The sequence below is a fragment of the Schistosoma mansoni genome, chromosome 3 (assembly GCF_000237925.1).
Source record: "Schistosoma mansoni strain Puerto Rico chromosome 3, complete genome".
In the NCBI taxonomy this organism is placed as follows: Eukaryota; Metazoa; Platyhelminthes; class Trematoda; order Strigeidida; family Schistosomatidae; genus Schistosoma; species Schistosoma mansoni.
Window position 1 is genome coordinate 27413743 of NC_031497.1, and position 121653 is coordinate 27535395.

The 121653-nt window shown below is 35.6% G+C and overlaps 1 protein-coding gene and 4 non-coding genes across 5 annotated transcripts; 3 read left to right on the forward strand and 2 right to left on the reverse strand.

Annotated features, from left to right (window-relative positions):
* Positions 1-14397: 14397 nt before the first annotated feature.
* Positions 14398-66550, forward strand: Smp_181250 (putative hypothetical protein; the record flags this gene model as incomplete). The annotated part of the gene is made up of 12 exons (XM_018799840.1): positions 14398-14639; positions 21555-21703; positions 24111-24373; positions 26608-26773; positions 38002-38241; positions 40305-40498; positions 42901-43135; positions 52700-52924; positions 54783-54878; positions 59787-60002; positions 60947-61091; positions 66139-66550. 12 exons carry the CDS (start codon positions 14398-14400, stop codon positions 66548-66550), a joined length of 2583 nt encoding a protein of 860 aa, XP_018651589.1.
* Smp_tRNA_00191_Ser_GCT.1.1 lies at positions 45011-45091 on the reverse strand. The gene has a single exon. It is a non-coding gene (tRNA).
* Positions 48088-48169, forward strand: Smp_tRNA_00797_Leu_CAG.1.1. Its single transcript has one exon. It is a non-coding gene (tRNA).
* A 31850-nt stretch (positions 66551-98400) lies between the features above and the next one.
* Positions 98401-98467, forward strand: Smp_tRNA_01192_Gln_TTG.1.1. The gene has a single exon. It is a non-coding gene (tRNA).
* An 8613-nt stretch (positions 98468-107080) lies between these two features.
* Smp_tRNA_00114_Sup_TTA.1.1 lies at positions 107081-107158 on the reverse strand. The gene has a single exon. It is a non-coding gene (tRNA).
* Between the last annotated feature and the right edge of the window lie 14495 nt (positions 107159-121653).

The window sequence follows — 121653 nt, forward strand, 5'->3', positions numbered from 1 at the left end:
TGACTGATCTTTGATGAGGTTATCAAAACTGACCGACGACTATGGAAATGGCATAGAATGGTAGTGAACAAGGACACAAGTGGGAACAATCGAAGGTTCTTTTTATATAGTTAGGATCATGAGTCAGTTGAAGCTAGACCACTATGGAAAACATGGAAGCACTGGACGACCGTTTCATCCTATTATGGGACTCCTCAGTAGTGCGCATCCACGATCCCGCCACGCGAGATCCCAACACAGGACCTACCAGTCTCGCGCGCAAGCACTTAAACGATAGACCACTGAGCCGGACGGAATCCAGCGGTGTTAATGTCCGACCTTACTAGAACTCCAGGAATTACCTCATGATCTACCTCAGTACAATGGAAGTTTGTCGCGCGATTTCATGGATTGGTTGAGGTTAGATATTAACACCGTCGGATGCCAGCTGACTCAATGATCTATCGGTTAAGTGCTCTTGTGCGAGACTGGTAGGTCCTGGATTCGAATCCCGCGAGGCAGGATCAAGGATGCTAACTACTGAGGAGTCTCACAATAGGATGAAACAGCCGTCCAGTGCTTCCAAGCTTTCCACGGAATTCTAGCTTCAATTGACTCATGAGCTTAACCATATCAAATTTCTAAAATCTCCACAAAACCCTCTTGTGATAACAATCGAATGTATTTAGGCGAAAAATACAGACTATCTCACTAGAATCTGAGAACCATACAGTAAACAGTTAGTTTGCAAACTATAAATCAATTGTCTCAAAACTTAACTGTTCCTTCTGTAGATATTAGTCTATCATCTCCAATTATCATTGTCCATGCATTTTCATACGAATTGCGTCCCGTCCTCGTTCTTTCATTATCGATCTTCTACTGAACTACATTCTCTGCCCAACCATCATTATATACTACTTATATGGATATAAGTAACCCACACCACAGAACAACTATCTTATGTATCCTAGTTTAAAATTAGTTATTTTTATTTAATAGAAGGCGCCATTTTTCTTTCGGATTTTATTTTATTAATCACTTTTAATACTTTCATTAATTTCTATTATATTACCTTAGTGATTAAGTAAAAGAGAGAAAAAATTTGGCATAACAACTTTCAATTAATAATCATTTAAACAAAAAAAACAATAATCAATGAGACAAATTAAAATTTATTACAAATGTAATCAAATTATTTGCGAAAAGTGGGGGGGGAATAGTAAGTTAATAGTTGAATTCATTAGTCATGATCAGTAGAGTTGAACTGTGTCTGTTATAGAGGTAGTGACTTCCTGGGAGGAGGGAGGCGCAATTTCGTGGTAGGGTTGAAATTGGACAATAACGTCGTTGGATACTGGCCCACTCAGTGGTCTAGAGGTTAAGCGTTCAAGCGCGAGACCGATAGTTCTTAGGTTCGATTTCCATATGCGGGATCGTGGATGCGCACAACTGGGGAATCCTATACTAAGATGAAACGGCCGTCCAGTGCTTCCAGATTTTCAATGGTTGTCTAGCATTAACTGACTCATGAATTCAACTATTTAAAATAACCGTTTCTGTTTCTTTATAACAGTAGGTATTCCACAGTATGGCAGTTAATAACAACATATAATGTATAATAAGAGATAGCTACTGGGTGGTTGAATGTAGTCAAAAAGAAAACAATGAAAATATGTTTCAAACTAGTTGATATTCGTTAGAATATTTTATTTATCCTCATGAAAGAACTGATGACTAATGTTGGATTTATAATCTAAATCCACAACAGATCTAATTTAGGACTTGATTTATGCACTTAACACCACAATTTAATACATTTGATCAGTGATCGGTCAACTTTAGCATGATCCTTTATTTAGCTGATCGAATTCGAATAAGAAATTCATGATCATTCTCGAATTTAAAAATTGTAATCCATTTTGATTTTTTTCTGGTTAGCTTTTTTTTAGCGAGTTGGTTTTCTACGGGATGGGGTCTCTAATCCCATGCCCAACTCTCCTCCTTTATCTGGGCTTGGAACCGGCAGTAGCCCTCGGAGGAAATACAGGCGGAGGAAGAAATCAGGAAGTAGCGGTGGAAGTGGATAGGACACACATTGAGGAAATCACCCAAATGCGTCACAAGGCAAGCTCTCGTCACTTGGAATCCTGAAGGCCAAAGGAGAACAGGAAGACCAAAGAACACATTACAACGAGAAATGGAGAGAGATATGAGAAGAATGATCAACAGTTAGATAGAACTAGAAAGGAATGTCCAGGACAGAGTTTGTTGCAGAATGCTGTTCGGCGGCCTATGATCCATTGGGAGTAACATGCAAGTAAGTAAGTAATTCATTTTAATACATACATATACATTCATAGTTATTTATTTATTTTTTGTAGTAATTAACCAATCAGAAAAATCAACCAATCACAAGCGTTTAAGATTTTTTTCACTATCTATTTTGATATTGTCAATTTTTCTAATAAACTAAATGAATGAATTACATTTGCCAACAAGAACAACGACGACGACAACAGCAGCAGTAGTAGCGACGGTGACAGCGACAATAACCTCGTGGATCATTACTTGTTTGTTTAAATCAACATAATCATGAACCGATTAGATTTAACTTTAAATTTAGTTATCAAATACAGTTTATTTTGATATTTATGGGAACATACATTTACAATCCTATACATAAATGTAATCTTTCTATTCCATGTACATATACATAGTAGTAGTAGTAGTAGTAGTATTAGTATTATTAATTGAGTATCAATAAAGATTTAACACTTAATTTGTATGGATCAAATCATTTGGATAATGTGGATATCTTTATTATTATACACTGGTGAAAATTATACTGGTAAGTGATCCATATTTGTGCTTTATGTACCTTACAAGTTGTTTGCTAATGATACAACTGTAAGGTTGAATAGTCGATTTTTACGTATTCCGAACTTCAGGCAGTACCGAGGCAGTCCGCATAGGATGTATGTATGCCAACAAGAGACTCATCAATGCAGTTCTAAATAACAATGGGAAGATATAAGTAAACAACACTAAGTGAATGTATTCCGAACTGTTATTATAATTTTGATGAGATTAAAGCTTATGAATGAACCAATCAGATTTAGGATAACAGGTCCCAAATTTTGGCACGAAATTTACTCATTCATTTGGTCAAATAGAGTTTTGACATTATAACTGATGTTTGCTAACTAAATCTAATTCCTAACTTTAACCATCAACAGTAAATAATAATTCTAACTCGTCACACAGGTTTCTTACCCTCAGTTGGTTCTGGTGATTAAGTGGACACTCTCAAAGGTAGCCTAGCGTCACTTAAATGTCGTCCGTAAATTATAGTCTCACCGTAATTTCATTCTTAATGTAAAAACTGTTTATTTTCAAAAAGGTTCACAGTGATATTTATAGTATGTTTCTAAATTATTCAAGGTAGATAATAATGAACTAGGCGGTACTCGATTACTGTGTTGGTGGTTTCTTTAGCATATAGATGGTGTCAGTTGACTTGTCTTACATAATATATAAAATGTGTAGGATGCATTTCATTGTTATCCATTACTGAAAAATGTTCATACTTTTTTTGAAAATATCTGACGTCAGATTGTGTATTATCTAGTCATATAGACAGCCTATTGTAACAATGTTCTTTTGCGTAAAATAGCTCCACCTTACAGGACCATTAGTGTTACTTAAAGTGTGAAACAGTAGTTTAACCGATATAAATGCATTTTATCATGAATAAAAACCAATCAGAATTAAAGGACCATTCAGGACCTGGAGGTTGTTTTGTTATATTATGGGGTTCTGCACCAGTGTGTATTTATAGTCCTGTAGTAAACGAGAACACCAGTGGCGACAACCAAATATATTTTAATGCGATATTACTGTCTTGTTGTTAAAACTTGAAAACCATACAGTAAATACTTTGTTTGCAAAATGTCAATTGATCGTTTCACACTTCATTGTTATTTTGAATTCCATACCAATCATTCCTTGTTCTTACTCTCTTTTCTTTAATCTTCTTTACCTTCTACCACCAGCTATTTCACTTTTGGTTGAGGTTACATACTACTTATATCTGTTGACATCAATAGCACACACCACAATAACATTATAAAACTTGAGAGATCATAGAGTTTTTTATTGGATAACTATTCATGTAAAAATTATAAGGAAATATTTCAGTTATCTAGTTTATTCCCATTGAATTTCTCTATCCACTTAATTTTACATACTCCGTGTTTAGTTTCTATCAAAATGTTGAAGATAGATCATGTAATTTAGACTTAGCTCTATTCATTTCCAAAGAAAAGATTATGGTTTATAAGAAGAATCTTTCTTTATTAGTTCAGTTGGTATTGTTTATTTGTATCTTCTCATTGTTGTTAAGGAAGGTAATGCGATGGCATTTTGAACGAATGGTACTCGGTTTAAGTCTCAGAGTGATCATCAACTCTTTGATGCAAGTACATGCAGTGCTTGAAGTCACTTCTAGTGTGAGCCATGTTGGCCGATGCAGACTATTTGTTCGGGGTCCATGTGACTATCGTAACCAATGGTTGGAGACTCTGGGTGACATGGCTCAGAATCGATCACAATGGCGTAAATGTATACACTCTCTGTCTTCCCTTAAACTATAGGGTTAAAATTACTTCATATACTTCATTACTTCCTGTACTTTATCCTTATATACAATCTTTTCATAATATATTACCTCCATTAAATTAACTACATCTATGAATTCAGTGATCATCCTGTAGTGCTAACGAGATATGGCAACTTGAATGGATGAACATATGTGCTTGGGCTTACGTTGTAGCTGACTGGGCTGACTGACATCTCAATGTTTGCTGTATGGTTATAATTACATGGTCTCATGAGTTCTCTAATCCCTAATAATTAAGGGATGAATGTTGTGTCTGTATAAACGTGTGCTTTTCCCAGAATTACTGTAATTCAAATATTTGTAATGAAAAAAGCTTTTTAAATACTATTCTGAGTAATATATAAAAAACGTTTACCTAAATTTCATCGAATAGTTTCACAGTGTTTGGGCTCTCAGTTGATATGAGACATTATAAAGAAGAAGAATGTATTTGAAAAAGCTTAGACCGAACTAATGGAGAAGAGGATGACCAAAGAACACATTACGTCGAGAAATGGAAATAGAAATGAGAAGAATGAACAACAACTGGATAGAACTAGAAAGGAAGGTTCAGGACAGAGTGGGTTGGAGAATGCTGGTCCGCAGTCTATGTTCCACTGGGCGTGGAGAAGTAAGATCAGATTGTCAGCGAAACGTTGGATTCACTTCAAATTGATTTACTGAGATTTTACAAATACATTCTTCCTATTTAATGTCTATCCTGAGTATAACTAATGTGATAAAATACTAATCCGCAGATCGAAATCTGTTAGCCACTGACATAGCGATTGAATAAACATGTGACAATGCATAACTCCTCTATTTGATGAAATGAAAATAAATGCAACATTTCAAGACAACTGGTTAAAGTTTACTTACTGTTTGGAAGATATTCAACTATTCTATCTTGATTTGATCAAAACTAAGACAAAAGACGTAGATTTTTAAAAGATGAATATATGTGATCATATTCAAGCTTACAAACTTGAATTGACTAACCAGTCAACAGATTACATCTTTGTTACTGTGATCAATGTTTATAGTTAGTTTCTGATACTTTGTAACCAAGTCAATAATTTATTTATTTAAACACATAAATATTGGTACAAAGGGGCACCAGATATATATGCATGGTACAAATCTTATTTGATTTGTGTAAGGGCTGTGATACTGCCCAGGTGTCCAAGACCGAAGCAGGTGGTTTCCTTAGTGGGCTACACCTGGAGCTTTTGACCTAGAGATCTGATCCACATGACAGTGGATCATCGTGAGGAGACGCAGTCCCATGATAGCTGGTGACCAGTGATTGATTCATACGCCATTTGTTCCCTCAGGATACTGGAGTCAGCCCATGTGCACCATTGGTTTGGAATAAGGGTTTTCCAACTCCCCTAGGTGAACTTTCCGTGTCCATCAACCCGATTAAAGCGCTGAACATTCGGTTTTATTCCTCTCAATTTCGTAAACAATACCCCGCCGCAAGAAGGCGGTGAGTAGGAATTCCCTGGCAGAGGCTGTATACGCGTGGCCATGTTAGAGCATTTTAAGAGGGACAGCGGACTCTCCACACTCTCGGCCGCACCAGGGCATTTGAGGGCCAAGTCGGTAATGCGTCAGGATTTAAGGCAACTGATACTAAGTCGTAATGTCGAAGCGAGCATCATGTCTGGAGTGCTCTTTTACATCTAGACGACGAGTTACAAATAGAACAAAATGAATGGCTAGCTAGCTACCTTCCGGCTTCTTTATAATTATTTGAGTTGAATATGTACATGAAACACATTCACCAACTGAACGTTTACACTTCATTTCATTATTCGGTCGTTTGATGTTCATTGTGGAACTAGCAATCTCACTTTCTCTGATTCTTTTAGATCTTCATCATTAAGCTTAGTTACTATCTACATTACTTCATTAATAATCAAATAGCTTCATAGTAAGATATTCACCTGTTGAATTTCCTATTAACGATTTCTGACACTCATTCAAACGTAGCTCTAATTCATCAAGCCCACTATTGAATAAAATATCTTGGTAAACGTCATTTGTACGATAATCATATACAGATGTATGTTAGGTCTTTATACTTCATCACAAGGAGATTGCTGGAAACTCATAAAGATGAAAGGATTGTTTTAACGACAAATTGACTGATGACATGTTCCATAATTCATAGATCATCAGCATCATAACATTGTACAAAGATTCTGCTACCGATGTGAAATATTGATTAGAAACTTGATTGTAAAGTATAAAGTTAGTCTAATTTCAGTTTGTAATGATTATGTCTATACTAAGTTTGATATTTACTAACAGTAATTTATTAGATACTTTGTTTCTGATTTGTTTTATAAATCAAAGTCTTGAATATAACTTCAAACCATTGATCACATCACTTACTTAATTACGCCTGTTAACACTCTTGGAGGAGCATAGGCCAAACATCAGTACTTTCCATCTAACTCTGTCCTGGGCAATCGTTTTCAGTTAGTTCCAGTTTGTATTCATGCTTTCCATGTTTGCTTCCGATTCCTGACGCAGTGTGTTATTCGGCCTTCCTCTTTTCTGTCTTCCATCACGATTTTAAGTTAGCACTATTCATGTGTTACAGATTGATGATTTCCGAAATTTATGTCCTATGCACTTCCAACCTCTTTTCTTGATTTTCTCTTCATCTGGAAGCTTATTCATTTTCTCCTATAGTAGGTTGTTGCTGATAGTATCATGTAAAAGGACATTGATTATTTTGCGTAGACAACTGTTTATAAATACTTGTACCACTTTGATGATGGTAGTTGTAGTTGTCCAAGTTTCATCTTCATACAGTAAGACTGTCTTGATGTTCATATTGAAGATTTTGAATTTGATATTGGTTGACAGACAGTTGTTTTGAGTTCCATATATTCTTCGACTGCAGGAAAACGGCCCTCAACTTGTCAATCGTTGCCTTTACGTCTGCACCGAATCTTCCTTGTTCATGAATGATACTTCCCAGGTACGTGAAAGATTGAACATCTTCCAGAGTTTCCACATCACGTGTGATTGAGTTAGAGGTCTCTGTGTTGCATTTGAGGACCTTGCTTTTTCAATTGTCTTTATTGATTATTACTTTACATGAGTCGAACATTTGATGATAATCTTGTGTTCATTCAATTGACCTTGTTCCATATTTAAATATTTCTTCAGTAGAATACCAATTCGCTTTAATAATGGTGAAGACTCATCGTTTTGTTTAGCGCTTGATTTCTGCTTGAGACAAAGATGAAGATGTCACTCACGTTGTAATAAATAATGTTTCAGTAGAATTGTTATATCTAGGGCTTAGATTCTTAATATACCACGTATAACTTGAACAATCGAACGATAGAACACTCCTAGTCGCAAATGAGAAGACAGAAGACAAATGAAAGAAATTCACTTGCTATTGTTTGTTTGAATCTTCTCATTGATGTTTGGGACTGCAACTGGTCAGTCTCCAATTGGCATATGTGCATACTGTGCGTATTGCCTCGATATGGCCTTAATTCACAAGCATTGTAAGCAAAAAAAACGTCCTGGATTCCACTGCAAGCCACTATCCATCTTTGCTTAAAATGAAAGAAATGATATTTTAAACAGTGTCAAATATAGTACGAAATTTTCAGGTATTTATAGTTTCGAGTAAAAACGAAATCACCATTATATTCATTCAATCCTCATACAGTGGTTTTAAGCATTCGCCCTATTGGGTAGCTACACTTCAAGATTATGGAATGTTCATCTAAAAGATGATTGGATAGAATATCTTCGACAATTCCAGAGCTTCTTAGAGATTCCTCGAATTCACTAATAGGCCGTTCTCACAAGAATAATCATAATTTTGATCATTATATTCAATTTCATGAATATTGATAAGTTTAGTAGATCTTTTTTGATAAAGTCAGTATTTCTTCGTATATTAAGTACGAGCCCTGTGTCTCGACTCTTCTAAATGAGGTTTGTATTCTGTTGATCTTGTCTGTTGCTAGATTGTTGCTAGTGTAGTTCAAAATATGTTGTTCATGAGTCAACTTTTAACGAACCAGTGTCTCCAGCAGTCGAGAAGTTGTTTATAAATCGATAAAAAACTGAAAAAAACCAATCATGATTGACTCGAAGTATTGTAGTATGGTCTACTTATATCCATATAAGTAGTACATAATGGTGATCAGACATGGAATGTATCTTGGCAGAAGACCGATAAGGAAAGAACTGAGATGAAGCGCAATTGGTAGGAAAATGCATGAACAATGAAATTAGAGAAGATGGACTGATATTTGCAGAAGGAACAGTGAAGATTGAGACAATTCATTGGTAGTTTGCAAATTCACTGTTTACTGTATGGTTATCAGAATTTAGTGAGATAGTCTGTAATTTGTGCTTAAATACATTCGATTGTCCCCAACTAGTGTTCTTGTTCACTACAGTATGACTTCAACAAGACTGAAAAAAATATTCCAACAAACAGACGGATCCAAAACTTTCCAAAATAAAATTTAAATTGAAGTGGTAAGATTGTAATTTATGAACGAACCAATCAGATTTAAGATAACAGAATGTGGATTTGAGCGCGAAATTCTTTCTTTCATTTGACTGAAAAGCATTTTGAAACTTTAGCTGATGTCAGTTCGTGATGAAAACTTTAAATCTAATTCTTCACCCTAACCATCAACTGTAAATCATAATCCTTATTCTTCACACAAGTTTATAACTCTCATTTAACCCAAGCAAGTAGGTGGACATTGTCAAATACACTAAGGTACCACTCAAAGGTCGTCCATAGATTATAGTTTCACCAGAAAAGTCTTAACTACGTTTAACGAGAGATGTGACAAAAATGGAGTAAAACAAACAATCAATATAGACAATTATCTAGATTTATTAGGTCTTTCCTAGCTAACGATTCGACTGCAATTTAAAAGCTTTATTTCTAATGAGTAAACCGGATTTTGTAGGCCGAAACTCTATAGCTTCTGATAAGGTTGGTGAATTACAGAACTATTTGTCGTGAATGATTTCATTTAAACCTATCTTACTTATCATCAAGCAAATAGGATAGAATGAAGTTGAGTATTGACATATTTGATTGTGAAACGGTAAAGAAAAATACTTATCAGCTTCTAAGTTCTATTCCCTGGTGGTGTAAGCAATATAGTTTTAGACAGAAAAAGAAGAGGAATTAAAATGACCAACTTTATTATACTGAAGCCTGGTGAGGATATTATTACACCTTTAAGAATAACTCTCTTTTTATTCGTCATAATCTCATTTACTTGATGGAGAGTTTCAATATTTTACATAATTGTCAGTTCTTATCGCGCACGTGACCGATCAGTCCTGATTTTGAATACCGCGATTGGGATCGTAGATGTGTACTGTCATTGAGGAGTTCCATACTAGGATGAAACGGCCATCCAGTACTTCCAGGTTTTCCATGATGATCTAGCATTAATTAGCTCATGAATTGAACTATTGACTTTCAAATTGATAACTTGAGCTTAATACATTTAGTAATTAATATTTATAGCGTAACCGATGAGTCCTGGTTTTGATTCTCGCGAGCGGGATACATACGATCATTAAGGAGTCCCATACTAGAACGAAGCGGTCGTCCAGAGTTTCCAGGTATTCCACGGTTGTCTAGCATACGTTGACTCACCAATTCAACTATTCAATTTCTAATTGATAACTTCAGCTTAATACATATACTAATAGTAATTAATATTCATAGCATTATGTCAATCTATCCATTTGATCAAATCTATTCATGCACAAAGCCTATTCACCTAACTTTTGGATAAAGAATTATGTTCTAGTAATACCAACAATTAATTAGATTAAAGATGTTTTTGATGTTAATGCTCTACTTACTTCATGATAATTCACAAAGGAATTGAATTTTTTGGCGGAATAAATATTGCTACATCTCAATCTGAATTTCCCTCGTAAATAACTATCATCATACCTGGTCTGTTGTGAGATAGTAACTCACTGAAGATAATGGGGGACGGTTGTTCATTTTCGTAGATTGGTTGAAGTTAGACATTACCACCGTCGGATGCTAGCCGGCTCAGTCGTCTAGAAGCTAAGCTCTCGCTTACAAGATCGTCAGGCCCTGGGTTCGAATCTCGCGAATCAGGTTCGTGGATGCGCACTGGCATTGAGGAGACCCACAATAGGACGAAACGGTCGTTCAGTGCTTCCATGTCTTTAATGAAGGTCTAGCTTCAATTGATTAATGATTTCAACTGTTAAAATTACTATAATATCCACAAAAAACCCCTTCTGATATTTAAGATATAACCTTTGATTAATTCAATATAACATAATTGTAATTTAATTTATTTGAAGATTTGTATATTGACTGATTTGGTAGATGGAATATGACCTAAGATCCAAATGAGCCTAATAAATTGATTTATAAATAGGAGAAAATATTGAAAGGAATGGTTTGTAATGTAGGAACAATTGAATTTACAAAAAAAAAGGGAACAAAATGAATTGTAGAATTGAGATGATGGAGAAGATTTCTAGCTCGGGTGGGTGATTTCAAAGGAGTTTTGTTCTCTGAGCTGGATGGTTTGCTCAGAGAACAAAACTCCATCAGAATTGTAGAATTACTAGGAACAGTTCAAGATTCAAGCATCTTATTATTGGGGAATTTATGAGTATTTATTTGAACACATAAATATTGGTATAAAAGGGGCAACGAATACATATGCACTTTTGTTTGTGTGTGGGCTATGATACTGTCCCGGTGCTCAAACTCAAGCAGGTGGTCTTCTTGTGGGGCCAAACCCAAAGCCTTTGATCTAAAGGTCTGATCCACGAGGCAGTGGAGCAACGTCAGGAGGTGCAATCTCATGGTAGTCAGTGACCAACGATTGGTTCATACAATATTTGTTGTTTTATGATCCTGGAGTCCATGTGCACCACTGATTTGGAACGAGGATATTCCAACTCCTATAGGTGGATCCTCCATATCCACCGACCCAGAGAAAGTGCAAGACATTCACTTTTCGTCCTTTCAATTTAGTAAATAACAATAATGCCGCGAGACGGCAGTGAATAGGACTTCCCTATCAGTGATTATTTACGCGTGGCCATGTGAGAGCATTTTGAGTAAAAACAGTTGATATTTGGAGCAGAATAATAAATTACACTTTTTTTTACAAATAATCTGTTCAGCTCACGATTTGTTCATCTTTTGAGAGGTTTTGGCTTTAAATACATCTACCTATAGATAAATAGAATGAGCTTTAATTAAATGGATGTGCATGTTTGACAAACGTTTCATACTGTTTCCACATACATAAAGTAGTAACATGTTTGAGATACTTTTGTTAAACGATTGTTTATATTATGTAATGATACGGCGGAGAATGGAGAGGGCCTGCCCTCACTAAATATTATCACAAGGTCAGTCGTATACAGCCTCTAACAGGGAAGTCCTATTCACTGCCTTTTCGTGACGGGGGTGTTGTTTACGAAATTGAGAGGACGAAAAGCGAATGTCCGGCGCTTTAACCGGGTTGGTGGATGTAGAGTGTCCACCTAGGGGAGTTGGAAAACCTTAATTCTAAACCAATGGTTCACATGGGCTCCAGTATCCTGAAGGAACAAATGGCATATGAACCTATCGTTGGTCACCGACTACCATGGGACTGTATCTCCTTACGATGCTCCACTGCCTTGTGGGTCACACCTTTGAGTCAAAGGCTTCGGGTGTGGTCTCCTAAGAAAACTACCTGTTTCGGTTCGAGCACCCGGGCCGTATCATAGCCCTCACACAATCAAATGAAATGACAATATTTTGTGTGGCGCATATATATCTGGTGCCTCGTTGTACCAATAATAATGTGTTCAAATAAAATGGAAATAAAGAAGTTGTTAAAACCTTGGCTTATTATATTCACCTGACGACTAGTATTACAGATATCATAGTTTAATGAGTATATCGGATTGAAATATTTGTAGTTAGTACAAATTTTTTGCATAATGATATCTCATTATATCAGCAGTCTTATTATGGAAAAGATAGTCATATAAGGAAATTCTATCTATCTAAATTCGTTTTTAAGAAAGAAATTTTGTGGAGATTCTGGTAGTTTTATATGGCTGAAATCATGAGTCAATTGAAGCAAGACCACCAAGGAAAACCTGGAAGAACTGGAAAGCCGTTTCGTCCTATTGTGGGACTCGTCAGCAGTGCGCATGCATAGTGGTCTAGCTTCAATTGACTCATGATTTCAACTATTAAAAGTTACTAAAATCTCCACAGAACCCCCTTCTAATAATGATCATATGCTCACTAGTGACTGGCTTTATGAGGTATTTCCTGGAGTTTTAGTGAAAAGCAGTTACCAGTGGAGTTCATCCAGGTCTGTTGAGAGATAATAACTCACTGAAGACAACAGTGAACGGTTGCTCGATTTCGTGAATTCGTTGAAACTCGATATTAATATCGTTGGATGCCGGCCGGAGCAGTGGTATACAGGTTAAGCGCTCCCATGCGAGACTGATAGGTCCTGGGTTCGAATCTCGCGAGAGCGGGATCGTGGATGTGCACTGTAATTGAGCACTACCATACTAGGACGAAATGGCCGTCCAGTGCTTGCAGGTTTTCTATGGTGGTCTAGCTTCAATCGACTCATGATTTCAACTATATAAATTCGTTTTGTCTAACCCAATTTGTTATCTGTCACATAAATATTGTAATTTATATCATAATTCACTATCTCAACTTAGACTCTTATATAAATGAGAAGAGTTAATGTAATCCGTCAATGTTTTGTTGTTTCATAGTAACAAACACTTGGGAACTTGTTAGAACAAATGTTCTTTATATCATTGTGTTTGGATTCATTGATTGCGTTTTTTTAGTCATAATCAATCAACAGTGACTTATGTTGATCATCAAGTTTAACAGAAACTATGGAAGAAGTCATTAAAAATTCACTCCACAGATAAAACGTCAAATTAAACTAGACCCATATTTCAACTTCTTACGTCGTCTTTTGTGATGACTGTCATCAATACATAAAACGAGTACGTTTTTTAAACAAAATCATATTATTATGATTGTTTGACAAAAAAGGTACTTTGTGCACATCAATCGGTATAGTGCTTGTTTTGTCTATTACTTTACTTGAGTCAACATTCAGTATTGGATGTATTTTACGCTATGGATTTCATCATATATCATAGTCAATAAATTAAACTTGATTGAGATCATGAAACGATTGATATTAGACCACCACTGAAAACCTGGAAACGCTGGAAGGCTGTTTTTTGTGCTCGCTAGTGACTAGATTCGTTAGGGAATTTTCGGAGTTCTAGTAAGAAGTCGTGACCAGTGGAGCTAACCGGTGTCAGATAGGGACAGGTATTTACCTCACTACAATGAAAGATGTATATTGGTTGAAGTTAGATATTAACACCGTTGGATGTCAAGCGGCTCGGTGGTCTAGAGGTTAACCGAAGGCCCTGGATTCGAGTGTGGCATGCGGGATCGTAGAAGCGCACTGTTGAGGAGTCTCACAATTGGACGAAACTGCTGTCCACTGCTTCCAGGTTTTCAATGGTGGTCTAATATCAATCGGTTCATGATCATATTCAAAAGCGTATTGATCTCCACTACCCCATACTGACAACTATCATTAATTTCTACTTTTTCTGCTTCACTATTTGTTCAAGATGCTGATAAACTAATTCAATCTTCATTATCAACATCATACATTATGAAAAATGTACAATATTCTATTTTTAATCAAACAGTTACACAAGGTGAACAAATCACTTTACATTGTATACCTGACCTGAATACAAATTTCATTATTTGGTATTTTACACCAATGGTTACTATGGGAAATAATAATAATTTCAAAGGATTATCAATGTCTAATCGAAATGATACATCTATGAATGAAACGATTACAGAAACTATTGAATTAGCTGTTTGTAAACCAAATGTAACATGCAAGTAAGTTAGTTTTTATTTAAGGTATGTTTTTTTTTTAAATAAGATCACTAAACGTTCATGGTTAACATCATGGGTTGATCTTAATGAAACGACTGTTTAATACTAGCACAATGGTGTCAGAATCTAACGCTTCCAGAAAGACCTGTAATTACTGGATTTCATTCAAAAGAATGTTGTGAATTTACACTGTTGAATAATCTATGACCTTGACTGTTCAGTACATCTTGAGTTCCATAAACTGTGTACATGCTATCAATCCGTAATGCATTAAGGATAAGATGTGTATAACTATATGTTGCTTAAACATTTATAGTTCCTTATCACAAGGGCGTTTTGTGGAGATTTTAGTATTTTATATAATTAAGATCGCTGGATGCTGACTCAGTGGTCTATTGGTTAAGTGCTCTGGCACGAGACTGGTAGGTCCTGGGTTCGAATCCCGCGAAGCGTGATCGTGGATGCGCACTGCTGAGGAATCCCACTATAGGATGGAACGGTCGTCCAGTGCTTCCAGGTTTTCCAATGGTGGTTTAACTTCAATTGACTAATGATCTTAAATATATAAAATTTATAGTTCCTATTGAGTTTTAAAATAAACATTTAGTTGTCAATAAGGTAAACATCGGCACTTTGATGAATGCATCAATATTTCTGATTGGATAATTAGGAAAGAAACAATCCTCAACTGACCAAGTATACAGTTCAAATATTCCAAAAGAAGTGAAAGTCGAATCTGTACACAAATACTTACCTCTAATGGAGAATAGGCCGCCGACTAGGATTCTCTAACCTACTCTGTCCTGGGCCTTCCTTTCTAGTTCGATCCAAAGACAATTAAATCTTATATACCGAATTATGGTAAAAAAAAAAGAGAAATCGAACAGCGGAAATTCAGAAAGAAATCATTGATAAAACGGTTTTTCTGGTGTTAAGAAAAGCTAAGCACTTTCTTTCAGCAGCAGTAAGTTTCAATACACACGAAGGAAAAAGCAAGATTCTCCGATACAATACAGCATGCACTAATTGAATTACACTTGACGGAGAAGTTTTGGAGGATGTGAAAATCTTTACATATCTAGGCAGCATCATCGATGAAGAAGGTGGATCTGATGCACATGTGAGGGCGTGGATCGGAAAAGCAAGAGCAGCTTATCTACAATTGAAGAACATCTGGAACTCAAAACAGTTGTCAACCATTACCAAGATCAGAATTTTCAATACAAATGTCAAGACAGTTCTACTGTATGGGGCGGAAACCTGAAGAACTACGAAAGTCATCATCCAAAAGACACGGATGTTTATTAACAGCTGTCTACGCAACATACTTCGGATCCATTGACCAGACACTATCAGAACAAAGTTACTGTGGGAGAGAACAAACCAGATCTCATCGGAGGAAGAAATCAGGAAGGTGAGCTGAAAGTGGATAGGACACATATTGAGGAAAGCACCCAACTGCACCGCAAAATAAGCCCTAACAAGGAATCTTGAAGGTCAAAGGAGAAGAGGAAGAATAAAGAACACATTACATCGAGAAATGAATACAAACATGAGAAGAATGAACAAATGTTGGACAGAATTAGAAAGGATGGTACATGACAGAATGTGTTGGAGAATTGTGGTCGGCGGCCTATGCTTTATTGGGGGTAACAGGCGTAAGTAAGTTAGTAAGTATGAAAAAACACTTTCTTAGTTCATTAGTAATAATTAAGACATTTGAACAGCCGATTCGTGCAAGAGTACAAACTCTGAATTCAATCTACTGTGGTGATTTCGTGGATACTCACTATTTCAAGACTCTCAAATGAGAAAATATATGACAGATCCAATGCCTGCTCGTCTTTAGAAATGGTCTAGACAGTATAAGTTTCTAAGTAAAACTACGAAAATTATACAATCTCCACAAATACCGTCATACCGATAAAATTCGTGGATAGATGATTGAGTTAATATGTTATCACAGTATTCAGTGAAACAGCTCAAATTTCTTTTCTCTTAGATTAGTTCACCTATTGTATAGTGTCCAAAGGTTATTGAAGTCGCGAAAACACAGATAACCTTACAGGAAAATGAAGTTAAACATTTGAACATGAATACATTCATTTATTTGGGTTCATATGTAGGATAAGTAAAAAGTATTTTTCAGGATGGAACAAGAACTTCATTAGAAAACGTGAATAGGTTCATAAAAGTCTAGAGCTTTAGATTCTTGCTCTGCTACGTAGTGCTAGACTACTTGGATTGTCAGGCCGCAACGTCACAAGAGAGAAGACAGAAGACCAGTAAGTAAGAATGTTATTCCCCACACAGTGTCAAATATAGTACAAAAATATCATGTATTTATAGTTTTTGTCTGAAAGTAAATCATTATTTCAGACAGCCAATAGGCACATAAGGAATCCTTCTTAGTCATCAATTAGGAAAGCTACATGTTGGCATTCTAGAATGTTCCTCTAGCAGCGATTGAATGGAATGTCTTCAGCGCTTTCTGGGCTTCTTGAGGTTTCCTTGAGTTTGCCAACGAGCCATCCTTAAAATAATTTAGGAAAATTCTGAACGATAGTTGTGGAAACGCTTAAACACGAATATAAAATGACATTGAGAGTTGATGTTCACTGCAGGACTAGAGCGCAGAACCGTTCGCTTCAAATGCCATCAACTTATCTACATAGCTACTGAGTCCTGATAGCCACCTGCTTGTACAATGGGGTGAAGTTTAAATTCACTTGGTGTTGTTTGCTTGTATTATGGTGTTGATTACTTTTATCCACATAAGTAGTATATAATGATGGTCAAGCATTGAATGTATTTCAGTAGAAGATCAATAACGAAACATAATTCGCATAAAAATGCATGTACAAATAATCGAAGAATATAGAGTGATATTTTCAGAAGGAATAGTCCAGATTGAGACAATTGATTGATAGTTTGCAAACTAACTTTTTACTGTATAGTTGTTATATTTTACTGATATATATAGTATTTCTGTGCCTAAATACATTCGATTGTCCCTACTCGTGTTCTTGTTCACAACAGTTATATGCCAGTTTCATAGTTGTCATTCAGTTCATTTTCATTACCTCATCAAAGAGCAGTCACACCACAGTATCTTCTCATTATTGTTTAGGACTGTAATTGATCAGTCTCTTATTGACTTGTGTGCATCCTGTGTGGATTGCCTCAATATTGCCTCAAGTCACAAGCATCATATTCACAGATGGTTAGTGGCTAGCAGTAAAATCCAGTTTGATGAGCGTTTCGTCCTATATGGGACTCATCAACCGTTCAATTACAGTCCTAAAACATCTATGTGAAGATCCAAACAAACAATACCAAGTGAATATATTTAAAATGCTTTTGCTTCTTAAGTACAAAATACAACTCTGGATTGTCACTTTTAACATCTCAGTATAAATATACCATTTCATTTATTTCGGAACTCTATATATAAATATATACAGAATCTGCTCCACTAATTCATTGCCTTTTTCTTTCTAGACAAATTAATTTATTTAACTTAGTTTATTAAAAGAAGGAAATGAAATATGTTTCAATGACTCCCCCCCTTTTTTTCCTTTTTCCTCTCCTTTTTTTCTTTTTTTCTTTTTTCTTTTTTTTGAATAAATTATTCAACTTGAGTAAATTTTAAAGATTCATTTTGATTATAGAAAGTTCTGTATATATATGTGTGTTCGCAAATGGTAGTATAGAAGAGGCAATACATAGAATTAAACATATTATTTCATTGAAGGGTGCTGTTCTTCAGTGAATAATGTAGCGAAGATTCCGATAGAGCTGAATACATGAGTCAATGAAAGCTAGACCACCATGGAAACCTGTTTCGTCTGATAATGAGACTCCTCGATGACAGTGCGCATCCACTATACCCTAAGCGGGATTTAAACCCAAGATCTATCGGTTTCGCATGTGAACGCTTAACCTGTAGATCACTAAGTCGGCTGGCATCCAACAGTGTTAATGTCTAACTTGTTACATTTTTTCTTTCATGAAATTAGAAGTCTATTTTCATATACATAATTCTCTTCAATATCTTTAATAGATGAATAATGAAGATTAGTGCAGAATATTATAAATTCATTCTCATCAGCTGCTTTCAAACCGATAATATCTTTAAAATCAACGTCATTATAGATATAGATATACTTATAATAACTACGTAGGTGATAAGAGATGAATATGTGTATCATGATGTAGCGAATATTCCGATAGAGTTATTAATGCAGTTGAGTGGATAATGTGATGGCATTTGAAGCGAATGGTACTGTGTTCGATTCCTGGACTAAACATCAGCTCAGATTCAGGCACATCCAACTGATGAGTCCTAAATAAGACGGAGCACGTGTCCAGGATTTCACTGTTATCAACCATTTATCTCTGTATTTAAAATTTTGTTTTAGATAGATAAATAAAGTTTGAGAGGGAAAGTTTCAGAACATGGAAACAGGGATTAGAACTTATGAAGTTAACAAACATTTGAGGATTATGTAATGAAGCAACTAAAAATACATTGATTCTAATAAAGATAAATATAAATTGAAATCAGTCAATCATGAATCGATGAAAAATATGACAATGGTGTAAAGAAAAGCTTGAAAAAAAGGGGTTGAAGTAATGAATGACGTAATGAATGAAAAGGGGGGGGGTGTAATGTCATCAGGGCAAAGAAAGATTTATTACTGTCTCTTTTTAGATAGATAGATCGATCTAGTTTTAGAAATTTGATCGCTAACGCTTCGGAAAATTTCAAAAGATTGAAGTCTGATTGTTTATTAATCATCTTAAATGACTTCAGTGTATTGATTTGATTTCCTGTGTGGAGATGTTTTGAGATGGCACTGCTGAATGCTCATTATCTATTTGACCTCAGACTTTTCGGAATATGTTCTTGGAATCGGACGTAGATACAGATACATGTAAATTTGTAAACATAGTTGGTAGTAACTAGAAGCAGATACCTATCGACCTTTGATTGTGTTAAAGAACACGATTAGCAACGTATAAATTAGAAGATTCATTTGAGCTTGCTAACAGTATGAGCCATATAAATAATGCTGGTAAGTTTATGGATTCTTTTGATGTGACATCATTATTTACGGAAATTAATGTGAACATTTGAGGAAAGAAAGTCGGTTGAGGAAAAAGATTTTCAGAGAAGGAAAGAAATGTGTGTAATTACCATGGAGGAACATAGGCCACCTACAGGCACTCTCCATTGAAACCTGTCCTGGACAATGTTTTCCAGTTTTTTTTTCCATTTGCTATTCATCCTTTCCATAACTGCATCGATTTCCAACGTCGTTTGTTCTTTAACCTTCCTCTTTCGGATCAGTGAATTGCTAAGTTCTTTTTTGTACATGGAAACTTTTAATTTTGTCTTCCGAGGGTGTACTATATATGATCTCGTATTTGAATTTGAAAACAAAATAGTTTTGATGTGGATATGGGAAGGGAATTCTAAGTTTAGTTAATAAATAAAACGTTGGTTCATCTGTATTTCAATCAAGCGACATCAGGAGACGTGCTTGAGATACATTTTCCGCTGTTTATGAAATCTTATTTACGAAAGCAAATAATTATGCAACTTAATAAAATGATTCAATATGTCATATCCTGGTACCTGCTATTGTAGTGAACCAGAACACAAGTGGGGACAGTCGAATGTACTTGAACACAAAAGTACACAAGGTCTTACTAAGAACTAAGAACCATACTTTACATACTTCATTTGCCAAAAGTTAATCAATTGTCTCAAACTTGACTGTTCGCTTTGCAAATATCATTCGATCATCTCAGATTTTATTATTTCTCCGCTTCCACACCAATCATTCTCTGTTCTGATTCTCTTTTCCTTGATCTTCTCGACCTTCTGCCTCCAGCTACCCCACATTTGATTATTGACACATCTGTGAACATCAGTAGTACACACCACACAACCATCAAAACTTATGTTTGTGTTGTGTTGGAGTTATTTGATTCCTAATAGCATTATCACACACGCAATAACAAATGCAGGAGAAGACGACCAATGCAGCAGCAGTCTCAGAAGCAGCAGGTCTCAATATAAACAAAGGGAAAAGCAAGAGTCTCCAAAACAATAAAACATGCACCAATCGAATTACAATTGACGGAGAAGCTTTGGAGGATGTGGAAACCATTACATATCTGGGCAGCATCATTGATGAACACGGTGGATCTGATGCAGATGTGAAGACGCGGATCCGCAAAGCAAGAGCAGCGTATTTACAACTGAAAACCATCTGGAACTCAAAGCACTTGTCACCAACACCAAGATCAGAATTTTCAATAGAAATGTCAAGACAGTTCTACTGTATGGGGTGGAAACTTGGACAACTACGAAAATCATCATCCAGAAGATACAAGTGTTTATTAACAGTCATCTACGCAAAATACTTCGGATCCGTTAACCAGACACTATCAGAAACAATCTATTGTGGTAGAGAACAAACCAGATTCCAGTGGAGGAAGAAATGAGGAAGAAGTGCTGGAAGTGGATAGGACACATGTTGAAGAGAGTACCCAACTGAGTCACAACGCAGTCCCTTATCGCTTGGAATTCTCAAGGTCAAAGGAGAAGAAGAAGAGGATCAAGGAACACATTACATCGCGAAATGAAGACAGACATGAGAAAAATGAACAAAAATGGGATTGAACTAGAAAGGAAGACTCAAAACAGAGTGTGTTGGAGAATGCTGGTCAGCGGCCTTTGCTCCGTTGTGAGTAACATGCGTAAGTAAGTAAGTAAGCATTATCAAATCTTCTCACATTGAAATTCAGTAGTTAAATGTTCAGTATGAAGATTTAGTGGTAGCTGAATACTCATCCTTTTTTCCATTGAGTTAAACAATCTTGTTTCTTTTTTCAATTTATAATTAGAGAACAATATCATTTGGTTAATCTACAAGTTCAATCAAATGGAATATTAACTATAACAAATATACAATCCTATCATAGTGGTAATTATCAATGTGCTATGTTAGCTGGTGTTAAAACAATCACAATGAATAGATATTTAATTGTTCAAGGTAAGTTAGTGAATATATAGAACTAATAAGAACCATTGATATATCTATTATAAACTCATGTATCTATAACTTACCTACGTACGCCTGTTCCTCTCAATAGGCCGCCGATCACCATTCTCTAAGACATTATGTCCTGAGCCTTCCCATCTAATTCTATCTAATTCTTGTTCAATCTTCTCATGTCTGTCTCCAGTTCTCGACTTAATGTGTTCCTTGATCCTCTTCTTCTTCTCCTTTGACCTTGCGAATTCCATGCGATAAGGGACTGCGTTGTGACTCAGTTGGGTACTCTCTTCAACATGTGTCCTATCCACTTCCAGCACTTCTTCCTCATTTCTTCCTCCACTGGAATCTGGTTTGTTCTCTACCACAATAGATTGTTTCTGATAGTGTCTGGTTAACGGATCCGAAGTATTTTGCGTAGATGACTGTTAATAAACACTTGTATCTTCTGGATGATGGTTTTCGTAGTTGTTCAAGTTTCCACCCCATACAGTAGAACTATCTTGACATTTCTATTGAAAATTCTGACTTTGGTGTCTATAACATAGACATCATATAAATAAACAATGAACCTAGACGAAACATTTTTATAACTACCTTAAATGTAGACAAACTTCGAAATGAAATTAAGTTTATTTTTATTTATGAGAAGTATTGTCTCAATTGCTAATGTGCTCAACTTTTACCTACTATATCAGACGTTAGAATACTTCAACAGTTGAGGTTATGTATTGGTTCAACAAACCATCACACATGGAGTGTGATTTTAAGCCAGATATACATGTGTGCACTTGATCAAATAATCAAAAAATAACTAACACCTAGGCTAGGCTATTTGTATTTATTATTGTAATACTAATAGGAATTAGCCTGTTCAAGACGAAAATCAGGCTAAAGAAGCACTAAGTGACTGAAAAAACGCCATCAGGAAAGTTTAATGGAAATTTCGTTCCGGACATTGACAAGGTCAAAAACACATCTCAGAGGAAGCACGGATTACAATTGACAGCTTGAAAACTGATAGATAATTTGCTAATCACCCATAAACTAGCTGTTCTATCCAATACATAACAAAAATATAGTTGAAGACAACCGGTGTAGCAGCAGCTTCTGCTGCAATAGGCCTCAAAATGCACAAAGGAAAAGGCGAAATCCTTAGATGCGACGTAGAGAACAACAGATAATTCACTCTTGATGGAGAAGCTGTGGAAGATATGGAATATTTCATGTACTTGATCAGCAGCATAATAGATGGACAAACTGGATCTGAAGTAGATATCAATGAACCGATTTACAATGCAAGAGCAGCATTCTTACAAACGAAGAACCTATGGAACTCAAAACAACTGTCTGTCAGTTAACATCGAAGTCAGTATTTTCAATACAAACATCAAAAAAGTTCTATTACACGGAAGTGAAACTTCAAGAACCACCACAATCATCATCAAGAAAGTACACGTATTTATAAAAGCTTTTCTGCACAAGATACCCGAAATTCGTTAGCCGGACACCATCAGCAACGACGTACTGTGTTAGAAAAGAAATCGCCTTTAAAAAAAATTAAGAGATCAGTAAAATACACTGGAGTTGGATGAGACACATATAAAGGAAATTATCAGACTACATCACCAAGCACGCCTAAGTTCGAAATTCTGAAGTCAGAAAGAAAATGTTCAGATCAAATCACACCCTGTCTTGAGAATTTGAGTGAGACATCAAAAATAAACGAATGAAACTTTTGGTAAGCAAAGATGGATAGTGGCTAGCAGTGGAATCCAGGACGCGCGTTTCGTCCTGTTTGGGACTCGTCAGCTGGATATACCGGCATCTCAGAGATGATGTTCACTCTGAGACTCGAACCCAGTACCTTTCGCTTCAAACGCCAACGCGTTATCCACTCGGCTCACCCTATTGCAAAAGCAAGTGGCTATCAGGACTCAGTGAACGGTACTGGGTTCGGGTCCTAGAGTGAACATCAATTCTGAAATGCAGGTACATCCGGATGACGAGTCCCAAATTGGACGAAACATGCGTCCTGGATTCTGTAGCTAGCCACTATCCATCTTTGCTTACCATGCTTGTGAATTAAGGCTTTATCGACGCAATACGAACAGTATGCACATATGCCAATAAGAGACTGATCAATTACAGTCCTAAACATCAATGGGAAGATTCAACCAAAACAATACTAAGTGAATGAAACTTTTGAACAATTAGATGGAAAAGATTGAGAGAGAGTATGTTGGAGATTCCTGACCGGCAGCCCATTTGCGAGAAGAATTAATGAACGTAAGATCATCGTTGCTTACAATGCTGATAAATATGGTTGTAAAAAGTTTTTTCTAACAAATATGTGGTAATTGTTCAATGAGAAAATTACATTTGTTATCCTTTGATATTTTAGCTCCTCCGAGTAAACCTTCTATTACTGTTAACACCCATAGTACTGCTGAGAAATTGTTTAAATTAAGTAAAGAATCAAATAATGACACATATATTATTGAAGGTGAATACCTTGATTTGATATGTCAAAGTGAAAAAGGATTACCTTCACCTCAAATAGTTTGGTCATTTCTTCCAATGGAAAATACAACAATAACTTCAATGAAGTTGGAAGTATCACAAGATATAAATTACAATATACATGAATCATTACAGAGAAATGAAGTAAGCAAAATTCAATTTACTTTATACTTTCCCAATGTATCTTTAGTTTTTTCTTTTCAACAATCAATAATATTATGAGCAGAGATGGATAGCGGCGGACAGTGGAATCCAGTTTGAAGAGCGTTTCATCTTATTTGGAACTGGTCAACTGGTTGTACCTACATCTCAGAGTTGATGGTCACCCCGGGATCCGAACATAGTACCGTTCGCTTCAAACGCCATCGCGTTATCAACACAGCTACTTAATTCAAGGGTGAACATCAACCTTGGGATACAGGTACATCCAGCTGACAAGTCCCCAAATAGGAGGAGACGCTCATCCTGGATTCCACTTCTAGCAACTATCCATCTGTGCTTATAAAGCTTGTAGCTTGAGGCACTATCGAAACAATCCGTACAAGATGCACATATGCCAATAAGAGACTGATCAATTGCAGTCCTAAACGTCTATGGGACGTTTCAAGTGTACAACACCAAGTGAATTTAAACTTCACCCCCATCGCACAAACAGGTGCCTATCAAGGCTGAGTAGCCAAGTGGTTAACGCGATGACGTTTGAAGCGAACGGTACTAAGTTCGAGTCCCAGAGTGAACATTAACTCAGGTACATCCAACTGACGTGTCCTAAATAGGACGAAACGCTGTGACAGTCAAACAAGGATTTCATAATAATTTTGGTGATCATCATATTTTTACCAGATTCATTTTTATTTTTGTTTTGATAAACTTGTAAAATTTAAATATCACTCGGTTAGAGTATAAATTATGAACGACCTTTGAGTGATGCCTTAGTGACTTTGAGAATGTCCAACTAATTTTTATGGCTAAATAAGAGTTATAAATTTATTATTTATTTATTTATACACATGAATATTGGTACAACGAGGCACCAGATATATATGCGTCGCACAAATCTCATTTGATTTCTGTGAGAGCTGTGATACTGCTCAGGTGCCAAAACTGAAGGAGGTGGTTTACATAATGAGCCACACCCGGAGCCTTTGACCTAAAGATCTGATCCACAAGTCAGTGGAGTATGGTGAGGAGATGCAGTCCCATGGTAGCCGGTGACCAGCAATAGGTTCATACGCCATTCGTTCCATCAAGACAATGGAGACTATGTGCAGTAATGGTTTGGAATTAGGGTTTTCCATTTCCTCTGGGTGGAGTTTCGGTGTCCACCAACCCGGCTAAAGCGCCGGACATTCGCTTTTCGTCCTCTCAATTTCGTAATCAACAGTAATGCCACGAGATGTCAGTGAGTAGGACTTCACTTTTAGAGGCTGTATACGCGTGGCCATGTGAGATCATTTCGACAGAGCTATAAACCTTTGTGAAGAATAAAGATTATAATTTACCGTTGATGGTTAGAGGGAAGAATTATATTTATAGTTTTCATCACGAACTGGCATCAACTAAAGTTCCAAAACGCTATTCAGCCGAATGCAAGAAAGTATTTCGCGCTAAAATCCACGTCCTGCGATCTTAAATCTGATTGGTTCGTTCATAAATTATAGCCTCACCTATCACTCTCTCTGGAAATATATTAAGTCCCGTTCTATTTGATGTTATCAATACTATATAAGCAATAGGTAGAAAGACAAGGTGAACCTCTCGATTAAACTGAACTAGAATTGTATACTAGTGTTTTCATAACTTCAATGACAATTCAAAAGCTCAAGAAAGTACTAAAATATCAGAATACGACAGTTATGGAGAATGTTGAATTTGCATTGATTAGGAAACACTGTAACTTTTCAACAATACTCATCAGGTACTCATTTCCAAATAGAATTTCGGGGATATTGGTGAGTAGATGTAATCAGTGAGTTTCAATAATTTTGTTTTGGAAACAATAATCCACAATGAGCGATGAAAGATTGTTTTACATTGAGGAGAATGGACAGGTGCTCGTCAACGATCCTGGATTTGATCCTCGGTACGGTTGAGTAAGTATATCATAAAACAGTACTACGCTAAGATGAGAAATCTCTCCCGTACTTCTTGATATTCACTGTTCGTTCACTTGAGGTCAGTCCGTGGTGTACATTATGGCAATATCCGAGTACCAAGTTAAGTATAACAATAGTGAATATTTCACTACTAGTGGATTATTTGCTAGTCGATCGTTGGAATTCAGTCAGTAGTAGCTAAAATTCAATTATAAATAGTACCTCATTCAAATGAACAATTTTTAAACGAAATTAAAGAGTCTTTTATCATTTTCATTGTAGAACACAAGATCATCAATGTATATTCCAACAATTGTTCCTTATGGAAATACATCCAGTCATTTTCGTTTGAAAGTGTCCCGGTCACATGATGGTATGCGTATTGTATGTAAAGCTGTAAATCGAATAGGTTCAAGTATATCAGAACCATATGTAATCTCTGTAAGATGTGAGTTTTAAGATTCATTTTATTTTCTTATAACTATATGAACCTATTGAATGAAAACTACTGAGGTCAACCATGTAAACATGCTTTAAAGAATGTGTCTACTCAGTAATTTAGGATGTACTGTTCAAATGTACGTAATCTATCTGACCATATGAGTTCATACTACAAACACCAGACTAATATCCTGAGTTCAGTATTGCTATCACACGAATGTCATGATCACTGATGAATTTTTGAGATTACTTCTATAGGATCCATTGTAAGATGCTGAATATAACATGATCGCTTTGGTTACATTTCATATTCTGTATTATATGTCTCTTTATAGTCAGAAATGTTTTGGTGCACCATCATTGTTTTCTAAGAAGCAAGCGTAAAACATAAACCGTCTAGATAGAAATGCGAATTGTTATATCTTGGTGTCCTGGTTAATATATCACGTGATACGATCGTCAATTACAACATCGACTTACTGACCAAACTAATGACACATAAATCACTACGAGCGGTCCAGAGTAAACTCTTGATTCTTATTAGTCCACTAAATTAGTAGCTTCTTGCCTAACCCAGCCAGTTTTGTTCAGAACGTAAGTAACAGCCGCCGCTATACAAATCATATATTTCAGACATACTGGGTTTATATACAGACAAAAAGTAGTTATGTGTATGGGAGATTGTAACTAATAAATTAGGAATAATTTTAGAATAGTGAATTGTATACTAATAGTCAATAGGTCAAATGGAAGCCTATAATAAACTTATTCACGCCTGTTACCCCTCGTAGAGCAGCATAGGCCGCCCACCAGCGTTCTCCATCCAACTCTGTCCTGAGCCTTCCTTTCCAGTTCTTTCCAGTTAACATTCTACCTTTTCATATCTGCTTCTCTTTCCCGGCGTAATGTGTTCTTTGGCTTTGCAATTTTACGCTTCCCTTCCGGATTCCAAGTTAGGGATTGCCTTGTAATGCAGTTCGGTGATTTCTTTAATAAATGTCCTATCCACTTCCAACGTCTTTTCCTAATTTCCTCTTCAGCTGGAAGCTGGTTTTTCCTCTCCCATAAAACGCTGTTGCTGATAGTATCCGGCCAATGAATGTTGAGTATGTTGTGTAGACAACTGTTTATAAAAACTTGTACCTTTTTGACGATGGATGTAGTAGTTCTCCACGTTTCAGCTCCATACAGTAGGACTGTCTCGACGTTCATATTGAAGATTCTCACTTTGAAATTCGTTGACAGTTGTTTTGAGTTTCATATGTTCTTCAATTATAGAAACGCGGACCTTGCTTTGCTAATCCTCTACTTGACATCTACATTAGATCCTCCTTGTTTATCAATGATGCTTCCCAGCTTATAATAAAGGGAATATGAATATACTTATAATATAGTAACTTAATGGTTATCCAATAAGACTATATACAATAATAGTCCATAAGTATTTTCCAGCAGTGACCATTCATTTATTCTTCGACCAGATGTAAGCCAAACCTTCGTTATACTTTAAATGTTTACTAACGGAAGTTTCAGTAGAATATATTAACCCTTCTCTATTATTTACTAAAATAATTTCAGATGCCCCAGTAATTTTACAATTTCCTGATGAACCTTGGATTGTTTTATATGAAGAACCAAGTACTACTGTATGTCATGCTATTGGAAATCCTAAACCAACTATATATTGGATAGATCAATATGGTAAAAGAATATCAAGTAAGCATTCAAAACTCTATAATAACTCTATAATACATACTTAGGTCAGAAGGGGTGTTTTGTGGAGATTACAGTATTTTCATAGTTGAAATCATGAGTCAATTGAAGCTAGATCACCATGGAAAACCTGGAAGCACTGGCCGGCCGTTTCGTCCCATAATGGGACTCCTCAGCAGTGCGCATCCGCGATCCCACACCCTCGAGATTCGAACCCAGGACCTACCAGTCTCGAGCCACAGCTCTTAACCAGTACACCACTGAGCCGGCATCCAACGGTGTTAATGTCTAACTTCAACCGATCCACGAAATTGAACAGCCATTCACCAATGTTATCAGTGAGTTGATATCTCCCAACAGACCTGGTTGAACTCCACTGGTCACTGCTTCCCACTAGAACTCCAGGACATGTATCTTGAAGTCAGTCACTAGTGAGTATAAATTTGTAAATTGTACAGCGAAACGTCGTAAAGTTTTCACCTGAATAGGTTATGCGATAAACAGCCATAATGATGTATTAAAAGAAACAAGAAAACAGATAACTTATTGAAATATCTAGATGACAGAAACACATAGCCTAGATATTCAAGCAGGTCGCCCGTGAATAGACTGACTCCTTTCGACCAATTTAACAAGAAATATTATATTTACAATTGACTGATCACTGAATGGTGATCAATATCATGTATGTCAGGTCCTTCTGAATGCAGATCAAATCCTATCGATCAATACGGCCACCAGTCTAGCTGACTTAACACTATATTGAGATAAGATGATAAATGATGGGAGGTAGTCAATAGGAAACCCTGTACCTAGGTTTCGTGCTACTTGGCACTCGCCAGCGAGGTGTAATTATCTAACAGTTTCAACTTTAATCGATACTGAAAAACACTGCATATTATTTTCTATAACTTGAGTAATTAAGCCACGCGTATATAGCCTCTACCAGAGAAGACCTACTTACTGCCTTCTAGTGACATTACTGTTGGTTACGAAATTGAGGGGACGAAAAGCGAATGTCCGGCGCTTTAGCCGGGTTGGTGGACACCGAAACTCCACCCAGAGGAAATGGAAAACCCTAATTCCAAACCATTACTGCACATAGTCTCCATTGTCTTGATGGAACGAATGGCGTATGAACCTATTGCTGGTCACCGGCTACCATGGGACTGCATCTCCTCACCATACTCCACTGACTTGTGGATCAGATCTTTAGGTCAAAGACTCCGGGTGTGGCTCATTATGTAAACCACCTCCTTCAGTTTTGGCACCTGAGCAGTATCACAGCTCTCACAGAAATCAAATGAGATTTGTGCGACGCATATATATCTGGTGCCTCGTTGTACCAATATTTATATGTTTAAATAAGTAAAATAAGTAATTAAGTAGTATATTTATCAGTAGTATTGTATTGTTTTCATTCATTTATTCCATTTGTATCTTTTTTTAATTCAATTGGAAGAAACAGAACAATTAAATTCAGCTATCTTGAATAAAGAAGTCATATTCAATGATGAATTAGGAAGATTTTCTAAAAATAATTGGAGAATGAATGTTACTTGTTATGCTTATAATCTAATGGGAAGTATAAAAAAATCATTGATCATTGAATATTATTGTAAGTTAAATATGAATTACATTAACAATATGTATATTTGTAATTTTGGTCAAACAAAATTGGACACTTCGTCGAGGAGTATAGGCTGCTCACCAATAATCTCCATCCAACTCTGTCCTCGGCAATCCTTTCCAATCGCTATTCATTCTTTTAATGTCTGCTTCTGATTTCGATGCAGTGTGTTCATTGTTATTTTTCTTTTTCGTTTACCTTCAGGATTTCAGGTGATGCAATTTAATGATTTCCGAAATGTACGTCCTATACACTTCCAACGTCTTTCCCTAATTTCCTCTTCATCTAGAAGCTGATTCACTCTCTTCTGCATTGGGTTGTTGCTGATGATATCATGTAAATGGACATTGAGTATCTTGTGTATACAACTGTTTATAAATACTTGTTACCTCTTTGGTGATGGTAGTTGTAGTTGTCTAAGCTTCAGATTCATATAGTAGAACTGTTTTGACGTTTGCATGGAAAATGCTGACTTACGTTAGCTGGCAGACAGTTGTTTTGAGTTCCATGTGTGCTTCAACTGTTAGAATGCGCACCTTGCTTTTCAAATGCATGCCTTCACATCTGCATCAGATCCTTCTTGCTCATCGATGATGCTGACCGGATACATGAAAGTTCTCACATCTTCCATAGTTTCTCCATCAAGTGTGATTCAGTTGTTGTTCTCTGTGTTGTATTCTAGGATCTTCCTTTTTCCTCTTTTAACGTTGAGAGCTATTGCTGTAGAGACTGCCGCTACATTGGCTGTCTTCATCTGCATTTGTTGCTGCGTACGTGATAAAAGAGCTAGGTTATCTGAGAATTCCAAATCTTCTAATCCTTTCTGAACTGTTCATTGTATTCCGTGCTTTCCCTCAGATGTAGAGGTCTTCCTAATCCAGTCGACAACCAGACGAAAGAGAAAGGGGGAGAATAAGCAGCCAAGTTGGTTGTATGTTAAAAACAAATGTATTAAACATTGTGAAAATAACGAAGACAGAAAGATTAACATTAAAAGAGTAAATTAACGTAGAAAAAACTGCACTTGACCAGCTACGATAAAAGTTTAATATTTAATTAGGAAAATCATTTGGCCAATGTTTTAAATGTGATCATGATGAACTGTGAATCCATATACATTTTAAACTCATTTAGTAATGTTTGTTTGAATCTTCCCATTGATGTTTTAGGATTGCAACTGGTCAGTTTCTAATTGGCATATGTGCATACTGTGCGTATAGCCTCAATATAGCCTTAATTCACAAGCATTGTATATACAATATGCACATATGTCAATTAGAGACTGACCAGTTGCAGTCCTAACACATCGATTGGAAAATTCAAATAAACAATACTAAATGAATTTAAACTTCACCTCATTTCACAAGCAAGTAGCTATCAAGACTCAGTAGCTGAGTAGATAACGCGATGACGTTTGAAGCGAAAGGTTCTGGGTTCGAGTCTCAGAGTGACCATCAACTCTGAGATGCAGATACATCCAGCTAACGAGTCCTAAATAGGACGAAATACGCATCAAACTTGATTCCACTGCTAGCTACTTCCCATCTTTGCTTACATATACATTTTAGTTTCGTCTTCTGACACATAAAACATATTCTTTTCTTAGTCATATGTGTTTAGTATCCAAGTTATTAAGTATTTCAAACTCATTGATCACTGAGTAGTCATAAGTGCTATTTGTGTCAAATCGCTCATAGCTCTGATCAAATCTTATTAACCAAGCTGTAATGTGGTCACTTATCTAAGTGATTCTGTAACGTGTGCACATTGTTGTTATGTACGTTAGTGTTTGGAGGTCGTATTCAAGGTTCGGAGATTCCTATCTATAATCTCTAATCGCCACCTAACAAGTTGTCAAGTACTTTGTATCATCAGACAGCTTCAAGAAATACGACTCTGAATGAGAAACTGAAATCATAAAATGATGGAGGAAGTTTCCAATTCAAATGTATAGTTTTTCGAAGTTATATTTTCAGTTACGGATGGGTTGATTGCAAGATTTTCATGCTTATTCTAGACTTATTCATTAAATGAGAATGAGTTATTGAATCACTAAATTAATCTATTTAGACGAATGAATTTGCGATTGATTAACTGTTTGGGACATTTTATTTTTTATATTTCCCTACGCTTCCGTTAACTCTGTATAATTGAACCGAAACTGTGAGATTGATTAACCTGTTCTTTATGAATTGATGCAATTTTAAAGTTTTAAAATTAGTTGAAGAATATTTTCAATAATAGGGTTGTGGAGATTGTTAAGTTTTGATTATGATCATAATTTGATCAATGTTAGACTATCATGGGAAACTTGGAAGCACTGGACGGCTGTTTCGTTTTAGTATAGGACTCCTGTCTTGTGCATTATGGTGGTTGAGCACTGAAGAGGAGTCTTATACTAGGTCGAAACGGCAGTTTAGTGCTTTTGGGTTTTCCGAGGTTGTTTAACATTGATTCATTCATGATCCTAATCAAAATATGAAAATTGACTAGTTTGAAGAAGTCATTCAATCATGACCTTTTTGGAATTTTGAATGATAAGTTTTACATGAGATACTATGAATTTCGCATTGCAAAGACATTTACTGTATATTCGAAGTAATTTGATATTGAAATGTGAATTCATTGTAGTTAGTCACATAAGTGACTTTCCGTTAAAGTGTAGCATCCAAGATACTTTACTCTTGACTAGATCATCCTTCTTCGAATAATTTCATTAAATAAATGACATTTTCAGTCCTTTCAACCGTTTTACACTTGTTTTAGTGTGAGTATTTATTAATTTCGGTCCACCAGGTGCTTGGTAGCTGTGTGGTTGCGCCACAGGATTGAGCTGTACTGTTCGGATTGTAGCGTTGAAGCCCACATAGTGTCCGATTCTCATATGGGGCGGGATTGAGCTGTATTGCTTGGGTTAAGCCTGGGAAGTGTCTGGCTCTCCTGTTAAACAGTATTGAGCTGTACTGTTTGGGTTGTTGCGTGAAAGTCTGAATAGTGTCTGGTTCTCCTGAAAACCAGTGCAAGATTACCCTGGCCCCTGAGGGTATTTAATGTAACTGTGAACCATTAATTTAGTTGGACCATTTTGTATACAATCCTCTTGTTTTTGTATATGCATTGTGTATTTAATTCAAATCCAAACTCAATTAATGATCAATAAACTGATTCGGTTAACAAGACAACATCCACCATCCTCTTTAGATTCACTCCCATTGTAGGGGACAAAAACACAAGTGAGGACAATCGGATGTATTTGAACACCAAATGTGAATCAGTTGTCTTAAACTTGATTGTTCCTTTTGAAAATATCAGTTAATCGACTCAGACTTTAATGTTCCTTTTATTTCCACACCAATCATTCACTGTTCTAGTTCTCTTTTCTTTAATCTTCTTAACCTTCTGCCTCCAGAAATTTCACTTTCGATTTTTGATACATACTACGTTTATTTGTCGATATCAGTAGCACACACCAAACTGTAGTAAAATTTATTGGTCTATGTGTATTCCCAAAACATTTTAAATTGGACTACCTAATATCACATTGTTATCTCCCATATCAGGTCAAGTCTATATATTATATATTATATGATCAAATAAATGCTTTCGATGGAGTTTTGTTCTCTGAACTGGATGGTTTGATCGTCAATATTTCATCGTCCTTCTGAACGACAACATCAGCACATACTTCCGGTTGTTTGAGTTGATGATGTCGTTCAGAAGGACGATGAAAGCTCTACAACCTCAAAGAACGAAACTTCATCAAAACCATTCATCTATGCTACAAATCTTCCCCGACATCTCGATTAATTTCTACACATTATTGAGAAAAAATGCTTAAAGTTGGAGAGCAGAGATTTCTGAATCTATTGATCTACTGAAATATCAACTTGACATAACTCATAAGAATTAACTACTTATATACTTCTAGGAGACAAATAATTTAATCAATATTGTTTATATTATGTCATATATAATGAAATATATAAATTTTGAGTCATTAGACATCTGAGTCTTACTACAGTCAGTCAGTCAGCTACAACGTAGGACCAGGCACATATATACATCGGTCCAAGTTACCATACCTTATTAGCACAACAAGATGAATAGAGAACTCGTAGAAGTAGTTGCTTCAATGATGATGATATATAAAGTCAGTGAAGACAAAGAGTGTATATACCTAAACCATTATGATCAATTCTGAGCCATATCACACAAAGTCTTACTACACATCAATGTTTCATTATTGTAAAGACTTCATTGATACTTTTTTTAATGGTTTCTTTTATTGATCTTACTTTTTTTTCTTGTTTTAGTTGCTCCAATCATTAAAACAAATGATATTATCTATGCTTATAATAATGAATCTATTCAACTCACTTGTGATGCTATATCTAATCCACCACCAATCAATATTTTTTGGTATCGAAGATCCAACAAGATAACATCATCTTCATCATCGTCATCAACATCATCATCATCTTCTTCTTCATCATCATCCAAATCATCATCTCCATCATCCACATCTTCATCTAATTTGATAAATATGAACCATATTCATCATTCTGATCTATTTCAATCAATCAGTAGTATATCGAAATATTCAACAAATTATAATCTAACAAATGATCATTTCTATTGGTTTAGTCCAATATTGAAAATTAATTCAATTACAATAGATGATCATGGTATTTATGTATGTGTAGTTGAAAATAGAATCCACTTAAAGGCTCAGAAATCATTTATTTATCGTAGAGAAAGTGAAACACAATTATTAGTTTATTGTAAGTTTATTATACTTTATTAAAGTGTCATTTGATGTTGAGATGATGGAGATGGTTTGTAGCTCAGATGGATGATTTTGGATGAAGTTTTGTTCTTTGAGCTAGATGGTTTGGTTGTGGAGCTTTCATCGTCCTTCTGAACATCGTTACAGAAATCATCAAACTGTATCACGAGACTAGCGCTAAATTTTAATGTTGAAGTGTAATAGAAAAGAGGAAGGACAAAGTACACATTGTGTATAGGAATGGAAGCCCATCATCCGTCTACTAATGACAGTCCGGGGTTTTCCGAGTGAGAAATGTAAACTCTAGATCAATGAAGCGTCTCTTGGCGCAAAAACATGAAATTCAAAGTTTCAAAAAAAAATTAAAAAAATTAGGGCCTTTTTTGATGAAGTTTTGTTCTGTGAGGTGAATGGTTTGGTCGTGGAGCTTTCATCCGACTTCTGAACGTCATCATCAGCATAAACTTCGGGTAGAAGTGAAGTGTTTGAATTTCTCTACATGTGGTTCACAGCTTGTCCTATACACCACGATGTTGATTAGTTCTTGTTGATTTTAAATCTGTCATTTTTTTATTTCTTTGTTTTGGTTGTATCTCACATTGGTTTGATTTTTGTTACTATGTTTGATGTAATTTTATATATGATTTTGATAGGGTAATGAAGAAGATGAAGATCTATGTTCTGAACTACGTTCTGATAATTCTGATAATCTTTGTCGTTCTTATCAAACACTAGTGAAATTTAAGAAATTTTTTGTGGAGATTTTAGTAATTTTATAGTTGAAATCATGAGTCAACTGAAGCTAGTTCACCATGGAAAACCTGGAAACACTTGACGGCCATTTCGTCATATTGTGGGACTCCTCAGTGGCAGTGCTATACCATACTTAACAGTGTTTAGAATAGTATTCTTTTTTACTCGTCTTCTATCTTCTCATTTGCGACTAAGACGGCTCTATTGTTCGATTGTTCAATTTATACGCTGTATATTAAGAATCTAAGCTCTAGATATAACATTACACGTATTGTTTAACTGAATCCTCTTTCTAAATCCATTTTCGAAGTTTACGATTTCATTTTAAAGTGATAGATCATAACTTATGTTATTCTCAATAACCATCAAATTGTTGTTGGTGACTTCATTAAACAAACGATTAATTGTTTCATCTCTTTGATCTCTCGTTACCTATACATTATAATGAAGAATCTTCATTCACTTACTTACTTACGTACGACTGTTATTCCCAATGGAATATAGGTCGCCGACCAGCATTCTCCAACCCACTCTGTCCTGAGACTACCTTTCTAATTCTATTCCATTCTTGTTCATTCTTCTCATATATGTCTCCATTTCTCGGCGTAATATGTTTTTTCGTCTTCCTCTTTTCCGTTGGCTTTTAAGACTCCATGTGAGGGCTTGCCTTGTGATGCAGTTAGGTGTTGTCCTCGATGTGTATCATATCCACTTCCAGCACTTCTTCCCGATTATCGCTATGATAAGAAAGATGAATTTTACATCAATTTATTGAAGATTTGAAATGTTTTGGCGGGAATCCTTATCTCGACTTGTTATCAAATAGGATTCGTCATTGTGGTGTGTTTGTAATCTGAATAGTATCTATCTGGTGAAACTTCAATCCTTCATTACTTATTGTCAGAGTCAAACGTATTATCATTAAACCATCAGTACTGAAACTTACTTACCATAGGATAGATATTTGGATTGGTTATTTATTGAGCTATTATCATTCATGTTTGTTTATTTGTGAATGTCACATGACCATGACACAAAAACCTCTTCTGATAATAATCAACACATGCTCACTAATGACTGGCTTCAAGAAGTATTTTCTGGAGTTTTAATGAGCAGCCGTGACCGGTGTATGTCAACTAGGTCGGTGGTGAGATAGTGACACACTGATGATAATGGTGGATATGTTGCTTAATTTCGTGCATTGGTTGAAGTTAGACATTAACACTGTCAGACGCCAACCGGCTCAGTATTCTAGAGGCTAAGCTTTCATGCGCGAGGCCGATAGGTTCTGGGTTCGAAACTCGTAAGGCAGCGTTGTGAATGGGCACTTCTAAGGAGTCCCACAATTAGACAAAACGGTCGTCCAGTGCTTTGAGGTTTTCCATGATGATCTAGCTTAAATTGACTCATGATCTCAACTATTGAAATTACATAAATTTCATAAAATTTATAGAGCTCTTGCAGTTTAGGAGGTTGTATTGTTCCAGGTATTACACATTTGAATTTCGGTTTAAAAAATTATCAACCTTAAGGTTTCTTTCTTTTATTTTTTCTTTACCAAAGATCCACCTGGTAAACCAACTATTCAAAAAATATCAAATCCTCAAATTGATGAAAACATAACTATAGTATTACAATGTATTCTGAATGATAAATGTAAGTTATCAAATTTTTTTGTGGAGCTAATCCATGTAATGTAGAGTCAGTTATCTACCCCAAATAATGGAAGATGGTTGCGCGATTTCGTGGATTAGTTGCAGTTAGACACTATCATCGTTGGATGTCGAAACAGTGGTCCACAGGTTAAGCGTCCGCACGCTAGACAGAAGGTCCTGCGTTCAAATCTCTCTAGAGGAGTCGTGAATGCTTACTGCTGGGAAGTCACATAGTAGAAAGAAGCAGAAGTCAAGTTCTTCCAGGTTTTTGATGGTGGTCTAACATCAATCAATTCATGATCTCAATCATAAACATAAATTGTTTTATGTACATTATAGGAAACACAACTTCATCATATGCTGTTGAAAGTAGAACTTTCTGCGAATTGAACGCTTTACTTTATTTTCACAGTTGAAATCATGAGTCGATTGAACCTAGACCACCATCGAAAACCTGGAAGCACTGGACGGCCGTTTCGTCATATTATGGAACTCCTCAGCAGTGCGCATCCACGATCCCGCCTTGCGAGATTCGAACCCAGGACTGCTGAGGAGTCTCATAATATGACGAGACGGCTTTCCAGTGCTTCCACGTTTTCCATGGTGATCTAGCTTCAATTGACTCATGATTTCAACTATGAAAAATACTGAAATCTCCACAAAACCCCTTTTGAATACGATTTTCTTTTTTTGAACAGTACCCGGACTTCCAATTCCATCAATCGAATGGTTATGGAGTCCAAAATCATGTAAAACAGCAATCAAATCCAAATCAAACAATTTAATGACTCCAATACCATATAAATCGAAATTTTCAGAATATAAAGATCAGTTACTAATCAACCTAACGGATACATTTATGGATGGTTTATATTATTGTTTAGTACAAAATGATAATGGTAATACACTAAGTGATCCAGTTAGTATTACTGTACAAGGTAAGCTTATTATTATATAATCTATACTTTGTGTTGTATCCCGTGGAGATTTATGAATGGTAACTTTGGGGATCCGTTTATGGATCAATGTGATATGCATATTTCCTATTGTGTAATTGCTAAGTAACTAAACTATCCATATTCATGTTCCCCTTATTATAAGCTTTATGTTGATCTATAAACTATTATTATACGATTTACTATTCTTGAGTTATCCCTAGTCTATTGATTACTTTCCCCCCATTCACAGTCACATTTGGCCAAATCTTGTACAAATGTTGTTTCTTATTTTATAGTCCGATGTGGTCTGTCTGTTTGGTATATAAATTCAGTATGTTTGAGAATAATGATTTATATTGTAGAGGCTGTTATTGGTGTTCTGAACTTACCTGGCTGAGCTAGGCAGATAGCAGGATCGAGTAGTCCTCAAGACTGCTCACACGGCTTTTGTGTATCATTGGGCGATCAATAAATACGCTCCTCTCTGATTGGCGGTGATCGGCACGTTCATATATCAAACAGGGCACGCACGTACTCACACGATATAACACTTCGTTTAATCATTCTGTAACGTATGGCAAAGTATGTTTTATCAGTTGAACATCGTATGACGACAACTTAATCATATTGGAAGTATCTATTATATGTAAATTTAATGTAGAGGTTGTATAGCTCATTATTATTTTATTGTTTTCAACAAAGACTGGGATTATAAGCAAAGATGGATAGTGGCTAGCAGTGGAATCCAGTTTAACGCGTGTTTCGTTCTATTTGGGACTCGTCAGCTGGATGTACCTGCATCTCAGAATGATGTTCACTATGAGACTCGAACCCAGTACCGTACGCTTCAAGCGCCATGGCGTTATCCACTTAGCTACTGAGTCTTGATAGCCACCTGCTTGTGCAATGTGGTGAAGTTTAAATTCACTTAGCGTTGTTTATTTGAATCTTCGCATTGTTATTTAGCACTGCTATTGATCAGTCTCTTGTTGGCAAAGACTGACATTAATTAGGCAATAACTGAGAATAAAGAAACATTGAACACCTATTACCTCCTTGCATGAGATAACTCTTCGTCTGTGAACATTCGCATGCCAACCATGGGTCTTATGCAAAATGTATCAACTTAACATTGTCCTAATAATGACTTGACATCCAATGATTTATATTTAAGACTTGTATCACATTCTGATTCTCAATGGTTTTATCATTCAGATCAGGAGTCAATGATTTAGTTACTCTGAAAGTAACAGTTATATTCAGTTTCGATTGGTGTTAGTTACATGCCAGCTTGAAAAGTACTTCTATCTCCATGACAATATCTGATTCAGTTTATTTCATAACAACTTTATACAAGAAAGTGAACTTTATTACTGATTAATTATGCAATATACTACTGATATAAAGAAAACCCAGTTCCTAGAATTCATATTTTAATTAGCATTGTTCTCGTTCTTTCTTTCTTTATCTTCTTGACTTTCTGCTACTAGACATTCTATTCCTGACTAGCGTTATATACTACTTACGTCTATATAAGTAGCACACAACACAGAATGAGCGTTTTATACGAGTTCGAACTCGTCAGTTGTTGATGTTGAGATAGATTTTCGATTCAAATAGCAACTCAATATTGACTGACTTAATATAATTAGATAATCATTACCATGTGAACTAATACATCAATTTGTACTGTAAATGATTTTTGTAAATAAAATTGTTACCTTAACCGTTTTTTTAATAGTTGAGATCATGAGTCAATTGAAGCTAGACCACCATGGAAAATTTGGAAACACTGGACGGCCGTTTCGTCCTATTATGGGACTGCTCAGTGTTAGTGTGCATCCACTATCCTGCCTCACGAGATTCGAACCTAGGACCTATCAGTCTCGAAACGGCTGTCCAGTGCTTACAGGTTGTCGATGGTGGTCTAAAACTACTATAATATCCCCAAAAACCCTTTTTGATATTAAGCGTTTTTGTTGAATTGAAATAAGAAGGTATATGAATGAATCTCAAACTTGTCTCTATAACATCTGAAAGTTCTGTATTTTCTTGTTGTTTAGAAGAACCACAAATCATTGAACAACCAAATATTGATAATGTATTAAATCCATCTTTTAATTCAATTCATAAACCTTATCTTCGTTGTGTTGCTTATGGTAAACCTGCACCACAAATTAATTGGTTTCATGATAATTCCATTATTCTTACAACATCAACTTCTATGAATTCTATTACTCTAGGAACTTTAAATGATGTAAGTTCACATTGATAAATGTTTTTTTTTTCTTTCGAAATTATAAATGTTGAGTTTGATTGAAGTCAGATAGTTGATTCTGTAATATAGGGATGACGGCGTGCTTGAACATCTGGGCTACCTGTTCCTGTCATCTAGATGTTTCAATAAGTTATCTAATTTATTATAAGAAGGGATTTTTTATGGAGATTTAGTATTTTCATAGTTGAAAGCATGAGTCAATCGAAGCAAGACTATCAGGGAAATACCTGAAAGCACTGGACGGACGTTTCGTCCTATTGTGGGACTCCTCAGTAGTGCGCATCCACGACCCCGCCCCGCGAGATTCGAACTCAGGACATAACAGTTTCGCGCCAGAGCACTCAACCGATAGACCACTGAGCCGGCATCCTATGGTGTTAATGTCTAACTCCAACCAATCCGCGAAGTTGAACAACCGTTCACCAGTTGCCTTCAGTGAATTTGCATATCACAACAGACGTGGTTTGGACTCCACTGGTCACTGCTCTAGCGGGAGACTGATAGGTCGTGAGTTCGAATCTCGCGAGGCGAGGTCTTGGATACGCGCTACTGAGGAGTCCCACAATAGGACGAAACGTCCGTCCAGTGCTTCCAGGTTTTTACTAATAGTCTAGCTTCAAATGACTCACGCTTTCAATTATCTAATTTTATATGTTTTATTACATCATTATGGCTATTAGTCTCATAACCTGTTCAGGTGCGTTTCTGAAAAGTGTATAACAATTCGTTGTAGAAGTTACAAAAGAGTCCATTGAAACACATCTTGGTTGCTAGCAAAATGCAGCGAAAGCAATGTACATTGTTTAGATGTCAATTGACTGAACTGTTTATACCTAATTGGCAATCACCCAATATATGTCATCAAGATCGACCAAGAAGGAAGAAACGGTGATATTTTTTTTGAAATACATTGTGTTGAGAGTTCCATATTGTGCCAAAAATATAATGTTGAATAAAGCTAATAATAATAATAATAATGTAATAATCTGGTGTCAGGATGGCCGAGTAGTTAAGGCGTTGGACTTGAAATCCAATGGGGTTTCCCCGCCCAGGTTTTTTAAATAATCTGGTTACTTTCTGTTATGAAATATTTATATTGTTTGAACTGACACTTAAAATTTAAGTTTACGATTACCAAGAATTCAAAGAAGCGACTTATACTGAGTTAGGAAACTTGTGGCCGAGAGGATGCGCAGTTAATTTATGGCGTAATAAGACCGCTAATTAGAGAGCAGCGAATTATCGATTGGAACAGTGACACACACGAAAACCGTACGAGCAGTCTAGAGTACGTATTGATCCTGCTTTCTGCCTAGACCAGCCAGTTAAGTCCAGAATACCAATAACAGCCTCTGCAATATGAATCATTATTCTCAAATATACTGAGTTTATATACCAAACAGACTGACCAGATCGTACCAGTAAAATAGAAAATAACATTCGTACAAGAATTAGCCAAATGTGAATGTGGGAGGCAGCAATAAATAGACTGGGTATAACTCAAGAATAGTAAATCGTATAATAATAGTCTATGGGTCAAAATAAAGTTTATAAAAGGCTTACATGGATGAATAGTTTAGCTATTTTTCAATTATACGATAAAAATTATATTCTTAATATTGGACTATAAATGGATCCGAAAGTTGCCATTCACTATCGAAGCATAACACATTGGGACATAACAAATACATTACTTTTATAATAAAATTACAAATATATCCACAAAAACCCTCTTTTGATAATAATCAACATGTGCTCACAAAGAATGACTTTAAGAGATAATATCCTGGAGTTCTAGTGAGAAGCAGTGATCAGTGGTGTTCAACTAGGTCTGTTGTGAGATACCAACTCACTGAAGATAATGGTGGATGGTAGAGCAACATCATACTGACCAGTTCAGTGATCTAGAGGTTGAAAGCTTGCGCATGAGACCAATAGGTCGTGAGTTCTAATCGCGCATTCGGGATTACGAATGCACACTACTCAGGAGTTCCATACGACGGCGAAACGGCCGTCCAATGATTCCAGGGTTTTCATGATGATCTAGCTTCAATTGACTCATTAATTCAACTACAGAATTACTAAAAATCTCTACAAAAACCCTATTTTGAAATTAAATTATTTCCATAGTTGAAATCATGAGTCAATTGAAGCTAGACCACAATGGAAAATCTAGAAGCATTGGACTGCTGTTTCGTCCTATTATGCTTATTCACGATCCCGTACCCGTGATATTCGAACCTAGGACCAACCAGAATAGCGCCGGAGCACTTACCCGATAGACTACTGAATCGGCCTGTATCCAACGTTGTTAATGTCTATATCAAATTATTTGTTTAACATTACAAGTTACCCATTTGATTCCCTTTTTTCCCTTTTAGATTCATTGTTCATGGAGAAAAATTTTAACTACAATTAAATGTATTGAATTTGATACTGGTTCATATACATGGGAAACAACAAGTCAATTAATATGGGGCTATAATCAATCATTTAATCATAATTTATATAATGAATGTTATTCATATCATTTAATGAATGAAGGAAGTTATACATGTCAAGCAATCAATAATTTCGGGTATGATTATTCAAACCCGGTACATATAACTTTGAAATGTATGTGAAAACAACTTTAATGAGGGGGTTTGTTTCTTTATTATATATATTTTGAATTTTATGTTTTCTGTGGACGTGTTCGACACTATGGAGTTCCTGAGAAGATTGCGAATATTATCCAGAACTCATACGATGGACTACAGTGCAAAGTGGTGCATGAAGGACAGCTGACAGATGCATTTCAAGTAAGATCCGGAGTCAGACAAGGCTGTCTACCCTCCCCCTTCCTCTTTTTTCTGATGATTGACTGGATTATGAAGACTTCGACATCTAAAGGGTGTTCATGGAATACAATAGACACCTCAGAGTCAATTAAACGATTTGGACTTCTCAGATGACCAAGCCCTCCTATCTCATACACACGAACAAGTACAGACAAAGACAGCAAATGTAGCAGAAGTCTCTGCATCAATAGGACTCAACATGCACAAAGGAAAAAGCAAGATTCTCAAATACAACACGGGGGAACACCAACCCAATCACACTAGATGGCGAACTCTAGAAGAGGTGGAAACATTCAGTACCTTGTCAGTATCATCGAAAAAAAGGAGGATCTGATGCAGATGTACAGGTTAGGATTAGCAAATAGAGGATCGTTTTCCTAAAGTTGAAGAACACATAGAACTCAAAAAAATTGTCGACCAATGTCAAATTAAAAGTCTTTATAGCGAATGTCAGGTCAGTTCTACTGTATGGAGCTAAAACTTAGACAACTACAACTAAAATCATCAAGAGTGTACATGTATTTATAAACGGTTGTTTACGCAAAATACTCAACATTCACTAGCCGGATACTATCAACAACAGAGTTTTATGGGAGTGGCTAAACCAACTTCCAGCTGAAGAGGAAATTAGGAAAAGGCGTTGGAAGTGGATAGGACATACATTAAGGAAATCACCAATGTGCATTACAAGGCAATCCCTAACTTCTAATGGTGAAGAGAAGCGGAAAAGTGGAAGGCCAAAGAACACATTACGCCAGGAAATAGAAGCAAATATGAAAAGGGTGAATGTTAACTGGAAATCACTGGAAAGAATTGCCCATGACAGGGTTGGATGGAAAATGTTGAAGGGGGGGCCTATTCTCCTCCATGAGGAGTAACAGGCATAAGTAAGTAAGGAAGCGAACTGGTTTGATTTGTAAAATCTATTTTCTAATAAAAAATTTCTTAGATTTGTACAAATAATCAAAAGTATCAATGTTTATCTAGATATTAATAATATTCAGTTATTGTGATGTAATGCGAAATGACTGACATTTGCGAATGTAAGAAGTAGTAAATGATGTCAATTAAGTACTCAACAATTAGTGTCTAATATGAAGCCTTAAAACTCCGCATACGGCCCCTCTGGAGTTACTGTCTGTCCCAAGCCCCTAGATAAAGGTAGACGTTAGGGTATGAGAGTTAGCGACCCCATCCCGTAGAAAACTAATTCGCTTAAAAAAATGCTAATCAGAAAAAAAAATAATGAAGCGCTAAAGTGTTCTATCCTCTATACAGTTGATATATATGGTACTAAAGACTATCGTACTGAGCTGAAACAGTATTCCAATAATACCTGATCTTCAATAATTGTCTCGTTAAATCCGTAGTGAAAGGTGATTTGTCAAAATTTCCTAAACTGCATCACCCAACATTGGAAACCTTCAGAACCCGATAGGTTAGTAGATAGGTCGAACAGTGTACCTATTACTCAAACCTGATCTTTTTCTTTAGTCAATAAATTACTATTCAAGTAAGTAAGTCAGTGTACTTTAATTTGTAATCAATCACACAACATCAATATATTGTAGAAGTTAATATAAATAGGGCCGCATAGTAACACTTTTTATTATTAATAATAACATGTATATATATTGTAAAAGTAATACTCAACGGGGATGGGAATCGAACCCACGCGGTGAAACCCCAATGGATTAGCAGTCTATCGCCTTAACCACTCGGCCACCCCGTAAAAGTAATAACTACACGATTAATGCCAGTTTACCAGCATCGTCAGCTTGATATGGATAGTAATATTGAATGTATTAGACAGATATATGATATTAAGTTGTTTAAAGTGTTCTAGTTCAAACATTGTTCAGGATACATATTTTGTACATGTATCACAACAATGAAAAGCATAAACGAAGAATGTTCTACTCTTTCTAAATGGTCATTCTGTGGTATGGGTTACTTATTTCTACATAAGTAGTATATGACGATGGTCAGGCATAGAATGTATTTCAGCGAAAGATCGATAAGGAAAGAACAGGAACGAAGCGCAATCGGTATGAAAATACATGAACAATAATAATCGAAGACAATGGATTGCTGTTTGCAGAAGGAACAGTTAAGTTTGAGTCGATGGATTGTTATTTTGCAAATTCACTGTTTACTGTATGGTTGTCAAATTTTAGTCAGATATTCTGTAATTTTGTGCCTAAGTACATTCGATTGTCTCCATTTGTGTTCTTGTTTACCACAATTCTATTGATGTATGATATGTGTACCTAAGATCATTTCTCATGCCATAACAAATCACCTACAACTAGAGAATGTAAAACGGAAAGTGAGAGTACAGAATAACTAAAGCAATACTTACTGTGACAGATCAGTCAGGTCAACTATAACAAATGTGTCAAGTTATTTTATCATTCACGGTTTGAGTTAGATATTATTCAATTCACTTAAGATTATCAGAATCGGTATCAGTGTCAATTATCATTAGATGGTTAGGGGTTAATTATTTGGTTGAGTAATAAAAACCATTAACAACTTAAAGTTTCCTTTAATCTCACTTACCGAATGGGATATACTAACAGGAGTAAGCGCATTTAAGTTATTTTGAGAGGATTTGTAGTCATCCATGCAATGAACAAAGGATTGGAGTGATTTTATCTCAAGGAGAGATCCTGGTAAATCATTCCAGAATCTGAAAAACATAATTACTGGTAAAGTAATTCATATGGTGAGATAATTTAAAATGGGATTGTCTCATGAATGACGGAGAGTTAAGGTTACTGTAAATAAATGTTTCTGCATATTGAATTGCTTTATTGAATGGGAGTAATAGTTTATTAGGTATTTTGAAACAAGAATATCGATGTAGTTATAGACAGTCACATCAAGAACGTCAATGACCTTTATGGAAGATTATCTGTTGAATAACTAATGATAAACTTTATTATCAACCAAGTGGCTGGATATTTCTAATTTGCTGTCATGCATAGAATTGATACAACCACGTTATCTTATTTCATATAAAACAAACGATTCAAAAAGGAGTAAGAAAGGACAGTTAGAAAGTCACTTACGTTCATTACTGTCTCTTTTTCTATAAAGGATCAAATTTTAAGTTTATTACACCTGGACTTATCATTTTAGATACAATCAATCCTAAGAACCCATCGTTCTACATTGTTCCTGAACAGATTCCAGCTTTAATTTATCTTTTATCAGATCACTTCAAAGAATAAATCTATAGCTTTTTTAGAGTGATCGAACACATACTTTGTAGCCTAAATTAAGTGACTTGTTGTTTAGATATATTGTAGTAAACGAGAACACAAGCTAGGACAATCGAATGTATTTGAACACAAACAACGTCTTAGTACAATCTAAGAACCATACAGTAAATTCCTAATTTACAAAATATCCATCAATTGTCTCAGACTTCATTGTTCCTTCACTATCACACAAATCATTCACTGTTCTCATTCTCTATTCTTCGAACTTCTTAAACTTCTGCCACCGGACAAGTCACTTTGTATTCATGATGCATACTACTTACATCTGTCGACATCAGTAACATATACCAGAATAAGCAAAGATGGATAGTGGCTAGCAGTTGAATCCAGGACGCGCGTTTCGTCCTATTTGGGACTTGTCAGCTAGATGTACCTGCATCTCAGAGATGATGTTCACTCTGGGGCTCGGACGCCATCGCCTTATCCACTCGGCCGCTGAGTCCTGACAGCCACTTGCTTTTGCGATGGGATGAAGTTTAAATACACTTAAGTATTTGTTCTGTTTGAAATCTTCCCATCGATGTGTTAGGACTGAAACTGGTCAGTCTCTAATTGACATATGTGCATATTGTGCGTATTGTCTCGATATAGCCTTAATTCACAAGCATGGTAAGTAGAGTGGCTATCAGGACTCAGTGGCCGAGTGGATAACGTGATGGCGTTTGAAGCGAGGGTACTGGGCTAGAGTCCCAGAGTGAACATCAACTCTGAGATGCAGGTACATCCAGCTGACGAGTCCCAAATAGGACGAAGTGATGCGCGTCCTGAATTCCACTACTAGCCACTTTCTATCTCTGCTTATCTTGCTTGTGAATTAAGGCTATATCGAGACAATACGCACAATATGCATATATACCAATTAGAGACTGACCAGTTGCAGTCCTAAAAACATCATTGGGAAGATTCAAACAAACAATACTAAATGAATTTATATACCAGAATACTTTAAAGGTACATATATGTATATATATTGTTCTTTTTATCCCTTATCTCTTATTCTCTATAATTTCATTTAAGAGTAAATTAACAAAAGTCTAATATCAAGTTAGTTTCTAAGACGAAAAATGAAAAAAATAATCATTATTGATCATTGAATAGAAACTATATATATATATATATATATATATATATATATATATATATGAAATTGTTTTACATTTAAACTATTCATTAATCATTAATATATTAAGGAACATGAATGGGCAAAAAAAAAAGAATAGTCCATTTAGCAACTAAATGACTCTAAAATTACAAACAAAGGAACAAAAAAAATACAAAAAAAACAATCGATTTATTAATAATTTATCTAAATGTCATATAGTTACTAAAAATTTCCTTTTAGACTCACAAAGAGTAATTATATATATAGATATAGATAGAGATGTATGGTGTTTATAATATCTAAGACTCTATTCATTATTATTCATTTATTTTTATGCGATCAGGATGGCCGAGCGGTCCAAGGCGATGCATTCAGGTCGCAGCCCTTTCTGTGGTCGTGGGTTCGAATCCCACTCCTGACACTAGACCTATGTTTATTACGGATTATCAGAAGGGGGTTTTGTGAAGATTTCAGTATTTTCATCGTTAAAAGTATGATTCAATTGAAGTTAGACCACCAAGGAAAACCTGGAAGTACTAGAAGGCTGTTTCGTTTGATTATTATTCTTATTTCAGATTTTAATATGAATTCTTTAGTTCGTTTACTTAGAATATATATTAGTTTCCTTGATAAATATTCGATGAGACTAGAATTTATAGACGAAATTTGAACGGGGCTAAGTTGACTTTAAGAATGTCTACCTAATAACTCGGATTAAATGAGGGTTAGAAATCAATTTGAGGTGTTAGAATTATGATTTACAGTTGATTGTTAAGGTTAGGGTTTAGAGTTTTCATCACAAACTAATATCAGCTCTAATGCCGAAACTCTATTTAGTCAAACGAATGAATGAATTTCACGCCTGAATCTAAGACCCGTTATATCTAATTGCTTACTTACTTACTTACGCCTGTTACTCTCAATGGAGCATAGGCCACCCACCAGCATCCCCCAACATACTCTGTTATGAGCCTTCCTTTCTAGTTCTATCCAATTCTTGTTCATTCTTCTCCAGTCTGCCTCCATTTCTCGTAGTAATGTGTTCTTTGATATTCCTCTTTTCCTTTGGCCTTCAGGATTACAAGTGAGGGCTAATTTTGTTATGCAGTTGGATGCTTTCCTCAATGTGGGCCCTATCTACACCCAGTGCTTCTTCCTGATATCTTTCTCCACTGGAATCTGGTCTGTTCTATCCCACAGTATGTTGTTAGTGATAGTGTCTGGGAAACAGATTCGAAGTATTTTGCGTAGACAACTGATAATAAACACTTGTATCTTCCTAATGATGATTGGTTCGTCCATAAATTATAGTCTCTCTAAATATTCTTACAAAACAGTTTAGAAGCAACATGTTTGCAAATAATTTAATCTTCTTACTCTATTCTTTACATAGTACGTTCTTTTCTGTACCAAAATTATTAGGTCACTATAGTAACTCTCCTACAACCTATTTCCATTATGGTTAAACTTTGGTTACTCTTTCATTAACTTATTTTAAAGATAATCTTGTTCGAAAAGTAACAATTCACATATTTATTTGTATTATTATGGTCACTATCATATCTGTATAAAAGTGTACGTTTGATCAAAGGACAGACTCTTTCTAAAATGTTAATGGATCTTCACCATGTTTATATGTACTTGAATACTATTAATAACCATTACGTTGCCTAGAAACGCCTTATTCGACTTCACTGTAAATTTGCCTCTGTTTTCGCTCGCATACAGATATTCGCTTCAGTTCTTCGAATTCGTTCGATGTGCTTGTAAATTTGTTATCCATTTGTTATCCACTTCAGTCACTGCTTCTGATTTCAAACACCGTTCGCGATTTATATAATAACTATTATCAAGGTGATTAATTAACAAAGTTAAGCCTGTATATCTCTAAACAAACATCATTTCTAATTTATTTGTTCTGTTTTAAAACAATATAATAATAATCGTTCATTGCATAAGCAAGTGGTTATCAAGACTCAGTAGCTAAGTGGATAACGCGATAGTGTTTGAAGTGAACGATACTAGGTTCGAGTCCTAGAAGTGGACATCAACATGTCTGAGGTGCCGGTACATCCATCTGACAAGTCCCAAGTAAGACGAAATGGCGCCCGTCAAACTATATTCCACTGCTAATCACTATCCCCCTTTGCTTAAAATAGTTCATTTGGATTACGTAATTGTTTTTTTTCTCTTTTTTTTTCTATCACATAGATCCACCCACTTTATTACATCAATCCATAATAAAACAAACAATCAATACTAAAAAAATTTCACAAAAATCAATAAATTTTTTTTCAAATTCAATAATAAATAAATTAACTTGTATATTTAAATCATATCCAATACCTAAACAAATTATATGGTATTATATTAATACATATCAATATTATAATACTATTTATAATAATTATTTAAGTAATATATCATCATTTATAAAACAAAAATTATGTAATCAACATGTATTACATCATCAATTTATCAAGATACTATCGATTTATAATAAAACTAATAATCTATTTAGTAACCATGGCAACAATAGAACAAATGATAATTATTATATTCAGTTACTATCTGGTTATAAAGCTAAATTAGCTTTATTAGATTATATAAACATTAATATGACATATTATAATTCATTATATTTAACACATTTAATAATCACTCAATTAAAATCAATAAAATTTGGCATTTATTTATCATTAATTATTAATGATGAAGGTTGTCAACAATGTATTATATTATTACAAAATTATAGTAAGTAAATGGTTTGTTTTCTCTGTGTTTTTTTTGGGGGGGAGGTTGTTTCCTTGGTAACATTTCTATTATCAGAAGGGGTTGTTGTGGATAGTATAGTAATTTTAATAGTTGAGATCATGAATTAATTGAAGTTAGATCATCATGGAAAACCTGGAAACACTGGATGGCCGTTACGTTCTATTGTGGGACTCTTCATAGGCAGTATGCATCCACGATCCCACCTTACGAGATTCGAACCCAGGACCTATCGATCTCACGCGCGAGCGCTTAAGCAATAGACCACTGAGCCAGTTGGCATCCAATTGTGGTAATGTCTAGCTTCAACTAATCCGCAAAATGGAGTGACACATCTTCAGTGAGTTACTATCTCACAACAGACCTAGTTGAACTTCACTGGTCAATGCTTCTCACTAGAACTACAGGAAATATCTCTTGAAGACAGTCACTAGTTAGTATATGTTGATTATTGTCAGAAAAGGTTTTTTGTGTAGATTTTGGTAATTTAAAAGTTGAATTCATGAGTCAGTTAAGGCTAGACTACCATAGGAAACCTGCAGGCACCTGTACGGCCTTTTCTTCTTAGTATAGGACTTCTCAGTGGTAGTGGTAATATGAATCAATGGATATGTTATAAAATCTTTAAATTTTGTGTTCGTTTAGGCTGTTGGAAACACGATATAAAGTAAGAGTAAAAGGATTGAGACGTAACACTTCGTAACTTTGGAAATAATGACGCCACAAAGCATTCTTTATATCTTTAATTTCAAATGTTGAGACAAAATCCTACTTTATAAGAAGATATATGATTTTTAGTGGAAGTCAAGTCGAATAGGGTTACTTCATAGGTACATGAAAAGTTTGATAATCTAGGAAACCAGAAGAACTTATCAAATAGCTACAGAAATGACGAGACAACATGGCAGTGTACGATATTCGTGAAACCCATTAGACAGCAGCTTGGCAGAAAAGGTTAGATGATGTTGTATTCTGGTCATGAAGAAAATACATCGAACACACAAGCAATTCCATTAAAGCTGTCCAAAGAAACACAAAAAAACACGTATAGGATAGAATCTAATGGATTTAATGGATCATCAAAGCATTGTTTTTGGTCTAAAACTCCGTACGAGTTGGATGAAACGAGGTCAGATATTGATGAAAAATGTTGCACAGCCGTTTCATTCTAGTATGCAACTCTTCAGCAGTGCGCATCGATGATCACGCACATAAGATTTGAATCCAGGACATTCGGTCTGACGTATAAACACTTAACCCCTAGACCACTGAGCTGACATCCGATGGTTTGATTGTGTAAATCTAATCAGTCCACAATACTGCACGATCATCTTCTATTATCTTCATTGGGTAATCACCTCACACCCGACACAGATGAGAACCCAATGGTCACGGCTACTCACCAAAATTCTGAGAATTACCTCTCGAAGTTATTCACTAATGAGCACATGATAATTATCCGTATAGGATTGTGCTACCAGGATTTTCATAGTGGTCTAACATTAATCGGTTTATAATCTCAACTGAAACTCAACAACCTCAACAATCCTATACTAATCTTTAGAATTTTATTTTAAGTGAGTGAATATAAGGGCTATTACAAATACAATCTTCATATGCAATTATGAATTCAACCTCAAATGAATACTGATTTTTTTATGAAGAGTTTTAAAGATAATCCCTACTTAAATTAGATTAGAAATGTCTACCATTGTCTAATTTGATCTAGTTTTCATACCCTCAAATACTACTGAAATCAAAGTATGATAATAAGTAGTTATTTTCAGACTATACTTAATTGAACCAATCAACAGTATGCATCCATGATCCCGATTCGCAAGATTCGAACCCAGGATCTATCAGTCTCGCGCACGAGTGCTTAACCGCTAGACTACTGAGCCGACATCCAACGGTGTTAATGTCTAACTTCAACCAATCCACGAAATTAAGCAACCATTCGCCAATGTCTTCAGTGAGTTACTATCTCACAACAGACCTGGATGAACTGCACGGACGTCTAGTGCTTCCAGGTTTTCGATGGTGGTCTATCTTCAATTGACTCATGATTTGAACTATATAAAATTACTGAAATCTCCACAAAACCCCCTTCTGTTAATAAACCAATCAAGCTAAGATTTACTTTCAATAGGTGTTTTTTTTGTTTTGTTCTACGATAAAGGTACACCTGAAACTCCAACAGATATTGAAATAAAAGAAATTACATGGGATAAATTAACCCTGAGTTGGATTCCTGGATTTGATGGGGGTTATGAACAAACTATTGTTATTGAATTTTTAAAAGTTTTTAATAAAGATCAATTAACTCCAGTTAATAATCTGCCGAAATCAGTGTTCATCAATCATGTACCAAGATTACCAATCTATCAACAATGTCAAATATCAGGTTTGTATATTCTGTTTTAGCGTTTAACCGATTCAATTTTCCTATACAGCACATAGTTGATTTCATCAGTCTATCATAATGGAGTTTTGTTCTCTAAGCTGGGTGGTTTGATCGTGGAGATTCCATCATTTTTCTGAACGACATCATCAGCACAAACTTCGGGTAGAAGTCTATCAGTCTATCACCTAGAAACGTTCTGTTTAAATCATATATAAAAAGGCTGACATCAACAAAGAATATCTTCTTTTGTTTCCTAGACAACAAACGATAGACAAAGTCAATTCCATTATTGTAATTTCGCATAGTTACTACTTCAACGAAATTATCCACTTTCTCAAACCTTCATTTTGATTAAGTTATCATAAGAAAATTGAGAATAATTGGAATCCAATGGCGTAGTGTATTCAATATCCAATAATAGTTGATGAATAGAACTCTATCAGCACTAAAGATTAGACAATATTTTGTTGCTGAGTTATCAATCAGCGTAAAGACCTTCGTAAAACGGGAAGTAATTTACGAAACGATTAGATAAGAGGTCACTTTTTTTAATGTGATACTAAGTGACACTGGTTTTAATTCCTTGGAAAGTATAGTTCTCCTCAAGATGAGAGATTCGATTTTATAGCAGTGTTTGTCACTGAAAGGAGTACCAAAGAAGTACATTAACCTCATAAAGGCTCTCTATTCGAACACAACTGGTTGAGTTAGAGCCTATGGTGAACTGTCATCAGAATTGATTACCTCAAGTGGTGTTCATCAGGGCTGTCCACTCTCCCCATTCTTGTTTAACTTTGTCGTTGACATGCTTTTAGAGATAACACTTTCATCATCTAAATCTCCAGGAGTTGAACTTTCACTGGGAGGCTCTCTTGTTGACTTAGAATACGCCGATGACATAGTTTTATTTGGTGAAGACGCTGACAAAATGCAGAGTCTTCTGACCACTATAAGCAACTATGCAGGCATGTTCGGGATGCGATTGATGAAGTAGTGAAACTTCATCAGTTGAGATGGCTGGGACACGTGTTACGTATGCCCAACCACAAACTGCCCCGACGTGCAATGTTTTATGGTGTAGGAATGGGTTGGAAGAAAGCTAGGGGCGGCCAGACCAAAACGTGGCACAAATCCATGAAGTCACTGACAAGTGGACTGAGCCATGTTGTTAGATGTAGACTACCTGGTTATGAATCGCGAGATGATAGCAATCGATGGTTAGAGACCTTGAATGACATGGCTCAAAATCGTTTGCAATGGCGAAGGTGCATCCACTCTTTGTGTTCTACCAAATTCTAATCTTCTGAATTCTTCATGTCTCTATCTTTGTTCTCCTTCCAAATTTATTTCACTGAATTATGTTCCTTGAATAAAATCTTCAAACCCTAATCTTTTACATTAATGCTTATACTCTTACTTCTTCTACCCTTATGGGATTTTAATCGACAACTGCATCACAGTGCTAATGTGGTATGGCAACTCGAACTGATGTACGTACGTACAAAGTTCTACGTTGTGACTGACTGACTGTCAGACTCATTAAGAAGACCTAGATATCATACACTGTTTTCCTCCTAACTTTATTGTCAACCTTTCGATAAATACTCGCCATACTTCAAATGACTTCAAAGTACTTTCTATCGAATGACTTCGGATTACTTTACATCACTGACATTTATCTCCTACATTCATATGAATCTACATCTTGAATTCAATGAATAGATCGGTTAAGAGATCTTGACACCGACTGAATGAGTATTTTACCAATGTACATGTTTATTATGTGTGAACATACCTTTGCTGAAATATCATTTGAATCATGCTTACAATCTAATTTCTTTTTTTCATTGTTTATCAGGTTTGACACCGAATACCGTTTACACATTTGTAATCTATGGTAAAAATTACTTGGGACATGGGAAATTATCTAAACAATATACAATTACTACGAAAGGTGAATTATTTTCTTTTACAAAGGTTGACTAATAAATTGAATTATTCAATTTTTCATTACAAGCAGGTAGTTGATAGACAAAGATAGATAGTGGGTAGCAGTGGAATCCAGTTTCACGCGTGTTTCGTCTTATTTGGAACTTGTCAGCTGGATTTACCTGCATCTCAAAGTTGATGTTCACTCTAGGACTCGAACCCAGTGCCTTTTGCTCCAAACGTCATGGTCTTATCCACTTAGATACTGAGTGCTGATATCCCATCGCACAAGTAGGTGGTTATCAGGAATCAGTGGCTAAGCAGGTAACTTGATGGCGTTTGAAGCGAACGGAACTGGGTACGAGTCCCAGAGTGAACATTAACTCAGAGATGCAGGTAAATCCAGCTGACGAGTCCTAAATAGGACATCATGAGCCAACCAGACCAAAAAGTCACTACTGTCCACAAGAACACTGACTATTGTACTGATCCATGTTGATGAATCCAAATGATATTGTTGAAGTGCAGAAAAGATTTATGATTAATATTTGGAGATGTTGGATAGCATGATTCATAATTAATTTCTATGACTAAATCACATTTATTCATTGATTTCGTATAGATCTCGAGTTTTAGAATCATTCCATATTTTCTGTTTTGTTTCTGTTAGAATAATTTCGATGACTGATCAGGTACTTATTGTAACAGATAACAGATAAACATTAGATCTTTTATTTCTTGGAACATATAAATATTGGTATAAAGTAGGCGCCGAATACATACGTGCCATACAAATCACTCAAGTTGTGTATGCGAGCTGATATACTGACCGGGTGTACAGACCGAAGTAGGTGGTTTTCCTGGAAGGCTACACCCAGAGCCTTTAACCTAAAGATCTAATCCACAAGGCAGTGAAACAACGTATGGAGAAGCATTCTTATGGTAGCTAGTGACCAACGAACGGTTCATACACCACTTGTTGCTTGAGGATCCTGAAGCCCTTGTGTAACATTGGTTTGGAATGAGGGTTTTCCAGCTCTAATAAGTGAATCCTCCATATCCACAAACCCGGTTGAAGCGCCAGACATTCACTTTTCGTCTCTCACTTCCGTAAACAACTCCCATTCTGAGAGAGTTTAGTAAGTAGCACTTCATTCTCAGTGGCTGTATATGCTTGTCTATATGATGTAATATAATAACTTTAACTAACGCTAATATCTAACAAGTATATCTTCCAGAAGGGGTTTTGTGGAGATTTCAGTATTTTCATAGTCAAATGAAGATAGACCACCATGGAAAACGGTCGTTTCGTCCTATTATGGGACTCCTCAGCAGTGCTCACCCGCAACCCCTTCTGATCTTTAAACATATGCTCACTAGTGACTGACTTCAAGAGATATTTCCTGAAGTTCTAGTGGGAAGCGGTGACCAGTGGAGTTCAACCAAGTCTGTTGTAGAGATATCAACTCACTGAAGACAATTGGTGAACGGTTAATCAAACATCGTGAATTGATTGAAGTTAGACATTAACACCGTTGGATGCCGGCTTAATGGTTTATCGGTTATGTGCTCTGGCGCGAGACTGATAGACCCTGTGTTCAAATCTCGCGAGGTGGGATCGTGAATGCGTTCTGCCACCGAGGAGTCCCATAATAAGACGAAACGGCCATTCAGTGCTTTCAGGTTTTCCATGGTGGTATATCTTCAATTTCCTATGAAAAATATTTAATGAAATACTTTATCCTTATTCTTTATTAGCTACATTCTAAGTCAATCTAAAAGTGTATGTGTGTGTGTTTCGTTTTTGTTTTTTTTTGTTACTAACACCTAAGAAGTAAAAGATTTCAAATCTTTCAAAATTGATAGACCTATTTATCAGTGTCATATGAGCATCAAATGAAAAATTATTATTATTATTGTTTTTTTGTTGAAGTGAAATATTATTATATTTTTGACAGTAGATTAACTTATTTACTTGAGTTTAGTCTCTAGGGGAAAAATTTAGTGATTTTTTCATGTTGTCAAGTAATTTGACGTTTCCTCCCCCTATCCCCTTCCCTCCCACAAAAAAATTTAAAAAAATCTATATACTCATGATCAAAAACTTATTCTCTTATTATGACTTCAAATCAATTAAACAATATGTATATGTCATCATAATTCTTCTATGAGTAGTAGACAATTCAATGACTTCAAACTAGTTCAATTTTTTTTTTGTTTTTCTCCTGAAGAAACAATCAGAATTCATTTTCAAGTTTTGAATGAATTTGACTTACTGGGAAAAGGTTTCGTTGATAGTGTACAAGTATACATATAAATATATATGATCATCAGTTTTGTGTATTATGCTACCCGGTTTATGACTATAATAATGATATGTGTAGATAAGATGGTGGTTGGAGTTGGTCAACAGGAAACCCTAGACCTGGATTTCGTGCTACTTGGCAATCGTCAGCAAGATGTACCTGTAATATTTAGGGGACTAGTGTTCCCTGACGGATTTGATCCCGTGTCACTCAGCATCACAGTCAGAAACTTTACCACTGAGCTATCCTAGCCGTGACTGACCCTCTGTAGAACTGAGATGTATTTACAATTTATATTGATCATTAGGTTGAGATCAATGTCATGTGTTTCAGGTCCTTCTTAGAGCAAATCGAATCCTTTCGATCAGGTTGCAACTTTATAGTGCTTCCTAGTTCTTTTTTTCTCCTGAAGAAATTATGGGAATTAAATTTTTTTTGTTTTTTCTTCGTTGAATAAATTTGATTTACTGGAAAATAGTTTCATTGATAGTGTACAAGTATACATATAGATACATATGATTATCATCATAAATTTTGTGTATTATGCCAGTCAGTCAGTCAGGTGAACGAAGGATTTAGATGTGACCAACTTGGTCTCGTGTGCAGCTACGGGTATGAGGGCTAATATCAATTCCCGGCTGCCCACACCGTGGAAGGATATTTCTTGAGAAGCCTGAAAAGGAAGTTGGATTAATGTTGGTCCTAACGACTTGGGAGCGTGCCCAAGGGACAACTGCTTGAGGCCGGTCACGCACGGCCTTTTTGTGAAAGATTTTTGAAATGTCAGTTCCATTCTTCAAAGGACCTTACCTTCGGAGATGGATATCCGTGGGATAAGGCGAGATGTACGTTTTTAGTGTCGACGTTTTCTAACTCCATCCCTGCTCGTGGGATGGAAGCATCGCTGTTATGCTGGTTTTCTGAAGGAAACACCTTACTGCCGTCATACCTCTGTACAGTCAGCAGTGCGACTTCGCCTTCGGACCTTGGGTTTTTGCTGCTTTTAAGCTTACCACTTTTCAACCGACCTGCCTGGCATGGTAGGACCTTGAGGAACGATTGTTCCAGCCAGTATAGCTCGAATTGGTTCATCACGATAGGCATGCCCGACCACCACTTCTAGGTAGCAACAACGGTCGGGATGTATTATACCATGCAGTCCATGTCTTAATTATTGATATATGTATATATATATTATCATACTTAACTTACTTGTTCTGAACATATTGGTAATAATAATAGTAATAATGTTTCTGCCTCCCCCCATTTCGTTCTTGTTAATTCTTAAATAGCAGTTGGTAACTGACTAAACATAGAGATTTTGTGGTTCAGAGAGAAACACGTAGACGATAACAAGTTTGATATTAATGATTTACATCTCATAAAAATGTACAATTTCTTTCGATTCCTGTCATTATTCGCAAGTTCATCTTGAAATAGCATAATTTAAATATCATCAGAATGAGGGGTTTTCGGTGGATTTTTAGTAATTCAATAGTTCAATTCATAAGTAAATTAAAGCTAGACCTGTAATGAACATGAACACAAGTGGCAACAATCGAATGTATTTAAGCACAAAATTACGGAATAGTTGATTTGCAAACTATAGATCGATTGTCTCAATCTTGACCGTACATTCTGCAAATATCAGTCCATCGTCATTGATTATTATTGTTCATGCATTTTCATAACAATGCGTTTCATTCCCCGTTCTTTCGTTATCGATCTTCTACTGAAATATATTCAATGCTTGACCATCGTTATACACTATTTATGTGGATATGAGTAACCCGCACCACACACCATCATGAAAAACTTGGAAGCCCTGAACGGTCATTTCATCCTAGTATGGGACTCCCCAGCAGCAGTGCGTATCCACTATCTTTCTCGTGAGATTCAAACTCAAGACCTATCGGTCTCACACGCATTCAACAATGTTACTATCTCACTTCAACCGATCCACTAAATTGCACCACCATCCATCATTGTCTCCAGTAAGTTACCGCCCCACCACCCACACGGTTACTACCATCTTTATACCCCCCGCTCCTTCTCATCATATAAATATCTTCACAGTTTCATTACAGAAGAGATGGTAGTCTGTAAAATGTTAAAAAAAACACATTGATAACGAAAAACTTATCACTATATTGTTTATCCAAGTTTTAGTTGAAATCCTGAGTCAATTGAAGCTAGACCACCATGGAAAACCTGGAAGCACTGGACGTACGTTTCGTCCTATCATGGGAATCCTCAGCAATGTGAACCTACGATCCCGCACTTGCGAGATTCGAACTCAGGACCTACCAGGACCTACTTATCACTATATTGTTTATCCAAGTTAATTAATTTATTTCAGTAATATCTATCCTTTTTATATTGATTTTTTTCTGTTTATTTAGAATTTATCTTCCCAAAATTAAATATCAATTATCATCATAATAATTTAATTCATTTAAATTTTTCACATAGTAACCAATCAAAATTTTATTGTTTAAAAACTGAATTTTTACAAAAAAATACAAAAAATTGGTCAACCGCCATAGATACATGTCAAACACATCAAAAAAATCAATTATTGTTTACAAAAAATAATAATAATTCAAATCATTTCAGTGTTACCATAGCAACTATTCCTTTTATGAATAATAATGGTGGAATAATAATAGATAATCAATTAAAATTACGTAATAATGATAGAAAATTAAATCAATCATTAATTGAATATAATTTAAGTTTACAACAAATACAAGCTAATTCAGATGATCCAAATTCATTAAAAATAATGAAAACAATAAAAGATCATCGTAAACGATCTTTGGTATTACAGAATTTAACACAAAGTAAGTTGGAATGATTTACTACTTTTAATTATGAATATTATTTAAATAGTTGAAATCATGAATAAAATGAAGCTAGACTACGATAGAAAACCTGGAAGCAGTGGACGGCCATTTCGTCCTGGATCGGAATGTCGCGAGGCAGGATCGTGAATGCGCACTGCCACCGAGGAGTCCCACAATAGGTCGAAACGGTCGTCCAGTGCTTCAAGGTTTTCCATGGTGGTCTAGCTTTAACTGACTCATGATTGTAACTATCCACAAAAATCCCTTCTGATATTATTATTATTATTTTATTTACTATTTTAAACTTGTGTACTTTGTCATAGTTCTGTAGGAATTAGATAACATCATTATTAGGTACCTTGAATTTAATTTGTATTGTATTGAAAGAGAACAAAAGTGGGGACAGTCGAATGTATTTGAACACAAAATTACAGAATGCTTTGGTGAAATCTGAGAACCATACAATAAATACTTCATTTGCAAACTGTTAATCAATCGTCATAAACTTCATTGTTCTTTTGTTTCTACACCAATCATTCACTGTTCTCGTTCTCTTTACTTTGATCTTCCTAACCTTCTACTTATAGGTATTTCACTTTCGATTGATGATACATACTACTTATACCTGTGGATAGCAGTAGCACTCACCCCAGTATATTTAGGTATGAAAACGAATAACGTACTTCAATTTCTTAGTTCAAAACCTTACTAACAATATTACAAATATATTTATTAAAGTAGACCGATTGTATAGTCTAAAACGTTTAGTCATGTAATGACATTACCAATAGACAATGGTAGACTCATTGAGATGGTGTTGAAGATTGGTAGCTCCGATGGACCTCATTATACAGTACCCCGGAGAATCATATAAATTTGTTGCATATCTTACAAAGTTACATCATCTAATTTCCTTTCTTTCATTCTCTTGTATCTTCTAGATGACATCGTTTCAAATCAATCCATTCATAATGAATATAAGAATCATCAATCATCTATTGGTGTTAAATTTCATAAAGATCATAATCTTACTTATCGTATATGGATATGTTTACGAAATCAGACGAGAATTTGTCATCAAGAAAAGTTATTCTTTGAAAGTATGATTTATGTTTTGTTGATTTGCATTATTGTGATTGAAATTGTATTTTAAGAATTAGGTTCGAGTCTCTCTCTATATATATAGGGGATACAGTTAGCTGACAGCATTTAAGTGATCACAATACCAGTACCTTCAATTATTCTGTTTATTCTATAGTCCTTATAGAAGTCTGTTGATTAACTTCCAAGTTGATGATCATAAGACCTAGTTATTCAATATGACTTTGTACTTTTCTTTATATTAAGGTAATGCATACTACTAATAGGATGTTATGCTAATAATCCATAACCACTCGATATAATTTGAACACAATTATCTTCTTAAGTAGGAGTTATTAAACGTGATCGGCAAAATAATCGCAGTACATTCTCCGATTCCTAATAAAGTTGGATACGATTTTGCTGTCTGCATAAAGGCTGTTTCTTAATAGAATTAGTACAAATCGCCCTAAATGCCCGGATATGGCCAAGAGTGGGGAGAGTCAGCTCTCTCTCATGAAATGCTCATACATGGCTAAGCGTATAAAGCCACTGTAAATGAAGTCTTATTAACTGCGTTCTCACGAAGAAGGTGTTGTTCACGAAATCGAGGGGATATGCTGTGTTTTAACTGGGTTACTGAACACAAAGGGTACACTGAGAGGAGTTAAGAAAAACTCTTATTCCAAACAAGTAGTGTACATTAGTTTCAAAATGCTAAGAGAACATATAGCATATGAACCAATCGTTGGTCACCGTCTACCATGAGATTACATCTTGTAGTATCAGTTTATTTGTTAAGCCCATATACTTTATCCTAGCTACTGGCCAAGCCAATTCGCCTGTCATGAGTCATATTTTGATCTTGTTCATTATTCGCTTATTAACCTTGGCTATATTTTTATATGAGCGCATGTGTATACACATTTCGTATCTTATTCATCGCATGTCTGTCACTCATTTTTGTCCGACTATAAATGTTGATTAACGCTTGCTTAAATCGAGTTGGCTTCCCAGCCATCTCCAATACGCATCATCTTTCGCCTCGCTCTCTCGCTTGCCGCTCACTCGCTCGTTCATATTCGCTCAGGTGTTGTTAGCTTTCGAACCTGAGTTATTCGACAATAAACTGTAGTTGCTGCTATCCTTTGCCTTCTGATTTTACGCGCCGTTAAGATTAGAATTATATCGGTTATCGAAACGAACGATTAACGAATCGCGGCACTACAATCTCCTTACGTTGCTCCACCATCTTGTTGATTAGATCTCCAAATTAAAGGTTTGCAGATAAGCCCTCTGAAATAACCATCTACTTCATTCTGGGCAACCAGGTACTACATTAGCCTTTACACAAATCAAGTGACGAAGTATGGTACATTCGTATTTGATAACTCCTTATACCAATAAATAAATTGTTTTCTAAAAGTAAACCGATACATCTTTATAGTTAAAGTCATGGTCAATTGAAGCTAGATCACCATGGAAAACCTGAAAGCACTGGACGGTGGAGTTCAACCAGGTCTGTTGTGAAATATCACCTCACTGAAGACAATTGTGAACGGTTTCTCAACTTCGAGAATTGGTTAAAGTTAGACATTAACACCGTTAGATGCCAGCTCAGTGGTCTAATGCTTAGGCGCTCGCGCGCCAGACTGATAAGTCCTGGTTTGGAATCTCGTGAGGCAGGATCGTGGATGCGCACTGTTGAGGAGTCCCATAATAGGACGAAACTGCCGTCCAGTGCTTCTGATGATATCTCTTCGTCTACTAGTTTTCTATATAAATATTCATTGTTTGACATAAGTTAACTCAATATATGTATCACTTTTCTTCTTCTTTCAGATTCTATATCCAACTCAAATCTTTGGAATGTTAAAAGTATCTTCATTTGGATAACCATTATAATTCTCATAGTAACAGTTTTCATTTGTATCATTTTCATTATTCATTATATAAAACGTCATCATTCTAACCATTTACCAACTCTTCCATTCATTCATGAAAAAGATAAATTTTCAATACAATCTAATCATAATTCATTGATAAATATGAACAAATTAAATGGATCATTACCTCAATCTAATCAGAATATGTAAGTATGAATAACTTTCTGGTTAGCGTGTTTTTGGTGAGTTGGTTTTCTACGGGATAGAGTCGCTAACCCCATGCCCAACTCTCCTTCTTTATCCGGGCTTCGGACCGGCAGTAGCCCCCGGAGGACCTACAGGCGGAGTTCAGTACGAATAACTAGATATAAATAAATAGATATAAAAAATAATCTAAATAGTTGAATTCTTGAGTGAATTAAAGTTAGACTATTATCAAAAACCTGGAAACACTGGGTGGCTATTACGTCCTAGTGTGGGACTCTTCAGTGGGATTGAACATCCACGATCCCTCTCACGGGATTCGAACCCAAGATCTATCGGCTTCTCTCAGGAATGCTCAACTTCTAAACCACTGAGGCGGTATCCAACAGTGTTAGTGTCTAAGTTCAACCAATCCACGATAGGGTACGTTTTCCCTTTCACAATAGGGATATATTTGTCCTCAGATTTTGATTCAGATAATGAAAGCGTTTAATTAATAACTGTTATTTACATAAGTGAAGCCATATACACACTGTAAAAACCATCACTAGAAGGTATAGTCTTGATATCAAGAAAGACTAATCTCATACTAGATCACTTAGTTAATTTAAAGTAAAGCCCTAGTATAGTGAATGAAAAGATGATTGTGTATACAAGCATTTGATACATTGTTACTTTGTAATGACACAAAGAATTGAAGTCCAAAAGAAAGACTGAAACATTCTATTCAATTTATGGTAGTTCTACTGAAGAGGATGAGTTATTCATAGGATAACAGAAAGTCAGTCAGCTTTGTTCATTCAAAAAGCATTGAATTCATCAATTTCAATAAAAATGAAACTCAAATTATTTGGTTTTCATTTCCATTATAAAACTGGAGGATTAATTCAATTGGTGGAGAAGATATGTAGTTTAGGTGAGTGATTTTGATGGAGTTTGTTCTCTGAGCTGGATGGTTTGGTCGTGGAGTTTTCATCGTTCTTCTGAACGACATCATAAGCAGCACGAACGTCAGATAGAAGTGAAGTGTTCGAGTTTCTCCACATATGGCTCATAGCTTGTGTTATAGACTTCGATGTTGATTGATTCTTGTTCATTTTAAACCTGTCATTGTTTACTTTATTGTTTTTGATTTTATTTTCCATTGGTTTGATTAATTGTATTCACTGATTATATCCATATTTATTAAATAATTCAGTTCATTAGATGTTCATGATTTTCAACTATTAATCGAGTATACATTTTATGGCTACCTTATAAATGCCAATGAGAACAATCACATTGATTCCTTACTATATTGAATCATTCATTTGATTTTAACATGATACTGTAAAAAATCGAAGCTGCAATTTCGGTTACAAGATGAATTTAGCGTCTAAAAATAGGTTCCCATAGTTGAAGTCATGAAGCTAGGCCATTATGGAAAACCTGAAAGCACTGGAAGGCTGTTTCGTCCTATGGTGGGACTCCTTAGTGGCAGTGCGCATCCATGATCCAGACTCGCGAGATTCCAACCCAGAACCTACCAGTCTTGCGCCAGAGCACTTAACCTATAGATCACTCGGCCGGCATTCAACGGTGTTAATGTCTAACTTCAACCAATCCACGAAGTTTGAGCAACCGTTCACGAAATGTCTTCAGTGAGTTGATATCTCACAATAGACATGGTTGAACTCCACTGGTCACCGCTTCCCACTAGAACTCCAGGAAATATCTCTTGAAGTCAGTCACTAGTGAACATATGATTATGATCAGAAGGGGTTTTGTGGATGTTTCAGTATTTTCATAGTTGAAATAGATTTATTGAAAAAAATAATCCACTGCTAAATGAATTGTTGAAGACTATGTGAATCACGAATGAGACGTACCTAATAAACCAAGTAGGATTCCTTCGTTGTCGAATACTTACAATGATAATTAACCGGTTGAATGACATCAGTCTGATAAACTAACTTGAGCAAGACAATCTCCAAAAAGATGTTTTGTTTACGTACTAAAAACATCCTAGTGTAAATACAGGAAGGTAGACTGTTTGCTTCAGTTCGGTTAAAATTTATCTGGAACATTAACAACTATAAATAGTAACTATTAAGAGGAGAAAAATATGTAAGTCAGCATTCGTTATCAATTCACAATATAACATATATGTGGATAACACTAGAATCACTCATCCTTTTCATAGTAAGCATCATAAATCTATTGAATACCTGCTCATTGAAATAAAACACCAGTATGAAACAAAATTAGCACAAATAAGCCTTGAAGTAAACCATTGAATTAAAATCTGTTGGTATAGTTGACACGGTTATTCTGTAATCATCTTTCTAGAAAACTTCGCCAAATGAATGATGATGATGATGATGATGATGATGACGATGATGATGATGATGATGATGATGATGATGATGATGATGATGATGATGATGATGATGATTTTGATGATGATAGTCGACATCATTTAAACATGAATATAATTGACTAGACACGGATCATTCATCTTCAGATTATGTTTAATGGTCTTGCGAAAATTAGTTTAGTTTTCACATGATATCAATTAAAGTACACATATAGTGTGTGCTACTGATATCGAGAGATATAAGTAGTATGTATCATTCATCGAAAGTGTAATGTCTGGTCGCAGAAAATTAGGAAGATCGAGAAAATAGAGAATAAGATCAGAGAATGATTAGTGCGGAAACTAAAGAACAGTGAAATCTGATACAATTGATTGATATTTTTCAAATGAAGTATTCACTGTACAGATCTCAGATTTTACTAAGATACTTTATAATTTTGTGTTCAAAAATGCATTTGGTTGTCCCCACCCCCATTCCTTCCAGTGTTCTCGTTCATTACCCTTAGACAATAAGATATTACGAAATGCTTACTTATTGGATGTTATCAGTCAACCAAATTGTACCCTAGTAACTAATTCTTCATCATTTAATCAATTTACCTTACAGATTAAATACAATATCTAATGAAGTTGACATGAAATTATCCACATCGAATTTAACAATATCTGAATCTAATTATTCAACTTCATCAACTATTCTACCTATTACTTATGATATAACAACAAATCATAATCATATACCTACTGTATTATCATTTCAATCAGATATGCCAAATTCTATGAAATCATCTACTATTGAATTCACACCAACATTATATGAATATAAGCCAACATCAATTAGTTACTATCCAAATTTAATCAATAATCAATATAATATAACATCAACATGCTCTTTAATTCCATTGAATAATAGTAGTAATAATACAGATAGTTTATTATCTATATCAAAATGTATTGTGGATACATCATCCATTATTATAATTCCAGCTAATACTATTGATTTTCAATGTACTAACTAAAGGTGAAATATTGATGTTTCATCCCCCCCCCTCATTTTTACTTACTTACTTACGCCTGTTACCCCTGGTGGAGGATCATAGGCCGCCCTCCACTATTCTCCATCCAACCCTGTCCTGGGCAATCCTTTCTGAGTTCTTTTCAGTTGTTATTCATCATTTTCATATCTGGTTCTATTTCCCAGTGTTATGTGTTCTTTGACCTCCCTCTTTTTTCCGCTTCTCTCCAGGATTCCAAAATAGGGCTTAACTCATGATGCAGACTAATAATTTCTTTTAATTTATATCCGATCCATTAAAAACGTCCCCCTCACCTTTACCAATATTTAATTGTAAATAAAATGAATGAAAAATAAAAAGTAACTTTTTTTTCAAAATCGATCAATAATCTGTATGACATAATCAATCTGAAAAGAAAAAAATTTTTTTCTTTTTGAATCATAAATTAACTATTTTTTTATAAAAAAAATTAAAAAAATAATTTTAAAAAAAATATTTTTTTAGTGATATTTCGTTTTTTGTTTATTTTTCAACAAAAAAAAAACAAAAAAAAGGATAAAAACAGAATGAACAATATTTGGAATGATTCAATATGATTCCATTATAATTATGTAAAACATATGTATTACTTACTTACTTACGCCTGTTACTCCCAATAAAGCATAGACCGCAGATCACCATTCTCCAACCCAGTCTTTCCTGGGCATTGTTTTCTGGTTCTATTCAATTCTTCTTCATGCTTCCCATGTCTGTCGCCATTTCTCGGCGTAATGTGTTCTTTGGTCTTCTTCTTCTCCTTTGGCCTTTAGGATTCCATGTGGTGAGGGTTTGTCTTGTGAAGCAATTAGGTGATTTCCCCAAAGTGTGCCTAATCCACTTCCAGCTCTCTTCCTCCACTGAAATCTGACTTGTTGTATCCCACAGTAACTTGTTGCTGATACTGTACGGCCATCCGATCCGAAGTATCTTGCATAGACAACTGTTAATGAACGCTTGTATCTTCTGGGTGATGGCTTTCGCAGTTCTTCACGTCTCTTTCCCATACAGTAGAACTGTCTTGACATTTGTATGTATATGAATGTATATAAATGTTTATGTATAGTAGTGTTTATATTGTGTATATATTTATGTGTGTGTGTGTATGTGTACTTCAATTGTCAATACAAGAATACATTTACTTTTTTTGATTTATTTCATTATATTTTCCAAGTATTTTTCCATTTAGTCATGTCAATTGATCAAGTTGTTCAGTGGTTTTATCTTTGAAAGAAAAACACGATGATTAATAAATTCACTTGGTATTTTTGAATTGAATCTTATCATTGATGTTTAGTATTGCATCTCAGAGTTGATGTTCATTGTGGGACTCGAACTCAGTACCAGTCACTTCAAACGCATGACGATATTCAATCAGCTACTGAGTCCTGATCACCATTGGCTTGTACAATGGAATGAATTTTAAATCCACTTTGTATTGTTTGAATTGAATCTTATCATTGATGTTTAGTACTGTATCTGAGCGTTGATATTCCCTCTTGGACTTGAATCCTGTACTGTTCGCTATAAACGCTGTCACATTATCCACTCAGTTACTGAGTCCTGATAGTCATTGGCTTGTGCAATGGGGTGAAGTTTAAATCCACTTGGATTTGTTTATTTGAATCTTCCTATTGACGTTTAGCAATGCAATTGGTCGGTCTCTTGTTGCCATATATGCATACTATGTGTATTGTCTCGATATTGGCTTGATTCACAAGTATTATAAAGGAAAAGGAATAGTAGGTAGCAATGACATTTAGTTTGACGCGCGTTTTGTCTGATTTGGGACTCATCAACCTATCAATTACAGTCCTAAACATCAATGGGAAGATTCAAATGAACAATACCAAGTGAATTTAAACCTCAACGGATTTCACAAGCAAGTGCTTATCAGGACTCAGTAGCTAAGTGGATTACTTGATGGCATTCGAAGCGAACAATATTAGGTCCGAGTACAAGAGCGAACACCAACTTTAAGATGCAGGTACATCCAGCTGGTGAGCCCCAAATAGGATGAAATGCGCATCCTATATGTTATATCTGGAGCTTTGATTCTTACTATGCCGCGTACTACTAGACTACTTGAACGATCGAACCCGCAACGTCGCAAGAGAGAAGACAGAAGACTAGTAAGTAGGAAGTTTATTCCCCCAAAACAGTGTCAAAATATAGAACAGAAATCTCATGTATTTATAGTTTTTGACTGAGAGTAAATCATCATTTCAGACAACCAATAAGCACATAGGGGTCATTCTTATCCATCCAATGGGGAAGCTACACGTTGACATTCTAGAATATTCCCCTAGCAGTGATTGGATGGAGTGTCTGCAGCTCTTTCTGGGCTTCTTGAGGCTTCCTAGAGTTTACCAAAGAGCCGTCCTTACACTATATTCCACTGCTAGCCACTATCCATCGTCGCTTAAAATGCATGGTGACAATATTTCAAAGCTTTTTTAGTTTCCTGGCATACTACAAGGTAATATCAACCATGAATATAAGCGATAATCATAACGAAAGAATTTGTATATGTGCCTATTTGTACCATATTATGACAGGTTAAGTAATATGAAATATCATGGTTAACTAATCTACACTCTGACTTTATGTAATTACTATGACTATTATGATTATGAAACAATGAATCATTTTAATGAAGCGAAGGCACTGGGTTCGAGTCCCAGAGTAAACATCAACTCTGAGATGAAGGTACATCCAGCTGACGAGTCCCAAATAGGACGAGACGCGCGTCCTGGATTCCACTGCTAACCACTATCCATCTCTGCTTATTATGTTTTACTGTTTCTAATCCTTTACTATTACGTGACCATAACTTATACTTGACCGATTCAAAAGTAAATACTAACTCAGGTATATTCTATAAAAACATAAAACTGAAGATAGAAAGTTTATTATGGGAGTAGATGTTGATTCAATATTTTAGTGGACTCACAAATGAACATTTCCTTTATCCTTCATTATTCATCTAGGGCAAAACGTAAGATTATTTCTGTTCATTATGGGATAAATAGTAATGAAATTACAGCGAAATCGATAAAACTTAACGTATATTAACATGACAGAGTTCCTTGAAAAAAAGCACGGGATACAGTGCACAGGTAGGATGCAGCTGGACGATTTAGACTACGAAGATGATCTGGCACTTCTATCACATACGCAACAACAAATTTAGGAGAAGACGACCAGTGTAACAATAGGTCTCAATATAAATAAACGGAAAAGCAAGACTTGCCGATACAATACAACATTCACCAATCGAATTACACTTGACGGAGAAGCTTTAGGGATGTGGAAACCTTTACATATCTGTGCAGCATCATTGATAAACACGGTGGATCAGATGCAGATGTAAAGACGCGAGTCGGCAAAGCAAGAGCAGCATATTTACAACGGAAGAACATCCGGAACTCAAAGCTTTTGTCAAACATCACCAAGATCAGAATTTTCAATACAAATGTCAAGATAGTCCTAATGTATAGTGTAGAAACCTGGAGAACTACGAAAGCCATCATCCGGAAGGTACAAGTGTTTATTAACAGTTGTCTACGGCGGGACTAAACTTTGTGGACGAGCCAATCAGAAGCTATCGCAGGTTTTCAAGGTCACAGCGCTAAGTTCGGTACCTGATGCTTACGTACGATCGGTTTACAGTGGATTTTAGAGATAATTCAGCGTCTACAAGAGAGGGGATTAATAAGAGGTTCCTATACTTGTGACTGTGGCACTCAAATGACTTTTTTCGCTCGATCACGATTAAGGTTAAGACCCTAACCCTAACCCGAAACCATACCAACAACATTGAAGCTATGTGGTCGAGGTTAAAAGAATTTTTGAGACCTTATCATGGTTACAGAGGCCGACTACTATGGAGCCACATGGATGAGTTCCTGTACCGTATGCACTATGATTTTAGAACTTCTGAACTTATATCTGACCTTGAGAAGTTTTTGAGCCATCTAAAAGAACAGTATCCACTTTAATTTTTCAGTTTTGTATTATATGTTTTTACTGTATACTAACTCTCTTCTGATTGGCTAATATTTCTCAAGGTCATTTAAGATTCGTCCGTAAAGTTTAGTCTCACCGTTGTCTACACAGAATACTTTGGACCCGTTGGCCACACACTATCAGTAACATTCTACTGTGAGAGAGAACAATCCATATTTCATTGGTGGAAGAAATGAGGAAGAAGTGCTGGAAGTCGATAGGACACCTTGAGGAAAGCACCAAACTGTGTCATAAGGCAAGCCCTCAGATGGAATTCTGAAGGCCAAAGAGAAAGTGGAAGACCAAAGAGCACATTACGCCGAGAAATTGAGACAGACATGAGAAGAATGAAGAAGGATTGGATTGAACTAGAAATGAAGGCCCAAGGCAGAGTGCGTTGGAGTATGTTGGTCGTTGGCCTAGCATAGGATTCTTCAGCAGTGAGCATGCACGATCCCGCTTGCACGCGAACGCTCAATATGTAGACCACTGATGTGATATTCAATACTATTAATGTTTAGCTTCAACCAACCCACGAAATCGCGCCACCTTCCATCATTATTATTCTCTATCTGAGACAAATAATTCAACAAAATGTCTGAACAAAGATCACTTGTTAACTAACATCCAGTTAGATAACTTCTGTAGCAATTCCTGCTGTTACATAATCTTCATAATCTTTTCTCCTTTAATTACATTAGTACAATCTAGTATATCAGTTATTATATAAATAAATTATAAACATCAAACTTACTTCTGTTAAGAAAGAATCCTATAGATGACCTTAACATACTTTTCCCACTTGTATGATCTTATTAACACAATTACATATATATAATAGGATTAAAAAGCTGTCAAAACAAACCCCATTGTTTCAGGTAGTTTACAAAGTGGTAGTGATTCATGGAGTAAACTTTATTTGTAACAAGTATTCGGTATGTTGTGTGAAATTGATCACTTGAATTATAACTTACTTACGTCTGTTACACTTCGTGAAGGAGCATTGGCCAAACTTCAGCATTCTTCATCCAACCCTGTCCTTGGAAATCCTTTCCAGTCATTCCCAGTTAACATTATTCCTTTTCATATCTGCTTCTATTTCCCAGCGTAATGTGTTCTTTGCCTTCGCTTTTCCGCTTCCCTTCACGATTCTAAGTTACGACATGCCTCGTGATGCCATTTGATGATTTCCTCAATGTATATCCTATCCACTTCCAACGTCTTTTTCTCATTTCCCCTTAAGCTGGAAGCTGGTTTGTTCCCTCCCATAAAAGCCTGTTTCTGATGGTATCCGGTCAGTGTATGTTGAGTATTTTGCATAAATACTTGTACCTTTTTAATTATCTCATTGATCTATTTTCAGGTTTCAGATCTGTATTCTTCTATAATGACATAAGTATATTTTAATTTTCAACTACCAAGTTGTAAATTTCATTTGTTACATTGTTGAAACACACCATACAAGTAGACGTCTACCCGAAGTTTGTGCTGATGATATCGTTCAGAAGGACGATGAAAGCTCCACGACCAAACCATCCAGCTCAGAGAACAAAACTCCATCAAAATCACCCACCTGATGAACAACAAATCTTCCCCACCATCTTAACACCATACAAGTAAAATCTTATCTATCAAAACATCTGAGCATTTTAAGTTAACTGACAGATCTATGATTAATGTTTGTTAGTTATTCACCCTTTAAATATATTTCAGTTGATGAAATCTACGATAATTAATTCCCTTGGATACTATAATAACCATAACATGAATTTGCAGTACTTATTCAAAGAATCTATCAATTGAAATGTATAACTTCAAACAAAGAAGATTTTAAGCAAAGATGGATAGCGGCTAGCAGTGGAATCCAGTTTGACGCGCGTTTCGTCCTATTTGGCACTGGTTAGCTGGATGTACCTGCATCTCAGAGTTGATGTTCACTCTGTAAGTCGAACCCAGTACCTTTCGCTTCAAACGCTATCACGTTATCCACTCAGCTACTGAGTCCTCATAGCCAATTGCCTGTGCAATGGGATGAAGTTTGAATTCACTTAGTATTGTTTGTTTGAATCTTCCCATTGATGTGTTAGGACTGCAACTGGTCAGTCTTTATGCACATATGCCAATAAGCGACTGACTAGTTTCAGTCCTAAACATCAATAGGAACATTCGAACAAGTAATACTAAGTGAATGGATCAAGTAAGTTCTTTGTTTTTATTCGATGAAAACTAAATCAAAATGTGACAATTGAAATAAATCAAAATTTAATCTTTTAATGTCCGGTATCTAATGGTGCTATGTCATAAATCTTGTCAAAGAACAAACCTTTTATAAGGAATAATGCTATTTTAAATGTTATCGAGTGAAGTGAATGTGGATTGATTCTTATGATAACGTCAAATCTTATTTATCATCTGAGTATATCATGAAGTAGAAAAGCTATGAAAGTGGTGGAAACTTTCATATTGTTGGGCGGTATCACTGATAAACAAGGAGGATCTGATGTAGATATGAAGGCGAGAATTGACAAACTAAGGGCACCATTCGTACATTTGAAGGATATATGGAACGCAGAATGACTACTAGACAGTTCTATTGTACGGAGATTATACTTGAAGAACTACTACAACATACTACAACAGAACTACTACATCATCAAAAACGCATGTGTATTCATAAATAACTGTCTACACAAGATACTGAATATCTGTTGACTGTATGCCATCAACTAAAACCTACTGTTAGAGTGAAAAACTAGATTGTAGTTGAAGAGCAAATTAAGAAAAGACGTCGGAAGTGTATAGGACATACACTGAGGAAATCATCAAACTGCATCACGAAGAAAGACATAACTTGGAATCCTGAAAAAGAAAAAAAAAGTGGAAGACCAGGTAATCGGAAGCATATTATCAAAAGAATGAGTGGTAACTGGAAAGAGCTGGAAAGGATTACCCAGTACAGAGTTCGGTCAATACAAGATATTCAAATGAAATATTTTACTAAGATATTCTTTCATTTTGTCTCAAACTATAAATTGATCATCCTTACCTAAGAGCTCATTCATTACGTTGTATCTAACATACCCATCTATAATCTGTGACAAAATCAAGCGTAACTAAATGAACTCTAATACTACTAAAGGAAACGTTTGTTTACTTATTAGTAGTATCTATTGCGTGATTATCAAAAAGGAATTCTAATGTACTTATTCATTATCATTACAGATACAAAAAAAAAGAAATCGACCTTAAGAGAAAATGTATAGAGATTAGGGTTGTTTTTGAGGTTTATTCCCCCTCTCTATATATACCCTTTTTGCATATAGATTATTTAAGTAGTAGATATTAAGTAGTAAACTTGAATTGGTTTACATAAAAAGAAGCATGAATATACAATTACAGGTCATTGATTTTGTTATAAAGGAAAAAAATTTAAAAAAAAAGAAGTCGGTCAACCTTAGTAACCATTAAACATGAAAGTCGTTGCTTTTTCTTATAAAGTAATTCGCTTGTATTATTGTGGCAGATATGAATGGCGTAGTAGTGGTAGTAGTAGTATTAGTAGTAGTTTATAACTATTAAAGTGTCTTGGATTTGTGAAACATGTTGCCATGGCAACATGTAGGTTAAATATTGAATCTTGATATCGTGCAAGTATTTATGGAAGTTTTTTTGTTATTTTCAGTCTATCTCAGATGATGGATAAATTGTTGCGTAACCATTAATGGATCGATGGAAGTTAGACATTAATACCGTTGGATGCCGATTCAGTGATCTAGAGGTTAAGTGTTTGCGTGAGAAATAGAAGGTTAAGGGTTCAAATCGCGTATGTATGATCATGGATGCGTACTGTTCAAGAGTTTTATACTAGGACGAAAAAACTGTCCAGTATTTCCAAATTTTCAATGGAGGTCTAGCAACAATCGATTCATGATCTCAATCAAAATCTTAACAACCTTCACAATCTCAAACTGATAATTTTCACTTTCAATATCAACTGTTTATTACATAGAAAAAGAAATCGTATGATCAATGTTTGGCCACCATTAAAAAACTGTAAACACTGAATGATCATTGATCAATTCATGATCTCGATCAAAACTCAACAATCGTCAATATGATTATTGGATTTTTAAAGACTGACCAATCGCAGTCCTAACACATCGATGGGAAGATTTAAACAAACAATACCAACTGAATTCAAACTTCACCCCATCGCACAAGCAAGTGGCTATCAAGACTCAGTGGCCGAGTGGATAACGTGGTGGCATTTGAAGTGACAGGTACTGGGTTCGAGTCCTATATTGAGCATCAACTCTGAGATGCAGGTAAATCCGGCTGACGAGTCCCAAATAGGACGAAACGCGCGTCCTAGATTCCACTGCTAGCCACTATCCATCTCTGCTTACCATACTTGTGAATTAAGGCTATATCTAGGCAATACGCACAGTATGCACATATGCCAATTAGAGACTGACCAGTTGCAGTCCTAACACATCGATGGAAAGATTCAAACAAACAATACTAACTGAATTTATGTTTTTTATATAGTTTCAAAACAACATTTGATCGTTAGAATTGTTCCTTCTTCAGCATTAGAATGGTGTAGTAATATGCTTTGTACAGTAAGTATTGTGGCCCTATATCTGATACCAATTGGATTATACGAATTATTCTTATCGAATTATACATATCCTGATTATTGTCGTATATAACTATCCACTTAATCTATTTTAGTGTATAATGAAATTAAATAAGTCAAATACGAGACAGTATTTCGAATACGTATATTTTGTACAATCGTTGATCAAGGAGGACGATTGAAGAAACAAAGTGAAACAAAATGATCTGCAATGGAGAAGATATGTGAGCCAACTCCATTTAACCAAGAAAGACTGCTAGGTCCTGTGTTCGAATCTCGGTAGACGGGATCGTGGATGCGCAGTGCTGAGGAGTCCCACAATAGGACGAAACAGTCGTCCAGTGCTTCCGGGTTTTCCATGATTGTCTAACATCAATTGACTCCTGAATTCAACTATAAAATGACTGAAAGCTCCACAAAACTTCCTTCTGATAAAAAAGTAAGCCATATATATGTGATGAATAAGATGAGAAATGCACACATACACATACACTCATATAAAAACAATCAAAGTTTCTAAGCCAATTAGTGACATGATCAAAAGGTAACCTAATAAGAATAGATAACTTGATCTGTCCAAAAACTAGAATAAGTTATATGTCACCTTAACATAGTAACCGAAACTACACTACTACAAATAGATTTGTGTACTTTAAAAATAAAAAAAAACTGTAATCCACCTTGATTACGTCATTAGGAATTTGATATACTACTTATTCAACCGTGTTTCTTTTATTTACATCTAACATATATAACTCATTATCAATCATATACATGGATACAGATACAGATAGATACAAGGAAATGGATCTCATTTAAATGTATGCGAAATGATAAAACAATGGGTATCATAAATAGTCAAGTTGTCATATATATATCCCCCTATTCAGTTTGTCTTTGCCTTTTGCCTATGTGATCTTCTTTTCAAAAAGAACAATATAGGTGGTCTAATGATAAGATGATTTATCAAATATTACTATGTATAATCATGTAAACAAGTGTCTTTGTTTGATAAAACAAAGTAGTCAAGAAGGGAAAGAAAAAGTGTAAAGACTTTAGTTTTGTATTAAAATATTATGATATACTGGTAAATCATATGAAAGCATTATAGAAATTGAATAGAAAGGATCACAACTGAGTCTATTGTGAGATAGTAACTCCCTGAAGACAATAGTGGATGGTGGAGCGATTTCGATGATTGATTGAAGTTAGACATTAACACAGTTGAATGCCAACCAGCTCAAAGGTCTAGAGATTAATCACTTGAGCGCGAGACGGATAGATCTTGGGTTTAAATCTTGTGAGGCGGGATCGTGGATGCGCACTGTTGAGTAGTTCAGTAGTTTCAGGTTTTCCATAGTAGTCTACCTTGAATTGACTCATGATCTCAACTATTAAAAAAGGATTTGTATCGAGGTAAATCTGTATTATATGGTTCGAGATTGAGTTCAGTCAAACAGTCATTAAAAATGAAATATGAGAATACTGTTTTATAGTAGAATGGGGCATTTGAGAATCAAAACGACACTGTTCGGTTTTCATTGATTTACTAGTTAATCTCAGTATTTATTCGAAAGTGTTTTTAAATACATTTATACATACAGTTATTTGTAAGTAAATATGGATGGTGGCTAGCAGTGGAATACAAGAAGAGCGTTTCATCTCATTTGGTACTCGTCAGCTGGATGTACCTGCATCCTAAAGTTGATGATCACTCCAGGACTAGAACTCAGTACCGTTTACTTGAAACACTATCACGTTATCTACTTAGCTACTGAGTCTTTATAGTCAATTGCTTGTGAAATGGGGTGAGGTTTAAACTCACTTGGTATTGTTTACTTGAATCTTCATATCGACGTTTACGACTGTAATTGATCAGTCTCACCAAATAAACAAATTTTTGTCAAAATAGTTAAGTATTAACTGACGTTGTGTAAACACAGTTTGTTTCGTACCATACAGTGACCGATAACTCCACCAGTAGCTCTTCTAGAGTTACAGTCGGTCCCAAGCAAGGGTAAATTAGGAGGATTCGGTATGCAGTCAGCAACCCGATCCCGTTGAAAAAAATCCTGCTTAAATATCGCCAATCAATAATACAGTGACCGAAATACAGTTTATATACTGAACATACGATTTTCATCAACTTATTATATGACAACGTTTCAAAATCTCAGGGATTTCCAGTTTCTTAAGTTTTGATTTTAATAAAACGTGATAACGTTCCACATTGAATAGTTTAGGTTTTATGAATTTTTGGTGATGAAAGTAAACCATGATTTTAATGAAAAAGAATTTGAAACAATTCACTGAAGCAAGTCTTTCTATTCTTCCATATCACTTGATTAAGCTGTACAATATCATTTATAGTTTCTTTAATTGATAAACAAACATGTCCAGAATGGGGTTTTGTGGATATTGTAGTAATATTCAATAGTTGAATTCATGAGTCGATTAAACCTAGACCACCATGGAAAATCTGGTGGCATTAGACGGCCATCTCGTCCTAGTATGAGACGCTTAACGATCAATCACTCGGGACTCGAACCCCAAACGCAATCATAACAAATTAATACTTAAGTAGCTTATGTTAAAATGTGTTATTTTTCTCTGAAAGTTTTAGTAACACAAAGAATGAATTGATTGTGATTTGTATTTGAATCTGTTAGGTATGTGTTTTTCTATTTGTGACTCTTCAGTTTTATGTACTTGTATATTATTGCTGACGATTTTATCAAGGCTCGACTCTTGTATCTTCTACCTTAAGTCTAAATACTATATCTCCTGAGTCCCTTAGTTCAAATAACCACTGTCTATCTATTCTTCAAAACCTGTGATACAATAGCTATACTAATTCAATCCACAAAGGATACGTATATACCAATAAAGATTGACCAAAATACAACCAAAAATTTAAACAATGGTGTGATCCGAAATCCAGGGACAGAGTTAGATGGAGAGCGTTTATGAGCGGCCGATGCTCTTCCACGAGGGGTATCATGAAGTATGTAAATAAGTGAATATAATTCAAACGCTTACCAATAATAATATTATCTTTAAATTTACATCCAAAATAATGTTGAAGATGAGGTTTTAATAAACACTTTGATTGTTTATGATGGATAATGGCTAGCAGTGGAATCCAGTTTGACGCGCGTTTCGTCCTATTCGGGACTCTTCGGCTGGATGTACCTGCTTTTCAGAGTTAATGTCCACTCTGGGACTCGCACACAGTACCGTTCGCTTCAAATCTCATCGCGTTATCCACTTATCTACTGAGTCCTGATTACCACCTGCTTATGACTTCAGGCAATATCGGGGCAGTCCGCACAGGATGCACATATGCCAACAAGAGACTGATCAATCGCATTCCTAAATAACAATGGAAAGATACAAGTAAACAATACCAAGTGAACTTTGTTTGTTTGTTTTTTCTCACACTAATTAGTTTACATTGCAGCTGTAACAATAATCTTTTTTGACCTTATTGTCAACTTATATTTACTCCAATACTTAACCTCAATTGATTTTGCATAGTTAATAAGATCATATTTGTTTGTTACAGGGATATATGTGCATCAAATTTATCAATAGTTTATTAAATAAATTAGGTTAATCAAAATGTAGTTCAACTTTAATCCCATTACATTATATAGTTTCTTCAATTGAATTACTTCAGAAGGGGGTTTCGTGGAGATTTTTCTAATTTTATAGATGAGATCATGAGTCAATTGTAGCTAGAACACCATGGAAAACCTGGAAGCACTGGAAGGTCGTTTCGTCCTATTGTGGGACTCCTCAGTGGCAGTGCGCATCCACGATCCCGCCTCGAAAGATTCCAACATGTGACCTACCACTCTCGCGCCAGAGCACTTAGACGATAGACCACTGAGCCGGGTGGCATCCAACGGTGTTAATGTCTAACCTCAACCAATCCACCAAATTGCGCGACCATCTTCTATTGTACTGAGGTAGATACCTGTGTCTACCTGACATGGATTAGCTCCACTGGTCGCGACTTCTCACTAGAACTCCAGAAATCACCTCATGGAACCAGTCACTAGTGAGCATATGATCAATATCAAAAAGGGGTTTTTTGGAGATTTTTCTAATTTTATGAATGAGATCGTGAGCCAATTGAAGCTAGACCACTATGGAAAACCTGGAACCACTGGACTGCCGTTTCGTCCTTTTGTAGGACTCCTCAGTGGCAGTGTGCATCCACGATCTCGCCTCGCCTCAAGATAAACTTGAAGATATGTTGTATATGACTTATTATTATAAAAAGAAGAACGCATAATATTTAAATTGGTTATCTGTAAGGATGATTTTAAATTGTAGTTGATTCATTATAGAATGTAGTTTCATTTATGCAATATTGTGGTGTGTATTACTGATACTGACGGATATAAGTAGTATGTATCATCAATTGAAAGTGAAATGTCTGGTAGCAGAAAGTTAAGAAGAGAGAACGAGAACAGAGAATGATTGGTGTGAAAGTGAAAGAACAATGAAGACTGTGATGATTGATTGACGTATTGCAAATGAAGGATTCACTGTAAAGTACTCAGATTTTACAAAGAGATTCTGTAAATTTGTGTATCCAAATACATCCGATTATCCTCACTTGTGTTCTTGTTCAATAATAGAAATGAGTAGGCTGTCACGTATGATCAAGAGTACATGTTTATACAGATATGATAGTGATCATAATAGTATAAAGGAATAGATAAATCATTACTGTTTCAATAACACTGTCTGTTAAATAAGTTAAATCTAATCAAGAATCATAATTGATTGTAAGAGAGTTGCTATGTCAGAAGGGTTTTTTAAAGAGATTTTAGTTATTTTATAGTTGAATTCATGAGTTAATTGAACCTAGACTACCGTGAGAAGCAGTGACCAGTAGAGTTCCATCAGGTCTATTGTGAGATAGTAACTCACTGAAGACAACGGTGGATGTGTCGCTCAATTCCGTAGATTGGTTGAAGTTAGACACTAACACCGTTGGATGTCAACCGGCTCAGTGGTCTAAAGGTTAAGCGCTCGCCTGGAGACTTATAGGTCGTGGGTTGGAATCTCGCGAATCGGTATCGTTGATGCGCACTGCCACCACAATTTATATATCCAAATTAATGATCTGAAAAAATGGCCAAATTAAAGTCAAAGTACATCGTTTAAAGCATGTAAATTTAGAATTGTCAAACCAAACAGAATAAAACTTTTAATGTCCAAGGGAGGAGCAGAGGTTGGAGATATTTCGACTGTACGCATACATCCGGTTTTTTTTATCTCCGCATGGCTACTGCTTCCGCCATTTGAAGCACTTTAAGCCTGACAAACTTTGGCAAATCATTACTGATCCTATTAATCATTGAAAAGGATTGGTTTATACTGACACTATGATCAGTTTCTACTAAATGGGCCAATATGGAGCTGTTTACTTTCCTCATCAAACCTTTACGTAGCCACTCTGAGAGGTGTTCACAAGCACGAAAATGTAAATTCCTACAACTTCGATTGATATAACTTGCTCCACAGGAGCAAGAGGTGGTCATTCTAGGTAGCAAAAAATTACTGACTTTATAAATAATTGAAAAAGGAATTGGGTTTATTCTTATTAGGAAGTATATTAATTATCTCTCTTTTTTCTCTTTTTCCTTTTCTTTCTCTCCCCCCTCTTTATAAAAAAATAAAAAAAAATTCTTTCCAAATTGTTACATAACATATTCATCATCATGTTTTGTTGTTTCTAGGGCTAATCAGGTCATAATCTGATGGATATAAAAGTAAATAAGTAATTTATCAATTTTTTTTATTATTTTGACACTTAATCAGTAAAATATGGGAAAAACTAAAAAAATTTTTTTGATTTATTATTTGATTGAAACATGTATATATTGGTATATGAAGGCATTAATTAGATATGCACTACATAAATCGAATGATTTGTGTGTGGGTTTAGATACTACCTGGACACCCTAACTGAAGTAGATGGTTTTCTTAGGAGGCCACAACCGGAGCTTTTGATCTAAAGGTGGAGCGATGTCATCAAATGCAATCTTATGGTAGATGGTAACCAACAGTAGGTTCATACGTCGTTTGTTTCCTTTGGATCCTGGAGCCTATGTGCACCATTGGTTGAGAATAAGGGTTTTCTAACCACTGTAAGTGGGCTCTCCGTGCCTACAAACTCGGTTAAAGCGCCAGTCATTCTCTTTTTGTCCTATCAATTCCGTAAAAAATACCTCCGTCGCAGTGAGTAGGACTAGCTTGGCCTTTGGAGAGAGAGAACTGACTCTCCCCACTCTCAGCCATACCAGGTTATTCGGTGGTTTTTATCAATATACAATATAATTTATTTGATATAAATTCAATTTTGCTTAGATAATAAGTAAACTAGATAAACCATGATTAGTATGTTAACCGATAGAAATTAAATTATTCAATATAAAATAATTCACAAGTCATAAAGATCAATTTCAATGAACTACAATAATGGGTTTGACATAAATCTCCAACTTAACATAACTAGTAACTGTAAATGTATGTCAGGTCAACTTTATCCAGTCACATTAAACTAACAGTAGATTTTATAGTTGGTTTTTTTTGTTTTCCAAAATATTATTATGTAACGAATAAAACTTATAAGTCCTGGGTTCGAGTGTGGCGTACGGGATCGTGGATGCGTGCTGTCACAAAGAAGTCTCAGAGTGAGACGAAACGAAAGTCCAGTGCTTACAGGTTTCTCATAGTAGTCTAGCTCTAATTGACAACATTAATTTTCATGGTCTGTAATGGTGTAACATGATTCTAATAAACTTTGTATTATGAAGATAAATAAATCGTAGTTCGAAATTTTAATCAGTATTCTAGATGTCTACATGTCTACTAATGGGCCCTAATGATCATGAGTTTAGTTTGTAGTGAATCATAGTTGTGCCTTGTTGATGGATTGTAAATGTGGACAGAAAAGAAAAGACTTTCAGTACTCATGGGGTGTGGGTTACTTATATCCACATAAGTAGTATAAGGTGATGGTTGTACACTTTTCAGAAAGGCAAATGAATAGGTTGTGCGATTAATATCCATTATGATGTATTAAAACAAACAAACAAATGACAGACAACTTGTTGAAATATCTAGATGACAGGAACAGGTAACCCTATAGCAGCTCACATACAATTGAGTTTGTTTACATCTAATTTGGCTAAGTTCTTTTGTTAACTCCTTCAACGGACAGTCATTCGTACCTTTATTATGTACGCTTGAGCATTGCTTACTGCCTACGCATGTATTCATTTTGCTAGCCTTACTATTAATCGCTCAATTGATTCGATGATTCATGCTTTTCCACTTGTATACATATATACATCTTAATCCTGTTCACTGCACTGTACTGTACTGTACTCGCTCATTCGGTCGATTGATATCTCGCTCATTCGACTCTTACGCTCATTCGCCTGCTTTACGGCACTACTCTTTCATTCTTGCTTAACGTGCCTGTAATTTTGGATATCTGTGTGTGGTCCAATAATAAACGCAATCAACCATTCGTATTCGCCTTCTGATTTATACACCGTCGGGGCGTTGTCGAGTAACGGTTATCAGGACGAACAATGTACGAAGTTTAAGGATAATATCGAATATCGACCACCACAACCCAGATATTCAAAAAGGCCGCCAATCTATTGTTAAATGACAAATAACAGAATAAACATCTTTATTGAATATTTAACTGTCTATTATTCAAAGAAATTTAGGGAATATGTATATGATAAATATTTATAATATTCTCTTGATATTGTTTAGTTGAATCTTCCCATTATTGTTTAGGACTTCAATTGATCAGTCTCTTATTGGCCATATATGCATACTGTGCGTATTGCCTCGATATAGCTTTAATTCACAAGCATTATAAGCAAAAATGGATAGCTAAGTGGATAGTGCGATGGCGTTTGAAGCGAACGATATTGGGTTCGAGTCCCAGAATGAACATCAACTTGGAGATTGAGGTACATCCAGATGACGAGTCCCAAATAGGACGAAACGGTATGCGTCAAACTGGATTCTACTGCTAGCCACTATTCATCTTTGCCGATTACAATATTCTGCCCATTTAAGTAATATCTTTTACAATGTATGCATGTTCTTCTTTTCAAACGTATTTTAAACTATATCAATGTATCATATAAGATACATGAACTACTCAATTAAGGTTAAGTAGAATTTATAATAATCCGTAAGTGATCTCATCAATTACCCTGAACAAATTCATCAATAAAAGATCATTTTCATTATAATTACCATGATTACAATACACTTCTAATGAGTAAATCGGATTAGATATAAAGAATGGTTAATAATATTCCTATAGAAAGATAGGTGGAGTTAAAGTATAGATAGGGTGGGGATGGGAGTGGGGGGTAATAAAAACACAAATGGATTATGGAAACATATAAGGAGAAGTAATTGAATGGTAATATGTAGGGTTCTTAGTTATTATAATGACCCGAGGTATTGAATGATGTATTTAATTTGTTTCAAGTGCAATGAATATTAGGGTGTTATATATATATATATATTTGAAGAAGTGTAGAAATTAACTGCTGAATAGATAGGAAGATGTTGCACTATTTCTAAAAAGATTGAAAGTGTTTTCAACTTTTCATAGTTGAAATCATGAGTCAATTGAAGCTAGACCACCATGCAAAACCTGGAAGCACTGGACGACCGTTTCGTCCTATTATGGGACTTCTCAGCAATGCGCATCCACGATCCCGCACTCGCGAGATTCGAACCCAAGACCTACCAGTCTCGAGCCAGAGCCCTTAACCGACTATTCTAACAATTGCTGAGTATTATTAAGATCATGAACTGATCAATGTTATGTCAACATTGAAAATCTGGAACCATTGGACCACCCCTTTATAGTAATATGGTACTGCACAGTAATACGAATCGACAATATCGAATGCTTTAATCAAATTCAAGACATTCGGTCTCACGTGTGAACGCCTAACTTCGAGATTACTAAGCCGGCTTCCAGCGGTATTATTGTTTAACTTTAGTTTCCTTGAGTTCTTATGGGAAGCAGTGACCAGTGGAGTTCAACCACGTCTGTTGTAGAGAAATCAACTCACTGAAGACAATAGGTGAATGGTTGCTCAAACATCATGGATTGGTTGAAGTTACACTTAAACACCGTTGGGTGCCGGCTGAGTGGTCTACCGGTTAAGTGCTCTGGTGCGAGACCGGTATGTCCTGGGTTCGAATCTCAAGTGTGCGGGATCGTGGATGAGCATTGCTGAGGAGTCCCACCATAGGACGAAACGGCCGTCCAATGCTTTCAGGTATTCCATGGTGGTCTAGGTTCAATTGACTCATGATTTCAACTATGAAAATACTGAAATATCCACGAAACCCCTTCTGATCTAACTTTAGTTACTTCTTAATAATGCAAGATCATCTTTCATTGTCTTGGGTGGATAAGTGTCTAGAGGTCAAGTGTTCTCGTACAAGACCGAATATCCTTAATTCGATTCCTTCGTGCAGTGTCATGGATGAGTACTGATGAGGAGTCCCATATAAGGACAAAATGGCCGTCCTATGCTTTTAGGTTTTCGATGTTGGTTTAACATTGATCGATTCATCATCACTAAGAAGCTTGATAACCTCCACAAACCTATACTGATAATTATGTAATATATCAAAGGGTAATGTGAAAATTGGAGGTGATAATAAATTATTAATGGACGATAATCTAGCGAATCCAGCCTCATTTCTGCATCCAAAGTATCACTTTTTCTCTTCTTCCATAGTCCCATGATGCATTCCAATCTATGTTTTTTTAAGTTCACGTTTTAGTTAATGATTAGCTGATGTGATCAGTAATTTTCATTCATTTTTTCTTATTACTTGCACTTTTTCATTGTTTCTTACTGCCCGTCAAGTAGAAAAAATGTTTTCTGTTTTCCCGTACGTCAGAATAGATCTTTCACCCAAAAATCTGTATTTGCACTACACTTTGGTCTATTATGACACTTGAAAATACTTTCGATCGCTTTTGAAATGATATGATTTTTAAGTATTTCAGCATAAAGTCGTGCATGGAAGACAACTGTCACATGAATTCCAAGTAAGAACTGGAGTCAGACAAGACTGTCTACTCTCCCGTCTCCTCTTTCTTCTGTTGGTTGAATGGATTATGAAGACCTCCACATCTGAGGGAAAGCATGGAATATAATGGACATCTCAGAATCAATTAGGCGATTTGGACTTCACAGATCACCTAGTCCTCCTATCCCATACACACGAACAAATACGGACGAAGATAACTAAAGTACCAGCAGCCTCTGAATCAGTATGCCTCAATATACACAAAGGAAGAGCCAAGATCCTCAAATACAAAACGGAGAACATCAACACAGTCACAATTGGTGGAGTAACACAGCAAGAGGTGAAATCTTCCACGCACCTGCAAAGCATCATCGATGAACAAGAAGGATTTGATGCAGATGTAAAGCCTAGGATTGGCGAAGCAAGGATAAAATTACTAATATTAAAAAAACATGGAACTCAAAACAACTGTCAACCAATATCAAAATCACAATCTTATATACGAGCGTCAAGACAGTCCTACTGTACGGAGCTGAAATGTCGAGAACTACTACAACCATCGTCAAGAAGGTACAAGTATTTAAAAACAGTTGTCTACGCAAAACACTAAACATTCACTGGCCAGATACCATTAGCAACAGCGTTTTATGGGAGAGAACAAACGGGCTTTCGACTGAGGAAGAATTGAGCAAAAGACGTCGAAAGTGGATAGGACATACATTAGGGAAACCACCAAACTGAATCACGAGGCAAGCCTTAACTTGGGATCTTAAAGGAAAGCAGGAAAGAGGAAGGTCGAAGAACACACTGCGTCAGGAAAAGGAAGCTGATATGAAAAGGATGAACAGCAACTAGAAATAACTGGAAAGGACTTCCCAGGATAGAGTTGGGTGAACAGTGTTGGTGGGTGGCCGATGCTCTTCGATGAGATGTAACAGGCGTAATTAAGTAAGTAATTCACTGTAATTAGTATTACGTAGCAATTGTTCGAATACAAATTGCATTCATCAATTCCTCATAAAAAAAGAAAAATTATCATCAAAAGAGGGTTTTTGTGGATATTATATTAATTTTTATAGTTGAGATCATGAGTCAATTGAAGCTAGATCACCATTGAAATCCTGGAACCACTGGACGGCCGTTTCTTCATATTGTGTGACTCCTCTGTGACAGTGTGCATCCACGATCCCGTCTGGGGAGATGCATTATGGTTTGTAAAATTGATTCTTTTTGTCAGATCATTATTCATCAACAATATTATTCAGTAGGAACTGATTGATCTTTCATAAATAGTTCAAAAATGAGTCCAATACTACTTATTAGAGAAGAGAGATAATCGCCTAAAAAACCGCTCTATGTTATTATTCCACACAGACACACGTTGTGTTCTCTGAGCTTGATTGATTATTTATCGTGGTTTTATTGCTAGTAGTGTAAGGAATCTTTGATAAAACAAGGCAATTCACCATAAGCTTAGGATCGAATTAACGAATATATGTACAGCGCCAGTTGATTGAATAGGATGTTTGCTTGTGTAAACATTTCAAAAGGTTATGCTTTTGCAATTTCTTCTTGGTGAAAACTTTATAAAAACAATCTTGGTGTTTACTATCATACAATGAAAGGCATTACCAAGGCAACCTGTTTGAATATCTGGAGTACCCGTTCCTGCTATCTAGATATTTCAACAAGTTATCTGTCTTTTTCTTTATTCCAACACATCATTATGTTTATTAACTGGCACATCCTATTCAGGTGCGTTTTTGAAATGTTTACGGCTATTCGCTGTACAACGGAGACATCGTGATGGCTGGCGATGTTCATTGAAAAGAATGAATATCATTCAGATGTTGCATCCTGAAATGTTAACATCTAACTGGTGATCACTAACTAATTACCACAAGGGTTGATCAAGTAATAAGGAAAGGAAACTTGTTAGGATACTTTCTGCTGAGAATTCTATATTGTCGCAAAAATTTAATATTGAATAATAGAATTAGCAAAATTAAAACGACAATGGACCTTCAATGGTCAATGACATACTTATAGTAGTGATTAACCTTATCAAGTCCATTCTCAACTGCCTTCATAAATCTTGAAACTGTAATAAAAATACTTTAGACAATGTAGGATTTAATCCGTTTAATGACTACATAACAAGTACTTTAACTTAATTCAATATTTTGCTTGAAATCGTATATTTTAGATGATGTCAAGTATTTGTAAATAGTGGATATTAGTCAAAACAGACACGGTCAATATGATGCAGATGTGAAGGCGCGGATCGGTAAAACATGAGCAGCATATCTACATCTGCAACGGAAAACAACTCTCTGTTAACCAAGTCACAATTCACAATGCAAATATCAAGGCAGTTCTATTGTATGAGGTGGAAACTTGGACAACTACAAAATCCACCATCCATCCAGAAGATACAAGTGTTTATCAACAGTTGTCTACACAAAATACTTCGGATCCGTTGGCTAGACACTATCAACAACAACCTACTGTGGGAGAGAACAAACCAAATACCAATGGAGGAAGAAATCAGGAAGAAGTGGTGAAAGTGGATCGGACACACATTAAGGAAATCACTCAACTGCGTCACAAGACAAGCTCTCACATGGAATTCTGAAGGCCAAAGTAGACGTGGAGGACCAAAGAACATATTACGCCGAGAAATGGAGACAAACATGAGAATAATGAAGAAGAATTTGATAGAAGTAGAAAGGGGTGTACAAGACAGAGTGGGTTAGAGAAATGTGGTCGGCAGACAGATGTAAGTAAGTAAGTCTAAACAGACCAATTAAACACTTATGTAAAATACAAAGCAAATGAATGAATGAATGAATAATGTCTCCTTCTAGTGATATATCAAGATTCAAATATTGATCTACCTTGCATTTGGAATTCAATCGACAAATTCTTACTTACGCATTCACTTACGCCTGTTACTCCCAATGAAGCATAGACCGTCGACCAGCATTCTCCAACCAAATCTGTCTTAGGTCTTCTTTTCTAGTTCTATCCAACTTTTGTTCATTCTTCTCATGTTTGTCTCCATTTCTTGCAGTATTGTGTTCTTTGGTCTTTCTCTTCTCCTTCGACTATAAGAATTCCATGTGAGCGCCTATCCTGTGAAGCAGCTGGCTGCCTACCTCAAAATCAACAAATACACATTACATTATTATGACAAAGAACCCTCATTGTTTGTTCTATTAGCCTATAATTTTTCTATAAAACCTATTCATTACTACTTAAATATATCATATAGAATAGAATAGCAGATCATTATGATCATAAATATTTGAGAGAGAGGGAAACGATGAAACCATTAAATAGGCATAGACATTTATAAATTAAATTTTATTGTTTTAATCACGAAAAGAAAAAAGGCGGTTATGATTAATTGAATGGAGTAGAAGATAAAACCAGAAAAATGTTTATATTCAATACTACTGATTTTTCAATCATTTAAATACGATCATGTTTTTTCTTTCAAATAGGGTTGGTTAGTTTTCAATTTTTGGTTCAGAAAGGGTTTTGTGGAGATTTCAGTATTTTTATAGTTGAAATCATGAGTCAATTGAAGCTAGATCATCATGCAAAACCTGGAGGTACTGGACGGCTGTTTTGTACTATTATGGAACTCCTCAGTATTGCGAGTCCACGATCTCACACCCCACATTCGAACTCAGAACCTATCGGTCTTGTGCGCAAACTCCTAACCTCTAGACTATTGGGGCGGCCGGCATCGAACGGTGTTAATATCTCACTTCAACGAATCCACGATATTGCACCATCATCCACAATTGTCTTCAGTGAGTTACTATATCACAACAAATCCGGTTAAACTGCACTGGTATCGTAAATGCGCACTGCCACTGAGGAGTTGCACAATAGAACGAAACCGCTGTCCAGTTCTTCTAGGTTATCCATGGTGGTCTAGCTTCAATGGACTCATGATTTCAACTATTAAGTATCTATATATTTCTATAATCATGCTAAATATTACTATCCCACTTATTTAGGTTAATATCAAATTGAATTCAGTTATTTTTAACTCAGTTATTAATTGGCAAAAGGAGCACATTAAGTAATAATAATAATAATAAATTACGTTTTGAACATGATCATAAAAAAAATAAAAAAAATTTTTTTTTTAGGTTTACCTAGTTACTAGCTAGTACTATGAAATAACAATTGGGACATTATTTCCGATCATGTTATGATTATGAAAACTAAATTAATTGTTTGTTTTTTTGTTTCTTTTTTCCTGATAAAATATTGTTTTATTATTTGAATTAATGATATATTCACATTTACGGAACAACTAACATGCATACATCCAAATGTATATATATATATATATATGTTCGAGTCCCGTTTCAGGAATCGAGGATGAGCATTGCTGAGTTCTCTTATACTAGAACGAAGTTGCTGTCCTATGCTTCCAGGTTTTCAATAGTGGTTCAACTTAAATTGTCTTGTGAATTCAACAATTACTTACTTACGCCTGTTACCCCTCGTCGAAGAGCATAGGCCGCACACCAGTATTCTCCATTCAACTCTATCCTGAGCTATCCTTCCCAGTTCTTTACGGTTAACATTTATCCTTTTCATATCTGCTTCTATTTCTCAGTATAATATGTTCTTTGGCCTTCCTCTTTTCCGCTTCCCTTCACGATTCCAAGTTATTGATTGTCTCGTGATGTAGTTTGATGATTTCCTTAATGTATGTCTTATCCAATTCGAACATCTTTTCCTAATTTCCTCTTCAGATGGAAGCTGGTTTGTCCTCTCCCATAAAACTCTGTTGTTGATAGTATCCGGCCTATGAATGTTGAGTATTTTGTTTAGACATTTATTTATAAATACTTGTATCTCTTTGATGATGGTTGTAGTATTTCTCCACATTTCAGCTCCGTACAATACGACCATCTTGACGTTCGTATATGACATCATGACACTGATAGTGGTTGACAGTTGTTTTGAGTTCATTATATTCTTCAATTGTAGAAATGGTTCGCTTTGCTTCGTCAATCCTCGCCTTAACATGTACATACGATCTTCCTTGTTTATTAACGATGCTTTCAATTCAACAATTACAATATATAAATTGGCATTTGACTAAATGTATCTTGTAGTGCTATGCAAGTCCACATGAGTTAATCCAGCTTGCTGACATGCCAATTTGTTCATTCTTTTTCGAGTAGTCACTTTTTGGCCTTGTTAATTGTTCACTTATCAATCTTGACTGTTTCTTACGAGCGTATGTGTGTGCTTCTTATCCTACTCATTACATATCTGTAGTTTATTTTTATTTGAATATAAATACTGATTAACGCTTGATTAAATCGAGTTGGCTGACGCGTCTTCTCTACTGTGTGTCATTTTGCTTTACTCTCTTCTGTTCGCTTCGTCCCTCTGATCGTCTGTTTGAATCAATGAAGGTACAAAATATACATATTCAAACATTCATTCTCGCATTTGGCTTATTTAATCCCGTTATTCACGATCGCAAGTTAAGCCGCGGATTAGATACGAGGATTAGCAACATGTATATTTCAATAACAATCATTCATGTAATCAATCCAATTAGGATCAGATCTCGGGGCACTCAACTATGCTCAGACTTAGAATATTTTCTGTTCTTTATAATTAATTGAAAAATAAGGAATAATTAAGTAAAGTGTTTAGTTTTTATTCATCAACTCTATCTTCATACATTATACTTAATAAGTAATATACTGAGGTAAGCATATAAATGTTGTATCCCGAAGAGAACTATGAATGGTTACTTGGAGGACTATTTATGGACTAATATGATATGTGTATTTCCTATTGTATAATAGCTAGGTGACTAAACTATTCATATTCCTGTCCCTCTTACTACAAGCTTTGTTTTGACCTATGAACTATTACTATATGGTTTACTATTCTAGAGTTATTCCCAGTCTATTGATTGCTGCCTCCCACACTCACAGTCACATTTGGATTAAAATTGTACAAATGTTATTTTCTAGTTTATGGTACGATGTGGTTTGTTTGATTAGTATATCAACTCAGTATGTTTGAAATAAAAGATTAACAACACAGACGCTGTTATTAGTGTTCTGGACTCAACTGGCTGGTCTAGGCAGAAAACAGGATCGACATGTACTCTAGACTGCTCGTACAGGTTCTATGTGTCACTGGGCCGATCAATAAATCATTGCTCTCTAATAAGAGGGTACAAGATATAACAATTGGTGGATACATGTTATAACAGTAAACATAACGATTCAACTAGTTAATGTTTCATAATGAACATACTGAATATCCTGTTTACTTACAAAAATCTATCATTCGTAAAAATAAAAATTAAAAAATATTGAGATGATGGAGAAAATTTGTAGCTCGGGTGAATGATTACACACATAACATTCAGTTGGTAACATTATCATTTATCCGATAAGATAATAATGATTCAATCAGAAGGGGTTTTGTGGAGATTACAGTGGGAAGCAGTAACCAGTGGAGTTCAACCAAGTCTGTTATGAGATAACAACTCACTGAAGACAATTGGTGAACGCTTGCTCAAACATCGTGGATCGGTTGAAGTTAGATATTAACACCGTTGGATACAGGCCGGCTCAGTGGTCTATCGGTCAAGTGCTCCGGCGCGAGACTGGTAGGTCCTGGGTTCGAATCTCCCGAGGCGGTATCGTGGATGCGCACCGTTGAGGAGTCCTATAATAGGGTGAAACGGCCATCCAGTGCTTCCAGGTTTTCCATGGTTGTCTAGCTTCAATTGACTCATGATTTCAACTATGAAAATACTAAATTCTTTACAGAACCCCTTCTGATCTATAATGTATATATGTTCTTTGAGTTTTCTAACAAACAGAACATTCGTGACACGATAGCTTGCTTCATAATGCACTCATCATCACTATTTCTATCCTAATTAAGACTCTTAATGGTACAATATTTTGCACAAATCAATATTCAATAAACAAAGACCAGTCACAATGTACTACTCCTACTTAGTATACAATATAATCAATCATTTGAGAATCTTAAGGGTAGTGTATTCCTTTATCTTCATTTGCATACTGATGTTAAGTATTCTAAGTAGTTAAGCTTAAGGCAGCATTAATTATAGATATATATTATTATTAAATAATGTTTGCCTTAGGTTAAACAGAAAATGAGATATCCGAGAGAATTATGGTATCATTGAAATGAAAAAGATAGAGGCAGATATGAAAAGGATGAATAGCAATTGAAAAGAACTAGAAAGGATTGCCTAGGACAGGGTTAGATGGAGAATGCTGATGGGCCACCTGTGCTCCTCCACGAGGGGTAACAGGCGTAAGTAAGTAAGTAAAGTAAAATGTTTGTTAAGATGAAATAATACTGAATAGAATATTAAATAAAGCTTTTATTCATATTACATTTGAATTAGAACTTTAACAACATTGAACATATTTACTTACTGTTATATCCCGTAGAACTCCTCCTGTAGCTCTTCTAGAGTTATTGCTGGTCGTAAGCACAGGTAAAGGAGGTAGGTTTCGGCATGGGATTAGCGATCCAAGACCGGTGGAAAACTAAATCGCTAAAAAGACGCTAACCAGAAAAATATATCCCGGAGACAATTATGAATCGTAACTTTCAGGACTAACAATGGACCAATATGATATGTATATTTCCTATTGTATAATTGTTAAGTAACTAAACTATTCATATTCATGTTCCTCTTATTATAAGCTTTGTTTTGACTTATGAACTATTACTATACGATTTGCCGTTCTTGAATTATACCCAGTCTACTAATTACTGTTTCCCACATTCACAACCACTTTCGCTGAATCATGTACACATGTTATTTTCCTATTTTATGGTATGATGTGTTCTGGTTTGGTTTGCATATAAACTCAGTATGTCTGAGGTACTCGATTCATATCGCAGAGGATGTTGTTGGTGTTCTGGACTTAATAAACAGGGCTAGGTGAGAAGTAGGACCGATAAGAACTGAAGAATGCCCATGAGGGTTCTATGTATCATCGGTCCGATCGATAATCCACTGTTTCTCTAATTGGTACATCACAAGATATAACACTTTCTTGCTTAATCGTGTATATTACTCGTAGAGTAGAGTAAAGAAACAAACTGAATCCATTGAATATAAATTAAAACTCTATGACAGCTAATTTCTATTCGACGTTTGTCTGATGAATATAGTTCCATGAAGTGGAAAACGGGAAGGCTAAAGAACACACTACATCGACAATCAGAAGAAGACATCAAAAGGTGGAATAACAACTGCAAATGATTTTCTAGGACAAAGTTCGACGTAGAATGAATAGGATACTACCCCTAACTCAGAGTCTAAAACGTCGGAAAAATGAAAATTTTGCACATACCTTAAAACAGTGAGACCGCGAATGGCTCATGAAATCAGCTATGGTTCCTTAGATCGTAAATGCTACATGGATAACTGTAGTAATTCTAGAGCTAATACATGCCTTAAATCCCTGACCCTCAAAGGGACGGGTGCACTGAGTAGAACAGAACTAATCAGCTTATGCTCCTCATTTCAAAGAAGTAACAGGACTAAATAAATTCTTTTAGTAATCGATACATTTCTTTAACTTATATTATAATTTTTATATATCGTTGAAATCATGAGTCAATTGAAGCTAGACCACCATAGAAAACCTGGAAGCACTGGACGGCCGTTTCGTCTTATTGTGGGACTCCACAGTGTCAGTGCGCATCCACGATCCCGCCTAACGAGATTCGAACTCAGGATATACCAGTATCGCGCGCGAGCACTTGACCGATAGACCACTGAGCCGGCCTGTATCCAACGGTGTTAATATCTAACTTCAACCGATCCACGAAGTTGAGCAACCATTTCACCACTATTATAATTTATTATCTTGCATGAAAATGACACTCGAGTAACTCAGACTTCACAATTCGCAAATTTTTTTTGTATTCCTGAACAAATAATCATGCCCACTGCTGAGGAGTCCCACAATAGGACGAAACAGCCATCCAGTGTTTCCAGGTTTTCCATGTTGATCCAGTATCAATGGATTCATGATCTCAACTATTGAATCAACTGAACGAATTAATTCTATTTCATATAGTTTAAAAGAATATCATACTACTTAAATAGTTGTAACCATGTCAAAAATACAGAAAACTTCATTAGAATTGTATAAAAAGTCTAAGTGAAAAAAAGGAGAAAAACTCCTTGAAACTTGTAAATATCCACTGAAGTCCTTTAATTCTGTGAATGATCCAAGTGGAAAAAAACCTGCTTTGAATAAATGTGACATCTTAGTACTGGGTTATGTATTTCCTATTTACATATGTAATCTGTCTAAAAGTAGTTTCTAACTCTATACACACACACACATACATACAAACACATTCCAAAGTCCCATGATATTTGTCATATTTTTTCTCTGGTATATCAAGAACTATGAAAATTTCTAAAAAAAAGTTTTACAATTTCAGTAAACCACTTTAATGATTATAGTCATGTGTTCATTTATGAATAACGTTTAAGGTACAATTCCCGATGTGTTGATGAGAGGACGTGATCAGTCGAGTTCAATATTGTCTAGTATGAAAAGTTATCCCTCAGAGGCAATTGAAGATGTCTGCACAGCAACGTGGTGTGATTGGAATTCGACAAGAACACTATTATATACAGATTCAGTAGTCTATATGGTGTGTAGTTGTATGACAGATTGAAGGTTTTGGCTTTCAGTTCTTGTACCAAGATCGAAAATGGGCACTGGTGAAGATTCTTATACAAGGATGAAACAACTACCCATTGCCTCTCAGTTTTCATTGCAATCTATCCATAAACACTGCAATATCCTTAGAACATTGTACTGGTATTATCACAGATGACCAAACTCCTTAGAAGCTTGAATAACCACAGAATTCAGACATGTTTAATGTTTACAACAATATATATATTATGAGAACAAATATACTTATACTGTAAAACTGATCGTTGCTGATGTCAACTATTACGTGACTTAATTATTTTTCGTTACTCTTGAATAATATACATAAAAGAGACTAAATAAGTGAATAAAGATGGATAGTGGCTATTTCAGACTTGTCCGCTGGATGTACATGCATCTCAGAGTTGATGTTCACTCCAAAACTCGAACCCAGCACCTTTCGCTTTAAACGCCATCGTGTCATCCTTTCAGTTACTAAGTCCTGATAGCCACTTGCTTGTGCAATGGAGTGACGTTTAAATTAAATAGGAAGAAAAGCGCGTCAAACTGGATTCCACTGCTAGTCACTATCCGTCTTTTCTTATAATGCCTGTGACTTAAGGCTATATCGAAGCAATAGGCATAGTATGCACATATGCCAATAAAAGACTGATCAATGGCAGTCCTTAACATCAATGAGAAGATTCGAACAAACAATACCAAAGGAATTTAAATAAATGAATGTTCAAAATCATATTAAAACGTTATTTTGAAGGACAAGACTATCTATTTCAACATGGAATTCCAAAAACGTTTTCCATATATTGGTAAGTAGTCAGAACTGATTCAGTTCAATCATCTCAAGCGTGAGTTGTATCTCAATGACAGCAGTAAATGGTGAGTGGAAAACAAGATATGGGAAATTCAAAATTGAAACAAACTTTCCTTTGAATCATGAAGGTCACATGTCGATCATATGCTGAAGTCAAATGTTCACACTAGTGAGGAGTCACATAATAATTGTAAATACTGAAGAATAGTTGTGGAAGTTGTTGAATATCATGGAGATCATTAAACCAATCTACGTTAAGTAAAAAGTGAAGATCAGAAATCACTGGAGCACTGTTTCATTCTAGTGTAGAATTCCTCGGTAGTGTTCATCCATTACTTCACCTAAGATCGGACTCAGGGCTCGGATTCTCGCCACAAACGCTCCAGGTTTAGACTGATGAGTCGGTATCAAATGTTTTACAAGGTCATTTATTGAAGCCAACCGTAATATGAATCAGTTGTTGAGGACCCTCTCAATACAGTAGTTAAAGTGAACTAATATGAAATTGACATAGTATTCCGTAAGTTCAAACCACCGTACTATTATTCAAAATTAACATTAATATAGTAGTAGTCAACTGGCAACCCACTGAAAATAAGAATTAGGATCAAAATATATGTTGTAATAAAATATTTTTTATTTCCACAAAGTTTTTACATTTGGGCGGCCTATGCTCCTCTACAAGGAGTAAAGGGTGTAAGTAAGTAAGGGGTAAATTTTTACATGAACAAAATAATTATCTGTTCCTGTGTATTGTACAGATGAATAACGTCATGAGGGGATAAATTTCGGCGTTCATCATTAAAGTCATTTTCAATTAGGCACTAAATTTTCAGTTAATAAGACTTTCAGAGAAAAAATATGGAAACGCGCGTTTCATCCTATTTGGGACTCGTCAGTTGAATGTACCTGCATCTCAGAGTTGATGTTCACTCCAAAATTCTAACCCAGTACCGTTCACTTCAAACTCCATCGCGCTATCCACTTAGCCACTGAATCCTAATAGCCATATGTTTGTGCAATGGGGTAAAGTTTAAATTCACTTGGATTTCACTGCTAGCCATCTTTACTTAATAATGTTTGTGACTTAAGACAATATCAAGGCAATCCGTACAGGGTGCACATATGATAACAAGAAACTGATCAATTGCAGTCCTAAAAAACAATAGGAAGATAAAAGCTAACAACACCAAGTGAATTGTAATATCAAATTGTTTTGAGATACTTTTTAATACAGAGTAAATATTAATATATATAAAGTTTGTGTATCTGAAACTTTCAAATGTGTGCAACTGTCGGTTTGTTTAATTTTCGTAGTACCGGAACAATACAGAAATTTGACTGGATATAGCACTATCAATGCAAAAGTAGCTATTTCAATCGATCGGTAGTACGACACGTTAAAAGATTTTAAAGAATCACTGACGACTGTGAGCTCTTTGATGGATAATGCTTGGATGAGTAAGATGTATTTCTTATATAATTAAAGAAATATTAGGATCAATTTAGAGACTTGTATATTCTACATGCTACGTTTCATTCTGAGGTACACAAAACATTAAAGTACACAACTTCATCTATTAACATAGGAATATTCTAGACATTGCAAGAGCAGCATATTTACAACTGAAGAAAGTCTGTAACTCAAAACAACGTTCAACCAACACCAAAGTCACAATTTTCAATATAAATGTCAAGAAAGTTCTACTGTATAGGGCAGAAACTTGGACAACTATGAAAGCTATCATCCAGAAGATACAAGTGTTTATCAACAGTTGTCTACATGAAATACTTCGAATCCGTTGATCAGACACTATCAACAACAACCTACTGTGCGAGAGAACAAACTAGATTAGAGCTAGGGAATAAATAAAGAAGAAGTGCTGGAACGGACACACATTGAGGAAATTACCCAACTGCGTCACAAGGCAAGCCCTCATCACTTGGAATTCTGAATGCCAAAGAGAAAGAAGAAGAACAAATAACACATTACGTTGAGAAATGGAGACAGATATAAGAAGAATGAACAAGAATTGGGTTGAACTAGAAAGGAATATCCATGAGATAGTGGGTTGGAGAAAGCTGTTCGGCGGCCTATGCTCCATTGGGAGTAACAGGCGTTAGTAAGCAAGTAAGTATTCTAGGCTCAGTGGCCGAGTGCATAACGTGATGGCGTTTGAAGCGAAAGGTACTGTGTTCGAGTCCCAGAGTGAACACCATCTCTGATATGCAGGTACATCCAGCTGACGAGTCCCAAATAGGACGAAACGCGCGTCCTCGATTCCACTGCTAGCCACTATCCATCTCTGCTTACCATGCTTGTGAATTTAGGCTATATCGAGGCAATACGCACAGTATGCACATATGCCAATTAGAGACTGACCAGTTGCAGTCCTAAAAACATCAATGGGAAGATCCAAACAAACAATACTAAGTAAATTTCAACTTCACCCCATTGCACAAGCAAGTGGCTATCAGGACTCAGTGGCCGAGTGGATAATGCGATGGCGTTTGAAGCGAAAGGTACTGGGTTCGAGTCTCAGAGTGAACATCAACTCTGAGATGCAGGTACATCTAGCTAGCTACTATCCATCTTTGCTTACTATTCTAGACGCAGTTTAATTTTCATAATTTAAATAATAGACCGATCTTTATTAAACTCTAATATCATTGAATCCTGACTCAGTGATCTAGATGTTAAGTGTTTGCCGTTAGACCCGGAGGTTCATCATTTACCCTTAAGTGGGATCATGGATACTTATTACTGGTGAGTCCCATACTAGAATGAAACAACTGTTTAATGCTTCCTATTTACAATTGATTATAATAAAAAGAGAATCATATATTCTAACTAAAAACCCCATGTTATGTATCTTCCATGTTACCATGACAACAATATGATAATCAAATCATGTAGAATTACTTCATCAAGTTGATATATATAGATCACAATTTTCAGTTGACTTAAAAACCAAATCATAATTCCCATTATTTAATGAATGAAATCTAAAATAATTAACCCTTCCCCCCCCCACTGAATTGTCATGATTAAATGTTATTATTATTATTTATTCATGCATATTGAAGAGTTAAATGTTGAGTTTGATCTCTGTGTGTGTGTGTGTTTTGAATATGTTCACTGATCTCAAAAACATTGAGTTTATCTAAAATCTAGATTGACCCAGGTAAATTTATCCAAACGGTTGAGATAACTTAATGAATATGAAAAAGAATAATAACTAAAAGGGGGGTTTTGTGGAGATTTTAGTAATTTTATATAGTTGAAATCATGAGTTAATTGAAGCTAGACCACCATGGAAAACCTGGAAGCACTGGACTGCCGTTTCGTCCTATTGTGGGACTCCTCAGCAGTGCACATCCACTATCCCGCTTCACGAGACCCGAACCCAGGACCTATCAGTTTCGCGCGCGAGAGCTTAACCTCTAGACAACTGAGCCGGTTGGCATCCAACGATGATAATGTCTAACTTCAACCAATCCAGGGGATCGCTTCAACGTCCACCATTATCTTCAGTGAGTTGATATCTCACAACAGACCTAGTTGAACACCACTGGTCACTGCCTCTCACTAGAACTCCAATTAATACCCCATGAAGCCAGTCACTAGTGAGCATATGATCATTATTAGAAGGGGGTTTTGTGGAGACTCACGATTTGAACATTACAAAATAATAATAACGTTATAAATTAAAATATTCATACCTCTAATTTTAGAAAGGAAGGCCCAAGACAGAATGGATTGGAGAATGCTAGTCGGCGGCCTATGCTCCGTTGGGAGTAAAAGGCGTAAGTAATCTTAAACCGTTTTGTTGTATGAGCCTTAGTGTTGATAACAAGTTCATATCAATTTAATTTGAATAGTTCTTTAGACAAAATGTTTGCAAATGTAAGAGTGTGTTACCATTTACATTATATAAACCTTGTACTATAACCTTTCTATTACGTCATCATACTTTTTAGTTGTTTCAGATTATATATATATATATATTTGTTTTGATTCCACGTACCTATACTAATTGATGCTTTGGTTGAAGAATGGGGAGCCTCGACCTCGTGAATTCCTAAGAATCTTGCCTTTCATCATGAGTGTTATATACTAGGAAAAAAGTAAGTACTGATAACTTACGGGACCTCTTATTAGACTATTATTCTATTTATATTCCTATGGTATAACTATTCGGTAACTGGATTATCTATGTCTATATTCATCTTATTATTAGCTTCATTTTGACCTATTGATTATTATTATACGATTTATTGTTCCTAAATTATACTCGGTTTGTTGAGTACTGTCTTCCACGCTTCCAGCCACGTTTGGCTTGATTTTGTACAAATATTATTTTCTGTTTTATGGGTGGTGTGGTCTGCCTGTTCGGTATATAGACAAAGTATGTTTGAAATAAATGATTCACATCACAGCAGCTGCTATTGGTGTTTTGGACTCAAGTGGACGGGTTAGGCGGATAGAGACCAATAAGGGCGCTAGATTACTCATATTAATCGAACGTCATTGTCACAATGTGAAGGTCGTAGAAGGCGTATTCTATTGGTGGATAATTTACGCGAATTACGTCCTCATTAAATTCGTAAGGTCATAACAAATCAGCGACGACCTTGAATAAGTCCTAACAATTAGCTACGGCCTTGATCAAGACATAACGATTGGCTACAGTCTAGGTCAAATACATAACAATGAGGTATCATAAGTTTTCTAAAAGAAGATTTTTCAACTTCGAAGGCAGAATGTAAATAGTTTAATTTGTCTATTCTGCTTATCATATTTCTAGCAAGGTTGTTTTTTTACCGGATAGGAATACTGACCCTATGCCTATCCATTCTGTTTTACCGGGGTTTGAGATCGACAGTAACAATAGAAGAGTTACAGGCAGAGTTAAACTCGATCTAGACAACCCGAAAAATAACTATGGTCATCCTCTTATGATTTGTATCTGGTAATTAGGTACTTTTCAAGTTTAAGTATGTCACCTTCACTAAATTAACCTGACATTTACATTGATTAACATTCATTTGTTTATTTGGCTCCAAATATTTGAAACGAAAATTAGCCATTATACTTGTATATATAGCAATATGGCTATCAGGACTCAGTAGCTGAGTGGATAACGCGATGGCGTTTGAATTGAACGGTAGTGGGTTCGAATTTCGGAGTGAACATCAACTCTGAGATGCATGTACATCCAGCTGACGAGTCCTAAATAGGACGAATAGAGCGTCCTTGATTCCACTGCTAGCCACTATCCATCTTTGCTTTTAATGCATAGGTTAAGTATAGTTCCTTTATCTACACATAGACTTGTACGTATTAACAATGATTAAGCATTTCAAAATAGCTTGTGTACCCATATTACTATGTTCATATATCCACTTATATATCTATTCTCCATACCTACTTAAACATTAATTGCCTAAACTATCTATGCCATATTTAACTATTTAAAGATCTTCATAAAATATTCAAGAGTGAAAGCTATTAGAACAAACGATCATTTTCGTTAAGTTTGCTATCAATCTCTAGAGTTATAAATTCAAAATTTATATGATTGTGTTACAATAGACTAATTATATAGTTAGAATTGTTACACGTTACAAATCCTGGGTTCGGATCCCGTGAGCGGAACCATGGATGCGCACTGCTGAGAAGTCCTATACTAGGACGAAACGGACGTTCAGTGCTTTCAGGTTTATCCTATTGGTCTAGCCCTAACTGACTTATGAATTCAATTATTTGCTTCAAAATGGTAAATTTCAAATAGATCCAGGTTTAAATGCTACAAATGACTAACAAAATAACATAACGCCAAGGTATAAACATACACAAAGGAACGAGGAAGATTCTCAAATACAACACCGGGAACACCTACCCATTCACACTTGATGGCGAAACTCTGGAAGAGGTGGAAACATTCACGTAGCTGGTAAGCATCATTGGTAAACAAGGAGGATCGGATGCAGACATAGAGACGATTATTGGCAAAGCAAAGGAAGCATTCCTACAATTGAAGAACATGTGGAACCCAAAACAACTATCAACTAAATTCAGAGTGAGAATCTTCAGTACGAACATCCAGATAGTCCTACTGTACGGAACTGAAACGCGGAGAACTACTACATCCATCATAAAGAAGGTACAATTATTTATAAACAGTTGTTTACGCGAAATACTCAACATTCACTGGCTGGATACTATTAGCAACAGTGTTTTATGGGAGAGGACAAACCAGTTTCCAGCTGAAGAGGAAATTAGGAAAAGACGTTGGAAGTGGATAGGACATACATTGAAGAAATCACCAAACAGGGTTGGATGAAAAATGCTTGTGTGCGGCCTATGCTTCTCCACGACGGGTAACAGGCGTAAGTAAGTAAGTAAGGTTTAAACATGATACTAACAAATAAATTATTGATATCCCAATGAGCAGGAAATTGTATTGCTGACGATTTGGTAACTTACATTAAGTCACTTCCGTACAGATAATAAATAATCGAAATAATATCCATACAAATTTAAATAATACAAAGGAAACAAAGCAGAAGAGGTCTGAATATGTTGGTGCTGTGAGATCCTAGTAAAGATTAAAGTACGGGTAACTGCTGAGAACTATATATAGACCTACGGGTTATTATGATACGACTTACTGTTCTAAAGTTATACTCAGTTTATTGATTACAGTCTCCTACAATCACAGCCACTTTTTGACCTGAACTTGTATAAATGTGATTTCCTGTTTTATGGTGTGACCGATATGGTGACCGGTACATAAACCAAGTATCTTCGAAATAAATTATTAGCATAGTGGAAGATGTTATTGGTGTTCTGGGCTCATTAGGATAGGCTAGGCTGCTTATACAGGTCAAATGTCATTGGTTTGGGACAGTACTAAGATTATATAAGTCGTATTTCGTTAATTGAATAAATTACGTGATAATTAGCCGATCTTAAAGTCACAACAAGTGCCATAATATTTTGGTCCAGGTGACTCTGCCTTACTTATCGCTCTATTTATTTGTGCGTATTAGTGGTTATGAAAAATAGACGATTTGTAAAATGAGGTAGTGGGGTTGAGATTGGGTGTGCGTGAATTATGCGAAAAATTAAGAGTCAAATGTGGTTGGATGAGTAGTCAGACCTTCATTTACATTAATAGCAGAGGTATTTAACATCATATGAAACACTTTGGCTAATTGCTTCTCTTTGTAATTGAAAAGACCTTGTTGAATTATTTTGTAGTGCCGTGCTTCAATAATAGTTCACTTCGATAACCGTTATTATACCAATCTTAACGGTACGTAAAATCAGAAGGTAAAAGGAAGCGGCAACTACATTTTTATTGATGAATGATGCAGACCAGAAAGCTGTGGGCACATAAGCAAGCGTGAGCTAGCGAAGTAAAGATGATGTATAGTGGAGATGGCTGGGAAGCCAACTCAAGAGCGAAGCGAAAATAATGCGTATTGGAGATGGCGGGAAAGCCAACTCTCTATGAGTAAGCATTACTCAATATTTATAATCAGACAAAAATGAATGACAGACATATGATGAATAGGATACGAAGTGTGCACACATATACGCTCATATAAAAAAGTAGTCAAGGTTATTAAGCGAATAATTAACAAGATCAAAATATGACTCATAATATATGGCTAGAATAAAGTATATGGGCTTGACATAACAACCGATACTACAATTTCGATATCTGTAATATAATTGAGGTCATAAATCGATTACACGAGATCAAGAATCAAACTACTGAGAAGTCCCATTTTAGGACGAAATGTCCATCTAATGCATCAGCGTTTTTCAGTGGTGTTCTAACGCTGATCGTTTCATAGTGTCAAAAAAAGCTTAACAATCTCTATAACCCCATCCTGAAGAATTTTAATATCAGTTTGGTGATTATTGAAAATAGCATATACTGTTATTACTGATTTGATTTGTAGATCTTTTTTCCCGCATAGTTACTAGGTCTTTTTGTGTGACCTACGTGTTCTTCTACACTGGTCACGATCTAACAGGAAGATTATCCCATATAGAACGCATCCTAATCTACTCAACTTTATGTGTGGACACCATTTTGTGTTGTGTTAAGTTCAATCTTATCTTTTATTGTAACTAAAATGCTTCTTAGAGTTTTGGTTGTTTTATAAAAAGTTTTAATTTTGTGTATCGTCAAGATCCTTTATAATTCTTGTGTTATACCTTCGTGGTAATGTCTAAGATTACGGTTAGCTCCTTGTACGACACCATATCAGTATTACACTCAAATTTATTATTTATCGGTTAAGGCTCTGGCGCGAGACTGGTAGGTCCTGGGTTTGAATCTCGCTTGTGAGGCAGGATCGTGGATGTGCACTGCCACTGAGGAGATCCATGATAGGACGAAACGACCATCCTGTACTTCCAGGTTTTCCATGGTGGTCTAGCTTCAATTGATTCATGATTTCAACTATGAAAATATTATTTATTTATTTCATTTAAACTCAAAAATAATGGTACAAGGAAGCACCAGATATACATGCGCCGCACAAATCTCGTTTTGAATTGTGTGAGGGCTGTGATACTGCCCAAGTGCCCAAACTGAAGCAGGCGGTTTTCTTAGGGGGCCACACTCGGAGCCTTTGACCTAAAGACCTAATCCACAAGGCAGTGGAGTATCGTGAGGAGATGCAGTCTCATGGTAGCCGGTGACCAACGATTGATTCATACGTCATTTGTTCCTTCAGGATATTGGAGCCCATGTGCACCATTGGTTTGTAATGATGGTTTTCCAAGTCCCCTAGGTGGACTCTCCATGTCCACCAACCTGGTTAAAGCACCGGACATTCGGTTTTCGTCCTCTAAATTTCGTAAACAACACCCTCGCCACGAGAAGACAGTGAGTAGGACATCTCTGGCAGAGGCTATGTACGCGTGGCCATGTGGGCGAATTTCGAGAAGGACAGCGGACTCTTTCCACTCTCGGCCGTACCAGGGCATTTGGGGGCATCACACTCAAAACTATAATATGTAATCATTCAACTATCAGCTAAGAAACTTCATATAATGTAATAATACACAACTCTCTCTTTATTAGTAAGAATACAAAGTTTGTTATTGACAATTCATGCATGTTATCTACATTATAACATTCTGTACGCTATAGATTCATAGAAGATAGTGAAAAACATACTCATAATTAATGGGATCATGAAAAGGGTTTGTGTACATTTCTCACTTTCAAAAACCAAAAGAACTGAAGTAAAATTGACAGTCGTTTCTACTAAGTAAAGGATAAATGAATGCGGTAAATATAGATTCTTTTACAGTAGACTGATTACTTTATAAGATTCTTGTTATATATATACCAGACTAATTATTTTGTGACATTTTCAAATATAGAATGATTTCGGAATGTCAGCGAAAACTGTATTCATTCATTAAAATGTCATATGCGAAACGGCAGTTGAATTGAAGTTCCAGGAGAAAAAAACAAAAAAATATTAAGTTGACACTTGCTTATCTTCGGTGGAAACAAAGTAATTGTTCATCATGATAAACGATATAATGATTAGGATTAAGTATAATCAATTTTATTCAAATACACCTTGTAAATATGTCAATATCATGTTGAAAGATGTAAACATTACTGTTGACATAGTGATAAGTCTTGCTAATTAAATGTTATGTTTGGATCCTAAGCTAGTCTCGTAACCCCCAAAGTAAATCTATACAGCAACTTAAACATGAGAGAAAAGTCGCAAAATATGCAAGAAGCACTTAACTCCAAAGATTCATTTATGTACAGAAAATATAAGGTTTTCCTGAAAATCCTGGAACGCTACTACTAAACATAGTAGCAGTGTAGTAATCAGCCAATCAGAAACTTTACATGTAACTTTTCACTTTGGTGATGTTTCTAGGAAAACTTCTAGTCAAATGCTGTTTGGATAAAATGCTTCTTAGTGTATCCTGATCGTTTCTTGCCTTTCGCAAGAAATTTTTTGGATCATTCCAACTAAAACAAATCTACGGATTTGAATCGACAACTACATCAATGTGCTAATGTGGTATGGCAACTCGAACTGATGTACGTACATACAAAGTTCTACGTTGTGACTGACTGACTGAATTCAACACGAAGATATTAAAACTTGAAAATTTTCTATCTACTACCTTGAAAAGTAACAATTTCATTGAATATACTATTCGTAGCAAATGTTCACCTTTATCAATTGCTTATGGTGACTCATGTAAGCTAGTTTGATTGAGATGATATTTAAGTACAGAAAAAATGACCTGAAAATTCTTCGAATTATGATAAACATGAATCTTTCATTATTCAGTAGACGTTTTGAAACAGAATCAGGATAACTGACAATATACAACAACAGGGTAAAATACAGACAAAATATGTATGTAAAACACATTTTCTATGATTTCTTAGAAAAAAGTTTTTAAAAAGTTTTTGGAGGAGGACTGCTGAAGAGTCCAAAAATAGGACGAAACATCCGTTCAGTGATTCCAGGTTTTCCATGATGGTCTAGCTTCAATTGACTCATAAATTAAACCATTATATTCACATCTGTAACCAATAAGATCTTATGGAAATGAAATAAACTCATGTTATTCCTAATAAATTCTTCTTCTAACACTCTTAACGACAATAAGAACTAAAACTTCTGATCGACAGTATAATGTTATACATTTATAAATACATTCTGATGATTTAATCCCGAGCTAGATTGTGTAACGTCTACTATGGATCACGTCTTGTCAACATATAAGGACCCAAAATCTATGCCAGATATCTTCACAGGCCTAGTTTTTGATTCAATTGATGCTTTTCCTGGAAGTTGCAAGCGTCGAGAGTTCATGCTGATTGTGGAAGTAATAATAACTGTAAAGCTAAAACCTTACGAGCTCAACTTTTTGCTCGCTTTCAAGAAATTTCAAGATGAACATGAATACAAAATTTGTGATCATATCTACACAAATAATCCAATAAATTATGAATAGAAAGTAAAATAAAACGTTAACTTTTTTAATAAGCACAGATGGATAGTGGTTAGCAGTGGAGTCCAGTTTGACGCGCATTTCATTTTGTTTGGGACTCGTCAACTGGACGTAGATACACTTGAGAGTTGATGTTCACTCTGGGACTCGAACCCAGCACCGTTCTCTTTAAAAGCAATTGCGTTATCCAGTTAGCTACGACGAAACGAACGTCCTGGATTCCACTGCTAGGCACCATCCATCTTTGACAATTAAGCTTTTGAATTAGGGCTATATCGAGGCGATACGCACAGTATGCACACATGCTAATAAAAGACTGATTAATTGTAGTCTTAACACAACAATGGGAAAGTTCAAACAAAATTTAAATTTCACCTTATTGCACAAGCAAGTGGCTATCAGGACTCAGTAGCTGAGTATATAAGAAGATGACGTTTGAAGCGAATGGTAGTAGGTTCGAGTCCCAGAGTGAACATCAACCCTAAGCTGCAGGTACGTCCAGGTTGACGAGTCCCAAATTAGGACGAAACACCCATCAAACTGGATTCCACTGTTAGCCACTATCCATTTTTGATTATAATGTTTGTGAATTAAGGCTATATCTAAGCAATTCACCCAGTATGCATATATGTTAATAATAGACTGATCAATTCCAGTCCTAAACGTCAATGGAAAGATTCAACCAAACTGTACCAATTGAAGTTAACTTATTTTTCAGTTTTTCAAAGTATAAAACAAAAAAAAAGAATCATAATTCCCATTTGAATTCTTCATTTCATAATGAATAATCGAAGAATGAAATAAAAACCAAAAAAAAAAATTTAAAGGAGAAGAAATTTTCCCCCCTCCACTCCCTTTTTTTTTCTCTTTTTTCTTTCTCCTCATTTTTCAGATTCCATTTTTAATGATGACTGTTACATTTTTCGACTTCTTATTATTATGGTCATTAATAATAAAATTCACATTTAAATCATCATTCATTAATTCATTTTAATGATTTCGTGTTTTATTTTAATAAATTTATTGGAAATAAAATTATTATCATAAAAAGGGGGGGTTATAGAGATTTTCTAGTATATTCATATTTGAATTCATGAGTTGATTAAAGCGAGAACATCATGAAGAGCAAGGAATACTTGAATGTCATCATCAGTATTGAGTATCCATGACTTTGCCCCACGCAGGATTGTAACCCAGGACCTATCGGTCTTATATGTGAACGCTTAACCTGTAGACCACTGAGCCAGATGGCATCCAACGATGTTAATGTCTAACTTCAACCATTCATGAGTTGATTGAAGCTTGAACACAATGACAAACAAGGAATACTGAACTGTCATTTTGTCTCGATATGGGACTCATCAGTATTCAGCATCCATGACTCCATCATATGAGATTCGAACCGAGGATCCGTTGGTCTCATGTGTGAATGCTTAACCTGTAGAACAATCAGCCAGCTGGCATCCAACGGTGTTAATGTCTAACTTTAACCAATCAACGATATTGCACGATGTTCTCATATTGTTGTCGGTAGATAACTGCCTGATACGAAACACAATTGAACTACTCTGGTCATAGTTGTACAAAATTATAGAAGTTAGATATTAACAACATTGATTCAGTGGTCTATGGGTTCACCATTCACGAGCCAGACCGAATATCCTGTATTGAGTTCTCACGTAGATATGTACTACTGAGGAGTTCAATACAAGCATGAAACGACCGTCCATTACTTCCAGGTTTTCAATGATGGTCTAACTTATATCAACTCATATTTATCAAGAACTTATTCAACACTCATGAAACTATGGATCAGAAGGGGTTTTGTGGACATTTCAGTATTTTCAAAGTTGAAATCATGAGTCAGCTGAAGCTAGACCACCATGGAAAACCTGGAAGCACTGGACGGTCGTTTCGTGATTTAGTGGAGCTCCTCAGTGACAGTGTGCATCCACGATCCCTCCTCACGAGATTCAAACCCAGGACCAACCAGTCTCGTGGATTGGTTGAAGTTAGACATTAGCACCGTTGGATACCGACCAGCTCAGTGGTCTATCGGTTAAGTTCTCCGGCACGAGACTGGTAAGTCCTGAACATACAACTTGAAAGAGCTTCAGGTCAAATCAACTTTAATTTCTCTACTCATTTTTAAGCCTAATATCTAATAAAAAACATTATCTATGTAGCTATTCAAAAAGGAAGTGTTGGGTCAATGTTTGTTTGCTTTTTACAATCTTTAAATTGGGCAATGATAGTTTTTTACTATTCTACCTCATTTTAAATGATTTACCTATTAAACTAAATGGAATTTCCGTATCATAATAAAGTATGATGTTTAATTTCGTTTGATTGAATGGTACAACCATTTCAGTAGTATATATAGCTGTCATTATAATTAATAAGGAAATATTATTATTATTACCAATTAAATGATATGACCTGAAAATGAATTATCACTATGAATTATCATAAGGTAGAATTGAATATTATTAAAATAGGGGAATATGACATGATGAGTGAAAATGATGATGATGATGGTGGTGGTGGTGGAAGTGGTTGTGATGGTGGTGGTGGCGGAGGTGGTGATGGTCCGGCTGATGGTAGGACTAGTTTCATGAGAGAGAAAATGATCTGACAATATTAATTGGTATATTTGGAAACTGATTGATAAACTTTTGTTTTACAGATTTTAATGAAATAGGATCCGTACATAATTGAGTTTATAATTAAATGATTAGGATAAAAGTCATATTAGGACATAATGTTTATTCATTTCAATATCGAAAATTGACAACTGCACAACTGCTGAACCTTTACATCACTAGTTCAACAGTGTACATTTCTAACTCCAATTACTTCATGATACTGCACAACCATCATCCATTGACTGCAGTTTATAACTGTCTGATATCAGATATAGTTGAACTCTAACATAATAATTGTCGAACTTGATATTACTACCTTAATGACAATTAGCCGCGTTTCTTGTTGACATACAGAAAAAACACTCAATGTGAAGCAATTAAAAGTAGTTTAACATTACACATTGAAATTTATTTGAAAACAAAAGAATGGAGAGACTAAAATGTATGGACAAACCAATCGGATTTAAAATGACAGATCCTGGATTTTGGCGCGAAATTCATCCACTTATTTCTCTAAATAGCGTTTTGTCATTTTAGTTGATATCAGTTCGTGATGAAAACCCTGAATCTAAATCCTAAACCTATCCATTAACTGTAAATCATCATCCTTATACTTCACAATGCTTTATACCGTCTTTTAGCTCCAGTCAGTAGGTGGACATTCGCAAAGCCATTACAGCGCCACTCAAATACCGTCAATAAATTATACTTTCACCCGATTCGATTGACTTACGATCACCTGCGTAGAAAACTCTCAGTAATCTTAAACGTTTCACATATCGACCGACTTTTATCTTATTTTAAAATGAAACATTCTTCATTAAATTGATCTAATATGTGTTGAAAAATAGTGATTCACAACATTTTTCTTCAAATAATTATTGACTTACGCCTATTACTCCCAATGGAGCATAGCACTCCGACCAGCATTCTTCAACCCACGCTTTCCGTGGCCATGCTTTCTAGTTTTATCCAATTTTTGTTCATTCTTCTCATGTCTGGTTCCATTTATCGACGTAATCTGTTCTTTGTTCTTCCTCTTCTCTTTTGACTTTAAGGATTCCAAGTGATGAGGGCTTGCCTGGTGACGCATTTGGGTGCTCTCCTCAATGTGTGTCCTTTCCATTTCCTGCACTTCATCCTGAATTCTTCCACCGGTGGAATCCGATTTGTTCTCTTCCACAGTAAGTTATTGCTGATAGTATCTGATCAACGGGTTCGAAGTATTTTGTATAGTCAGTCACAACGGAGAACTTCGTACGTACGTACGTACATCAGTTCGAGTTGCCATACCACAACATTAGCACAGAGATGCAGCTACCGATTCAAACCCCATAATGGTAGAAGAAGTAAGAGTATCAGCATTATGTGAAAGATCAGGGTTTGAAGATGTTATTGAAGGAGTATAATCCAATGAAATAAATTTGGAAAATGAAAAAGGATAGGGACATGAGGATTTCAGAAGATTAGAATTTGGTAGAACACAATGAGTGGATGCACCTTCACCATTGCAAACGATTTTGAGCCATGTCATTCAAGGTCTCTAACCATCGATTGCTATCATCTCGCGAATCCCAACCAGGTAGTCTACACCTACCAACATGGCCCAGTCCAATTGTCAGTGACTTCATGGATTTGTGCCACGTTTTGGTCTGGCCGCCCCTAGCTTTCTTCCAACCTACTCCTACACGATAAAACATTGCACGTCGGGCCAGTCGGTGGTTGGGCATAAGTAACACGTGTCCCAGTCCTCTCAACTGATGAAGTTTCACTACTTCATCAATCGATTTGCCATCCTTACCTAGTACCCGTTTCCTAACAACTGCATTACTTACCCGGTGGTCCCAGGATACACGAACAATACTTCGAAGACACCTATGATCGAATACTAGTAGCCTACGAATATCCTCTACTCTTATCGGCCATGTTTAACTGCCATGAAGTAAGACGGAACGAACTGCTGCGCAGTAAACCCGTCCTTTTGTTGCTAGACGGATATCTCGTCTACGCCATAAATGACGCAAATTCGCGAAAGCTAGACAAGCCTTCTGTATCCGTGCTGAGATTTCGTCATACACCAGACCACAAAGGCTGATGAGACTCCCAAGATAAGTGAAGCGATCAACACGCTCAACTACTTCACTCCCTATCATTAGTTCAGGTGCCGATGTATTTGCATAGAAAACTGTTAATAAACACTTGTATCTTCTGGATGATGGTTTTCGTAGTTGTCCAACTTTCAACCCCTTTATCATTAATAGCAAAATAGAAACCATTGAACCATTGGATTTAAATGTGATATGAGATAAATCACTTGACAACAATTGATTTATCAACAAAATATTTTGAAAAAACGAAAAAAAAAATCTAAAAATTTTAAATGATGACGACAGAAAACAATCCAAATTATCCAGTCTGAATTGGTCCTTAATGAAAAGAAACAAAATAATAATCAACATAAATCACTTGAATAAATAAACTCAAAAAACAAAAAATCTTTAAAATTATAGTCGTCAAGAGAAAAACACAAATAAAAATTTATCAGCTATAATATGAATTATTATACTTAGATTGAGATAATAAAAGGGGGAAACACTTCAGATTTGGTTGCTGTGCGAATACTAGGATGGGTGAGACTATAATTTATGATTGAGCCAATCAGAAACGTTCGAGGGGGATTTCAAGGTCACGGCACCAATTTCACTACCTGGTACTCGCGTACGATTGTTTCACAGAGGATTTTAGAAGAAACGTGATGGGATTGTGTTATATCTCGAACTTAGACTCTTAGTATGTTGTGGATAACTTGAGCACTCGAACGCTAGAACATCCTCAAGTCGCAAAATCAGAAAACAAGTGGGAGGAATGTATTTCCAAACAGTGTCAATTATGGTACGAAACTGTCAAATATTTATACTTTTTAGTAGAAATGAAAACATCATTGTTCAATCTGCACACAGGAGTTATTGGCATTGTCAAATAGGGAAGCTGCATGTGTGTTTCTGGAATATTCTTCCAAAAGCTGATTGGATGGAATATATTCTGCTCCTTTTAAGCTTCTTAGAGCCTCCTCAACTTCACCTGTGGACAGACCCCACAGATTAATATGAAGTTACCTTATTTGTGATTGTGGTAATCAAATGACTTATGGACCTCATGCAGACTACGGTGATGATGTTGTCTTTAGATGTAATATATGTTAGAGAAAGAAGTCTGCTAGAGTAGGGACTTTTTCGATCGATCCAGATTGAGGCTAAGATAAATTATGATAATTGTTGCGAACTGTTTAATATAAGCACCAGTACCATTGGCTGCATCATTCACAGATATTACTGAAGCTTCGGCTGTTCAATGGTATGAGTATTATAGAGATATATGCGTAACAGAAATGACAAGACTACACAACCGGAGTACACACAAACAATAATGAAGCTATGTGGTCAAGGCTGAAAGAGCTTTTGTAACCTCATCATCGCCCGAGGGATCGACTATTATGGAGCCATATGGATGAGTTCCTCTACCGTATGCATTACGTTTTTAGAACCTCTGAATCTCTTTCTAAATCTGACAAGTTTGTGGACCATATGAAAGAAGTCTATCCACTTTAATTCTTTAGTTATGTAATAATATATTTTTCCTGAATACTGACCTTTTTCTGGTTGACCAATATTCTTCAAGGTCACTTCAGATATATCACCCATGAATTACAGTCTCGCCGTCCACTTTACGGTGATTTCATTTTTTCAAGATCAACATAATTACAACAATTACAGTAATAATGATTATCAATTCCTGTTCGACATGGTAACAGTGGGGAAGAATAAACAAAGATAACGAAACATAATCGGCATGATAAGATAAAATGTAATCAAGAGAATCATAGAAACAGAAATAAGGCAGTTGAGGATAAAAGGCCTACGGAGAAGATAGAAGAAGAAACATATGGCTATGAAGGAAGAAAACTATGAAAAAGAAAGAAAATCAATAGAGATTGAGATCATGATCAGAGAAAAGGTTGTACTAGTTTCTTTTGGGCAAATAATCCTGCTTTTTCCAGATGTAAATCTCAGTGCATCAGCATTGCTAAGAAGACGGAATATAACTAGACGGCCTACTTGAATACCTGGGCTACATGTCCCTGCCATCTCGATGTTGAGGATGTTACATCTTCAAAACTCATTTGGTAAATACTTTATTTTTGTAATTTTACTTTGAAATTTTGAATTTCTTTATTTTCACGCCGAAAGTGCTCTTTTCAACTTCATGTCGTATTTCTCACTTGGGAAAATCTTAAATGCTATTTGTCCGTTGTGTTTTTTAGTATGCTTTTTTGTAACGCTTTCCAATGACAGTTTTATTTTGTATGTATACGTTTAATTTGCGCCTATCGGATCGCTTGTGCTTCTGCCTGCTTACGGAATATGTTTATTCCCCTTTCGGACTTCGAGTTCTCTCTCTAGTTAGCGGAGCTGGGACGCATCAAAAAAGTTAGCTTATTGGTCTTTCGTCAAAAGTCATTGTTCCACACGCAGACAAGATGAACTCCTCATCGCGTCAAACATAGCATTACATATTTCAACAAGTTATCTGTATTTCGTTTCCTTCAACAGAACATTATGTAAATTATTTGCGCAACATATTCAGGTAAGTTTATGAACAGTTTACGACCTTTCACTGTACAAATCACAAAAGAGCCCAATCGGAAATATCGTGGTTGCGGGCAGTATACAGATGTCGATTCCTGGACTGATGACATCTAACTGGCGATCACTGGATAATTATCACAAGGGTCGATCAAGAAATAAGAAACGGAAACGTGTTGAAATCCACTGTGCTGAGAACTCTATATTATACTTAAAATATAATATTGAATAAAGCTAATAATAATGAATAAAAAAATGCCTTTGGCAGCCTTCTACTTACTTTGCAGATGACTTTGAATACAAAATCCTCTTAAAATTGATTTACCTGTGTTCACAAGGTGTTCGATTATTGAACTTCTTACTGATCCATTCCACCTTTTTCTTCATACAAGCGCTGATATTTCGTCAAGCTATTCATAAAAACGTTTGACAGATGTTCTGATAAATTGCTTTTGTAATACTGTCACAGATATTCAAAATTATTGTTCAGTATGTATAATCAAACTAATTTGGTATTATCAGAAGTGGGTTTTGTGGAGATTTTAGTAATTTTATATGGTTGAGATCATGAGTCAATCGAAGCTAGAACACCATCAAAAACCTGGAAGCACTGGACGGTCGTTTCGTTCTATTGTGGGACTCCTCAGTGGTAGTGTGCATCCACTATCCCGCCTCGCGAGATTCCAACACGCGACCTACCACTCTCGCGCCAGAGCACTTAACCGATAGACTGCTGAGCTGGTCGGCATCCAACGGTGGTAATGACTAATTTCAACCAATCCACGAAATTGCGCGACCAACTTCCATCGTACTGAGGTAGATACCTGTCTCTACCTGACATGGTATTGATTTATTCTGAAGAAGTGACTTACATTAAGTCACGAAACATCAGAAATACTAATTGAGGTATCATAAAGAATATATTTTCTATCAATTTGTTAAGTAAGATATTTTTATTGTATCTTGGATGCTCCAACCTTTTAGATAATCATGTTATGTAATTCCTTTTTCCTTCGACTCTCCAAACTATGAACAAGCCTATTTTATACTAGGCTCATTTAGTATACACAGTCAAAATGTATGAATGAGAACGTATTAAATCAATGATACTTTAATATCAATAACTCTATAAATATAGCAGATATGGTAAGCAAAGATGGATAGTGACTAGCAGTAGAATCCATTTTGACGCGAGTTTCGTCCTATTTGAGACCCGTCAGCTGGATGTACCTGTATCTCAGAGTTAGTTGATGTTCACTCTAGGACTCGAACAAACAATACTAAGTGAATTTATAGCAGATATTAGTTTATTAATTTTGGATACTGAATTATTTATTCCATTTATCAACTACAACTCTTCATCACTTAGTCAAACGAGTAATGCCTAGAGATAAACCTTGTACAACTCGACGCTTAAACATCAACCAAGTTATCTATGTTGTTTAAAGAGATGGATACAAGATGAAAGATATTTTCTTTCACTATTAAATTAGGTTCCATATGGTTATGTTTCTGGTTACTATGCGAATTTATCAGTTGTCATAAGGTTACATGTATTTAGATAACAGAACAAGATTAATTGCTACAATATTTATTTTATGAACAGTAAGTTGATCACTATCCATCTCTGCTTACAATGCTTGTGAATTAAGGCTGTATCGAGGCAATACGCACAGTATGCACATATGCCAATTAGAGACTGACCAGTTGCAGTCCTAACACATCGATGGGAAGATTCAAACAAACAACACTAAATGAAAGTAAGTTGATCAGTTATAACTACTTCAAGAGAAATGTCGAATGGGGTAATTAGCAAAATAAAACATTTTTAACTGTTTGTTTTTTATCGACCATTCGAATTCGATCTCAACCAATTATCTTAAAGGATCTGGAATGAATTCAGTTATCACTGAATATTTGCAATCAAAAATTTATTATTTTAAGAAAAGCGATTTATTATAGAGTTGGTCAGATCCTGGGTTCGAATCCCGCGGATGAGATCGTGGATGAGTACTGTTGAGGAGTACCATACCAGAACGAAATGGCCGTCGAGTACTTCCAGGTTATCAATCGTGGTCTAACATCAATTCATTCAAATTCTCAACCAAGAACGTAACAATCTCTACAAAACCATACTGATAATACTATTTTGTCCTTGTTTGATTGTACTGAAATTTTGTTGATTCGATGCTCCTACACCCATTGAAGCTGATATGACATACACTGAACACATTTTCCACAGGACACCAATTAGATTTACTAATTCTTTGCATTATATTGTATGACGACAGATTTTGTAATATCCAGACTATCTGTACGAAGATGTGTGGCGATTGTTTCAGACTGTCGGTGACCTTACTAATTCCTCTAGTCAGCTTTAAAATTAATAAAATTAGTAACTAGTATAATCACTAATTTGTATTATCAATGAATCAGTGTTACACTGCTTTGTAACTTGACAAATTAATTGAGTTACTCATAAGATCAGAGGTGATAGATCTAAAAAAAGTTACTAAGACGTAAGAAAATTTATTAGTTGAGATCATGAGTCGATTGAAGTCAAACCATAATAGAAAACCTAGAACCTGTTGAACGCCTGTTTCGTCCTATTGTGGGACTCCTCGGCAGTGCGCATTCACCGCCTCACGAGATTCGGACTCAGGGCCTATCAGTCTCGAAACGGCCATCCAGTGCTTTCAGGTTTTCCATTGTGGTCTAGCTTCAATAGACTCATGATTTCAACTATTAAATTTACTAAAATGTCCACAAAAACACCCTTTTTTGATAAGATAATTCATATTAATTTCTTCTGATAGGTTAGAATTGTAAGATTAGTCTGTCTGAAAATAAATGAAACCCTTTTTAAGGAAAACTCAATTGTTTCCATTAGAAATATATATCAAAAATAAGATTTATGACGTATATAAACAATGAGATCTGTTTCATTCAGTATTAGTTCAATCAGGGGGGGGAGAGAGTTAGCTGGGGGTGTTATTATTCATGATGTGTTGCCACAAGATAGAAGTAAATATTACACTTTGGATATCATTCTCTTACTTACCATTGAATGATATGTAAGATGAATCTATTTACAGAGAAGTAACTAATTCTTACATTAGGGCGTTCCTTGTTATCATTTCAAAGGGTCTAATTGACAACAATTATTTTCTACATTGCATTTTCTAAATAAGTCAATGAATCATTACAGTTTTGTTCCTTTTCATCAAGGGAATGTAAATGGATTAGATAAGATGGTAATCTTATCAGATCATATATACAAATAAACATATTTCTAGTATAAATAAAGTTACAAACAATGTTGCTATCTTCATTATTCAACTTATACTGATAGTAAACAAAAGGTAGTTGACTTAGAGGTAAGACTATCATTTATGGACGAGCTTTACGCGATGACAAAATGACTTTGACAGTATCTACTTTATAAAGAGGATCAAATTAGGGTTATAAACCAGAGTGAGTAATTAAAATTATGATTTACAGTTGATGGTTAAAGTGAGGAATTAGATTTAGGGTTTCTCATCACTAATTGATACCAGCTATAATGAAAAAATCTCTATTTAGCCAATGGCGTCACAAGACAAACCCTCATCAATTGGAATCCTCAAGGTTAAAGGGGAATAGGAAGAACAAAGTAAGTATTACGTCGAGAAATAGAAACTGTTATAACAACAATGAAAAAGAATTGGATAGAACTAGAAAGGAAGGCTCGGTGTAGAGTGATGTTGAGAATGGTGATCGGTGGCCTATGCTCCATTTGGGGATAACAGGTGTTAGTAAGTAAGTAAGTAAGTAAGTAAGTAAGTAAGTAAGTAAGCTAAATGGGGGAGTTAATTTTGCGCCGAAATGCGAGACCTGTTATCTTATGCCTTATTGGTTCATCCATAAATTATAGTTCCGTCGACTTAGAAATTTAAAGTGAAATTTAGCATTATAACTAGTGTGTACCATTATTTAAATGAGAGTGGAAAATACTGCGAAAACCATCTTGTTAGACACATTGAGTCGAAATATTATTTCTTTAGTTAATTTGAAAGAATATTTACATAAAACGAAGCTTACTGGGTCCATAACCCAGAGGTCCACCTTTATTTTTCGATAATATTTTCTTACTGAAAGCCTTTTTTCAGTCTAACACACTCCGAACTAAGCTATCCAGGCAACCTTACCCTAAAGAAATCAACCTTACTGTTATATCCAGTGGAGAATTATGAATGGTAACTTTCAGAACTATTTCGAGACCAATATGATATGTATATTTCTTATTGTATAACCGTTAAGTATTTAAAGTATCCATATTTGTGTCCCTCTTATTATAAGCTTCATTTTGACCCATAGGCTATTATTATACGATTTACCATTCTAGAGTTATCCCCAGTCTACTAATTACTGTTCCCCCTATTCACAACCACTTTCGCTGAATCTTGTATAGATGTTATTTTCTATTTTATGGTACGATGTGGTCAGATTGATTGGTATATAAACCTAGGATGTTTGAGATAGCAGGACTGATAAGTCCTCAAGATTGCTCACACGGATATTGTGTATCATTAGTCTGACCGATAAATTCACTGCTCTCTAATTGGCGGTCTTATAATGTCATATATATCAAACTGGGCAAGAACGTACGCACTCAATAGACATAACACTTACTAAAAAAACTCTAACTTTGCCTAAGGCAGAGTTCGATAGGGAATGCTGGTGGGCGGTCTATGTCTCTCTACAAAGGGTAACAGGTGTATGTAAGTAAATAAATAAGAAAACCTCCTTATAGAAAGAGTTACTGAAGTACGTCTTGCTTATATTATGAAAAAATATTATAGTTTTCAGTGATACATTTTTATTTTATTACCTAGATGTAAAGAAACTGTGTGTGTGTTAGTTTTAGTATCTGACTCATTTCAGTTGTTCTCCTCCAAACAATCAACCAATTGAGCTGTTGGTTCATGAATAATAGTTTACAATAATGAACTCTAACACTATTAAATATGTCAATATATGAATAAAAAGAAATTGTCCTTAATGTAGTAGCGTTAAATATATTCTATTCTAGAAATTAGAACTTTCCATATTCATTTAACCACTCTATCATTATTTTACAAATCAAATTGAGTTCATCAGTCGATGTAAGCTAGACCACCATGGAAAACCTTAAAGTACTGGACGGCCGTTTCGTACTACTATGGGACTCTTCAAAAGTGTTCATCCACGATTTCGATAGCGGGATTCGAAACTTTCAGGTTTTCCGTGATAGTCTAGCTTTAATAGTCCATAATTGTCTTTTTGGGGCATCGATTAATTTTTGCTTGTTTTAATGTATATCTTCTAGGCAACATTTTCAATGTTTCCATGAATAAAAACCCACTAAATAGTAAGTTATTGACCAAATTCATACATGTGATTTCCATACAATGCTAAAGTAACTAAATAATATTTAACGTTTAAAAGTAACTCCACCCCCCATTTTTTTGATATTCTTAACCCATAATATACGTAAACCAGCTGCATACTGTAAACGAGAACACGAACAGGGACGATTGAAGGTATTTGAATACAAAATTACAGAACATCTTAGCAAAATCTAAGAATCATACAGTAAATACTTTTGGTGGAGTTTTGTCCCCTGGGTTGGATAGTTTGGTTGTGGAGCTTTTATTGTCCTTCTGAACGACATCATTAGCACAAACGTCGGTTAGAAGTGAAATTTTCGAATTTCTCAACATACGGCTAACAGCTTGTCCTATGAGTTTATGTTGATGATGTTGTTCAGAAGAATGATGTAAGCTCCATCACCAAACCATTCACCTGAAAGAACGAAACTCCATCAAAATCACCCACCTGAACTAAAAATCTTCTCCAGTATCTTAAACAGTAAATACTTCATTTACAAAATGTCGATCAATTATCTCAAACTTGACTGTATCTTTTTCATATATCAGTCAATCACCTCAGACTTCACTGTTCCTTCATTTCCATACCAATCGCTTTCTAATCCGATTCTTTCCTCTACGATCTTCGCAACCCTCTACTGTCAGACATTCTATCCCTAACTCTCGTTATATACTATTTATGTCGATATAAGTAACACACACCACAACAGAGTTGTCTACAGGAATAAACCACATAAATACAAGTAATAAACTACTACTTATAACCCCCCCCAAAAAAGTTTAATATTTTATCCCCCGATAACACAGTAATCTAACGGTTAGTTAATCAACATGTTAATCAATGATGATTTGAATATGTTTCCATTGAATCTCTAGAGACTAAAAGAAGGTAACCATAATAATAATGATGTGTTAAAGAGTTTCTATATGTAACCAACCAAGTATGAAATATATGTCCCTCAAAATAGTGTTGGAAACAAATTCCAATCCAGTTAGGATATGTAGACCCTTATTTGATATATCCCCTAGTGATTCTGTTGACCATAAAAAATTATATATATCTATATATATGAATATAGATATAGGCTATTTTGGGTTGGTGTTCTTCTCTTCTTTTGAGGGAGGGGTGTGGGTTTCAGAAAAAATACCATTTTTAAAATGGGTGAAAATGTCTTAAAAAAAACATGATTTCAATCAAACTATAACAGATGAATACATGTTTATACTTTAATAGAAGGGATTACATCATTCTGATCAAGTCAAACTATTCCCATCAGTTATGTAATAAGTTTTTTAATTATTCTGTTTGTTCACTTAGTATCGTTTTCTTGGATCTTCTCATTAATGTTTAGGACTGCAGTTGACCAGTCTCTTGTTGGTATATGTGTATTCTTGTATGGACTATCTTAATATTGACTTCAGTCATAAGCTTTATCAGTAATGACGGATAGTGGCTAGCAGTGGAATCCAGTTTGACACGCGTTTCGTCCTATTTGGGACTCATCAGCTGGATGAATCTGAATCTCAGAGTTGATATTCACTGTGGGACTCGAACCCAATACCGTTCGCTTCAAATGTCATCGAGTTATTTACTTAACTATTGAGTCCTGATAACCACTTACTTGTACAATAAGGTGAAGTTTAAATTCATTTGGTATGGTTTACTTGTTTCTTCTCATTGTTATTTATGACTGTAATTGATCAATCACTTGTTGGCATTCTGTTTGTTTTTCGTTATAAATGTTGACTTGTGTTGATTTAAACTAATCAGTTATACGTTCTTTTTACCAATATAATCGTTAACTATTATCATATACTTTTCCAAAACGATAATCATTAATCTTAACAGGACTCAGTAGCTGAGTGGATAACACGATGGAGTTCGAAGCGAAAGGTACTCGGTTCGAGTCCCAGAGTAAACATTAACTCTGAGATGCAGGTACATCCAGCTGACGAGTCTCAAACAGGACGAAACGCGTATCAAACTGGATTCCACTGCTAGCCACTATC